The 141313-nt window shown below is 29.4% G+C and overlaps 1 protein-coding gene across 1 annotated transcript; it reads right to left on the minus strand.

Moving 5' to 3' along the window:
* Positions 1-431: 431 nt before the first annotated feature.
* On the minus strand, positions 432-114383 carry LOC113378114 (carbonic anhydrase 13). Its single transcript, XM_026618638.1, has 5 exons — positions 114234-114383; positions 29539-29730; positions 16950-17164; positions 2379-2600; positions 432-712 (listed from the first exon to the last, which is right to left on the minus strand). The coding sequence occupies exons 1-5, from the start codon at positions 114262-114264 to the stop codon at positions 569-571; spliced, it is 804 nt and encodes a 267-aa protein (XP_026474423.1). The 5' UTR covers positions 114265-114383; the 3' UTR covers positions 432-568.
* Positions 114384-141313: the final 26930 nt, after the last annotated feature.

The following is a 141313-nucleotide window of genomic DNA, read 5'->3' on the forward strand; positions in this document are numbered from 1 at the left end:
ACCTTTCTTTCAGCTCTAACAATGCCAGATAAACTACAACTCGATCCGAAAACTTTAAGCGAAAGATTTATTTATTCACAACTCATCTATTTATGAGTAATCCGCAATAAAAATAAATATTATTTTAGGCCATTATCGCCCGAACGTTTTCAATTGCAATCAACTTAATAATATTCAATTAATATATTTCATTATGATATGCATGTATATAATATTTCAATATCCGTATGTATGTCTATATATCAATATGACGCTGTGAGTTTTAGTAAGAAGCAGCTACTTCACGCACAATGAAGAAGCCCTATCCAATGATTTATAATCTAGCTATGTTCTATTTCTATCTATTAACACATAATTTTCGCATATATATATATATATATATATATATATATATATATATATAATATATAATATATATTACGATTGTTTAGTAATTATACACACAAATATTGTTACTGTAATTGAATTTTTGGAACGGTAGCTGCAGTAATTCCGTGAAACCTTGCACTACGACGTAATATTGCACAGATGGCCTCTTCAAGTCGCACCACAAGGCGGTGGCCTACAGTTAATGGCGTCCACATTCGCGAATGTCCCGGTTGCCAAGTGGCAACGGTGGCCTATAGTTGTTGATCACCTGCCCACCGTGCAAATCGTCACAAGGGCAATCCTCGGCCACGTCGTAACAACGCAGACTCCTAAAGGCTTCCAACTGTAAAATAGTAAAGATATTTATTTATCTCTGCCTAACATCAGTATAACACAAAGATAGATGAGAAGTAATAGTACCTACTAAATGAATGAGTACATATGCCGAAATGATTAATAAGTGAGTGACGTTTTTCATTATATTAAAAACAAATTTTAATTATCCTGCCAAAGAAGGGATTCATCCTTCTAACGTATATATTCAACTCAATAATTAGATTAAATTATTGGCCAACTCTCTACAAAACATCTGTAGTAAAAATGATCCATAAAAGCGGAAAAGATCCTAATATGGTTACCTCATATAGACCGATCAGCCTTCTACCAATTGTTTCAAAAGTGCTCGAAAAACTCCTGCTTCAACATACTTTAACTAGCGCGAATATATTTCCAGAACATCAGTTTGGCTTTCGGTGTCAACACTCTACAATTCAACAGTGCCACAGAATCGTAAGAGTCATCAACAATACCTCCGAGGCCAAACAATTCTGTTCTGCGGTTTTTCTAGATGTGAGCCAGGCTTTCGATAAAGTGTGGCACAAGGGACTTTTATCGAAGATTAGATCTTTACTTCCATGTGGTTATTATAATATTCAAGAATCTTATCTCGCCAATAGGAAATTCAAAGTACGGGTCAACACTGAAACCTCAATATCTCACCAGATTGAGGCAGGAGTTCCACAAGGCAGTGTTTTAGCGCCATTTTTATATATCCTCTTCACTAGTGATTTTCCAACTTTACAATCAACCACAACAGGTACATTTGCTGACGACATAGCAGTTCTTTCAACACATGCTGATGCACCTAAGGCTTCGCTAATTTTACAAAGGCATCTAAATGTTATAGAGGATTGGACAAAAAAATGGAGAATAAAAATAAATGAGAGCAAGTCTAATCATATAACATTTACACTGAACAAGACAACATGCCCAGGAGTACATTTTTATGGCCAAGCAGTTCCAAGCACCGAATGCGTCAAATACTAAGTATTTAGATCGCAGGCTCACGTGGAAGGACCATATTTGCGCCAAATTAAATACTATAAAAATTAGAACCGCTGAACTATACTGGCTACTGGGACGCAAGTCAATTTTATCCATTGACAATAAACTTCTAATTTACAAGGCAGTAATAAAACCCGTATGGACTTATGGCATTGAATTGTAGGGCTGTGCAAACAAATCCAACATAGCGTTAATGCAACGTGCCCAATCGAAAATATTGAGGCAGATTACTGATGCTCCGTGGTTTGTTAGTAATAAAACTTTACACGACGATCTTCATATTGATCTTATAAACAGAATAATACAAATCAACAGTATAAAACACTTTCAAAAACTACAACATCATTCAAATCATATAGTCACTCAGCTTCTTGAGACATCAACTTCAAGAAGACTGAAGAAGAAGCTGCCCGAAGATAATATCAAGAAACCTTAGAACTACCACAACCTTATATGAACAGAATAGTAGAATCACTTATTGAAGTGATTCTCTAAATATGATTGTAATATCGATCCGATAAATTTATATGTGTGTTTGAAAGTGTGTGTGTATGTGTGTGAGTGAATGACATAAGCCAAATAGCTCATAGAATAGTCATGTATTCTGATTGCTATTGAAAATAAAAATTAAAAAATTAAAATTAAATTAATTATTCTTTACTAACCTGTTCGTGGGACACTTCAATGGGCTCCTTGAACAAAATCCAAGTGACACTTTCAGAGCATGGTGGCGTGGTTAGACTTCCAGGGTACGTCCAATATTTCTTATTCTCTGGGATCAACTTGGCTGGGTCTAAAGGTCCAGGAATTGTAACTTTGTCACCTTTATGCATAACATATGGCAGAAGCTTCACCAATTTATCCAACTCCTCGTGTTTTTCGCCCACCTACAAAAGAAATGAAGAATTAGGGGTGATAAAAACATTTATGATTTTAGAATAACTATAAAGGCACTTTTAAGAATATTTTTTCCTTATATTTGAAGAGCATTCCAATCATAACTGTAATATATATGCTGTTGTGTATAACCTTCATTGTCATTTCTTTAAGACAACTTTTGAGTAGACATATCTATGTTTGATATACTTTTGTAATTACCATTTCTCTAATGCTGATAATATTTTTTTAATTTGATGCAGATATGCAGAGGAAGTGCTACTTTTAACTCCCCATAGGGTAAGTTATTGTAATCGTCCAAAAATCAAAATTGAAATTTTTTGCATTTCTTCGCGTTTTGAAGAATTCTAAACATTTTGGTATACCTCAGAAAAAATGGATGTGTATGTGTGTGTATGCATGAATGGATATAATTTTTCGTCCACGTTTTCGGGCGCACGGATCAACCGATTTGAATGATTCATAAAAACATTCGATTCCTGATGATAGGTAGATGTGCTGCTTAGTTTTTGGCAAAGGTAGGTACTGCCATTTCGGAGATACGGAGCCAAGAGTGCAGAGAATAGAAATCGAAGTTTTGAGAAAACGGAGCATGCGATTGGAATGAGCCACAAAAGATTCAATTCGTAATGAAGGGGAAAAGTGGTGATTAGTTTTTGGCAGAGGCGGGTCCAGCCGTTTCGGAGATACCGAGCTAAATGTGCAAAAAAGGGCTGTTTTTGAGAGAACTAAGCATCCGATTTGAATGATTTTTGAGAACTTTCTGCTTGTATTGACGAAACGATTGCTTTTGGGAAAAACGTTTTTTTTCAATTTTTTTTAGGTTTCAAAATTTTTTTTTTTTAATATCGAAAATAATTTGGATTCTAATTTTAATTCTAACTTAACTTCTTAAGCTCACTTATGTACTTCAAATGAATAATTTTAACTTTGCAATTCAGTTTATATTATTCTTATAAATATTAGACAATGTCCTTCATTTTAATTTCGAATGATTAAGTTTTGTTTTTTATTTTTCTGTGAACATATATAAAATATTTATAATAATCTATTTGAAAACATTTAATATTTCTCGATTATTTCATTACAGTACGGAAAGTTCCAAAAATTTGCCTTAAGGCACGATGCCGTACACCACTAGTTACTTGAAAATTTAGATCAATATTTTCAAGTAAAAAAAATAATTTATATATGTTTTCAGAGTTTTTCTCGATAAATAAATAGCATTGCGCTTTATTAATTTCATTTAAATGTTAGAATTAAACAACCAAATTGAGCTCATTATTAAAATTTGAACAATTGAATTACCAGAACCTTAAAAAATCATTTGAAAAAGGCACAAGTCGATTATATACAAGCTTTTTAAAAGCCTGCGCATATGAATGAATTTGGGGTGACAATTAATTAAATATTGAAATCTTAGTACATGATATATCCAGTTGATGTAAGAATTATAATGCAAAAAATGTTTCAAATATTCTGAAAAATAATGACGTTAGTAACAATCAATCATTTATCATTAATGACATATCACATTTCGGATGACAATTTCATGATGATTCATTCATCTCGTATTGCAAAACAAAACTAATATTTTTTATCATTCGTCTTTGAACATAATTATTGAAACGTAACAATGCAGGATGTGTGATCGAGAACTCTTTCGCATATAATTGCATGTTGCGTAACTGTTAATATTAGCACACATGCGAGATGCAGGTCCGAAGTAGTGATTCATTAATGTCAACTTTAATTTAATGATATAAAGGTAATTTTGAGAAAAAAATCTCTTCAAAATATTTTTTAGAATCTTGACCAAACATTTAGAAATTTAATCCAATACCATCATATGCGGATATTGTACATGAATTACAATCATAGACCACAAATTGCAGTGTACATACAAATATTTTTCTTATTATTTTTTTTAAATTTTAATTACAATTTGTCACACTTAGGAGATTCAGTAATTATTTTGATGTTTATTATATAGATTTTTGAATGGGTGGCAACGCAGAAGTTGTCCAATTCAATTATGACTATACTCGGAGTATTTGCTGACATATTCTAAAAATTATTAGTTTGACTTTTAAGCTGATTTTTTTCAAAAATCACGTATTAGATTTTCAATGTAAGCATTGGTTGTAATGCCTAATAAATGATATAAAACTCCCATGTTTTTAATACTCGTCATAAAAAATTATATGTAGAAAAATTTCATATAATAAAATTTCTCAAAAAAAATTTCATTTTCATTTCATATTTACATATAGAAATTATATTTTTAATAGACTCAATATTGTTACATTCCTTTTGCATGAATCCCCAATTACGTTCGCCCGCAAAACGCTTTTCTTCTTTGATCAAATCTAATTCACCGAATGTGTGAAGTGACAGAAAACCAATTTAGTAAAATATGAAGTACAACAATTGATTGCACCAGAAAATTTGTCAAACTAATGTTATATTTTGACATTTAGGCCTTTTATAGGTTAGGATTTAGTACAGAGATTGTGAAAAACGCTCGAATAATCAAGGGCATCGATTTTTTATTGTTTCATGACTGCCAACTCATGCGACTACTTGACTCAAAAACCTAGCCGTAACATAGTTTTTATCCGTGAATTGGCTAACTGACTTGATTTATAATTTGCACTTTCATAGATAGTCAACATATGTGTAAAGATGACAATTTCTATATTTTCTTGCACCTTTGGTTATTGTAAGTTTGGTACTGTCAATTTTTGCTAGCGTCAAATATTCTGCGTATGAAGACCGAATCTCAACTTTGTGTTGATTCTTGTGAACGTAATAAAAATAAGTAAAACAAATTTGATATATATTTTATATACCTGTTAGAGCAGAATATCGTTCCGTAACGTTCATCATCCGGCATTTCTGTACAGTGTGAAAGCGCCCGACATACAAACGTTATAATTTCGTAACGATGTTACGATTAAACGTTATAATGCTTGCGTAACCTTCTGGAGACAGGATGATCAAAAAGTCGGCCTCATTGTTAATAAATGGGATATATTAGGACTTCAGTAGAGTTTCACAATGATTGCAAAATATATTTAGGATCTAGTAGACTTGCTATCTTATCCTACTGTTAAGATACGATCATGTTTGGCAACCAATCAATGTTCTACGGTTCGACGACCCCCAGAACAACCAGTGTCTTTGACTTCACAGTTTCTCAAATGAACAGCTTTTGAAGGAAAAGAGAGTATATATAGAGTAATATTTGTTACTGAAGTATTCCGGTATTATTAAGGTTATTATTATGTAATTGTATATTTTAACGCAATTGCGATAAAGAGAATGATGTCACAGTATTATTTATCACATTATGTTAAATATGTAACAGTTCCGACTTACAATTAGTGTACCTGATTCGCACTTGCTTATTCTTGAAAAATAAAGAATAATTGGTTGCCATACAAGGGTGATTTATTATATTATCCTTAACAACAAGTATTTTAAATTTCGACACCACACCACACTATCAATTGTAACGTCAAATTCTATATCAGCAAAAGTAATCAAATTCTATAAGACATAATGTGATAATATAAAAATTAAAACATAAGTTCTTTTCTTGTAATAAATATTGCAAGTATTAAAAAAGTTTATAGCGAATTGAATCTTAAGTTCGTCAGAAAATTAGTAATTACTTGAAGCCTTGCTTCAAAAAGTAAAATAGATTGCAAAAAAGTAAAAAAATTAGAATAAATTATGCTCTCTACCATTAGCATAGTATTAATATTTTTTTAAAAAGCTTAGAAAGATTTATTAGAACATTCAAACAAAATCTGTAACAATAATATCAACCACATATAATTATAACGCTGTATATTTTAACAAAGTCTGGGCATAATTAGTAGTTTCACAGTGCATTTATTATTGAAATGATGATTATTCTCATGTAGGTTACAAGGCTCTATCTATGATCGCAAATATATTATTTGCTATATGTTAATTATTATTTAAAATTATCATAGATTAGATTGATTTCTCTGGGATGTTATCTTGATAAGTATCGATTCCAATTTTGTCCCGGAAACTTGTACCTATACACATAATATTGTTATTATGTGTATAGGTTTAAAACTAACTTAAAAAAACAAAATTAACTTATATTATTACCCGCATTAACCCTATTCCCGTAGGGTGAAGTATAATAATCGCAAAAAATCGAAAATGAAAAATTTTATATATCTTTACTTTTCAGAGGTTTCTGAACATTTTGGTATACCTTAGAAAAAATTGATATGTGTGTGCATGTTTCGATACAATTTTTCGTCCACGATTTCGGGCGCACAAATCAACCGATTTGAATTATTCAAGAAACATTCGATTCCTGTTGAAAGTAAGATTCAGTTTCTGAGAAAACGGAGCGTTCGAAAAGCGTTTAGAAAAAAGCCATTTGGCGGTCAAAACTATCATTAGACGAATGCGCATATTTTTTTTTCAAAATTTTCAAGATTTTAAAAATTTAAAAATAAAGTACGGGAAGTTCCAGCAATTTGCCCTAATGCACGATGCCATGCACCACTAGTTTAAAATGTATAAAATCCATTTAAAAAATATCTTCTCTAACGTATTAACTACAAATTTTTAATCGGCACCGTGTTGACAACGTGAAGTCATGTTTAAAAGATTTACACATTCGAAACACCTATTTATGGCCATACAGGTATATGATGAAGCAATTATACAGAAGCTGATGAACCGGTAAGTTTCAGTTTTTTTTGGTTTATTGCATATTTGCGTGTCTTCTCAGCATTTTTTTGCTAATTTAGTTAATTCAAGCTATAAATCTTACTGCTACAATTCTAATATATTGTCACTATATGATAAAAGTACAATACTTTTGTTAACTTCCCGTAGGGCAAGTTATAGTAATCGCAAAAAAATCGAAAATGAAAATTTTTATATATCTTTACGTTTCAAAGGTTTCTGAACATTTTGGCATACCTTAGAAAAAATGGATGTATGTGTGTGTGTGTGTGTGTGTGTGTGTGTGTGTGTATGTGTGTGTATGTATGTGCGGATACAAATTTTCGTCGACGATTTCGGGAACACGGATCAACCGATTTGAATAATTCAAAAAACATTCCATTCGTATTGATAAGGAGACGTGCTGATTAGTTTTTGGCGAAGGCAAGTCTAGCCGTTCCGAAGATACGGGGCAAAAAGTGCCAAAAACGGTACCTCCGTTTTTAAGAGGACGGAGCGTCCGATTCGAATAATTCAAAAAACATTTTACTTGTATTGACAAGATGTAGAATTGATCATATTTTCATGAAGGCAGGTCTAGCGGTTTCGGAGATCTAATGAAAAAAGTAAAAAAAAATGCCATTCGGTGGTTAAAAATGATCATTAGACATATGCACATCAAATTATCAGATATTTTATAGAGATTTTAACAATAAATATATTTTTTTTTTACATTTCTATGGGTTCCGTACCAATGCTTATGCGTTAGACGGCAGCGCGGCACTTGCGAGCTTTGACATTTCGTCTCTATGCAGTTCAGGCAGTGCGATTGCTTTGACAAAAAGTTCAGAATTTCCAAAATATGTCAAAATGAAGAAAACATTTTTTTTCAAAAAATTTTTTGGTTTCAAAAAAAAATTTTTTTTTTCAAAAAAAAAATTTTTTTTCAAGAAAAAGTAATTTTTTGTCAAATTTATAGTTTCTCAAAAATCTTTTTCGAAGTGAATTTTTTTCAAAAATGTTAATCGTTTTTAAAAAAATAATAATTTTTGGTACGGGAAGTTCCAGCAATTTGCCTTAAGGCACGATGCCCTAATTGCCTTAAGATAAAATTCCACTTACAACTAGTTTGATTTATAAATGAATGTATTGTAATTTTAAACATGTTGCATATTTTTCATTATTACTTCTCGAAATACTGATAATTTTTTTGTTGATGCACCAAAAAAGGAAAGGTCCATAGCTTTAACCTCTAGGCCACGGAGAGCCTAGTTGCAGTATTTAACGTGAATGATTTACATTTGTCATTGTTTTTAGTGATGCGCTGGTTTCATACAGCAAAGGCGAAATATTTTGCGCAAAACATTATGTATTTTGGTAATACCATTAACATTTTAAAATAATTTTATTAAATTATAGCCATATTATTCGATCAATCCAAAATAAAAATTTCATGGGTATAAATGTATATAACATTGATCTGGTATTTCGTCAGAAATATTCATCAGCAGAGTTGGAATAACAATTTATTTAATTTATGTCTTGTAAAATTGTTTTTTTTTTAACTTAATTCACTTTTTTCATTCACTATTTTTTATTGTTTATACCATTTCCAGGGTTCAGTTGGTCACCCCACCCACGTGTAAGCTTTTATAGAGGTTGTAAAAAAACTTTAATTGAATCTAACTTAAAATTAACTTAAATTAGTAGTTCTAGTAAATTAATAAGCAGTGCTCATAAAAAAAACTATCAACCAAAGAAAATACTTTTGTTATCGATTTTCAAATATTGCCTCTACTTTCAAATATTGTTTTTAAAAGCTTTACTTATTTTTTAAGATATCGGTGGTTTAGCTTTTAGCTCCGCCTTACCCTATATATCTTAAGATATATGAAATATGAATATTTCGTTAGTCTAAAATACTTTCAATGTATAGAAATAATTGTACAGAATTGCTCAATAATAGGTAGTTTTGTGATATGCAAATTCCTCCTATTCAACTTTTGTTAGTACGTTTCTTTTTATTCACTTATAAAAAATGTTGCTTCATTGAAATCAGATTTATATTCAATGGTGAATTCTTAAAATAGCTAAAATCATATAATGGCTTAGTGAGTAGTCATTTTTATTAGAAATATATTCCAGTTTCGGTTCTTGAAAATCTTTGATATGTTAATTTGTGTACAATCAAAATAGTAATCTCTATCGAATACTTTATTACGTTTTATATACCTATAAAAAAAATTAGAAATTATCTTAAGAGATGCAGGCTTCAGAAAAAACTGTTCATAATTTTTCACGTAATTCTAAAAAATACTGCGATGAACAAAAAGTTTTCAATAGACTTAAAATATGTATAATTTCTTTTGCGATATGCAAATTCCCATTGTTCGACTTTGTTAAATCTTTGCCTATTTGTAATGAAATCAGATTTCTATGGTAAATGCCAAAAATCTTAAAATTGCTAAAATATTATTAAGGTAGTCGTTATTAATGAACAATATATTGATCCTAAAGGTAAAAATATAAATTGAGTTCCGCCCAAGAAAAATAAAAATTCAAATCAATGATTTAACAACGATTAAATCTTATTATTAGATCTAACGAGTATACTGTATTGTTTGATGCAACAACTAAGTCATAAAAATAGACTTTATCGGCACAAGGAAATAGTAATAAATATATAATTAGCGAAACAACCATAAAAGTCGATAAATGCATTTGACGCGAGAACGTACTTAAACTCACGAACTAAAAACTGCTAGTATAAATTATTTTTTAAGTTTGTCTGTCTATTTTTTTGTTGATTTTATACTAAAGTGTTTCATGAAAAATTATCACTTTCAAACGTTATTTACATTTAAATCAAACAGTCGAAAACTGTACGTTTAATTTATTCAAACGTTCCGTTACAAAAACATACACGAATATTAATTTAATCTAATTGCCAAAAAACTATTTTAGTGTTGAATCCATTTAAAATTAGCTTTAATTCTGGAATTATTCCAGTTTCTATATTCTCAATTTCATTACTCTATGAATTATATTTCAATGGATCACAATTATAAACTCCTACATGCTGAATTAATACTGTATATTAATTAAATATATACTATAGAAAATCACTACATGTTTTGAATTATCAAACTTTAAATAATAAAATATATAAGATTCAGTTCTTTACGTATTTTAATTTTCCACCAAACCCATAGGCACAATGTTTAAGGGGCACAACTAGTGTAACCAAACCGCCTAAAAAAAGGTGATTTTTGAGAATTTATATTAAAAAAATACTTTATCAATCATTTCAAAATTTTAAGAATATATTTACACATGTTTTGAAAATACATAGTAAAATTTTTGAAGAAAAAAATTAAATATTTTTTACGTTACGACCCTTCACTGCAGCAGTGATTCCGGCCTTCTACGTGGATAAAATTAAAAAAAAAAATCTCATGAAACTAGATAATATTGTCTGTAAAATGACCTACGATAAAAATAATAATCAAAAATTGACAAAATGGCGGCATTTTAAAAAAAAAGTCGAATTTTACCAAAAATTTTGGTCGTATTTGGACTGCCAAAATTCGATTTTTGATCCGATCAAAAAATCGATAGTTCATTTTACGGAGAACTATATATAGAACATGTAAAAAAATTGATAGTGATCGGATCATTTGTTTTTGAGTAATCGCTGCAGCAAATTCGGAAAATGCTGTTTCGAGAAAAACGCGTTTAAAGATAAAATGATCGTTATACTATATACTATATAAATACTCTTTAAATGGCTGTAACTCATAAATTATTTAAGATATCTATTTAAAATTTTGGTATGTTATTTTTCAGGGTATAACCTATCAAAATATGAAAAAATTGAAAATTCGATTTTTTGAAAATTTCACACTAATTGTGCCCCTTAAGCAAAAAAAGGTAAAATAGAAGGGCTAAAAGGACTTGACTTACGTGTAAAGAGAAAATACAGGGAACTGAAAGCTGAAGCATAAAAATAGAAAATTGGAAGGGAAAATCGCAAAAAGTGTATAACAAATTTAATATTGTTTACAACATAGTAATGAAAATAATAAACAAGGGGAAAGGGCACTATACATCATTGATGGTTTTTGAGATATCGGTGGTGGAACTTTTTACCCGCGGATCTTTAAGCCCCGCTCTACCCTATAACAATTTGCTCAAAATCAAGAAGATATGTATTTTAATGTGATTTTTAAATTAGTCTTGCGACATTTTGAGAATCACCAGATCGACGTACAAATGGCATGATATGGAAACTTTTCAATCGATATTTATATGCATTCACATATTTCGCTATCATTATGTAAAAAAAGAACACGATGATAATTAAGCAGAAATATAGATAGAATATTGCAAATTGATTCTCATGATTTATTCAGAAGAAACGCGTCAGACATTCCGCACCACTTTAGAAAATTTATTTCAAACTCAAACGACATGACAAAGAGGTAGAATCACATGATAGTTAATTATTATTCAGGAAAAATATATGAAATGTGTAACAGTTATTGACATCAACATGCTTTGATTAGTGATAACGAGTGAACCAAATAAATCTCGTAAGAAGGTGTTAATTTAGATCAAAGAAAAAAAAACTGGATATGCTCTTTTCTGGTGCTTTTTTATATTTATTATCTTCCCTTAGGATGATATAACTGCAAAAATATGATATTAAATTTATTATAAAAAATATAGTTGATTTGTACATTGTGAAATTACTGATAATTTTCTAGCATTATTGCTAGCTATTTCTAGCATTATTATGTGTGGTTTGTATCAAGCATAGGTGACTCAATTTTCTCTTAAACAAATGTATATATATATATATATATATATATATATATATATATATATATATATATATATAGTAAAAACAGTCCTAACAGTGCATTGCTACATCAATAAAAAATTGATCAGTATTACAGAAATTGTATTGAATGCAACGTCGTATATAGAAAAAAAAATTACGTAAATATAAAAATTTATATCCCACCAACAGAAGGATTTTGAGCGGAAACACATTATCAAAAATTGTAATCACAATCTCATAATTTATGTACACGTTCGTTGACTTCCTTGTTTGCATAAACTTATAGAGAAATTAATTTGCAAAATATGGAAGTTCTTTATATAATCTTCAGCAATTACACCTACATTGGCGTAGGTACAATATATATTGTAGGAACGACGACTGTGGAAATGAATGATGCACGACTAAACGATTGTGTTACTAGAAGAAACAGAATCAGGGCGCGTCAACCTTTCCAAGGCGTTTAAATTGCTTAGATCAATGATTTATTAATGTCAAAAGTAGCGTAATGAAAAATGATAGACTAAAATACATATTTATTTATTTATTGTTGAACAAGTCAGTGACAATATGAATATATATCATTTCAGGTTCTCATCAGTCTCACTCAAAATTAATAACCAATTGTTAACACTATTTTGTGTATCTAATTCCAAAAATGTGCGTCAAGATTAAATCCAGTAAATATAATACTATGTTCTAAATTCAGCTCTCCATATTAATGTGAAATTCAATATCCAATCAAAAATTAAGCAATTGAAAAATGAGAAAAAATGAGATGAATGAAATGAAAAAAAAATTAATTATAATTAAATTATATATATATATATATATATATATATATCACAAATAATATAGAAAATATTCAGAATTTTTATTTAATATCATTTTCAATATTCAGAATGTTTAGTCAATTTTCAGTATTGTATTGTATTGTCAATATTAAATAACTATTGATTACAACTTGTGAATAAATAAAGTAAAGCAATTTGTTTGGGTAAACTTCAAAGTTAAATGTTAAAAATATTTTAATAATCTGTATTAAATTCGCCATATTTAAAAAGAAAATCTTATCAAACATCAGAATTAGTTCTCAGTTCATATTCACTAGCAATTGAAATTTATTTTGTATTCTATTGCAAGTATATGTCAATAATTCAAAGTTTATTTATAATATCCTGATTTATGGCTAATATTTTGAGTTCTTTCTTTTATTGGAAGGCACTGAAGACATATATAATAAAAATACAACAATGTGTAGATAAGAAATTAAATATATTGGATGGAATTCTAGAAATAAAAAAGAGCGTTACCTCATTTTAAATGTTAAATCATGAAAGTGAGCCAAATAAATTTTTGCATTCCAAAACTATCAGAACTTATAAGATTAGCTATTAGCTACGTACGTTGCATCTCAGTCGACAACTCAATGGTTGTCTTATTTCTTTTTGATAAATTTATTAATATTTCGCAACAGACGATGAATATTTTATCGATGCAGCCTTGTGGGGCTATTTTTGCTTGGAAACATACAGCAATCTATTATGCTGAAATAACACTACTGCTTAATATCCGACTGTTCAAAGCGGGTAACGTACCTAAAATTTCTGATTCAAATCCCATAGCACTAACAACTGATCCACAAGAAGCCCAAGCCAAATAAATAAAATAAAGACAAGTGATTTGAGTAGGAAATATATTAAATATAAATATAATAATATAAATAATTCTTAAAATCAGAAAGAGTTTTCCGCACATGCTTAAATAATAAGTTACCAATTTTTCGTAGAAATATAAACATACAAGACACGAAAAACAAATGATTTTTCATAAAGAAACAGCATTAACTGTTGCAAATCTATCCGCCAAAATTTAAAGCATAAAAAACTGAAAAAATAGGTTCTACTACTCTGGTATAAACAAAAATAACGTGTCGAACTATTTCCTTTTGCATAACGAATTTGATTAGCATTTGACCTTCAGCAATAAGATCTTTTTCTCAGAATAATCAAGAGACGTTACGCTAGAAAAAAATGTCTAAAGGTATTTCATTAGCAAATAAAGTAAAAAAACGAGTCGTCACCAAATATAATTCTTTTTTTTTAATTAATAATGATGTATCTTAATTTCACTTCAAGATGTTCGTAATCACTAATGCATATAAAATGGCATATACAACATATCAAACTAATACAGAAAATTAACAAAATTTGCATAAAATACCAGATAAATCAGTGTTTCTCAACATGCACCGCAATTATAATCACTAGATGCATTTATGACAATTACTCATATCGTACGAATATGATGTTTAAATTGAAGTGTATATATATATATATATATATATATATATATATATATATATATATATATATATTTCATTGAGCAAGTACAGTAAAAATGGAACTATGTATATTTTAGTAATATCAAATTAAAATACAAGTCATAGTTCAAATCTTATCTCCAAATTTTAAACTACATTTTTCATTGCATCCATTTTCGGCCTGTTAGTTTTTTGTTTCATGGAAAATTTTATGTGGTAAAACAATTAGGTTATTCCTTAAATCTTAAGACGTAATTTATGTACCTTATAAGTATTCCCGTTAATAATACATGTGACGTATTCTAATTTATGCAATAAAAATTTGAATATGTGACATCAATTCGAAGCCAAAATGCCAAATAAAAAATGTGAATATACAAACATTCATGGGTGTACACAAAAATGTACTTATAAATAAACATAGTATGTAAATAACGATATTCGGTTAGCTTTTTTTAATGAGATTGAATATATATCTAGTTTTTGATTATGTAAGAAAAAACGCGGATTTACCAAATCTGTGGTATACTTATTAAAAAGAAGCGATCGCAGCCGTAAAAATTACTAATTTAGTAATCATATATTATATATACGAGTATATATATATATATATATATATATGAATATATATATATATATATATATATTCTTGAAAATAATAATAACATTCAAGAAAATGTCTCAACGTCGAACAATATGTATAAATTCGAATAATTTTGCTAAAATATATAATTACATTTTTTAACAGCATAATCTGTTGTGATTATAATTTTGCTAATGGCTATTAGAAGGCAACCCAGTGGTTGTTCTATATTTAATATAATTTTATTAGTAATACGTAAATTATAAACATTTTGACACGGACACTACTCTAAACTTTAATGATTTTTTAACATTAAGCCACTTAAGCCCATAATATTTTAGGATGTTCGTTAATACCAATAATCCTGCTACTGTGCAAAGTTTCATTAATTAATAAAAACATTATTGAATAAACAAATAATTCATTCGCTTTTTCTAATAAAAACTTATGCTAATAAAAAAAACTTCATAAAAAACCGCTTGGCCGATTATTGTACTAGACTGATCAAATGTTCGAATTTTTGAAGGTCAAAAATCGGCTCACATACACTTTTTTTATCACATATATTAGTTTTTTCAAATTTGATCTCAAAAGATTTAGAATGACTTCAATAAAACAGGAAAAGTCGATTTTACTGGCGAAAACATGAACATCTTTAAATATGCATAAACTTAATTAAATTTCAAAAAGTAGAAAATGCCTTATCAGGTTTTGTTATAGGGCAAGCTAATAGTAAAATCCAATCACTAAACGTTACATTACCAATACTTCCCTAATTGTTTGATTAAGTTAAATATATAGGTAATATTTGATCAAAAAATGATGGCTGCGATCTCGATAATTATTTCAGCTATATCAATCGTTGATGTATTTAAATACTTAATTAATAGTAATAGCACCTGTTCAAATACAGGTGTTGATTTATTAATAAAATATAAAGGCTTTTTGGTGATTATTTTTACCAATTAAAGTTCGTTCATTTATATCTTATTATAAATGAAATAAAAATATTTTTAAGAAGACAAATAATCAATATTCAAAAAAACCGTCACATCGCTAAGTCGTCGTACCCAAAGATCACATGTAAACATCTGATTTTCAAATTGTGCAGATATTTGAAAACCTAGAGGAAAAAATGCACCGACGTTCACTGTCAATCATTTGACCCATAAAGCGTCAAACGCCGCATAAATTACAGCAGCTGAGCGGCATTGACGCTTATTGAACCAATAGCCTGTAAAATTGATTCGCGGATGAGTTGACATTCGAGTTGGATTGGACATTGAACTATACAGAACAAATATTAGGATCTTTACTGGCTTCATAATAGACTTAGCGACTCCATAAGATAGTGAGTCATTCATATTGATAATAGATGAAGACTTTCATTTCATTTGAAAATTGTAATAACGATAGTGACCAGTTGTCACATATAACCCTTGTGCTTCAACACAAATTGTGAGAGCATTGTGATTGCATTGAAGCAATTATTATTTGAAATTTGTATATATATTTAAAAAAATGAGGCCTTTAAAAAACTTCGAAGATTGTAGGTGTAGAACAGCCGTTTGTCCTAGTAGTAGTTCGATGCAAAAATTCAAAATCTTAAAACTTCTAGCGTACTATCAGTATACAAATAAAATTGGTTTTTCATATTATTAACAATATTTTTTCATTATTATTCCGTTTTACTTTATGTATTATTATCCAATTCAAACTAGTAAAAAATGATTTCGATTTCTTTACACTTCATACAGTTTCATGCGGATAGTTAAAATGCCGACGTATTCACTTCATATTTTTAATGTCAAAATTCATAACAAGAGAAAATTGCTACAAATTTTTCTGATTATGAGTTAATTCCTCACCTTAAGGAAAACGCCAAGTACAGCTAATCCGTCAGGCATACCAGCGGCTTCTGTAAACGTTTCGTATTTATTCTTGTTCCAATGGACAAGGTGGAGCTCTCCGGAGAAGCTTTTTCCATCAACAGTGTGTTCGGAACCTCTGCCATCTGAGCATCCCCAATGACAGTGGAACTGTTCCAAAGAATAGACATCGTGCAAAGGACCTCCTTGGAGTTCTGCAAATAATAAAAAAAATGAGGATTACATGTTGATTCGAAAGATCTTTACTAATTTCACATCCCATCAAAAAAACATATATGATAAAGTATATAACGATAAAATACTACGTTAAGTAGGGTAGATATAGTAATGGGCCGAAAATCGAAAATGAAAATTTTTGCATTTCTCAATATTCTGAAGGTTTCTGAACATTTTGGCATACCTCAGCAAAAATGGATGTGTGTGTGTTTTGTTTGTGCGCATTTTTTCGTTCACGGATCAACCGATTTGAATGGTTCAAAAACATTCGATTCCGTCAAAGGTAAGTCCAGCCATTACGGAGATAAAGAGCAAAGAGTGCAGAAAATGAAAATCGAGTTTTTGAGAGAACGGAGCATCCGATTTGAATGTGTCTAAAAAACATTCAATTAGTAATGCAGGCAGGCCCAGTCATTTCGAAGATGCAGAGCTAAATATACAAAAAATGACAGTTTTTGAGAGAAATAAGCATCTGAAATAAATGATTCAAAAAACTTTCTGCTTGTATTAACAAAACAATTGTTTTTGGAAAAAAAAATTCACTTCAATTTTTTATCTTTTTTTTTGTATATCGAAAATAATTCAGATTTCAATTTTAATTCTGGCTTAAGTTTTAAAGCTCACTTATATACTTTAAATAAATATTTTTGACTTTGTGATTCACTTTATATAATTCTTATAAATATTATACAATGTTACAGTATTTATAATAATCTATTTGAAAGTATTTAATATACCTCGAACATTTCGTTACGGTTCGGAAAGTTCCAGCAATTTGCCTTAAAGCACGATGCCATACACCACTAGTTTAATTTAATTTTAAATAGTTGGTGATAAAACAAGAACATCCGATCCCATAGGGCCTTAAAAATAATAGAGTATTGCAAAATTACAATAGGTTCGATTCCCGATGTGATCAGATCAATTACTTGATGCGTTCTGAATAAACGAAACAAAATTCTTTTGATGGCCAGCGGTGGCAAAATCGGTTAGATCGTGGGCTAGCACCAACTGGACCCAGGTTCGCTGGTTCGATTCCCGCTACCGCCAAGCCTGACATCAGGCAACTTTGATGTCAAATTTCCACTTGGGGTTATAGATCACAATATAATTCCAAGTGGAAATCGTCCTTCGTGGACATAGTTGCATCATACAATCATATGCACACTATTAGACATAAGAGCTAATATATAAAAACCCCACACATAAGAGAAGGATGAACCGATGGGTTGCTTCTCATATCAATACCATAGGTCATAAGTCACACACAAAAACAGCTTATAGAACAATAATAAAGAGTTCTGATTGTTGTGGAAACAATAAAAAAAATAAAAAAATGGGTCAAGAATAACTTGCTGCACAATAATGCGCTAGTTCATTGATAATTCTTTTATTATCGATTATTCGATTAAGAATGACATTTTACTGGTCGGCTGCCATGCATCTCGTAAGTTGTATTTGTTTATGAAAGAAATACATTATATAAACAAGAAGCTATCTAAATCGACATTCTGAACGACATCCGCTCAATGGAATTGAATTGGCATTCGATATGTTTTTGAATCGTGTAAAAACTCGTATCCGGCGGTATTTTAAATTAATAAACTAAAAAATTCCAAAACAAACTCTTTCGTGATAATAATTCTCGTTTTCTAGTTTAAAACTGAAATAAATTTCATTTCATGATAAATGAAAGCTGAACTGTGTGGTTGTGTCAGGAAGTCAAACATAGTTAAACAATATTTCGGAACACATAGAAAGTAAATAAAATTTACACTTATTATTGAAAACTCTATAAAATATCTAATAATTTGATGTGCATATGTCTAAAGATCATTTTTGACCGCCAAATGACATTTTTTTACATTTTTTACTAGATCTTGGAAACCGCTAGACCTGTCTTCCCAAAAATTTTGTACAAGTACAGTACAAGTAATATGTTTTTTGAATTATTGAAATCGAACGCTCCGTTCTCTTAAAAACTAAATTACCATTTTCGACACTTTTTGCCCTGTATCTTCGAGACGACTAGCCTGCCTTTGCCAAAAAGTAATCACCACGTCTCCTCCTTATTAATAAGAATCGAATGTTTTTTGAATTATTCAAATCGGTTGATTCGTGTTCCCGTTCATTTTCGATTTTTTGCGCTTACTATACATACCCGACGGAAAGTTAATTAAAATATGATATTGATAGGAAAGCAATTGATATTAGTTGTTATTTATATATTGGTTAATATTTTCACGTGACAAAATCTTTTAATTAATAATATGCAATGCTTATCTAGTAAACAAATAATGACTATTGTAAACTTATGAGACTATGAAAATTATCACATACGATCCATAATACCCTATTAAGATAAGGATACGTCAATATGTCTAGTTTTAAGATGTAAAAAATGTATTTGACTTAAAATGTAAACAGATAAATCTCTAATGATGAATATCTCTAATGATATCGATAACAATGATAAATGTAAATAGATAAATTGGGAAATTAAAGCCAAATGAAGCATTATTAAGCTCATATGATGTGATATGAAATTAAGTAAATAATAGTATAAAATTTTATTTATATAAAAAATGAAAATAATAAATTACTTGGATTAACAGGTGGGGCTCATGGCATAAAGCTTCTCATGCATCTTCATTGAAATTCTACGATTCTAGATCAATTAAAATTGCAAGCAAATAAGGCATTAGACCTGCAACCCACAGCTTTACACGCCTATGTGTAAAATGAAGCACGTGACAAATCTTTGACAAAAAGCAAAAAAACGCCTTTCTACAATGATGAGTTTATTTGATATTTGTTATTTGTTGTGATATAATTGGTTTGGTTTTCACATTATAAATGTACAATTTCAAATTGGACCTATGTACCCCGCCCTTTGCTAAATGCATACATTCCACATACATTTTTAATAATAAAGTAAATAAAAATAATAAATAAAACCCCATAAACGTGAGTCTTATTTCGGCAAGTTTTAATAAGATCGACATGCACTTTATCCATCCATGTATTGGTTCGGTTCCCTTGATATAATTTTGTCATTATGTAGTAATGTGATATTTCTTACGATTACCATGATCAATAATAACATCAATTAATCATAGCATTAAAGTAATTAGGTAGTATCTAAGATGTATCTTTAATATAGGTATATTGTATTCACTCGCCATTATCATATTAGTGATAAATAATGCATAATCTATTTTCAGATAATAATTTGATTACACACTCGGTTATCACCATGTCAATAATATCAGAACTTGTGTGCAAATTAAAACAAATCATTTAGTTAAAATTATTTTACGACGATTAAGAATTAGTTATTAAACTAGATAGATGGAAATATTGATAGAAATAGATAGAATTTTTGCTAAAAACTGCGTTTTATTCTAATAAAACACCAACACTGGATTTCTTTTCAAAATTTTAAATTTTTTTTCCGGTTTAATTTCCTTGCACATGCTTTCAGGTTTTGCTTTCAACCTTCAAACACTCAGTGTCGATGAAGAACTTGTAAAGAAAGTATTTTGAGCAATTTGTCACACGAATCAAGCGAAACGCTGTTGACCTATATATGAGCTAATTTAAGAGCAACATTTGGACAGATTTTCAAAGCTCTACTTTGCCAAAGAATCGTGATCTATGATTTGCATATGATTATGAGAGTCATATTTTATGAAAATGTTGAAGATGTAATGTATCATAAATATTTGGATTATGATTTCAGAGTATGTGCGGGTTTGTTTATTTCTTGCTGCGAAAATAAGACGTGACTTGTTGATGTTGAAGCAGACGCAAAAACCTGTTTTATTTTCGAAATCGCAAAAGTTATATACAAGACTGAATAACATAGGCGTAGCCTGGGGAGAAGGCCCCAAAAATTAGTGTGGCGTAGGATTTATAAAAGAACCGATATTTTAGAAAACCGGTTTTCGACCAGTATTTTTTTGAAAAACGGTTTTAACCGATTCCGAGTTTCGATAATAAAACTAATTGCTTGAATAGTTTGAACAAAACCATTTTAACAGAAAATTTCAAGTGAATTGAGTAAAGTTTTTGAGTAAAATTATTTACTGTTTAATTTTATTGATAATTTTTATGAAATTGAGTAGAACAAATAAATAATAGTTGACCAGGATTAATTAACATTGAAAACAATTAATTATATGTTTATTATGTACAATTTTTACATATAAAATTGGAAATACGATTATCAATTTGCAACAGTGTTTTCACCAAACTGGTACGATTGGCTTTGTTATTTTCATTTTTAAGTGTTATTCACACATTGAAAACTAGTATTTTCTACTAAAAACCGGTTCCAGGATTCCATCATTTCATCCTTTTAAACCGATATGAAAACCCTCTGTGACTTCAACGCATTTTCAACAAATTTTTGAAATTGATATTATATACGTTATTTATTTATAAAATTATTTGACATTATGTGGCCAAGGCTTCATCGTACCTTGGTGGCTAGAGCTTTGAGCTTTCTATCACAAGTTCCAGTCTTAGACAGCCTAATGTTAAACAGTAGTGACATCGGTTTCATTTGGAAATAAAGATGAAAATACATTTTCAAGTGCGAATAGACCTTTGCAACATTGCTGAAATATCATAATTAGAAATGCAACCATATGGTTGCCTCCCAATAGCGTTAAAAAATGAATAAAAACTATCCGTTAGAACAATCGACGGATTTACTTCTATTAGCGTCGCTGCCTAGAATTATATATAGTTCAAAAGAGATAACAAAACACCTAAAAAGTTCTGATTGTTACTAAATTAAAATTTTTAAGAAAATATGTGACCAAATTGTGATTCCTCAAAATTGTGACTACGCCTTTGTATGTTGTTTTTATAAAAAGGCATCTCCATAAATGGCCAGCATTTTGTTATTTCAATAACGGCCTTTATACAGTTTTTACAAAGACGCAAATGGGATTTTTTAGATAGATAAAAACTTTTAAGATAAAGCAAATAATAATATGTATATGTACAATCCCATAAAATAGATATATCAATATTATGTTCTTAAACGTTTTCGCATCTGAAATATACTTGTTTATCATGAATAATATAATTAATAAAAAATCGTGCATTATGGTAATAACCATCATCAAGTAAAAAACGCTAACAATCAGTAAACAGAGTGAATCAATCAGACGATCACCGTTGTCAGGTCAATTAGGTGAAGGTTTGTACAGTTGTTGAATAGTTTGTCACATGCATCGCAAGTTTATTAAACCGATCATTCCTTGGAGGCTATTCAGATACTGAGCATCATACTTAATAAAATGAAAGCTCATCTACATTAATAATCATCGTAAACAGGATCTAAATAAAATTATCAAAAATCGTTCAAATTTGAAAATTGAAAATTTAAAAAAGGTAAAAAAAATATTATTAAAATTCATTAGCAGTCTGAATATATATTAGTAACAAAAAATACAAATCAATTTGTTGTAAGGTTATTGATTTTAACTCCAAAAATTGTCAGCTATCATGTAGACGTCTTGATGGATTTTCTCGCCCTGCTCTTCGCTAACATCTCCAACATTTTCCAAAAACCATTCTAAATGAGAATGCGGAAAATTAATTTTGAGGCTCATGTTGTATCTAAGACCTTTTAGATTCGATAGCATGCTTTCTACAAGCTCAAAGTAACTGATTTTTTTATTTCCCAGAAAATTTGTTTCTAGATTTTATTCATAGAATTTGCGAACCGCGGATTTTTTATGAGTTGCCTCATTTTAGGATCATCAAATATATCAGTTTTTAACTTTTTCTTAATTCTCTTTTAACATTGGTCTCTCAGTTCAATACATAGACAGAAAATGTTGATGTTCTAGGTTGTTCATCATTAGCTTGAGTAGGGGTCGTGTAGCTCATCGTAAGTAGACCCCAAGATCATTGGGGTCGTAGGGTTTGACGATTTGCTTCTATTGCCTAAATTTTTTTCATCGACATTTGCTACACTGAAGAAACAGTCGATGTGGTGATTCTGAGGTTTTACAGATCAATAATGCAGATATCATCTATATATATAAAATACAATACTATAAAATTATAATTCATATATAAGTATAAATTTATAATTCATATTATGCATGGGTTTATTATATGTATATGTGCAAATGACCGTATATTCGACCGCCAGAAAATAATTTGAACTTATATTATTGAATAATGCGTCCATATGAACCAACTGATTTTTAATTGAAACATTTGAAAATTCCAGTCAAATCTCTCTATGACCATTGATTGTTAATCACTAAACCGACGCAATTATTCATAATTCATTATTATTTTTTATAAATAATTCTCATTTATTCTTAAATATTCTCGGCCATACCCTGCAAAAAAGTTAATAAAAAAAATCTTATGCACTTGGAACCGTTTCAGTGCAATTTAAATTATCTACGTTTGATAGACGAGGTCAGACAAAAAATTTATTGCTGATCTGACCATAATTAACTGATTAACTACCTGAGGTCAAACAGATTAAATAGTGTTATTACTGATTTATTTATTTTATAGAGTCTAATCAATCGTAATAATATTTTTATTAGTAGTTATTGCGAAATATATTGAGTAATCAAAATGCCGAAATTTATTTTAATGACACTTATCACTTTTAATTTAATTTAATTAATTTATTTGTCTGAAAATATCTTGAGTGCTTTTGATTATAGTATTTTAATTGGACTTGTTATGAAATAAACACATTTGACTATACTATATTTATCTAAATAAAAAAGAAAATGCGATATTTTAAAAAAGTTTAAGGAAATGGTGCGATGTATGTATATATATATATATATATATTAATTATCTATTATTATTTTTACCAAATATTAGAGACACTGTCACGGTTAAAGTACAATTACAATTAAATTAGAATTTACTCATTGCAAAACTAATTTGATGTTGAAATTCAAATATAATATATTGACTTATGAATATACTTATGAATAAACTTATGAAACCTAAATTATGGTTTAAAGTAGTTCTAATTTATTAGGATCATTCAAAATGATTTGCTTTTCCTGACAAAGTACTTAACTTAATTGAACTTTTTTGCATTCATCTTCACACATGATTAGTATATGTTTTGAAAGCTTATATATCAATATTTGTGTTCCTAAAAAAACTCAAATTTAATAATTATAACGACAATTAATTTAAAATTATTGTATAGACTATAGACAAATACTAAAGACAATTAATATTAATATATAAATATTGAAATCATATACGGTTCTAAGAAATTTGATAAATATTCGAAATTTTACTGATAAACCTGTCTTAAACAAAAACTAATAGATCTGCTTCTTAAAAATACGAATCAAATGTACAATAAATCTTCCAAATCGGATCCCAACATACATCTATAAATAATATTTTTTAAGGATTTACAAAATAATCAGGAAATTTCAAAATGACATAAAATACACTCGATTTTATTACAAGATCTATAATAAACCCTTTAAGAAGTAACTAACAATGAACTATTCTAACTTTAAATATATTTATCACTATCGTTCCAATAAGACCTACGAGGGTTAAATGTTTAAAGGTTAGCATGAATAAAACAAATATTAGATAAGGTTACATCAATAGTCCTTTATTGGAGCCATAAAAGTCCTGAATTAAATTATGGTTTTGCAAAAGCATGTATAATTAATTTTTATTTCTTTGTTAAAGTTTTCAGCGGTGATAAGAATAAAAATTGACCTAAATAAATAGAAGTATATTAATTAAAATTAGCGGGCTAACAAGTACCTCTTGTTGTTGAAGTATTATTTAAGTGGTCTGAATATTTTGTATGTTTTGTCCTCTGAAAAAAAAAAACTAAACTTGAAACGTATGGATATCTATTAAAATTATTTTAAGAAACATAGGTGTATGTTTTACGCGGTATTCGTTTACACGTTTTCGATCTTACGCGGTTTTTGAAAATATTTCTTTAACGAAATTTATTAATTTTTGCATTTACACGAAATTATAAACAAGAATTTACTTATGTCTATAATAGCATCACAGAAATATATAAAATACAATACTATAAAATGTATGCTACAGTTACGAACACTTAGTAGTCTATGTCAATGATTTTAATCAAAGCATTATGATCAAAACTAAATTTTATGTGTGTATAAGTTAGTTTGCTTGAAATATTAAAATAAAGAGCATCATTGTTTTTAAACTTTGTTTTTAATTAGCGTTTATACATAATTGATAACGTAAATTTATTCAAGGTAAGCAAATACCATAATCATTTTTTACAACATCTCTAATTTACCTATATAAGAAATTATAGTTCCACAGTGGCAAAAAATGGAAATAAAAAATAGAGAGTAAAAAAAAAACTGTACAAACCAATTTTAGTTTGTATCTATAGAAAAAATACAAAATGTAAAATATTGAAATAAATTAATTTTCTTATAATTTATTAAATATGTTTGATATTAAATATATTAATATTTATTTTTCGTTCAATGTGTTTGTTATTCATCATATTGAAAACTGACAAAAAAGACTAGTCTGTTTAACAGATGGCAACCCAATCAGTTGTCACAACTCTATATGATATATTATTATTACCATTTCTGTAATAGGGCGAGTATTTTCGAGCCACTCGAACAAATAAAGAAACTTTTTTTTTGCAATCAGTACTCGTATATGTTCTATAAGTTGTTTGTTAAGGACTTATGACTACTTATGTATTTCATGAGAGGCAATCCATCGATTAACCATTCTCTTATGTGTGGGGTATTTTTCATATTAGCTCTTACGTCTTATAGTAGACATATGATTGGATGTTGCAGCTATGTCCACAAAGGACAATTTCCACAGAAATTATATTGTGATCTAAAACCCCAAGTAGAAATTTGACATCAAAGCTGCCTAATGTCGGGCTACGGCGTTAGCGGTAATCGAACCAGCGAACCCGGGAATATTTGCTGCTAGCCCACGCTCTATTCGATATCGCCACCGCTGGCCCTAAATAAAGAAGCTCACTGGAAATTTTTACCAGAAATATAAGGATCACTCAAATAACAACATCCAAGCCCTAGGTCAATATACACCAGAAATGGTTTGGTATAGCAAACACGCCATGCCAAACTATTGCTGGATCGATCCCTAGCAGCAAATCATACTTGGCTCGTCACTCCAGAGCCAATAAATCCCTCGTATACTTTTTGTGTTTTGTGTAATTATTTATTATTATAAATATTGTTGTGTGATTTTTTTGGAAAATCTTCTCTTCTTCCTTTTTTATCACAATGATACCATAGCTTTTATATTCTAAATACTTATTGTTTTCAAAAACAGATACGATGGATACTATACCTACGGGTAAATGATAAAATATAATTAGAGTATTTGACTTTATACAAAAGTACAGGAGCTAGACTCGACAAATAAATAGTTACAATAGTAGATAGAAATGGAGTGAAGATATAGATTTTTTAATTTAAAAAAAGTTCAAATTAACAACTCTTAGGTAAGGCAAACATTTATATAGTCAGGACAAAAAGTGTAACTAAACATATATATCATTAAAATTGCAGTAATCTATTTCACAAACAGCCAGCAAACCGCATTCCAACTCGCCATGTGCTAGTCACGTGTTAATAATTCTTTGACAGTGTTTGATGAACAGATACAAAATTGTGACGCTCATTTAGTCATAGAGGCAGAGACCATTATCGACGAAAATTGCACATGACGGAAAATACTGTCGCGTTTCACTAAAAAAATTTACATTAGGTTTACAAAAGAGACTAGTGGTGTATGGAAAATGTAACTAAATTGAAGGAACTTTTCGATCTTATAATTGTATTATATTAAATAAATGTTAAGATTTTGAAGTATGTTGTTTGAATTAGTTTTTTTCGACTACAAATATTTGAGTGTATAGATCAGTTTCTTCAAAAATTTGATAGTTATGAGGAACAATTGGAAGCTTGTAATAAAATGAGTTTTATATGATATAAAAATTTAAATATTAGTGGAGCTTGACGTAAAAGTTTGGGAAACACTGACTTTTTGTAAACAAATATGTACATCAAAAGGCGTAATCTGAAATTTAAAGTAGATTTTTATTCATTAAATATTAGTGTAAAATTACAAGTACATTAGAACCCCCCCCCCCCACCTAAATTTGAACTTTTACATATATATTTCAAATATATCATTCAGTGTTCGCACAATGCACAATAAAATGTTTGTATAGCGGAAAAATTCATATAAATAAAATGAGATGATAGGCATTTCTAATATTGATTTCTGGTCGCAAAATAATGTTTTGATAATTTTCTCCACCGTTCTTTTCATCTAAATCATCCAGAACCGTTCAACTGATCTTTTTCTTTACAAGTGCTTTAAATTGTCGTCTTATTGATATTTGCAAAACATTTTTTTTTGAAACATAATGTATTTTATTATCATTTCAAGAAAAATGATAATAAGCAAAAAATGCGAATTTAATTTGCTATACACAACTAAAAAACTTGTATCAGCAATTGATACGAGTGTCCTTGCCTCTCAGACTATCACCTTTATTATTGGTTGACTCACCGAAATTCTACGGGTCAACAATATGAACAATCATTGTTATTATTTCATTGGAAAATTTATGTTATTAAGATTGTTACTAACTCGCACCTATCGCTTGTATACGCCGGTTGAAATTTTTTAACACTTGAATAATTTCCTGATAATAGAAACCAGTTATTTTTGTAATATGTTTAGTAAATTATAAAAAAATACTGTATTATTTCAAGTTACCTATACTCTGCAATGAAAGCTACATCGCTTTCAAAAAATAGCATGGATTGTAAGTTACAACAACAAAAAATTTGTTAGGACTTCTGAACCAAATTTTACACATGATGAGTAATAATCAATATACGGTTTAACAGCTGTGCCAAAAGGGGATCATTTTTGAATTAAAACATATTTTTGATATTATATCTGTCATCCCAGTAAATAAGTGGTTAAGTCAATTCTCACCATTTTGCAAAACTTGATTTTAAAGTTCTATTACTCGTGTAATATCTTTCTTCAATAATACATGTTTGAAACTAATGGTTCAAATTTTATATAAAGTGCTTCATTAACGTTTGTTCCTAATCCATAGTTTTTTCAATTTAATAACTATTATCAGAGAAATAGTTAACACCGCGATTTAAAACATTTTTGCTAAAATTCGACTTAACGAGTAATTCACTGATATGGCAGATATATTGAAGTAAACGTTAGCCAGAGTTTTTATGCATCTCGCTAACTTAGAGCAATTCGTCACCTACAACATATCATTTTTTTATATTCTTTATTTTTTAAGTTATACATACTTCTAAATCTTAACTTAAGCATAACAAATCTTGCTTCAACTTCTACCTGTTAATTCTATTCTAATTCAAATTAAATAATCTATGTCAGCACAAGGACTAGAACCGAGTATCCCTGGCATGTGAGTCGGGTATGCTACTGACTGAGCTATTCCCGCCACTTGGCCAAGGTAACAGGATTTGAAATTACCATTTTATTGAAGATGGAAAGATGGAATACTTCACGGGAAGGAGTAAACAATATTTTCTTTACATTTGTCTATTTTAGTAGAGAGGTTTAATAATGCTAGCATCTGAAAAAGATGTTTTGACACAACAAAAGCGCCAAAGCCGACAAAGTCATAAATTGGCGTAAATTTATCGTTGCTTACGATTACTTGAACCTTTGATTAACAGGTTCTAGTAAAGATTAATAAGCAAATATAAATTTAAAATGTCACCTCTGGATTTAATGTAACGATCTATTATATGATAATTAAATGAACAAGATAATTTTCATCTCATCAGAGCTATAGTATCACACGCTCTCTATCCATCAATTGATAATAAGTAGTTAATCAATTTACCAGTAATAGACGTCCCTGTTAATTAAATTTTAATTAATTGATGTTCCAATAATATTTCTATACATCATTTTTTTATACAAATAGGACGCTTTGTACGTTTCATCTTATATATTCGAGATCATATTATATTATGAAACATTAAAGTTTGTATTGTTCTTAATAATAAAAATTTGATTAAAATAAAAGAGTCGATTAATTATATCAGATAAGTTATTAAACTATATTATAAATTTTAATACAAATAGTGAATACTAAAATAATAGACATTGTTATTATATTATATGCAATAATCTTGGATGAATAACACAAAACTATAAACAACCTAATAATATACTAATTGGTTGAAATAAGGAACGTACGTTATTGTTATAAAATTACGATTAAAACTTCAAATTTTCTTTGATTACTCACCGGATCCTTTACCGTTGACATCCACTCTCCAGCAATATCCTGGGTTAACCAGAGACCTGGTATTTTCTGGTACATATTTGTAAGTCAGTAAGTCCCATGACTTCTCTGATTTAGTTTCTGATGTTTGAATATCAATAGGACTTTGCCTCGATCCAGCGGCTTCAGGAAAGAAATGTGGCCAGGTAGATGGTCCTAAAAAACAAGAAGAATACTATAAGTTCCATGAATGTAATAATATGTAATAAAATAGCGTTAATTACGATGTGTTATTAAAAACGTTATATAAAATAATACTTAAAACTAAGCATTTTCATTTCAGGTCAGACTGCTAAATTTGTTTTAATAGTATACCGTTGCAATTAGCAAACCAAAAAGCTATGAATATTATATATGAACGGCCTATGGTTAAATCACTACAATTAAATTTAGCTATGTAAACTAAATTAATACAATACATTTTCAAAAGTTCTAGTTTAATGTAGATACCCGCCTCTCTACATAGTCAATTTTTTTCCTGCTATGTCTACCTATGAAATTATTCTCCAATATTTGATTCTCTTATAAAATAGAAAAATTAAGGTTAGTCTCGTCATTTTTCTTTAAAAAAAAAAACAAATTACAAATTCGAAGTTGCTAAATTCTTAGTTTTATTTACAAGATAAATGCCGAATATGCTAAATGTTAACAATACAATACACTGCATCTCAAAGAGTCACCAAGCTCACTTTGAGAGTTACAATTATTGAAAATAATTACAAATGACGGGTGAAGAATTAGTCAATGTTTCTATGAATAGATATTATACAATTATTGTCAACTTCCAAATATTCCCATTAGCGTCATTAATATTCCTAATGAACGTCGTCTGCATGGAAAAAAATGCTCTACTGGAACCGGTAATTATAGTACATCATGGGACCTCAAGTTGTTTTTCAGAATGTAAGAATTTTGTATTATTTATTTACTCTGAAAACTAACGAGTATTTTGTAACGCTGTTGGAAGATTTAGTTTATGACCATTCCGATTCAGTTCAAAATAGACCTTCGTTGTGAACACATCGGATTATATAAGAGCAATAATAAAAACATTTAATAAATACCAGGCTTGCCTGCCTGGCTGTGCGTGTGTTTTGTGTTTAAAGTGCAATATATAATACAAAATGGAGAGTATTAAGCAAGTTAATACACTCCTTTTTAATTTTAAAGTAATAGAAGGAGCAATTGCTCCATTAAAAGTACATATGTGGTTAAGAAAAATCCTTGAAAGTATATTCGAAGACATAAGTTGCATTCATGGAATCGCCATGGAAAGTAAAATATTAAATGTCAAATTTAATAATGCGGAAATCATAAGTAAAATTAAAAATAAATACGAAGCAAATATTAAGTACAAAGATGAAAACAATCAAAGTTACGAAATAGAATTTAGTGAACCGAAAAAACCTCCGAAATGGATTAAACTTCTAAACGTTCAGTGGGAGATTTCAGAAGATTATATTACAAAAATTATGTCAGAATATGGGAGAGTTTTAAAATATCAGGAAGATATGTGGTCTGGAGAAAACATAATTAACTGTTACACGGGAAACAGAACATTCCTTATGGAACTCACAAAAGAAATACCTGATAGCATTAAAATTAATGGAAAAAATACAACAATAATTATAAAAGGACAGCCAAGGAAATGTTTTAAATGCGGAGAAATAAATCATATGAAAAAAGATTGCACAGTAAATACGAGAATAAATGAAAGACTAAAATATGTTGAAAAAATTAATCCTGCAATATATAATAAAGAAGATAATATAATTGAGGAAACTGTATACCAAAAAGACGAAAATAAAATCAAACAAAAAGATCATGAGAAAAATGAAGAATACAATAGTTATAAAAAAGAAGAAAATAGAATAATTATTAATAAAAGAAGTATTGTTACAACGGCAAATAAAATAAAAAAATCGATAAAAATAGATAAGAAGAAAAATCATAACAATGAAATTGAAATAACACCAAAGAGAAATAAAATAATAACAACTTCTACTCCAAATACAGATGAAGTAATAAATCAAATCATTAGAAGATTTGATATAAAAGCACCAAGTTTGTCATCTGATGTATTGTCAAATAATCCCAATGAAAAAATGATAATTGAACAAGACGAATCTTTAAAGTCAAATAAAGAATATGGTGAAAAACCCGAAGAGGATTTAAACAAACAAATAACAAAATTATAAACAATATAAATAAAAATAAAACAAATATACTATTTAATAAACATGGATAATTACAAAATAAGAAACTTAGCAACAATAAATATAAATGGTATAAGGAGTTTAACAACAAAAATCTTATTAAAAAAATTCATAAGAGAATATGATTTAGACGTTATTATGTTACAAGAAATAAATGAAGACGATTTTAATTTTTTTAAGCCATATGAAAGCATCATAAATTTAAATGAGAATCAAAGAGGAACAGCAATCTTGATAAGACCTGGTATAAAATTTAAAAATATACTATTGCATGAAAATTCTAGAATAATAGGAGCAAAAATAGATGAAATAAATTTCATCAATGTATATGCACATGCTGGGAATGGTTTTAAAGCCGAAAGAGAAAAATTATTTGAAGAAGAAATAGGCAGTATATTTAGAAATAATACATCAAATGTAATTATAGCAGAAGATTTTAACTGTGTTATTAACGCAAAAGACCAAAAAGGCCGAACAAATAATAGTGCGGCCTTAAAAAGATTAGTGAATCAGCTTAAACTAAAAGATGCATGGGAAGAAAAACATAAGAATGAATCAGGATACACATTTCTCAGAGGCGATTCTGCATCTAGATTGGACCGGTTCTATGTAGATTCAAATATAAGTAACAAAATTATAGACTGCAAAACGGTACCGATAGCTTTTTCCGACCATAATGCTGTAATTCTGAAAATAAAAGCATCTTCATCAATACCCTTATTAGGAAAAAGCTATTGGAAAATGAACTGCAAAATATTAAAATCAGAGGAATTTGATAATAAATTTATAGAAGAATGGAAATTAATTGAAAAAAAATATCCGCCTAATAAAATAATAGAATGGTGGCAAAAAAAAGCAAAACCCAAAATTAAATATATAGCAAAAAGTATTTCGATACAGAATGCCATAGATTTTAATAACACAATCAGTTATTTTGAGCAAGTATTAAACGAGGCTGTCTCAATTCATAAAGAAACCGGAGGTATGTGGGAAATAATTAAAGAAATAAAAGCAACGATTAGAAAATTATATGATTTAAAAAATGAAGGTATCAAAATAAGATCAAGAACACAAACAATAGCAGAAGAGGAACGTTTAACAATATACCAAATAGCGAAAGAAAAGAAAAATGGAGAAAATAAATATATTAAATCGATGTATAACTCGGAAAACACTTTATTACAAAACAATATAGATATAATGAAAGAAATGGAAAAATCATATCAATATTTCTATAAAAAAGAATCAATACCAAACATAGAAAACCTTGCTATTTTGGAAAACTACAATAAAAATATTAACATTATTTTCAATGAGAATTTAAGAAATAAGATTACAGAAGAAGAAGTAAAAGAAGCAATAAAATCTGCAAATGATAATAGGACCCCCGGTATAGATGGAATTCCATATGAATTTTATAAAAAATATGAACAAAGTTTTACACCTCTTCTTGCAAGAATGTTTAATGAATTTTTAAGTAATCCAGAATACATAAATAAAGAGTTTACAGAGGGAATAATCATCCTTATACCTAAAGTAAAAAATCCAAATTATACAGATGATTACAGGCCAATAACGCTCCTAAATTGTGATCTAAAATTGTTTTCAAAAATTTTAGCGAATAGAATTAAAAACAGCATACAAAATGTAATAAATGACGGTCAATCCTGTTGTATAGATGACAGAAATATTATCAATAACTTAACAACAGTTAGAAATTTAGTATCTTTTTATAATACAGAAAAATATAAACAAGCAGGTCTATTAAATATTGATTTTAAGAAAGCATTTGATATGATGTCACATGAATACCTGTTTCAAGTTCTCCAGAAAATAGCAATACCTGACAAAATCACAAAGGTTTTTTTTTTTTTTTTTATTTTTTTTTTTAATTTTTATTGGCTTCCTCTTATTATACAATTAGCCATATAACATACATTTTAACTTAAATATTTTCTATATAATTTTAAATATACATATTTATATTTTAATTTTTGATCTAACTAAAAATTCATATATTACTCTATAGCTATTCTTATTACAAATTAATAGATCTAAGTTAAACGGTTTGATAATATCTAAATTTCTATATATATAATTTAACATTCTTTTTCTGTTTTCCTCATATTTTTTACATTCCAGAATTATATGCTCCAGAGTACCTTCTTCCTCTCCACATTCACATTTATCTGAATTTATCACTTTTATTCTATGCAAGTGTTTCGCATAGCTTCCGTGTTTGGTTCTTATCCTACTGATGGTGACAATAAAACTTCTTTCTTCGTTTTTAAACTCTTCAAACCATGGTTTGAACGATATACAGTCATTATATAATTTGTAATGCCTTCCTTTTCTTTGCGATGTTTCTCTCCATACTTGTTTCCATCTCTCCTCTGCTTTAATTTTAATTTTCTTAATTATGTCACCATATAAACATTTATTATATTCTTCTCCGCTTACACTCGCTGCTTTTGCCAGTTCATCGGCCTTTTCGTTTCCTTCCACACCTATATGACCTTGTACCCATCCAATATTTATGTTATTTCCAATCCCTGTAATTATCTCTATATCATTCAATATTTCAAAATATATTTTTTCTTCAAATTCTATTGTATTCATGAACTTCTCTAATTTATTTACACTACTTAAACTATCTGTTAAAATCATAGTTTTTTTATACTTATTCATTTTAGCTATTCTAACAGCTTCACGAATAGCTATTAATTCTGCCGAATAAATAGAAATAAACTCCGGGAGTTTATAACATATGGGTATTTTTTCCTTTTCAATCCATATTGCACATCCAACTCTGCGTGAAACATTATTTCTCGACCCATCCGTATACAAAATTATACTATTAGGTCCATCTTGTTCTATCCACTTTTTATACTCTTTTTTGACTACAATCGTACTTTTATTATAATACAATTTTTCATAATATGGATGAACTCCATGGGCTACGTTAAATTTCCTATAATCCTTTAAAAATTGAAAACTGCTTAGAATGTCTGGTACTTTTTTGTTTATCCAATATGTGCTCCTGTCTATACATCTCCATATTTCCATCAGTTTGTAATTCAACACAGATTCATTATTTATTATGTTTTTCAAAATATATTTATCACATAAGAGCTTTCGTCTTATTTCTAATGGCATTTCTCCACTTTCCAATAATAACACATTTGTTGGCGTTGACTTCATTGCTCCTATACATATTCTAAGACATCGATATTGAATCTTGTCTAAATCTTGAATTTTTCTACTGTTACTAAATATCCAAGAGCCATAATCTAATTTTGGTCGAATTAATACTCTATATAGGTTTAATGCTGAACTTGGATGTAAACCATTCCAAGTTTTATTTAACATTCTTAATATATTTATACTTTTTTCTGTCTTTTTTTTAATACTTTCTATATGTGTCTTGAATGCCAACTTTTGATCTAGATAAATTCCTAAAAATTTATTTATTTCTTGAACTTTTATATTATAATTTTTTGTTTGAATGCTTGTTGGGAAATTTCTTTTATTATGTCTAGTGAATATACCAATCGTACTTTTTTCTTCTGATAATGTTAAACCATTTTTGCTCAACCATAAATTGTATAAATCAATATTGTTTGTCATAATCTCCAAAGCATCTTTTAATGTTTTTCTTTCTACATAAATCACAACATCATCAGCATATTGTAAGATCTTTGTTCCAGGTACCCAAATTTTTTCTAAGTCATAAGCATATAAAGCATATAATAAAGGACTTAGTATACCCCCTTGCGGAAGTCCTTTGTATAAGTATCTTTCATATTTTCTATCATTCATCTCTAAAACTATTTTTCTTTGGAAAACATTATAAATTATACTTCGTACAAAAATTAATGGCAAACCTAACTTTAATAATTTATCCATTAAAATATTAGGTATTACATTGTCATAAGCTCCCTTTATATCACTAAATAGTGCTACAACATATGTATTTTTAGAAAATGCCAAATATATGTCACTAATAAATATACTTAAATTATCCATTGTACTATGTTTTCTTCTGAAACCAAATTGAGTTCTTGGGAATATTTTATTATGTTCCAACCACCATTCTAGCCTCCTCTTTATCAATCTATCTTTTATCTTGGCTATGCACGAGCTTAAAGTTATTGGTCTATAAGCATCTATTTCATTTTTATTTATATTTGGTTTTCTTAATAAAATCACTTTATTAATATGCCAGTCATCAATTAATTCAGGCCTCTTCCAATATTTATTAATTATCTTTAGTAATATTTGTTTACCTTTCTCTGGAAGGTTTCTTAACATTGAATATTGAATATTATTTAATCCAGGCGCTGTATCCGTTCTTTTATTCCAGGTTTTTTCTAGTTCCCATTTTGTAAACGGTTTACTTAATAAATCATTTTCCATTTCCGCATACCCATTTAAATCTTCATCAATATTGTAACTAACTCCTGGTGGTGCTATTTTGTCTACTAGAACATCTAATACATCATCACTACATTTTGATACATTTCCCGATTCACCCATATTTAGCATAGATCTCACCATTTTGAAAACTTTCCTAGCGGGCGTTTTAGGTTTTATATTATTTATATAATTATTCCAGCTTTCTCTTTTTTTCAATTTGAAAATTCTTCTTACTTTTGCCTTGAATCTATTACATTCCATAAAGTTTTCCCAGTTCGCATTATTTCTGTATTTTGCTTCTATTTCCCTTCGTTTTTTAATTAAATCCAAACACTCATTATCAAACCACATTGGTCTTCTGGTTTTATTCGTCACCTTATTAATCTGTATACTGCTGTTAGCTGCACTATCAATCCAATCTAATAATTCACTATAACTAACTTCTGTTGTAGAATTATCTATCTTTTCGCATTTTTCTTCTATAACGGATTTATATTTATCCCAGTCTGCTCGTTTACAATTCCATTTTCTTACTGATGTATTTATATATTTGTCATTTTTCACATTAAGTTCAACATGGATTGGAAAATGATCAGATCCCAGTGACTCCTTTTGCACTTCCCACTTTATCTTATTTATTATTTCTGATGAACATAAAGTTATATCAACCACCGTTTTTGTATTTTTGAATACCAGAGTCGGACTTCCATTGTTCACTAAATATAAATTGTTTTCTTCAATTGATTCCAATAGTTCATTACCATATCTATCACTATATGAGCAACCCCACGCATAATGGTGAACATTAAAATCTCCCATTATGATACAAGGTTTTGGGATTTTACAGAATAATCTATTCCATTGCTCTTTTGAAATATTCGTTTTGGGAACAACATACAATGATATCAAATAATTTTTTTTCTTATTAACGTTAACTTCTGCTGCACACATTTGACAATTATTATCTTCGACTGATTCAAAATTTATTTTATATTCCCTACTATCTATATTTTTATTTATAAATAATGCCGACCCTCCTTTATTATCGTTCCTATCTTTTCTTATACATTTAAAAATTTTTAGATTATACTGCCTGTTCTTATTGAACCAGGTTTCTGATAATGCTATTATATCTAATTGTTTATTATATAACCACTCTTCTAAACTTTCTTTATTTGCATAAAACGATCTAATATTCCATTGCATTATTCTCATAATTTAATCCTTATATATATATAAAAATTAATAACAATAATTAATTAATTTAACATTAATTAAAAAAAATAAACAAATAAATACAATAGAAACTTAACTATCTTCTTATTTTTTTTTTCAATATATATTTATATATATATACACATATACATATATATATATACACATACATACACACACATATGCTTAAACTCATTTTTAAATTTATACCTACGTACTTACACATTAATCTTTGCTAAATAAATAATTAATCAATTCCTTCAGAATAAACCATTTCTAATGATTTTTTTTCACTTCCTTTACCTAAACTTTCTAAAACTAATTCTAATTTTGTTTTTATCAAATTCATATTTTCTTCTTTATTTACATCTATCCCATATCTCTGATCCTCTAGTTTTTTAATTATATTCATAATATCACTTCTCAATTGTATCCTCCGTGCAGTTGATATTTCTCTTATCTCATTTCTTTTATTCCTTCTGTTTGAGTTAGTACTATCATCTCTTTCTACTAAATCTACCCCTGACCGATGTTCAAAATTTTTGTTGTACAATTTTCTCATATTGTTCCTATTATATGGCTTATTTATTCTCATTAACACTTCCTTGTCATAATATTCTTCTTTTTCCTTCCAATTTGATAGTATTTGATACCTATTACTACTTGATGTACTTGAATTCCGTGCAGTAGTATTAATGATTTCTGGGTAACTACTTTCATATGTTTTAAACTGATTGGTGTTACCAACTGCTTCAGCGTATCCATTGTTTTGCACTATCTTTCTTGTTTCGGAATATGTTATATTCTGCATTGCCATAATCTCTTTAATTTTTTTATTTTTTAAGTAAACCTCACAGCCTTTATCATCCGCTAGATGATTTCGATAACATAGACCGCATATCACTAATTCACTTTTACATACCTCAATTTTATGTTCTTCTGCACACTTTTTACAACGTATTTTACTTTTACATTGGGCCTGAACGTGGCCGTACCTCCAGCAATTGTGGCACTGTATTACTTTCTGAATAAATGGTTCAACCCTACAACTCACTGAATGTATATAAACTCTTTCCGGTAATTTATTACCTCTAAATACAATTTTGACTCGTTGTGATCTAACCTTTTTTGTTTCATTATTTTTACCCTTTAAACATTTAATTGCCAAAACTTCACAATCACTTCGAATACTGCCTAGTATTTCTTTTTCATCTATTTCTGGGTCTATATCAAAGATAATTCCCGATCTCATTAATTTGTGTCTAGGTATATATGCATTAATGTTAAATATTTCTAATAAATTTTCTCTTATTATTCTATTTGCACTCTTATAATTTTTCAATACTATGTTTATTTTATTTTTACCGATTGATCTGATTTCTTCTATATCTTTACTCAAATTTATTAAATGTTTATGAAAGATTCTTCCTACTGCCATTGGGTGAAATCTTCCAATATTTTTGTCTTTACTCTCAGCATGCACTATGAATGGGCCTTCATCCGTTTCTTGATAAAATTTCATTTCTTTAATAGTTTCCATGTCCTTTACACACATATTATACCAATTATTATTTTTTTCATTGTTTTCATTTACTACTGAATTATTATCACTAGTTTGATTTACATTTGCCTCTTCAATTACATCTGCTTTTAACTTTTTATTTGTACTTTCCGATCTGTCATTTATTGAATTATTACCAGTCATTACATTATTTTCATTATAAATTCTGGTTGTTTCACCATCTTTCCTATTAATTATTCCCGATCTATCTCTAATATTAGTAGTATCATTAACCCAATGAATTTTATCACCTTCTGTGACATAATATGTATTATTATCCCACTCCAATTCACTTTCACTACTTGTATTTATATCAACATCTGATAACGATTGTGACTCACCGCCACCCGGGTCAGGTGGCTCGGTATCCATAATAACCCGTTATAATTTCTTCTATTCACTACAATCAAAATTATACTATTAAATAAATATTTTGAACGATGTGCTCACTGCGGTTGCCGAAACTCGACTGAATCACAAAGGTTATAAAATGTTTATATAAAAATGCATCATCAAGATTGCAAATAAATGGAAACTTGTCAACAAGCATAAAAATTGAAAGATCAGTAAGACAAGGTTGTCCGTTATCAATGGTACTTTTTATAATCGGCTTAGATCCCTTGCTGGAACAATTAAGTATACAATTAGAAGGTGAAAAATTAATAAACAAACATATAAAAGTACTAGCATATGCTGATGATGTATCTATAATCATAAAATCAAATGATGAAGAAAAAAAGACACTGAAAACCATAGAATCATACTGTGAATGTTCAGGTGCTAAAATAAACAAAAACAAATCAACATATCTGCCACTTGGTTCAAAATGGAAGAGAGAAACAAATAATATACCAGAAAAATCAGAAATTAAATATTTAGGGATGTTAGTCAGCAACAAATTAAATGTAATGATAAAAAAAAATTGGGATAAAATATTAAATAGTATAAGGATAACTTTGAATATAGAACTCTCCAGGAGACTAAATATAATATAAAAAATATGGCATGTAAATCAGTTTGCTTTATCAAAAGTGTGGTATATTGCACAAGTTTTGCCAATGAAAAAGGTTTACTCACAAAAAATTGAAGCATTGCTAGGGTTTTATATATGGAATGGACACAGACTTCGAATTAATAGAAAGCAACTCAAACTAACACAATTAGAAGGAGGTCTGAAACTAATATCAACCAAGGAGAAATGCGAAGCCTTACTCATTAAAAATATGATCAAACAAATAAATGAAAAGCAAGTCAATGGTGAACTTTTGCAATTTTGGCAAGAAAATAATAAATTACCGAAAATAATTAAAAATGAATGCAAAATTATTAATGAAAATTGTATATGGTTCACGGAGAAGCCGAAAACAAAAGAAATTTATAACAAATTACTGGAAAATTTCACTCCTAAAATAATGGAAAAAAAACCACACCATAATTGGAAAAACATATGGAGGAATATAGAAAACAAAAATATTCCTTCAGAATGGAAAACAACAAATTATTTGATAGTAAATGAATGCATTGCAATGAACGCAAAACTTTTTAGAATAAAAATGAGTAGCACAGAAAAATGTGAAAAATGCAATAAGGAGGAAAATGCCTTACACTATTTAACTGAATGTGGTAAAAAGAAAATTATATGGGATTGGATGAAAACAAAATTAAAAATCTCGAAAATAGATGTAACTGAAGATGACGATAAACTTATCAAAATAGATATACAATATAAATCAAAAGAAGAAAAAGATGTTAAAATTTGGCTGCTATCTGGAATCTTATATAATTTATATCATGGTTTTGAAGAAATAACACTCATTGAGAGGAATTTAAGAGAAAAAAGGAAAGAATATTTTTTGAAAAATAGTTATATAAATCCACTTATGTATAAAATATTGTAAAATAGAATGTATATATTTATTTATGTAAAAAAAAAAAAAAAAAAAAAAAAAAAAAAAAAAAAAAAAAAAAATTACAGCAAAAAAAAAAAAAAAAAAATTATTCTAATAAGACACGTTTTGATAAATTTTCAAACGGTAATATGTCAAGTTGACAAAAAATGACAAATCACATATTTACGTGTTGAGGATTTGATTATTTTGGAATACCTTAGAAAAAACACATGTACGAGTGTTTTTATTCATCTATTTGAATTTTTATAAACTTTTACCTTATTACCTTTTATTTTAAATTTCGTTTTTGGAATGTCAACTAAACTATCAATTCTTTCGATATTTTAAATATCTGAAATCTTTGCATTTGCTTTGCACCTAATTTACAAATAGGGTAGAGCAGAGCTTAAGGGCCCGCGGGTAAAAAAGTACACCACCTATATCCCTAAAATTAGTGTAATTAAGAATTTTTTAACAATAATATTTGAAAGTAGAGGGAAATAGATATATAACCAGCCATCACCTTAATTTTTACGACGTTGATAGCGGGAAAAAAATGACAAACCCATAACAAAAGTATTTTCTTTCGCTGTTAGTTATTACTGTTGTGAGCACTGTTATTTAGTTCGCGAGACCTTAATATAATTTTAAAGTATACGTTATTTAATTTGTGCTATGACATGTATTGTTAATTTTACGTTAGATTCAACAGTTTTTTTATATAAGTTCTGCAAAAGCTTACAAGTGCGTGAGGTAAAAGGAACCAACTTATGCCTATGAGGATAAAGGACAATGTGACAATTTTTTGAAAAACAGCAAACAAAACATATTCCTTCAATTATGAATTAGCTAGGAGTCTTATTGAACATAGTCATATAGTTGTTTATTTGATATGTGTTATTTGTTATGATATAATTAGTTTGGTTTTCACAATATATTTGTTCAAAGTCAAATCGGACCTTTGTGCCCCGCCCTACCTTTATCTCAAAAATCGAAAAATCTAAATTACAAAATATACAAGCAATGGTCAAGTTTCAAAATGATCGAGAATTACTGAATTCTACACTAGTTTCTTGATGATTTTTTTCGGTAGTAAAACATTCTTCTTCTTTTCCACCAGACGGTTGCAGGTTGCAGGTCGCGTGATCGCGAATGAGCTAATCCAACTATCCGAGGAATGACCATTGCCGACGAGTCACGAGATTCGGTGCAATTCAAAAACAGAATAAATTCATTGAGATGTTTGTTCAGAATTAATTTTAGGACACGCAATGGACAATTGACAAGAAATTGATACTTGACTTTTTCACGAAGACACAGGACGTCGGATGCGTGATGAACAGAATTTATTACGGCGCGAATAATTCAAACATATTTTTGACAATTATTGAGGTAATTATTTGACCTGAAGAATGATTAATGAATGTAATATGATAGTGAAGATTTCTGTTTTCTATTATTTATTCATTTACGGGCAAGCCATAGACAATAATAAGTAGCATTATGCCATAAGCAATTTATTAGATGTATTTATATAATAATTAAGATTGTGGTCGTATCACAATGATCGATTTTGAAATAAAATAAACTACCGTAGTTTTCTACGCAGTTCTTCATTATAAGGTTCAAAAAATGTTCTGTTAACCTTATGTGATCTGGGGTGTTCAAACCTTTACCAATGGCTGAAGTAATAATTATTTGTAAGCTACGATATTCAAACTAGTTGTAAGTGGAACTTTGTCTTGAAACAAGTTGCATGAAGTTCTGACATGCGTAAATAATCAACACTACTTGATCAATAATAAATTAATATATTAATTTATGAGCGATTTATAAGTATGTATAGTTGCTCATGGGCAAAATAGGTACTGTGACAACTTGATACCAGTGATTTTCGGATAAATCTAATTATTTTCTTGAAAACAATACAGCTATAACTTTCTTTTGCCTATGAGATATATGATTTGATAAAATAATTGAAATATTAATTGGAAAATTAGAATCGTTGCAATAGTCAAATTGAGAGCAGAAATTATGGGTCCCCAGAATTCTTGGCCTCCATATAAATATTTATATAATAACATTTATGTATACACATTGTTGCATATTTTAGTCTATAGGGTAAAGGTATAGCTTAAACAGTGAAGTTAATATTTTAAACAACAATATTTGAAAGCAGAAGGAAAAAGATGTATAATATGCCATCACATTGATTCTCACGACGTTGCTATATGGTAAGAAACGGCAATGTTTGAAAATCCATAACAAAAGTACTTTCTTCCGTCGTTAGCTTTTCTGGTTGTAAGCACTATTGTTCAGTTTACAAGACCTTAATTTTTAAGTATACGTTATTTATACACATGCAATTTATATTTTGCATTGGCTGAATAATGTAGCTATTATTTCACAGAATTCCTTAAAATCCCCTAGCCATCTCATTTTATTGGATAAAGAGAACTCGTGACAAATGTTTGAAAAACAGCAAAAAAACATTACTACAATGATGAATTAGCTGGGGTTTTTCTAAACATAGTCAGATAATGGTTAATTGTTATGATATAATTGGCTTGGCTTTCACAATATAATTAAAATTAAAATTGAACCTTTGTGCCCCACTGAATGAAGGTTAATTAAGACTTTTGCCAAAACGTATGATGTATAAATAAATTTTTAAAGATATGTATGTAATATAATTTAATTACATATTAAATATTAGACTCTTATATCAGACCGAATATTAGACTCTTAACATATGTAATAAAAATGTCATTGAAATATATATATATATATATATATATATATATGAGCTATTTTAGTTAAGACTCACTTATCATACTCAAAATATTAATGATATATTGCAAATATATTATGCAAAAACATTTAGTCATCTCTTAAAGCCTTTCAACGGATTTGTTAAATAAATAAATGTGTTTTTAAGATATGTTTATATAATGACAGCCGTAAGCTATATCTCGCATTCAAGAAATTGAATTTCGCAATTTCTGAATTAGATGCCAAAATATATTCGCAAATCAGTTATCAGATTATTTAATGAGATGTTAGTAAATCATATATGTAGAAATAAAAATTAGCATGTTTATTTAGATAAAAGAGGCGTATGTGTGGTGCAATCAATATGAAATTTTTTTTATTGAAAATGTTCGACAAAGTAAAATCTAAGATAAAAACTGGAAAATGATACGTAGTTTTTTCCGGCTATTTAATCGTGTACGCCCTAAGGCAAATGAATACCAGAGTGCTTGCAAATGGGCATTCGTACTTTGGCGGATTGCATCACCAGTGCCGGCTTATTTAAAAAGTATCGTTAATAAGTAATTCTTGTTTTTGAGATAATTATGTTGGAACTTAGCCCCTGTTTACCATCCTCATATTTGAATTAATTTTTTCTGTTTTCAGTTCAATATGCCACGATAGCATACCTTGTGACTTGTGAATGCTTACGCTTTTTATTTCTCGACTGTCTACATCTATTTGCTACTCATTTACTATCCTATACCTATTATTTCCCACATAAACCTAACTATACACTATATTTTCCCTGAGGAAACGACCTAAAGTACCTAAACCATTAGGCCATCACGAAGGAGCCGATATCAATTTGCAGTAGAGACAATAGATAGAGCAAGCATAGTGCATAAGATAAAATATAAAGTATAAAACGTAGAATATAAGGTTTTCAACTGGTAAAAAGATATAAAAGGTGTATGCTACATATTAAATAATAAATAAATAAAAATATATCGGTAATAAAGCAAACGAAGAAGAAGACGAAGACGTAGATATATACATATATACTGGTATACAATACGGTGGAAAAATAATACATGGTAGACAATATGTAATATATAATAGGCAAAAGTATAGGTCGGATAAATGCAGGCATAATCCGCTGTGCTATGCGGAAATAAATTATTGTAAAAATTTATATGTTATTACATATAAAATATTGTATAAATACATATAAATAAATAATGGAAATTGCATCAATGAGCAATGGACAAAGGAATACATTTAGTACATTTAAGATAGCTTTTTATGAAGACTTCGGTGGCATTGATTATAAGCCATTGTTGCGATTAAAGTGACAGTAAATTTTTGCATGATGTTCAGTGCTGCTATCCTTAATGGCGTCCAGTACCTAAGGGTTATTGAGGTCGTTGTATATGATTTTGTTAATGCATTCCTTGTAATAAATTTGACATTACCGCTATTTTTATTCAAATAAAAAGTGAAAATTAATGTCAGTACTGCATTATGTCAGTCAGGTGATACACAGTGCGAGAAGAGACCTCGTTGGCATAAGGCTTGACCACTACGTCACTATAAAATTACCTTTGCCCAAATGTAAAACGACAAAAAATATTTATTTCATGGCAATATTTGTAATAAAATCAAATAAAATTCATGCTGAATTGATTACAAACTAGTTGAAAGTAGACTTTCCGACAGGTATCCTAATTGATTTAATCAACCTAAATTGAAATTTAGATAGAAAAAATTTTCAACTGTTTATTTCCAAAATAAAGTTTTTCCTTTCACTTAAATTTAAACATGGCAATTTCCAATTGATATCTCTCAAACATATTTAAATTATCAGTAATTATATAAATTATACATATTTATTTGGCTTGGCTGATTGTCGTGCAAAGCTGACAAACGCTTATCCTTAACGAGTTACATCAAACGACTTAATTTTTTTTATATCGGACCAGCCGTTTTTGAAAAAGCGTCGACGAAAGGTCAAAAAATGGCTGACATGTACATACACATACTTTTTTTCAAATTTGGTCTCGGTTTGAAACGTCGAGAAAACTTTATTACTAAATAAGATTTTTTGGTAAAAACATAAACTTCTTCTTCGGGAAGTTGAAAATAAAACAGAAAGAAAGAACAGAATTTAGTGTTAATAGCATATAGCAGTAGTTTAAATCAATCAACCTATTAATTGAGCAAACATTTAAATCATGAATTTTAAGAGATTTCTACATGTGTCCAATAAAACATTAACTCAACTAAATCAACTTAAATAACGTCAGCAGGAAATGTTTTATTAGCGTCAACGCAAAACTCTAATGTTTTCTTTTAATTTTATATTGCAATAATTAAAGTATTTTAGATACCCAAGTAATTAAATTAAACTATCTTATGTTTTAAATCAGATTCTCATGCAAAAATTTTGTTTACAACATAAAAATACCAACTGGCTGTTTTTAGAACGAACAACGATTCCATGATCTATGATTATAGATAGATTAAAAGCAAAGCTCCCGCGTTAAGTGTAAACAAAAACCGAAAAATGTGCTAATTTCGTTTATATTCTTGTATACACAAAAAGTTAAGTTTATTTTCTGGTGTAATTTTTAACCGATGTTAAACAGGCTACATAAACTATCTTTATGAGTAACATTAACAAGATCTCGTTATGTACATAAACCGAGTTTTTCGTTCATATTAGCACCTTAGTGCTTTGTCAACTGGAAAATAATTATACAAAAGACTGGGTAAATAAATCGAGTATAGATTTTCTGTTGATTGATATTAGAAGACTATTGTGCTGTATTTCTTCTTTTGTTATTTCTTTCGATAAAATTACAATCTTTCTTCAGAAAGTAAAAAAAAAATCAGTAATTGGTATAACGAAAAGAGAAGACTATCCCAGTGGGGTTCAAGCTTTTCCCTTTGGTAAATACAATAATCCGAAAATAAATAACATTATAGAAGCTCAACTAATAATCAAATTAAACTTATTTAAATATTTATATTTAACAAATAAGAAACTTGTCAAATAAAAAATAAATATGAGTCAGAAGATTATTTGACATTTGCAATTTTACTGAGATAATTTCTAAGATAAGCGCATACATTTTTCCTCCCATGTAAAATAGTTAAAAGTGCGGTGTTTTATTTAAATTGGTTGAAGCTCAAAATGAGAAATAAATTAATTGAGAACTAGAAAATTCAATCCGAGTTATTTCATTCCTTCCTAAAATTTTTACATCCAAAATAAATATTTATAAAAAAAACAAAATATAAGGCAACAATGCATGAATTGATTTAGTTGTAATTTAATTTTAATTTGCACAGTACAGAACCCATAAAACGACTAGTATTATTATTGTTCGTAGAAACCCAGATATATGAAGAAAGTCCCATGCTTTAAACAACAAATAAAAAAAAATTAAAACCGAATACAAAAAATTATAAAAATAATATAAAATAGCATAAATAAAAATAATGATGCAAACCCTACAATGATGTATGTATTTTTTTTCAATTCGTATGTTAATTTCGATCTTTAAATTAGATTTCTGTAATGATAAACTATTACATCGGGTATGCGAGTCGTTTACAAAATCGAATCAACCAAATGAGAATTACATAGACTTTAAACGAATTCCGTGAGATTTTAATTGAAGCCATTTCTGTAAAACTAAACTGGTTTTCTGAAAAACAAGTGATTAATATGTTTGATATAACACAATCACTATGTTGCAAAAGCACATTAAACCATAAGTAACTTTTCTAAAGCATTTATTGAAGAACTAAGAGTAAATCACTTTAAAAGTAATATACCAAATTATTACGAGTCTCGATAAAAGTTGTATTTAGATATCTTTAAATTACATAAGGCTGATAGGTAGAATAATTATGAAACTTTTTCTGAACAATGTTGTTAAGTTAAAAATATAAATCTCTAATTGACTTACAGTTAGTAAAAATAATCTCCTCTAAACACCAATGATTTTTTTGCGCGATACAAAAGGATTTCGACTTTAGAATATTTGCAAAACCCGTTCGGATAGTTTTTATAACCAAATGCAATTTTCAGAATGGGCAGCGATCGCAAGCTACTTTAGACCTACCTAAAAATTACGACAGTCTATTTTTTATTTCATTTGAAAGCATTTGCTCAATATTTAGACCTTGACATAAAAGGCTTAAAATGACCCTATGATTTTCCGCAAACGAATATATAATGTTATGTAATAACATATAATAAAACTTTCAAGCTTAATGACAAACTCCACTTATGAATTATGGAATATTTCTTGTTTCTTGTTACAAGACTTTACGTAGTTTCCAAGGTCACCATAATCTACAATATCATACGACCACTAATTCTTCATACATATTAATTTGCAAATGCGGTCGTGTACTAAAAAAACTTGAATAACAATAAAGAAGAAGCAAAAAAGGTAGCCCATGGAGTTTATTACGTCCGGTACCAAAATCAAGAGGGTTCTGTCAAGATTTATAGGTTTTATACCCAAAATTTTGTCTATTAATTTTAATTGTCTATTAATAAAAAATGTAACCAATTTAACGAATATTAAAAAAAGAAAACAAAAAATCGCTGAAGCAAAAGTTTTAAAGTAAATGTTTATATTCAAAATTGGCACTGTGAGAACGATTCATGTCATAACAATTTCAAAAAATGTACAATTGTCTATATTATTCGATTAATTTAAAAAATAAATATGACGTCACCATATACTTATGTCAACAAACCATAATAATACCATAATTTACATATAATGATTCACCAAAGCAGATTTCGAAATGACAAAAGTCGTAAACAATTTAATTCCGAACCGTTTTGTCGCCATTAATTCAATTAACCAATTAGGCGATAAAGACACTAATATGCAATACTTGGGCGTAACAAAAAAAAAAAAATATATATATATATTTTTTTTTTTCTTTTCTTTATTTGGCCTCTAATAACAATACAGCCACATACAATATTATATTAACATAATTTATATATTTATACCACTTAATCTAATAAAATTAACCAAAATACTATAGCACTTTACACTTCTTAATATTGTAAGTAAATTAACTGGTTTGTCTATGCAATTGCACTCATGCAGCTTATTCAACATATCTTGTCTGTTTTTTTCAAATAGGCCACACTCCAATATTAAATGTTCACCACTTCCAACTGCTTTACCACACCTACATGCATTCGAAGCTGCAACACCTATCCGATGCAGGTGTGATGGAAAGCTTCCATGGTTTAATCTTAACCTCGTTAATGTTACTAAGGTTCTTCTATCCTCGAATTTGAAACTTTCTTGCCACATTCTGCTTCCCACTGCTGGATTGCATATTCTATAATATGCCCCTCTAGTCTCATTTGGATCGATCCATACTTTTTGCCACTCTTTAAAATTTCTATTTTTACACCGTTTCACATAATCCTTGTATGTTGCTACGTGCATAATAGATCCATTTTTTGTTGCTTGTTTTGCTACTTTATCAGCTATTTCATTTCCTTTGATTCCTGAGTGAGCCTTAATCCATATTATTTTAATGGTATACCCTATTCTCATCAGCCTATTAATATCGTACCACACTTCATAGAACAATATATCTGATGTCTGAGTTTTGTTGTATAAATTTTGTAGAGTTTCTATACTACTTTTACTGTCGGTGAATATAACTGTCTTCATTATTTTGTGCCTTTGAATTAACTCTATTGCCTTTTTAATAGCAAAAATTTCCGCAGTAAAAATTGAAGCAAAATCAGGCAGTTTATATCCCAACTTAATGTTCAAATTTTCCAAATATATTGCACAACCCACTTTCTGATCAAGCTTAGATCCATCCGTGTAAATTACATTGTAATCTCTTATTTTTGTCATGTTTATATTAAAAATATCATCAGAAATGCTATATATATCCAGATAAAGTGTATTATAATATGGGTGTTTTGTATAATTGATACCTTCCTCTCTTATTTTATTTACATACAAATAGCTATTAACTAGGCATGGTTTTTTTCGCTTTTTCCAATACTTATATATTGTAGTGTCTATTGAAATTTTACCTACTTTTTCTATAATTTGATTATCCTGTATTATTATTTTTTTAAGTATAAATTTGTCACAAATGAACTGTCGTCTTAGGTATAAAGGCATCTCCCCACTTTCCACCAAAAGGGCATTAGTGGGAGTGGATCGCATAGCCCCCATACAAATTCTCAAACAGTTATATTGAGCTTTGTCCAATACCCTACAGTAAATCGAATTATTAAATACAATACATCCATAATCAAAAATGGGTCTTATTAGTGTTTTATAAAGATTCAAGGACGCAATAGGGTGTGATCCCCACCATGTACCATTCGTCATTCTCAAAATATTTATTCTTTTTTCTACTCTTTTAAGCACATAATCCATGTGTTGTTTGAAAGATAACTTTTGATCAAATATAACCCCTAAGAATTTGTTATATTTTTGTACTTTAATGATGTGATATTTACTATTTATCTTATCCACATGATTAATATTTCTGTGTCTTGTATAAATACCAATTGAACTTTTATTATCTGATAATTCCAGACCTTTCTCTTCCAGCCACACATGAAAGCGATCAATATTCTTACTCATTACCTCACAAGCTTCTTGCAGGCTTGCTTTTTCTACGTAAATAACCACATCGTCCGCATACTGCAAAATTTTTGTTTCTGGCTCCAAGATCCCTTCTATATCTCTTACGTATATCGCATATAATAAAGGGCTTAAAATACCTCCTTGTGGTAATCCTTCATATATTTTTCTTGGTCCAATTATTTTACCATTTATCCTAAAATATACTTCCCTTTCAAAGATATTATTAGTAACTGCCCTAATAAAATTACATGGTAATCCGATCTTTGACATAGTTTCTGATAATGTTTTAGGTAAAACATTATCGTATGCACCCTTGATGTCACTAAAAAGTGCCACAACATACTTATTTTTCGTAAAGGATATATGTAAGTCACTAATAAAATTACTTAAACTATCCTGTGTTCCCATACCCTTCCTAAAGCCAAATTGACTTTTTGGTAGTATTCCATATTTTTCACTCCACCACTCCAGTCTTCTTTTAATCATTCTGTCCTTAACCTTTGAAACACAGGATGCAAGAGAAATCGGTCTATACGTGGAGATCTCATTCGCATCTTTATTAGGTTTTTTGATTAAAATTGTAATATACTTATTCCAGGCCCCAATTACTTCCGGATTTGTCCATACTTTATTCAACAATTTTAGTAAAATCTCTTTTGCCACCATTGGCAAGTTTATGAGCATAGAATAAAATATTCCATCCATACCTGGTGCGGTATCGGTTCCTTTAATTAAAGCAATTTCTAATTCCCACAATGTAAAAGGTTTCACTAATAGGAATGTTTCGCGTCCAAAAACCTTTTTATCCACATTGAAATAATCATTTCTAACACTAGATGGAGCATAAGTATCAATAATATTATCAATCATCATTGGGTTAACGTTTTCTTGTAAATTTTCAGGTTCTATATATTTTTTCAAACATTTAATTGTTCTAAATACTTCCCTGGTAGACGTATTTGGTTTGATATTATTTGTATATTCATGCCAACTATCTCTCTTCTTTCTTCTGAATATCGTTCTGATTTCAGCATTAATGTTTTTACATATTAAATAATTATGGTAGTTAGATTTCTGCCTATAATTTTTTTCTGCGTCTCTTCTTTTCCTAATAAGTTCGTCGCACTCATTATCCCACCAAATAGGTTTAAAGTGTTTGATATTGGAACATATTCTCTTTTTTGGTATACTTTTCTCCGCTGCAATATTGATTATGTTCATAAATTTTGTATAAGCAACAACCGGGTCATTTACTTCAAAATCATTTGAGTAATACTCAATTACTTTTCGATATTTTGTCCAGTCGGCAGCTTTGCAATTCCAATATTCCCTAGTTCTATTTATAATAGGTGATTCTCTTAGTTGCATCATTATTGGATAATGATCAGATCCAAGAGAATGTTTCCTGACATTCCATACAATTTTATGTGCCACCTCGTGAGTACACAATGTAATGTCTACCACTGTCGAACTATTCTTAAAATTCAAAGTCGGATTCCCGTCATTTAATATAATTAAATTGTTGTCATTAATAACTTCCAATAAGTTATTGCCAATCTTATCATTCCAATTACACCCCCATGCCATATGATGTGCATTAAAGTCACCACAAATTATGTAAGGTTTGGATATCTGACTTAATAAATCATTCCATTGACTAACAGAAATATTATAGTTAGGTACAATATATACCGAAATTATAGATAGTTGATGTTTTCCTGCACAAAATTCTATACCAGATATTTGGAATTTATTTATATCAATTGTTCCCGTATTAAAAGCTAATACTTTGTTTATAATTATTTCATTCTTAACTAGAATTGCAGTACCACCATACCCATCTTTTCTGTCACTGCGCACAGTCTTATATCCCCTGAGCGAAAATTTCCTATCACTCTTCAACCATGTTTCTGAAAATGTAGCAATATGTACTTTGTTTTCAAATAAGAAATGCTCAATACTACTTTTGTTATGTATCAAAGACCTACAGTTGAATTGTAGAATATTTGTTACCATAAAATAAATTGTAATTGTGATTGTATAATTTTCTTTTGCACATTTTCCATGCGCTCATTAACCTTAATTTCTCCTATTGTTGTCCACATCTCCTTCACTACCTATTCTATTCATTACCTCTCTTAACATTTTGTTGATATCTTTATTATTAGGTTTGTAGTGTTTTTTAACTAGTTTGATAAATAAATTCAAAAATTCATCGGTATGTTCTTCATTGACGTTCTTTATGGTATCTACTTCTTTCTCTTTGTCTTTGTTATCAACTTCATTCCTAGTGGATACTCGATATTTTTCTCTAAAACCTTCCCTATCTGTATGCACCCTGTTCCTTTCACTTGATTCCCCTTTTGATTTATCTTCTTTTCTATTAATTATATTATTATATTTGGTTCTTTCTTGTTTTTTGGCAATGTTTCTCTTGAAGGGTCTTGTAGATGTACTGTACAATATTGATGTGCTGGCCGATACCGGTTCATCATTGTTATCTTCCAGGTCAGATAAAATTTCAAATTTATTTCTAAGAATGTTGTTGTTAATTTGTAAACTTTTCCTGCTTTCTGTGCTTATCACTGGAAAATTCTTTTCTTTGTCTAAATTGGTTAGACTACCTCTGGTTATTCTGGCATACTTGTTGTTTTCTACAACTGACCTTGCTTCGTGAAAAGCTAAGTTTTGTGTTGCCATTATTTCATATATTTTCTTATATTTCATAAATATTGGGCATTCCCTATTATATGCTGCATGTTTACCCAAACACAAGCAGCATCTTAAATCGTCCGTATTTATGCAATCTTGTAAGGCGTGATTTTCTGCGCATTTTGGACATCTTACCTCTCCTCGACACTGATCACGAACGTGGCCGAATCTCCAACATTTGTGGCATTGTATTACTTTTTTCACGAATGGTGTTACTGGGCATTTAACAGAGTGGATCGCTACTTTTTCTGGTAATTTTGTCCCTTTAAAAGTGAGTTTAACACACTGTGATTTGTATGTCTAATGATTTTCTTTTTTCGATCTTATACATTTAACTCCCACTATCGGATACTCGGATTCGATGACATCCACAATTTCTTCCTCAGATAATTCGCTATCTACGTCAAAAATGATTCCGGTCCGCACCGTTAAATATTTGGGGATATACGCTCTTAGATTATTCGATTTGAAAAAATCACCATCTAATAGTCTATTAGCTGTCACACCATTACTTAAAATCAATTTTACTTTGTTTTTACCAATTACTCCAATTTCTTCCAAATTTGTTTTCATATTTGGCCATGCATCATGAATTTTTTTTTCCAAGTGCCATAGGATGCAGGCGTCCTATGTTTTTATTATAAGATTCTACGTATATTATATATGGTCCTTTATCGTAACTGTCATATCGTACTTTATCCTGTTCGTAATTGTCGGGCATCATTTCGTTTTCTTTGTCATTATGTTTTGTTATTTTACTCGAGTCCTCACCACAATCATCAAATTGCATTACGTTATCTAACTCATGAAAGTCATGCAACATTTTATCATTCTGATCATTTATTTCGGTATTACTCGACCCCGCACTAATATTTTCATTGGTCATTTCTTCGTTGTTTGCATAAGTTGTTGTTTCACTTAAATCCTTATCGCACTCATCAAATTGCATAACGCTACTTAATTCTTGACTGTTCCGATTTGCTTCAGTATTCTGATTGATATTTACAATATTCGATACCATAGTATTTCTTTCATTACTTGTTCCATCACTATTATTATAATTTGAAATATCACTATTATTTGTTATCTTAGACGCCGTGTCATTGTTATTATTTCCCACAGTATGTATAATATTTTCGGTTCTTCTAAGTTTGGTTGCACTTTTGCCAATTACTTTATTCATAATTTTTAATTTATTATCTTCCTTAATTGTTTTATTTTTGTTACTGTTCTTTTTATCTTTACTATCTGATATTGCAGAAATTCTGGTATGTTTTTTATACTTATGTAATAATCTGTTCTTAATTACATCTACCTCACTCATGATGCTACTAGGATTTTTGTTTGAATTATAATGTACTTCTAATTCTTCTTCACTAATTTCACTCATTAACATTTCATTATCAAAACTATCATTTATCGTATTCATTGCCGTTGCAATTGTTTCACCGATTACCGAACACTTTGTTGAACAATCGGGCGGCCGTCCGCCTTCTTGTCCGTATTGTCCGGATTCCATTACGTCACTTTTTTAATATATATTCACTGAACACTTGTCGATGTTACCTGCTCCGAGGTCAAACACAAACTGTGTATATATATATATATATATATATATATATATATATATATATAAACAGCAATCAGAACTTAACGACTCCTATGAGCTTTTGCGCTGATTTCTTCAACGACATGGCTTTGTAGATGGCAACTCAAAAGTTTGTTCTATCTCTATGTAGACAAACATTGTTTTCTTACAATTTATGTAATACTGATGATTTTTCCAACAATACCGCGTAAGATCTATTGTCAGTTCTCAAAATATTGTCAACTATATTTCAGAGTAAAAACTAAAAAACTGCTGCTTGACATCGGGCTGTACGAGGCGGGTACCAAGCCTGAAACCTCAGATTCGAAGTTCATAGCTCTTACCACTATATCACGGAAAATTTAAAATGACATTTTGCAAATGTAGTTTCATTTAGCTTATTGATAAATCATATAAGTATACCCATCTACAAAATAGGATCAAGAAAATATCTTCATGCATATGAGTTTTTGCATGTCGATATCATAGAGAATTGTAGGTGAAAAAGATTTGATTTATTATATCTCACTCTCTATATTGTTAAATTATGTGAGATTCAAGTTGTTACTTACAATTAATATAATGTAAGAATTTTTCCTCATAATCACTCTTTTTAAAATTCATTTTTTAAATTGAATAAATTACATTTGGCAACATGAAAAAACCAAAAATAAATATAACAATTGACAAATCGGCAAAGAATTGTTTGCAAAAATATTCGATAATTGCACTATCGCATTCCATCGTTTTGGTCGGACTGGGAAAACAAAACCGTGCGAATGTAAACAGCAAATATCTCAATTTTATGAAAAAACTCATACTGGACGAATAACATCGTGTATGAGAAATATGTAAATATACATACGCTATAATATTGTGTAACAATATTTTTATATGCTTTTATACAGGTCAAAAATCTTTCAGCGCACTTATGGTGTAATATATTACCTATAAGGGGCTTCTCCGAGGTAACAGCTTTAGTTTTACAACCACAAGGTTCTAAGTTCGATACTCATCTCTGACATCCTGATATCAAGCAGTAGCAATATTCATTTTTACTTGAAAATATGTCTAAAACGTGTCTCCAAGTGAAAATATTCCTTCCCCTCATTGCTGCATCAAATTAAAAATATATCATCCGGATTAGAAGAATTGTCGTACATAACAAAATTTTATTAAATATAGATAGGTTAACCACTGGTTTGTCTTCTAAAAGAGGGAGGAGTTTCATCAAAACAGCTCATAGAACTGTTAAGTTCTATTTCAAAGAAAAAATAAATTTAAATTTAAGTCAAAATGGCTCATGTTTAGACCATTGAGCGGAAAGGAAAATTTATCGCACACACCATTATATAAAATAAATAATGAACAGTACTGCCCTAGAGCAGATCCGTGAAATAAGTTAAACTCCAACTCGATTCAGGAAAGAATAGTGTGAGAGATTTCTCATTGCCATTTTACACACTGCGGTCTATTTTTAATTGGAAACAAATTTTAGATCTATATTTTTGAGTGAAAATGAACTTGAATACTTAACTAAATATACAAACAATTCTCATAGATCATAATTATTATTAGTTGTGCTTGCCATTAACTCAGATAGAGATCAATATAGTGTAATAAGTTATATTTTTACAAAGCCATAATAGTTGGCGGCGTTGCGGCGAACAAATATTGGTAAGTATTAAATTATTTGCAATTATCCGCAGTTCTTATGCAACGTATTGCCATTATATGTATAAATCCACGCTTTTTTCAATAGATTTATTAGAAGGGAAAAAATCATGTAATGCAGATTAACCTTTGAATATAGATTAAGTTGATTGTTTTAAGTAAAAATATTTGTAATACTTTATAACATTGTGGCTATAACATTAATTTTAATCGTAAAAATTGCGGCTTTTTTATTGCAACTGCGATCAGAACAACAAGTTGGCCGAAGTTGCGATTGAACACGAAACTAGTAAGTGCTAGTCCAATCCTTTAACCACTAGACTACAACGCACTTAATTTGCAAACAATGTCAAAATAAATTTTTGAAGCGGCTGGGATAGCCTTTAATAAAAATTAACTAGCTTTTCGTATTTTCAAAAGAATCAAATGATTTTGAAGATACTACAAACGAACGTACTTAAAATTGATTTTTTTTTTCAATTTTTACAAAAAATCTCTACGTGATGAAGAAATAAATAATTTTAAGGATTTTAGACGTCCCTTTATTTATGTATATTAAGATTAATACATATTTGTATTTTCAATTATCGAAACCATATGAAAATCTTATTAGCTTTCTATAATTTATAAATATATTTGAATAAATATAATAAAGAAAAGCACTGATAACCATTTTTAATGGAAGTATGACATAATAAACATCACATTAAGGCAATGTATCTATAAAAGCATCAAAAACAGTCCAATTCTAAAATTAGCTTCAAACGTTGAATTGATGGATTCATAATCCACGAATGCAATTATTTAAGTGCTTTATTATTCTTGAAACGCCATTATATTATAATGCACGAGCTAAGAACAGATTTTAGTACACGACGTCAGAGTAAAAACATTGTCTGCGGAAATATTACTTTACGGCATTATAATAAAATAAAGCTTTCAAATGCGATGTGTCATGAATCAAAAATGTCACATCCATTGTATTCCTATCAACACATTAACGACATTTATGACAACAAGAACGGTCATAAATGATTTCAAACAATTCTGGTTCAACAATGATAATAATCCATTAAATATATATAGGGTAGAGCAATGTTTAAAGATCCACGGGTAAAAAGATCAACCACCAATACCTCAGAAACAAGTAAACATAGATTTTTTTAACAAAAATATTTGAAAGTAGAAGGAATAAGATGAATTCTTACCACGGCGCTAACCGGAAGTGAACGGCCATGTTTGAAAATCTATAACAAAAGTATTCTCTCTCTCACTATATATATATATATATATATATATATATATATATATATATATAATTTTACATTGTAGCCAACGATGACTTGTTTATAAATTACCTTCAATAAAAATCTATACCTATAATCTTCCCAGTTAAGGAATAATCAGACACATTATCTTTACATTACCTTAATAGACATAGTATCACCAGAAATATTTCAAAGCCCTGTTACTTGAATTTGATTGAATAGTGACAAAAGTTAGTACATTAATGTAATTTTCTACTAAAAGCCGATAATCGGTTCTTTTAATCGTAAATTTATGATTAGAAGATTATGGTGCTTTGAATTCACGATATGTTGAATTAAGAACATTTTAGATTTTTAACTTCGTTTCCATAAAATATACATTTGTGATAACTTTCATTTTTGCGAGCAGATTTTATAGATCATTATTATGATTAAATATTTCATAAATAATTAATATCAAACAAGAATTTTTATTTAAAAAAAAAATACTCTGTATTATATTTAATATCAAATAAATGATTTTTATTTATACTTTCTTGATTAATAAGATAAAAGCAATTGGAACTTAACGAGTTCTATGAGCTGTTGTGCTAACTTTTTAAACGAAGTCACTCAACGCACTCCAAATGGTTGACCTTCTCTATAGAGTCCAAGAGAATTTATTGTTACAATTTCTGTAATTCTGATGTGTTTTATGAAGCAGTAATGCCGAGAAAAGGCTATTTTCACTTGGAAACATATTTTGCTTAAAAAGCGATGTCACTGCCACTTGACATCAGGCTGTTCTAGACAAGAACAATTAATTGAAATCCTGTAGCTCATTCAAATTCACGCAGCGTATTTTTTTCAAATTCTCAAAGATAATTTCATATTATAATTATTTGTATTGTTTATTACATGATATAGAGTCCAAATAAAGCTTAATAAGTTGTATTTTTGCAATATCATTACACATGATGGTTTTGCAGCATATTCCATGAAAATGATTTTCATAAATTGATTTTTAAAGATCTGCAATTGACTACAATAAAATTCAAAATTCAAAATGACCCTGAAAATGGATCTGTCCTTGATTAACATTTTTTCAGGGTCAATAGGAAAAAAATATGTCGGAAACAATGGATTTAGTGAGCGACAACGCATCAGTGCCCGTGCGTAATACCTGATCAAACAAAACACATTTTCGATAAGTGTTCCATCAGTATTCTTTTTTACTTCCTATACTTGGTATTTGTGCAAACAATTCGAAGAGCTATTCAATATTTCTCATTTATTTAGTATTTATAATCGACAATGGGTACCAGCCATAGCATAGTTAAATAATAGTATATTTAGCCATTTTTTACAATATCTGCTTGGAAAAATTGTTTGAACAATTTGTATTTTTAACAAATATTAGATTTATAAATATGATACGATATTTTAATGCCTCTAGTAATTACAATAAAGTCCAATGGTAGTAAATATATGAAACTTCAAGTGGAGTCACAATGAAGGAACTTATCTCATATTTTTGGGTTCTATAAACTGAATTGCAAAGTTAAAATCATTTATTTCAAGTATAGAAGTGAACTTAAGAATTTTAGCTAGAATTAAAATTAAAATCCACATTATTTTCGCCATTTTAAAATACATTTTTTTCTGATAAATGAAAAAAAAAAATGCAATAAAAAAACGTCTTACCCAAACACCAATTCTTTCTTCACATCACAATACAAGGAAAATGTTTTTGGAATCATCCAAATTGGATGCACCATTTTCTCAAAAATGTGATTGTTAGCACTTTTTGCTCTGTATTTCCCAAAGACAGATGGGCCTGTCTTTGCGCCGTATCTCCGTAACGGCTGGACCTGTCTTTCTTAAGAATCGATTGTTTTTTGAATTATCCAAACTTGTGCGCCCGCAATTGAGGGTTGTTGCAATTGTACCCTTACATACACACACACATACATCCTTTTTTTAAAGGTATGCCAAAATGCTCAGAAAGCTTTGAAAGGTAAAGATATGCAAAAAAAAGTATTTTCGACAAGTTAATATTAATAATGCAAATAGACTTGATAAAACCTACAAAAATCTCTATAGAAATATTGATAGTTTGTTCATACTTTCCTTTGGCTCTCTAAATGACTTTTTTTAAATTTTTTGCTTCCTTAAATTTCAGTTGAATGTTAAAATTTATTTGTTTGATATCGAGCATATGTAATATCCGTTTTTACATGATGACATGATGAAATTAAGAAAAAGTCAATAATAATGTCATCTCTGAGCCACTGGTCAATTCGTTTATATATCATATCATAAATATAAACTTCCAATGAATAAAAGTTTGGATATAATATAATAAATAACTTGAAGGATGGTTTGAAGGCCATATGTATTTCACTAGGACTTTAATTAAACGTTTAAAATTTTTATGCATTACTAAAAATGCCTAAACATCGTAGTAATTAATATTTACGACTTTAAACGCACCAGATCTAACTCGTCCAGTGCGATTTATCAATTTGCATAACAGTTTCCTCGTCCGAAACAGTACATCACCGATATCAAAACTAGGAATAAAATAATAATAGAAGGACTTATTCTTAGGAAGTTTTCTTAAACCTACATCAATATTGAAGTCAAAAAGATTTAAGAATATTTCCGAAGCTACTGAATTAGCGTAGAATATACGTGTGAAGTTATAATGCGATTAAAAATAAGTAATCTAAATAACATAATTCAAGAAAAGTAAATACAAATATATATATATATATATATATATATATATATATATACACTCCAAATAGTAATATGCTCAGAGAACTTGAAATTCCTAACAAAAGCAAAGCACTCAAATACTTAAAGCATATTATATAATTTTCATTATTTATTAATCAACAAATTTTAGCCGTGCTTGGTATAATAAATATATTTATTAAAATCCGTATAATTTCTCCATAATCAGAAAAATATCTATAATAATGAGTGAGCTTTGCACTTAAAAACATCTATAATTAGTAAACCAAGAAATAATCGATTTAGTTCAATGATCCTAATGTTTTATACATGCGTTACGCAACGTCACGAAAGAGTATGAAATAAATTTATATTATGGCAAATTATTATAAATATATATTTATATTTTATGTAATTTCGATTGCTGTTTATTAATTAATAAAAATATATGTATATATAAATTTATGTATATAAAAATATTACAAAGATTGTACGTTTGAGCAAAATGCAGAAATTGGTCAGAAACAAGCATCCATTCTATAAAATCAATTTGTGAAGATATGACGCATTAGAATGTAGTATATTCACCTATACTTCTTGGTTTTAGATATATGTGTAAAACATGACAAAAAAATCAAATTTGAATCAGATTGAGAATCTGTGAATGAAGCGGATCATACTTGCTCATTGTATTTACGAGGTACGCTTTAAAAATAATCTAGGTATATTAATCAATTGAAAGGGGGCCCGACAAACATTATGGCGCGCAATGACAGATCTGTAACCATAGAGCAAAATTAGAAATGAACTACAACATTGTTCAGTTAATATTATTTGAATATCAATCAGAACTTTGAGTCAGAAGTTCCAGATCATCGAACAGCCTGACATCAAACAGTAGTGATATCGGTTTTTACTTAAAATTATAGATAGTAATATGTTCTTTTTTAGTGAAAATAACCCCTACACGTCATTGCTGTATCAATAAAAAAATCATCAGTATTACAGAGATTGTACCATTTGAGTTGCCCTCTATAAAAAGCTACGCCGTTTAAGAAGTCAGCTCATATAAAAATCAAATTATAATTCTTGCTTTGACGTAGGGGACTGGGTACGGTAGTGACAGTCGCCATAAAAGCTAATCTATACAGATTTTGACATAGGGTCCAAAGCGAGAAATATATAGTCTGTTTCTTTGAACATGTTTCCATTCAGCGCTCTACAATGAACATGATCTGTAGACCGCTTTGCTTTTAAAGAGTCAAACAAAGTTGATCAAAAAATTAGCGCAAATGTACCCTGTCCCTCCTACTGCGTTAGATATATTGGCTTCAACAATACTCTTATTATCTATAGTAAAAAAGTTAAAAATGAAAAAAATGTTACACATTTCACACATAAAATAAATTGAACTATTCCAACTCTGACTGTAGTGTGAAAAGAGCAAAAAATATGCAGTCACAAAAAATCTTACACCTGTATCAAGCTTATAATAGTTATGCAGCCCTGTTTTTAACACCTATCAAATACCTACGCAAGCGTCGACCGACATCTGACTGAATAATGATATAAGATCATTGGAATAAATTGTGTAAAAGGTCTGGCCAAGGTCAAAATTGACTACATTTGCGAATAAAATATAAAATAGACACGCATTATATATGAACAAAACAATCTCGGTCGTAAATTTATGGACACTTGCAAACATTCATTATGCACAAACACTCGAGCAATGCATATTATATTTGCAATTAACATACGCGACACTTAGCGACAAGTAAACAAAGCATAGTGTAGTAAAAAAAACTTGAATCAAAATCATATATATATATATATATATATATATATATATATATATATATATATATATATCAACGTCGAACAAAAAAATCTAATTATTATCTACATATACGAGTATATAAAAATAAGTCGGGTTTTCCTTCCTGACGATATAACTCCAGAACGCACGAACCGATTTCGATAATTTTGCATTCGTTAGAAAGGTCTCGGGCTCCGCAAGGTTTATAGCTGAGAAAATTAGTTGTGCATGGCATCGTGCCTTAATGCAAATAGAAGATAGTATAGAACAGTGTTTCTCAACCTTTTATGGGTCACGCCCCATCTTGACAACTCTAAAAACGTTATAGCCCTCATATAAAATTTTTGGCCTTTAAAAATGATTTTGTTTCTTAAAAAATATAAAAGATAAGCCTTTAGAAATCACTATTAAATTGTGATTAAAACTTAAAAGTGAAACATGCTATAAAATTGAAATTCAAATTAATTTTATTACTGACTTCTCTACATTTAATAAAGTCGAGTTTTTTTTCTAACTTTTCGAAAAAGATGTTTGTTTTCGCCGGAAAATGTGACCTGCTAATTTTATGATTTCTAGACGTTTTTTGACATTTTCAAGATGTTTCTCAAAGGCGACTGCACAGCTGAAAGACATTCAATGTATTACGATGATCACACGTAAATTAATATATTGATTTCTTTTTGATTAACTCTATTATATACAGCTCATCTATACATTAAATTGTACAAGTATAATGATATAAATATCATTAATAAGATCAAACATATTTATTTTATTGTTAATTATATTTATTAACACCTACAAGTATTTATTAGAACATAAAAGTACTTAGAGATTTATTATAAAACGTTATAAGACTTAATCTAATGATATAATAGATAATCTTATACTATTATATATCATGCCATTATTATACTATTCTATTGCATATCAACCTCCATAATAATAAACTTCGCTTTAAACATATATGAGATAAAAATGTTTCATTTCAGTTTTAACATCATGAAAATAGCAAATTGATGATTTTGTATAGAGTATAAAAAGAATACTGGCTGCCATATTAAAATGTCATTATACATGGCAATAATTGCAAAAACAAAACTAAAGAATCATGGCCTTTCGCACTCCGGTAAATCATCGATATCTTGATATATTATTTGTAGTAATTTATTTTATCAATAATGTTACAAATACGATCTATTATCGTGTTTGTCGTCCATGAAAAGTAATGTTATTTTGATATTGTGTAATTTAGCGAGTCCGGGCTAACGATCGACTGATTACTACGATTTCTTGTATAACATCCATAGTGCAAGTTCAAGGCTAGGAGACTGGTATTTGTTTCTAGCGCAAATATGTTTTTTATTAAAACATGAATTATAGCTGATGTATGAAATTGCATTAAAACAACAAATCTGGAATAAATCATTTTGACATTAAGTAATTTATTATGTAAGAAGCGTGCGATTAGTTGTATATACATACTTCAACTATCTGTTTACATCTTAAATGGAAAATAAGAATAAATAATAAAAGTATTATCTATAGTAGAAAATGATACAAAATTTAAATGCTTTATTAAATTTTTGCCTATATTGCGGTAACATTCATCAAATTGAATATCTAATGTAACTATTAAAATCATAAAATATGTCATTTACTGTATAATTATTAATAACACATCCTTGCACCATTATAAATGTCCAAACTATTATTAACAATTTTTAGCACTGACGCAGTGTCCAACCATGTTATCGATAGGTATCGGAGAATTGTATATACTTAATGCTTTCTATATTTAAAATAGGCGCTAACCAAAAACAACTTTGATTTTTTTGTTTTTTTCTCAAATGTGAGTCCTTCTTTATCAGCTTTGGAAATTGTAATTATTGTAGATCTTAAAGTCCTAAGTGCTGCGTGCATAAATCCTCTATTATTACCACAACGTAAAAGATCATTGATGTATTAAAATTTGACGTAGAACTTGATAAAACTATGCTTACTTTGCAGATTTTTATAACAAATAGAACCGTTACAAACGTTCCACTGGCAAAAAGTAGTTGATAACCCATTTTATAAATCGCTTGATCGATAAATGTACTAGTCCCTGTCGCATGTTTTAACAGACATCGCATGCGTCTATTTCAACGCATTTACCGGTTTTATGGTATGTTATAAATAATTTATTACATAATTAAAGTTTATAACACACATATTTCAAATTAAATGTACTTGCAAATAGCAAACTCACGTACTCAAACCAATCATTAATAATAAGTCATTCGCACTTGACGAGGAAATACGTTTGCTCAGTGTACATTGAAAACTTATTATTTTTTTTTATTCTGAAATCTGTTTTACATGAGCAACATTAAGCAGAGATTGCTAACAATGATTATCTTACAATATAAACCAGTAGATAGTAGCAACACCCAGCGGCGTGTCTACTAGGTATAAGGACTAATTATCTATACTAGAGGCGATTTTCACTTGAGGCTATATTTGATATCTATGACCTCAAGTGGAAATTTGACATCAAAGTTGATTGATGTCAGGCTTGGCGGTAGCGGGAATCGATCCAGCGAACCTGGAACTAGTTTGTGCTAGCCCACGCTCTAACCGATATCGCCACCGCTGGCCCTATTTTATTTAAAACAAAAAAAAAGGAAGTAATTTTTTCTGATTCCCCCGCTTTACAGCTAGGTTCCATAAAAAAAACGAGTAACTCGAAAAAATCACTCTTATATGGAATTGCTCCAACCGCACATTGGAGCTCGGGCGTGCTGACTTGTCAAACATTTGAACTAATTGGGAGTAAAATTTACCAACAAAAATCATATATTTCATGAATATGAAACCTGCCAACACACTTTGGTACATTTTTAAAGATTGACCGATTCTAAAAATTTTAAATTCATAGTTCAACAAAAAGTTTTGATTCTTGCAAACTTGGGATAACTGAGATATTTTTTTCATTGTGATCCTGGAGATGTTATGCACAATCACAGTTCCAAAGTTTAAATGAACAAAACGAGTAAAAATTACCCACAATAAACAAAAAATGATCATAATTTCCCCAAGCTCTAGGTTGCACTTAAAAGCTCATAATTTCCAAACGACGTTAGATAATTTTTCTTTAGCTTCCCGTAGGGTAAACTATTGTAATCGTCAAAAAATCAAAATTGAAAATTTTAGGGTAAGTTACTGTAATCGTCCAAAAATGTAAATTGAAAATTTCTTCACTTTTTGAAGGTTTGTTCAATGCAATCTTCCTGTGTATTCTCTACATATTATTACTGATAGCGTATTTAAATTCGAGTATTCTGTAGAGGAAATTATATATAAACAACATTCATACAATTTTCGCTTTCAAATAATATGTTTAGAGTACTGCCGCGAATTGAAAAACGAAGATGCGAGTATTTAATTGAGCGCATCCGTGTCACTTCAAAGTCAAGAACGCATTTTCAATGGTGATGATTTTCACGCCAACACCAACAGAATAATGATAATGTACAATCATAACATTATAATATATATATATATATATATATATATATATACATATGTATATATACATCGGTATAAAAATATACAAATATTGCAAATGTCTATAATATGCATGATTAACTTCCCGAAGAAGAGACGCTTGTGTTTTTGCCACAAAATTCAGAAATCTGAAGAGTTTCATGATTTTTCGACGATTCAAATCATTGTGAATGGCTTAAGCCTTTGGTATCAATTGATAACAAATGCAATAAATAATTATCTGTTTATTATGCACGTTTGGACACTGTATGTATGTCATCATTAGGCACTAAACAAATTCAAATTAGGAAAAAACAACCCACAAAGGCATTGTTTAATATTAGCTGTCCCGGCAAATAATATGGATGGTTAACCCACTGCAAAGCAAGCCTCATATTAAATGTTCTCGAGACACATTGACACTTTGCAAGTGTCAGCCTAAGCTGAAACTGATTTCTTTTAAATTGCTTAAGGCACAATAAGATTTTCAATGTTTTAGTATATTAATATCGCGATTTTCATTAATTCTTTCATTTTTGAATTACGGAATTCCGAACATTCATTTTTGAAGTATGCTGCTGCATGTCATAAATCGAAAAAGATATTAAAAACTGTGTAAAAATTTATAGATTTGCCATAGATTTGAATGGTTCCTAGTTCCTTATCAAAAACTATTGAATTTTCAGAATTTTATAATCGATCTCTACATTATACTCTGCTCTCTCTGCAACATTAGTATATTACTAATGGAATTAAAACATCTGTCACTAGTAACAATAATTGTAAGTATACACGGAATAAACTGCCTTGATACTTCATTGAAAAAAGCCAAGGAATATTTTAATTGAAATAAACTGACATCCATTAACAAAAATATAATTCAACCCTTTACTAAAATATACTTTTTGACAAAGAAATGAATTTAATACAATAATAATCAAAAATCTGTGAAAAATGTTCATGAAAAGAAGATAATTCATCAATTATCGAGCTTGATAAATAAACTACTATAATTCAATATATAATATATGAAATAGGGATTTGTGGTAGGTGAGTGAAAATTCAAAGTAAAATGTATTCCACAATATATGAAAATAAAATTAAAATTATTGATCCCAAAATTAAAGAAGTGTTCGGGATGGCAACCTCTGATAAAAATGATTCGTTTTTTGTAGTTAAATTGACGCATTTCTATAAGCTCAAGATAATCTAAATTGAAATTCGGTAAAAAAAACATGCATTGACTGAAAGCAGGATTGGCGATAAAAAAGTAGAAGTTTGAAGATGTACGTATTTTTAAATACAAAATTATGAAAAAATAAAAACAAAAAAATTCGTCCATCAGCATTGTGTATTTTTATAAGAAGTGTTCCGTTAATGTAAATATTAGTAATTTAATTAACTATTTAGATAATAAGCCAATATAGATAAATTATTTGTTACAAGAGATTATTTAAAAAGTGTGTTCTGATGCATATAAAAAGAACCTTTTCATCCCATGCTATCCCTTTTTAGTGTTCGCCGCATTTAATTCCTTAAGAGCAAAGCGAGTAGAATTTAGCGAAGTCAAATGAACATCGACATCAGTTCTACCGTGTAAATTAACAGTAGTGCGGTGGTAATGTTCAGTAATAGAATTCTTAACTTCATTTAAAATAATTCTGTATAGCAGTCTTTATAATTATTCATCAACATATAAAACAATAAACGCTCTTTCTCCATAATTGTAATTTATAAAGTGTATTTACAAAAGGTATCACAACACAACATTTAATATCGGCTCTAAAAATATAAATTATACATTTGAAAGGTCGATTTTAAATAACTATTTTTCAATTTCTATCCCTACCTACAAATCTATTGATTCTTTGAATACCAATGAGCTAAAAAATACCACTGAGATTTTTCTAGCGCGCACGTACATTGTGTATTGAATTGTAATCGGAAGAACAAAATCGTGGGATGTTCTATTCTTTACCTATATTTACTGAACGCAGGACCTTGAACTTAGTTTGGATTTGGCCTTCGGTAAATAATTAATACTTATTGAATAAAATTAATTGCAAATGATCCATCACGTTGTCATGATTTATACGTTCGATAAATAAGGAATGCAAAAAAGCAGGCAATTGCGCAGCATTCGTTCAGAATAAATGAAAAAATACTAGTGATATAAGATTAATTGTATTATATTTAAAGTTTATTGCTCCTAACAACAAATCGAGCAACACTCTGATGCCAAAGTTAATTGTCTATTAATTTCAACTTTAATGCTATATAAATAATATATTTTAATTAAATATTCATAGTGAAACAGAGTAAATAGAGATTTGTAGACGACTACTTACTTCCGTATCCAAACTTGTTCCTTGTTCAAAATATATTCTTAATAATCAAATCCTAAGAACAATAACGCTAGTTATTGAATTAAATTTCCAGAAGATTGTCTATTATTACTGAAATATTATATTTTTTGAGTATATCATGTATTTAGGTACGTTCACAAAGTATACCTTACGCGACATTCGTGACCAAAAATTTGTTATTAAGCTCCCGTAAATTTGTGGTTAAAGCTGTGGAATTTCAATCAGAAGTACCATATTCGATATTCGCCTCGAGCAGCCTGATTTCAAGCAGTAGTGAGTCGCAGCGGTTTCACTCAAAACTATAGATAGCAATTTGTTACCAAGCGAAAACAGCCCCTTAGGCCGTTTAGGGCATTGCTGCAATATCCCAACTGGAAAACTAGAAAAGCGACAGTGGGGTTGCCTTATAATAGCAATCAATATTAAAAAATGGTCTATTGATTGCCGCTCCAAAATAAGCAGTGCTCAACACGGCTTATAAAAATGTAATAGTTTTGATTACTATGTAATATAACAAACAAACAAAAATTTAGTTTCCAGATGACCAGCTGTGAGGTTCGACCAACTAATTGCATGATAATTCTTGGTAATGTTAATTGATAATTCTTGGTTCTAGAATGTAGAGAACATTCAATAAAATTATTTTCGAAAACAAATAAAAGGAAAATATTAAAAACAAAGCTGTAATTTCCATTACAGATAAGCATTTTTAATTAGTGAACACAGTTTTATAAATGTCAATAAAACTCATGCATGCACATTTGAACATACATTTATTACCTTTATTATATTAATATATGTTTATGCGTATTTTGTTCAAATATCTGATTATAAAACGCTCTTAGTTACTAGTGAATAAAGGACAAAACTGCTGCAATTGAATTAAAATTTGCATAGCATTTTAAATTGCTAATGTGTTTTTAAATATGTCATAATGCTGTTTATCATAAATACATAAATAACATATTTAACTATATAAACAACTATTCTGAACTATAAAAGCTAACAAATAATGTTTTCATGATATACATATATACGCATATATATGAAGTAACAAATTGCGTGTGGAATTTTCGACCAAACGAAAGAACGATTACATATATATATATATATATATATATATATATATATATATATATATATATATATATATATATATATATATATATATATATATATATTAACAAAGTCTAGTAATCGGGCATAACATCAACAAAAAACATGAATTTCTTTTAAACATTTATTTTAAATCCATACGTTTCGGCTATAATCCTAGCTTTCATTCAGTGGAAACTAAAAATAAAATTAAAACTAAAACAATTGAATTGGAGTGAAAAGAAAAAATAAAATAGTAAAAAGTACTTACAATTAATTAATCCTAGTGTTAAATTGGAAAATTTTAATAATCCATGGTATCAGGATATGGTAATACACTACACTATGTATTATAAACATTAAACTTGTAAATACACAATATTTTCACAAAATGTGCGACACAAATCTCTTTTATTTAGATAGTATTTCCAAATTTCTCACAAAACAATAAAGCGACGCGCAAAGGATTCGCAATTCGTTCACACATGTGTAGAATCTTGGTAAAAAATATTTTTTAAAAAGTCCTTTCTCCGTTATATCTTCAGCCAGTCTGCGAACAACACACTATCCAATTGTGATTTTTTAATTTTTATATATATTTTATTTTTTAGTTTTATATATAAGACTATATAACAATTCGCTTTGCAATATCAGTTTTTTTCCACTTTCACAAAATTTGTAAACACAATTCATTCAGTATTTAGACGTTAGTCAATCTGTACACACTAGAATGTAACCAAAAATTGTCAAAAAAAAATTAGTTTAAATGTTTCAGTTATTAATAGCTTGGTTTATCACAGTGTAATAGTGTAGTGTATTTTTGTATAATTAATTTCTGTATGTATTTATATATAAGTTCTATAACTTTATAATATTATCCTCCTACATCATATAAAATCTTCAGTTTTTCCACTGAATGACGGTCTCGTCGATGAAGACCGAAACGTATGGATAAATAAAGTACTTCAAAAACTACTTTAGTTTTTTTTATTTGGTGTTACTGCCTGATTCTAAATAACTCATCAAAATATATATCAACACCAAACTCACATATTTCAATATATATATATATATATATATATATATATATATATATACAGGGCCGGTCCTGGGGTCCTCAGCGCCCGCATGCGAGATTTGTTCTAGCGTGCCTCCTCCCTCAATAATTTTACTGTTTTAACATTTCATTCAAACATCATTAAAATTATATAAACATTTACGTAAATTTTTTAAATTGATTCTTAATCATTCTGGATTTAGTACACAAAAAAATAGATATAATCTAAAAGCATATAGTGGCGGACGTAGCTCAGAGGTAGCATGTCCGACTCACATGCCGGAGATCGATGGTTCGACTCCTGGCGCTTTCAAATAATTGTTAATTTCTAGAATACAAGAAAAAAATTGAAGTAAATAGGAAAAGAAGAAGTTTAGAATATGAGAAGAACATATTGAGAAACAAGAAGAAGAATGAAAATTGGATGGAAGATTAGGATTTAAGAAGAGATAGTATATATATGATGAATGTATAAGAAATATATATGTAAGAATTGTATAGAATATGATGAAGAATAAAATGAATAATGTATGTGGCTAAAAATGCTGTAAAGCGGAGGCCAATGAAATTTAAAAAAAAAAAAAAAAAAAGCATATAAAATACATTGATTCTAATTTTATTTAGAAAATTGAAGCGATTTGCGGGTTGACCATAATCAAATATTTTACATTTTCAAGTATTTCTAACATATGTGCAATATTAATATTTGGGTTTTGAAACATTTTGTTCATTTTATTTTTAAATATAATACTCGTTTTTCATGTTGGATTTTTAAAATTTTATTTATTTTTTCATTATTTACAATATCCAAAATTGCATCGTAAACTTCTCCTTATTGATATTGTAAGGGCCGAATTGCATTCATGTTTACTTTCATATCTGATTCAGAATATCAGGTTGTATTTTAAAGTTTGATTTTTAACGTGTTTTAAATGATGCATAGAAATTACATATTTCCTGAACTATATAGAAAACAAAACACAATTATATTTGTTTATTATTATCCGTATTATTTCTGTTTAGTTAATAATTAAATTTAGTATGGACACCACTAGGTATAAAAAAGCTCACGATTTTTGTTTCTAAATACATTTTGCTTCCATTTTTCTTGGTCACTTGCTCAATTTCCATAAACCTAACCACTTATGTCTTCAACGTTCAAAGTTCATCAGATGCGAAACATTTTCAACAAAAACAAAAGTTACTACTACGTTACTGAGTTACTATACAGCCATTTTCTAAGCACTGACTTCTCATTTTCTATTTTTTTTAGCAAGTTGCTTTCAAATTAAATCAGCTAGCAATTTTTTATCAATAATGCCCAATAATTTAAATTTTTATAAGTTTGCACTTACGGGATTGAACACTAGATAATTTCTTTTTCGATTCCACATTAACTTCAAACAAAGAAAAGTTTAATAAGTACATTAAACAATAAGCAGAACAACAATTTACTAATTCGTAGAGTAATTAATTGTTTCTACTGATATCACATTGCAAACTGAATATGCTTCTTGTGTCTCCGTGTCCACGATTAAGTTAGATTCTTTATTATAATCTATTAAGTATTCTAGATTTTATATTAAAAAAATATGAATAACATAAATTTCATTTCCAAATCTCGTTTTGGCGCCCCCTAAGGCGTGCGCCCGCATTTTTTGCATGCATTGCATGCAAGGCAGGACCGGCCCTGTATATATATATATATATATATATATATATATATATATATATTGGGGTGAATTGTTTATCAATTTGGAACCATTCGAGCCCTTGGGAGCAAAGAAATTCGAATATGTCCATATTAAGGACCACCCTAATATATATATATATATATATATATATATATATATATATATATATATATGAAGTATTTTGTAAACCAATCGTCGAATTAAAAAGAAAAAAAAACTCTATTAAACATTTCGACACTTAATGTGTGCATCAGTAATCTGAAAGAATAATATGAAAAGAACTGATGAAACTTTAAGAATGCTAGTCCATCAAAGAAAACTGTTAACAAATGCATCAAAGATTTAAATAGATCTAAGAGACAATTAGTTGGTTATGAACTCCCAGCCGATGCTAAACTATATGCAGGTTTTGTTTATGATGCATATCCCCTACGGGATTTTGGTAGCAAGTGGTATACATCACTAAAGGAATATCCTTGGAATAAATATCCTCGATATGTTACAGCTGGAAGTGTCAAAGTGGAACTATCAAATGAAGTTTTGCCTTTATGCCTTTTATTATGTAAAACATTTTAGGTTTTATGATATATTTATTGCAATTGCGGCTTATGGATAATGGAGAGTTTTTAACTAGTCACAGTCATTTTACTGGATCGAATCGATATACTCTTACAGTAGTGATGTGCCAAGTCGAATCAAGTGATTCGAATCATTCGAATCAAGCCTTTAACGACTTGATTCGAATCAGATTTTACTTGATTCGAATCAACTCGTATCAAGCTGCGAAATATTTACTGTGATAAAACATGTGTGAACACAAATTTTCATAAATATAAAAAAAATGTTTTAATTTAATTCAATATTATAATAATATAAATAATAATAATAATAAATATAAAAAATAATAATAATAAATATGAAAAATAAATCTTGAATTAAATCATGCGAGTCACCCGCCTTTAATACGCTTAAATGTATCACCCGACTCCAATTTATATGACTTTAACCGCATTCAAGTCGATATGAATTGATTCGAGTTCCTATGACTCAAACCGACTTATCCCGACTTCAAGTCGTTATGAATTAATTCGAGTTCCTATGACTCAAACCGACTTATCCCGACTTCAAGTCGTTATGAATTGATTCGAGTTCCTATGACTCAAACCGACTTATCCCGACTTCAAGTCGGTATGAATTTATCCGAGTTTATATGACTCAAACTGAATCATACCGACTTGAGTTCGAAACATGTGTCCGTGTTTAGCGTATCGACTTATAGAGATGCAGTGCGTATGGGTCTTGAGTGTTTGTTTATTTTTGACTAAGCGCTGAGAGCAAATTTGTTCATGAAATATCAAAAACTCATTTAGATAATAAATACGCGATTTAGATTTTAATTATTATCAAAATAAACTACACAACGAGTTTTATACACATACAAAATTATTATATTTTAATTATGCAAGTAATGGCAAATTCACACAAATGAAATAATATCAATCTTTACAGTAGTGGATTGAATTTTAAGTCATTCGTAAGACGTTAGATTCAGCTCCCTGTTTAGATTAGATCTAAACAATCAATAATATACACATGCATTCGTTCAACGTAAGATTAAGAATATTGTTTTATATGCTTTAGTGATAGAGAAGTGTTTGGTTATATTTTACTGTAAATTCACTTGAAAGATTAGTTATATTTGTAGCTAGTTTATTATTATATATATAGTATAAATGTATTCATCTCTGCACTTTTTGGAATTAATTGCTTACTAAATTAATTATTTCACTTATAAAATTATTAAAATGATATTATTTCTTCTCTTAAATTATAATTGTTCATATATGAACTTGATTCGAATTGATTCGAATCATGATTCGAATCAGGTTTTTTTCTGATTCGAATCACTCGAATCAGGAAATTTTCGAGTCGGCACATCACTATCTTACAGCTCATGGTTTTGGAGATCCTGAGAAGTTAATAGTGGCATGGGCAGATGCTAGAGCTGCAGGAAATGCTTAACAATAAACAGTTATTATATACTGAAAATTTTTCATTGGCATAATATAATATTGCTAAATTTATAATGATAGTGTGATACACTGACTTCTCTTTAAATTAAATAAATCAGGATTGAATATTTATATATATATATATATATATATATATATATATATATATATATATTATATATATATATATATATATATATATATATATCAATGTTCACTGTTACTATCACAGTTCCATTAATGTCAGCTAAAGTCTATAAGCCAATATTTAAATCAAATGTAATATTTTAATTGGAGACACCATAAATCGTGATAAGAATAAAAATCAACAGCAAAAATATTGTTCCAGGAATAAATGAATGATACAAGTACTCATCAAGACAATAAAATGAACACGTTTCATACGTTAATAAAAAGATAACCTTGTGCCAAATTTTGCAAAAAATGACAACTTTGCATATTACATTTTCTTTATGACTTGCATATTAATTCTGGTCGAAAATTAATGGTCTTAACATTTGTAGTACCTCGACATGTCATACGCAATTACATATTAACATACGAGCATGTGTCATTAATTTTCACACAAAAGTATTTAATATAAAATCTGCCGAAAGAATCACCTCAAGTTACATAATATAAAGTAAAACATGTCAAGATTATAAGAACTAACATAATTTTAGTTGTGATATTTTGAAGTTATTCTGGTTATTAGTACATATCTACTCAAAAACCCCCGCCATTTTTGTGCAGTCGAACCAAGTAAAAAAATCAACATTGTAATAAAAAAATGCGTTCTTCAACTATTTGGCCTAGTACTAGTGAATGATTGTAGGAGACATGTGCATCTGTGTTGCGTGGATTGTGCTGGCCACGTAAAAGAAATATAAAAGTATTATAGTATGTATGTACAATTAAACCTGACAAATTTGCGGAAAACGGCTTTACTGTTTCGTACTAATAAATGAGCATTATAAAAACTTTATTGAAAAATTCAATCATCGCAATTGTATCTAACTTCTCAAGTAATAGCTTTGAATTTTGGTAACTGTTTGTAAAGCCTGCATTAATTAAAATTAAATTGAATATGTTTAAACCATATACACTTTTTGTATCGGCATAATTTCAATGTAGTCTTAGAGACTGAAAGTCTCGGTTCTGTCAGTACGAATGACTCATCATTTCGGTTTATTTCGTCACAGATAATATAATTGTAAGAAAAGGTGAATTGATCGATCTTCGTGCAAAAATGGCTATAAAACGCCCAGCAAGCAATTACATTCCCTTCCAACGTTAATAGTACTTAACGAGTATAGATCCATTTTATATATCGGTTACATCAGTAACCTTAAAGGTGACGGTTTATTCTCTTGCAGTAATTTATGATCTTACCACGTCAATCAGGAAGTTTTGGACGATTCTTATACAACAATTTTATGAGACGTTAATGTATATTTCGCAATTAATGTTTGAAGTTTTGTTAAAATTAGCAGTAATGACACCGGTTTTCACTTGGAAATATAGGTAGCAATGTGTTTCCATGTAAAAATAGCTCTTATCCGGCATTGCTGCAACAATAAATTTATGTGCACTATTACAGAAATTGCAATGATAAAAATTCATCACACAAATATGACACAAGAGTTTGTGTTGCCATCTGTAAAACAGACGTAGTACATCCAATCAGCGCAAAAGCTTATAGAATTCTTAACTTCTAAATACTGTATGTATGTATGTATGTATATATATATATATATATATATATATATATATATATATTGTAGTAAATATGCACCATTTGTGATGATTATAATATTATAAATAATATTATAAATGTAATGGTCAGAATACAAATTACGCAGATTGCAGTGAATTACCCTTTTTTTTTTTGTCAATCAAAACTTTATTCAAGTTTTATAATACAAAATTGTTGAGAATATAAAAAACAAAAAAAACTTAAACCTAAATACAAAATATAAATGTAAATACTAAACAGAATAATAACAAAATAAAATTATAAAAATATTGAAATAATAATCTTAAAATCAACTATGGCTGGAACTGAGCATTAGCTACTCTGTCGAGTGATGAATGCTTCTATGATGATAGATGAGGAAGGTCATCGGGCCATTTCTTCTTCAGTCTTCTTGTTGGAATGGGTAGAGATTTGATGATGGGATTTGTGTGGAGTTCTAATTTCTTGATGTGGGATATGCTTCTTGATTTTATGTATTCTGCAACGGTTGGAATATTCAGGTCTTTGTGAGGGCTGTAGTTGGATATATACCACGGTGCGTCAGTGAGGATTCTTAAAATTTTATTTTGGCATGTTTGTATAATTTTGATGTTGGAATTACATGCGCAACCCCACAGTTCTATACCGTAAGTCCAAATAGGAATAATTATGGTTTTGTAAATGAGTACTTTGTTCTCGAGAGAAAGGTCTGATTTTCTTCCTATAAGCCAATACAGCTCCTTGATTTTTATTTGAATTTGTTTTTTCTTATATTCAATGTGGGTTTTCCAATTTAATTTTGAGTCAATATGTAGTCCGAGGTATTTTACACTATTGGAGGAAGGTATTATTTTGTTATTCAAATGAAGAGTTGGATTGTTATGATGTTTTAAGGAAATAATGAGATGTTGGGATTTATCGGTATTGATTGAAATATTCCATTTTGCGAACCATTCTTGAAGTGTTAGTAAGTATTTTTGGACCTGTAAATTAGCTAATAAAATATCTTTATGTTTTGATATTAAAGCTATGTCATCAGCAAATGTACTGATAGTTACTAACTCATCAGTAGGCATATCATGCGTACAGGAGGTATAATAATGGGCTTAGCACACTGCCCTGTGGTACACCGCATTCTATATTTCTGATGGCAGAAGTCTCTCCTTTTATTTTTACACGAAATTTTCTGTTGTGTAGGAATGATTTTAGGATTTTGAAGTAAGAAGGAAATGTTAAAAAGATTTTGTATAGAAGTCCGGAATGCCACACCTTGTCAAACGCCTTGCTAACATCTAAAAATACAGACACACAGTGTTCCTTTTTATTTAAGGCTTCCAGGCTGTAAGACACGATCCTGTTGCACTGTTGTGTAGTGGAATGTTCTCTTCTAAAGCCAAACTGATGGTTTGGTAGCCAGTTTGTATGGGGATAATCTTCGAGCAATCTGCGATGTAGAAGTTTTTCCATTAGTTTAGAAAGAATTGGTAAAAGGCTGATTGGTCAATATGAAGAAATGAAGTGAGGGTCCTTGTTTAATTTCGCTATCATAATAATTTCGGCTGTCTTCCAAGCAGTAGGCCAGTAATTAAAGTGTAATATAGAATTATAGATATTAGTTAAAAATAAAACTGATTTCATGGGCAACTCTTTTAGCATTCTTGGCGTTATTTTATCTAATCCTGGAGCAGACTTATTTTTTAAATTCTTAATTTCTTCAAAAACATCATTGGGTGAAAAATGTCTTATTGAGGATGATTGGATATTAGATTGTAGTAGTTGTTCTATTTCTAAATTTGGACTTATGTTTTGAGCACTGAAAGTGATTTTCAGGTGATCAGCAAATGCTTCCGCTTTTTCTTTTGTACTCTTCGCCCATTTAAAGCTGTTTTGATGTGGTATTTTTAAAGAATAATTTATTTGAGGTGGTTTGCCCTTTCGTTTAATAGGTTGCCAAATCGAGTTGTCGAATCTATTAAGTTATTTAAGTTCCATCATATAGGATTTGAATGAGAGATTTTTCCATTCCTTTATTTTTTTCCTCAAGATATTATTGAGGTGGTTGAAAGAAGTCTTATCTGAAGGCTTATGCGACTGATGCCAAGTGCGTCTCGCTTTTCTTTTTGCTATTAATAAATTTTTGATTTCAATAGGAATTGAGATTTTTTCTTTTGTTGCCTTTAGGGTCGGAGTGATTTGTTCTGTTGTTGTGCATAAGATTTCTGTAAAAAATTGTAGTTGAGTTTCTATATCGGTCGTGTTCTTTGGCCTTATAATTGGAAGTGTTCTAGAGTTGAGAATTTTTTTGTAATGGACCCAGTCAGAGAATTTATTATGTAAAAATTGAATGGAATGGACTGGAATCGGTAGCGTACTAAATGTTAATAGGATTGGGGAATGGTCAGACGATAAGTCATAGCTTGGTTCAATATTCATTTGAAATTTGGAAATGCCTTTAAAGATAAAAAAATCTAAGAGATCAGGGAATTTACTTGGATCTGAGGGCCAATATGTGGGACTGTCTGTTGATATGTAAGATAAGTTGTTTTGTTCTAATGCTGTATAAAGTTCTTTGCCTTTACCAGTAGTTAAACGTGAACCCCATGCAGAATGCTTACAATTGAAATCCCCTCCAATAATAAATTTAGATCCAAATTGAGAAAAAAATGATGTATACTCTGAAGACGAAATTTTGAATTTTGGTGGACAGTATATTGCAGATACATGAAGATCATAAAGATTGGTTACAATCGCAATTTGCGTTGCTTGAATAAATTCTTCTTCAATATTTGGAAGAGCATAGTGGTTTAAGTTATTTTTTACTAGAACCGCCGAGCCACCTCGAGCTCTTCCACTTGGGTGATTAGCATTGTAAGTGGTATATTCGTGAATTTTGAAAAATGATTTATCTGTAAAGTATGATTCAGAAATTAAAATAATATCTACATGATTTAATTTTAGAAAACATTCTAATTCATTTTTATGTGGTATTAAGCCGTTGGCATTCCATTGTGCTATTTTAATTACCTTTGCCATTGTTCAATTTATTCATGAGTGAAACTAACATATTGAGGACCATGCTGTTTTGTTGCATAAGTTGATTAAATAAGGATTTGAATTCTTGAAGGAATGAGGAAAGGGATAAAGATTCTGAGTTCGTAATAGGGTTATTGAAATTTGTAAAAGAATTTCTTGTTATGTTTGCGTATGATAAGTCGGGGTTTCTTGTTTTGAATGTTGGAGGAAATGTATGAGGTTTGTCTTGTTTGTTTATGTTATGGAATGTTGTTTTGTATCTCGTATTTTCGGTTGACTTACTATTGAGGAAATTATTTCTTTGGTCATTTATTTCTTCGCAGAGACAGCAGCACGCTGGGGTTTTGGGATCTTTGGGGCAGATTTTAGTATTGTGGTCATCTCCGCACTTTAAACAGGCATATGGTCTGTTGCAATATCGCTGGGTATGATTATATAATTGGCAGCGTGTACACTGTATGATATTATTTTGTTTCGGAGGTTCAATTCGGACTATATTGTTTGATATTTTATAAATATCATAGATTTTTTTGTTGTTGTTTGCTGGTTCGAGATCGACGAAGAACATATTCAAAGGTTGTTTTGATATTCTATGCCTGATGTTTGTAACGTTCCTAACTGTGTGACCTTGCTTTGCTAGTTTCGATTTGATAGTGTCGATGTCAGTGGTATAGTGTAGGTTTCTTATTACAATTCTATAGGCTTTTTCTTCTTTCAATTGATACGTATGGAAAACAACGTTTGCAACTTTTAAATAACTAGATAAGTTTCGAAATTGTTCAATTGTGCTGCAAAAAATTTTGAAGTTAATATTTGCCAGACTTCTTAGAAAATATTGTTCGCGTGGAATGATCTTGTTAATTGCATCTTTCATGTCGTTTATTTTATCGACGCTATACACGTAAATAGGAGGAGGTTTGTTTACAATCGGTTGAACTGGACTGTCATTGTCCATGTTGATAGATGATAAAGCCGAGAATCAGTTTTTTGTTATGGTAATTGATTCTAATGGTTTCGGTGTTATTTTACGTTTTTTGTTGCTAATTACCTGCCAAGAAACGCCGGTTGTGTTCAGTATTGCTGCATTGTTTTGTTGATAATTATTGCTAGATGTACTTGCAGTTTGTAATGCGCTGGTGCTCGGAACTGGGCTACTTGGAGTATTAATTGTTTCATTTTCATCAAATGTATCCATATTGTTGAGAACATTAAATGTTTGTACTATCAGACCGTTGGTCTCTCGGTCCCCACCGACGGGGGACATTTCACTGAAACTTATACCTGATAAAAGGTTTAGTTTACACTTTGTCACAAAATTTTTCAGATAAATACTGATTTAATTCACTTTAAATATCGAATGTTTTGCTTTGCTCCGATGTTATCGGTACCATGTCCGAAGACTGAATGAATTACTCATGCTACTACATTGTATGCTCAAGATATCAAGCAAGCGTTGATAAAATTCTTTTTCAAATCACAAAATACGCAGTAACAACTAAGTAAAGTATAGTATTGTGCCACATATAACGAACAAGTCGTAACATTGTTTCTGAAAAGGATTGAGTCATTCCGCTAAGGAGTATATAAGCTACAAAATGATGCAATAGTCATTCACTCTGTCTTCAGACCAATATATTTCATTCAATACTCAGTCTTCAAATCAATATATCAATTCCGTACTCTGTCTTCAGATCAATATACTTCATTCAGGAGGACTCAGGTTTCAGATCAATATGTTCATTCGTAATTTAAGTTGTACTTAGTTTTACATACATCATCATTCAGATGTATACAAGTATATCAGAAATAATAAAAAAAATAAAAATAGCAAACGTCTTCATCTGTTTTTACTGATCAGCCTGCACAAAGTGGTAACAGCATTGTTAGCAGCAGGAAGAACTTACATACATGTTTGGCATCGTCGGTGGTATTTTGGTGTCATATATATATATATATATATATATATATATATATATATAATATATATATAATATATATATATATATATATATTATATATATATATATATATATATATATATATATGTATATATATATCTTATATTTTTCGATCTGTTTTATTCAAAGCTTTTAAGCCTTTTATAAAATTTTGTTCAATTTTCTTCATGATTAACTTATTGTTAGTGAAGATTAGCACTTGTACCAAGCAGTTAAACAGTTCATTTTCATAATTAACTTCCCGTAGGGCAAGTTATAGTAATCGCAAAAAAATCGAAAATGAAAATTTTTATATATCTTTACGTTTCAAAACCTTCTGAACGTTTTGGCATATCTTAGAAAAAATGGATGTATGTGTGTGTGTGCGCGTGTGTGTGTGCGGATACAAATTTTCGTCGACGATTTCGGGAACACGGATAAAGCGATTTGAATAATTCAAAAAACATTCGAGGAGACGATAAGGAGACGTGCTGATTAGTTTCTGGCGAAGGCAGGTCTAGCCATTTTGAAGATACGGAGCAAAAAATGCCGAAAATGGTAACTCGGTTTTTAAGAGAACGGAGCGTCCGATTTTAATAATTCAAAAAACATTTTACTTGTATTGACAAGATCAAGAATTGATCAAATTTTCATGAATGCAGGTCTAGCTATTTTACAGAGATTTTAATAATAGGTATAAATTTTGTTTACATTCCTATGGGTTTTGTACCAATGTTTATTCGTTAGACGGCGACGCGGCGCTTACGCGCTTTGACATTTCAAAATTTGTCAAATTTATAGTTTCTCAAAAATCTAATTTGTTCGAAGTAAATTTTTTTCAACAATGTTGATCTTTTCAAAAAAATAATAACTTTTGGTACGGGAAGTACCAGCAATTTGCCTTAAGGCACGATGCCATGCGCCCCACTAGTTTTTGTAAATTTTCGTAACATTGAAAATGTTAGTTGCGATGCAATTTTAGCCTGCCTTTGGAATATTGCATTCAGCAATTTTCTAGTTCATAAAGTATTGCTTCATTATATACAGATACAGAGCATTATACTTCATACATTTGGTTATACGGATTTTCGATTATTCCAATGCCTATCGACAACAATTAATCCGGTTAATCAAGTTTCTACTGTATATCATTTTAATATTTTCGAAAACCCGGGACAAAAGATCTAAATCCGGGACAAATACTTTTTACTTTATATATATATATATATATATATATATATATATATATATATATATACATATACATATACATATAGAGTAAAAAATTATTTTAATAAAAGATAACTTTTTATTACACGATGTAGTCAGTGATGATGCTGAGTGAATCCATAAGTAAAAATAAATAAATTTAATAAAATTTATTTTTACTCTGTAAATCCTGTTCTAATTCTCTAATATTTAAAAATAGGTGATTGAAATTTATATTTTTAGTACATCGAATATAAAAAAGAAGTTTGGCAGTAGTTTTTAGGAATTTTATTAGTTTAAAAATAACTTAAAAAATAACAAAAACAATAATTTTATTCTATCACTATTATGGTAGACAGTGTACAAAAAGCAGTAGTTAAATGAATTTGCTAAACGGTTGACAATTATTGGTTAAATATGTTTTCCTGTGCGGACATGTGTCAGAGCAAAAAAATGACGTTACAGAATAACAATTCGCACGAGGCAAACCTAATGCGAACGAACGATTAACCAGTTAAATTCCGCATCGGGCGAGATGGATGGTCCGGCATCTAGCCTCGTGTTGCACCTGCACCTCGCACGATCACATATGATTTTTTCTACCGCGGGCAAATTACTAATATCACCATCTTGTTGAATTGTGGAAAAATTTTGTAAAATTTGAAATTTATTGAAAAATTGAGAATTAATTTTGTTGTTGTCTCGACTGGACATGTAAAAACCGCTCTGCATAATATTGTCTTATGGTCTGTCGTTTTTGATATGCTTCAATAATGTGGAACACTTTTTATGGTCGCTAAATTGTTTAAATAGTTACCCTGATTAATGTGCAAAAATTACACCTGGGATTAGTTCAATTATGACCCAAGAAATACTGTAGATAATTGCTTTTGTTTCCCGCACTCCAAAAATTATAAATCAAATCAAAATTTTAAATAAAGTACCTGAGTTACTCCAATCTACAAAAAACTGATTGGCCATACAAGATTAGAACTGTGGTCTTAGTGGGCAAAACCGATACCAAGAAAAACTAATATAATTAGCAGACATGACAGAAAATCTACAGTATTGTAGTATACTCCTGCAAAAGATTTTTACAAAAGGAATAGTAGGTAAAAGGTAAATGAAAGGCGGAAGGGAAAGCAAAAGGTCATCAAAAATAAAACTGAAGTGGACAGAAATGAAAAAAGTGATATTCAAATTCAAAAATTGAATCAGAAGAGTTGTATTTTCTGGTTTGTGGCAAATATTACACTCAAATAAAGTAGAATGTTTTTTTTTGTATAGCGAAGGAAATGCCTTTATGCATCCCAGACTGGTGTTCTGTCTGGTTATGTCGGACTCAATACCGCCCTGGTATAATACCGCCCAAATTTGCCCTGCCAATCAAAGTAGATTGGGTAGAGTGTATCATTTGCAAGTTGTGGGAACATGTAGGATGTGTTACACTTAATTTAAAGAAATGTCAATTTTGTTGAAAATTAACAAAATATCAATGATAATAGGTATTATTGTCGTTTTCTTGTCGTTAATACTTGCTCCGGTTACAACTAGCTCGGGAGTGAGTTGTAATATCATATTTTTTCTAGAAATTAATTAAATGTGAAATAATGAATATTAGTTATACAGTTATTTTCATTTGATTAGATAGGGGAATAGTTACAGCATCTATCTATTTTTATTTCGTAAAAATATAATCAGTGAATCTTAAGATATACTAATTTAAAATGTTACAAAAAGGCCCTATTTTTACCCTAATAGCCATTTTCACTAGTGTAATAAATAATTCAAATTCGTTCGGCTATTTTCTATAACCGTGGTAGATCTTAAAATATACAATATATAATGCATTCCCACTTTTGTAAGATATGTCAAAATAATCAGATGGTTGTAAAATGTAGATGATCAAAAAAAATCACTTATATATATTTCCGAGATCAAATTACTATGCAAATTATAATTAATAGGTACTAATTGAAAGTTCTTTGAAGTGGAATTAAATAAATACCTGATGCAATCATAACAATAATAATGACTCGTTTGTAATATGTTTAACAAGTTAATATAACTGATACCAACCCATATATCTAATCGCAACTCAAAATTATTACAAATAAAAATGTCAATTCGATTAATCGCATCACTTGTATTGCTATAGTCCAATTTGAATTAAATAAGCCAATGAGGTAAAACATAATCACACGGCACGAAAAATATATGAATAGTTGAAAAAAATGCAATTAAAAAAATAATTATGTGAAGGTGTATTCTATTCCATCGAAGGGGCGCTTTCTTTTGCGGCAATCGATAACAGGTGACTTAAATCATTTTCTAGCAATAGACTATCTATACCTAAGCAAAAGATTGCTATATCTTTTTTCCTTTGTAAGTAAAAGTAAAACGGAGTCCTTTTAGTTAAATATTGTAATTTAGTATGATTAGATAAACAAAATTAAATAAAAATTAGGAAATTAAAAATAGAAAGTTTGCAAAATGTTTTAGAATAATTAAAAAAAACGATTAAAAAAAACAATAACAATGTACTAACTATAATAGATTCGCACCACAAAAAATCAAATTTTTTCTGACATTTATAGTAAAATAAAAACAAATCAAATGACATTTAAAAAACTGTATTTGTTTTTTTATACAATCATGACTTTTCAAAATTATACCGTTTAAATAACACTTTTAAAAATATTCTCAAAAAATGTATACAAATTATCAGTTTAGTTTTAAATTAGCAGTGTGATGATTGGAATGATGCAACACAAAATAAGAATAACAAGCCACAACTAATTAAAGAATTATGGAAAGACGTAAAAAAAAACATCATAGTGACCGTCAACGAGAAGAAACTGAAAAATGTTGTAAATCGTCACGCACCCATAGGATGCACAAGCTATGCGGGCAACCTGTCGCTCAATTCTTCGACCCTTCGGAAAATTTTCGCAGGTACCCATGTTATCAACAACAAAAACAGCACCAGGAACAGCTTTTGCAACAACAGCTTTTGCAACAGCAACAGCTTTTACAACAGCAACAGCTTTCACAGCAGCAACAACAGTCGCAACTGCCCTTTGATATGCAGCATATGCGATGTTTTCATGGAGGTGCACGTATTGCAGGTATACAAGGACAGAATTCCACGTTAACCGGTTGTTACAATTCGAATACTTATAAAAATCTAATAGAAACTAATTTACATAATGATAGTTTCTCTGAAGTACTTGGTCGTAACAATGATTTTCCGTATGAACGCTATGAACAACCTTTAAGAGAAAATACCGAAAATTTATACAAAGATAATAACAACTCATCTATATTTCAATCGAAGTACCCTCCAACTAATAATCCTAAGAAAGATTTTATAAATTACTTTAAGCAGGTGCCTGCAGATAATAAATTGCAGAAAAATCAAATGGAATATCAATTTGCTTCGAAAATGAATGATGAATTGACTAGTATCAAACCAGGCTCTACAAATTTGTCGCGAGATATATATACACAATCTGATAAAGCGCAAACACCACTTATAGAACTCGTGCCATGTGATGAAAAACAATTGCAAGTTATTTACTCATCAAATTTTGTAAATAATTTCTGCAATTCTTGCGGAAATTTATTGCAAAACACGCCTTTAGAACAAGATAACTTTTGCTGTGATTGCGCGCCGAAGCCTCCTAATATTAATGATTTAAAATATTGTTTCTGTCAATCAGAAGAAGCTCAAAAACTTGAGCAAAAACCCGAGCAAAAAGCTGCGCAAAAAAAGTCGACACGTGATCAAATGGTCCTCACTAGCATTACGCAAATTCCTCAAAAAACAAAAGAAACACAATGGGATAGAAGTATGAAAAGCGTTGCTCAACAAAGCGATACCTTTAGTAACACAAGTGGGAAACTATCGGCATCAACTGGAATGGAACCAATCTATTATTCAAATGTTAGTACTATGAGCCCAGAGAAAAATTTGTTTTCAAACTATCTCACAAATAAACCAAGCAATACTATGGTTAGGAAAAAACAGAAACCTGAAAATTTAAAAAACACCTCAAGTCAAACACTTCGTCCGTCAACAATGAATGCACAAGTATCTACATCAAGACTTAACATATTTCCTTCCAGAATGAGTGCCATGACGCAAACGACGCCACTATCACGTGATGCAGAAACGTCTCCTGATGTATCTAAACGTCTTTTTTCAAGATCAGTAATGAGAGCAAATAATCCATCATCAACCGGAATTTCTAGGCTATCAGGAATAAACTTGAATGCACGACATGCATCGTCAAGAATAATGTCTAGAATGCCGTCGGCAATTGGAACCAAGAGGAGCAGAAGATTCCCAGTACTTAATGACGTGTATCCACAACCAACTGGAATGTATAAAAGAAAAGGGGAATTTGGACAAGGTGCATCTGGAGAAGAGACATGTTCACTATCACCGAATCCCGAGAAAGAAGGATCATGCGGTCATAAAAAAACTGAATCAATCAATAAGCAATCAACGAATAAGCAATCAGCGGTCATCGGAAGCAACTTGCTCATAAAAGGTTTCTCACAAATGTTAGGCGTTGAAAATCAGCCAACAGAATCTTCTCAACGAATGGAAGGTGGCATTGAGACAAGATCAAACGATTTTTATTATTATCAATATGAAGACGATCCAAATGAAATAATGATTCAAGAGGGTGAACTAGATCCATATGAATATTGCCCAAATCAAACGAATCGAGACGGTCATATAAAGTATACTAGAAGTAGAGTATGTCCACAGAATATTAACCATAGTAGTGGACAGAGGCAAATAAACAGCTATAACACAGCAAACGATAATTCATGTATGGCACCTCAGAGAATTACTGATTGCACTGACATGTTTGAGAGTGACATGAGATTTCCTGAATACCGATACAGACATAGTAAACCAATGGAACAAAACAAAACAAATAAAAATATTTATAGCAATAACTCAAATCCTACCGAGATTTTGCCCAAGATAATAAAATTTGTTAATAACAACCAAAGAAGTTATCCGATAAATTCAGATAATACGTTTACAGAAAGAAATTATGCTGCAATTTCACGTCCCAAATATGTTATGAATCAGAGAAACATTCCCTCGCCTCGCTCAAGTTTTAGATCACCCAACAATAATAAGCAAACACCTCTAGATTTTAATGGACGTATGCATCATCTGGCTAGAAGAAGAAGCAGCTTTAATCAACTTCCAAGATTAAACAGTATAAGGCAACAAATTCCGCCTACTATTATACTAGGTGATTCGGTAAGCAGTAGTGAATTTTTACGGAGACCAAAGCATTCCAGTTATGTCCGTAACAGATTTGGTGATTAAAATGATATGAGTGAATCTGAAAGCGAAGCAATAATTAAGATACAATTTATTGTTATATAATAGTTGCAGCCTGCATAAATATGAATTAAAAGAAAATTACAAAACTAATTAAATGTTTGCATTATAATAATGAAAGAATAAAAATTATCTTAACGTATAATTCAAAATCGACTTTTCTTATGCTACAATAACACTTTAAAAGCTGGTGGGGCCCATGAAATCGTGCCTTAAGGAGCACAATTAGTGTAACCGCCTAAAAAAAGTTATTTTTGGGAATTTATATTAAAAAAACTACTTCATCAATCATTTCAATTGGGAATATATTTATACATGTTTTAAGAATACATAGTTAAATTTTTGAAGAAGAAAAATATGTTTTAAGTTATCGCCGATCTCCAACGGCGCGACAAAAAAAGGCCCTTCACTGATTCCGGCCGTCTACGTGGATAAAATTTAAAAAAACTAGCTGTAAGTAGAATTCTGTCTTAAGCAATTAGGGCATCGTGCCTTAAGGCAAATTGTTGGAACTTGTCGTACCAAAAATTAAGATTTTTTTAAAAACGATTAACATTTTCGAACAGTCTGCATCGAGCATTCGTGCGATACACATCGGTAAATAAATTTACATAATCTGATAAGAGCGAGTGAGTCAGTAAGTGAACAATGGAATCTGGCCAGTACGGCCAAGAAAGTGACGACGATGACAGTGGTCATCATGATTTTGAGGATTGTGAATTGAATCCAGTTGATAACAGAATTACGTCAATAGAAGAGTTTGAATACGAAATGGATGACATTAGTGATTATGAAATAAATGATTTGGATAATAATATTAATGAAACAAAAGTTAGTGAAATTAATTTAGTTAAAAATTGTGAATATAAAAAAGTAATAAGAAAAGTATTAAAAAGGGAGTAATAGATTTTAGAAAGAAAAGAAGATTGTTAAGTAATAAAATATTTGATAAGAATCGCGAAAAGTTAAGTGTGATAAGGAAAAAAGGTGAAATTAAAGTACAAGTTAACAAAACACGTTTAGAGAAAACTAGTAATGATGGAATTAATGAAAACGATGTAAATATCGATTGGGCAAGTGAAGTAAATGAAGAAATGGATAGTAATTTAAATAAAAAAACCTATGAAGAGGAGTTTTTCTATTATGATGAAAGGAACGAAGGTCCATTTGTTATATATGCAGAATCAAAAGATAAAAATTTGGGTAAACTACATCCAATGGCGTTAGGAAGAATTTTACATACAAAAGTGTCAAGTGTTAGTAATAAGATAAGTAATGTTGCAGCTATAGGTATAAATAAAATAAAAATATGTTTTAATGATTGGAAGAGTGCTAATACAGTGGTAAAACAGAAATTACTGGACGAGTATAATATTAAAACTTATATTCCGAAGCATAAAACTACGAGAATAGGTATCATATTTAATGTAGACCCAGAGATTGAAGAAGATGAAATCATGAGTTGCATTAAAACGGATGTTGAAATTATTAAAGTGAAGTGTATTAAAAATAAAAAGGCATATAATAGCAGCTATAAAACACAAAGAGTGAAGATTTGGTTCAGGGGCAGTTATCTTCCAGAAAATGTATTTATTCATTCAGTAGCTTGCGAGGTTCAACCTTTTATTGAAAATGTTATACAGTGCCACAAATGCTGGAGGTTCGGCCATATTCGTCTTCAGTGCCAGGGCAGGCAAAGATGTAGAAAATGTTCGGATGAACATGATGTAAAAGAATGTGTGAGCCAAATAGAAATATGTGCTTTATGCCGAAATAATCATCAAGCAAATGATAGAAATTGTCAAACGTATTTATATAATAAAAAATTAAAGGAGTTGAAAGCTTATCAGAATATTTCTATAAGTGAAGCTAAGCAAATATTGCGTAAGAGAACATATGCAGATATAGTACAGACCAAATTTTATAACAGAGATTATCAAAATGTATTTCCTTCATTAATTAAACAATCAGATAATCAATTAAACAGATTTAATAATAACAAGTTTGAAATGTTAAATCATATTAAAGAAAAAGAAGTAGAAATTAATGAAGAAAATATATTGAAAATTAGAAAACCTAAGCACACGACATTAAGAATGGAAGGAAGACAAAAAAGAATAAATGCAGAAGAATACAAGGAAAGGAGAAAGGAAGTAACGAAATACAATAGTGAAGAAAATAACCCAAATAAAAATGAAGATGAAAAAGAAAAAAAAAAGAAGATGAAGCAACAATTCAAAGAAATTTTTAACAAAATAAGGCACAGATTAAGTTTTAAAACAGAGATAAACACAGAGAATATATGGACAGCCCTGGAAGAAGAAATAGAATCATTGTGTACTGAAAAAGCAATGATGGAAACTAATAAAATAGGCAATGCTATTGAAGATACAGGTACGAAATAATAGTTTAAAATATAATAAATTCAACCACAAAACAATTATGGCAAGTAGAGTTATTATGGAAAAAAATAAAACTAATATTTTAAATATGAAAAAATTTAAAAATAAAAATATTAAAATTATGCAATGGAATGCAAGATCTTTACCGTCAAATAGAGAAAGTTTAGAGAATTTTATTTATGAAGAAAACATTGATGTTATTTTGATATCTGAGACTTGGTTTAAAATAACTCAGGAATACAAGTTTAAAAATTTTATTATAATTAGAGAAGACAGATTAGATGGAAAAGGAGGAACTGCTATATTGATTAATAAAAATATGAAGTTTAAAGAATATAAAATTAATAGGGAATACATTAATATGGATTTGTGTCAAATGTGTGCTGCAGAAATATTATTAGGAAGTAAGAAAATAGTATGTGTATCATTATATGTTTCACCAAAGGCTAATATTTCAGAAGGGCAATGGAATAGTTTACTGAATGGAATTAAAAAACCCTGTATAATTGGAGGAGATTTTAATGTCCATAGTCAAGCTTGGGGTTGTGACTATGAAGATACAAAAGGACGTAGACTACTGGAAGCGATAGAGGAGAACCAACTTTTTATATTAAACGATAATAATAAAGTAATTAGTAATAGAATATGTAAATCAATAGTTGATATTACTATCTGCTCTTCCGACATAGCACATAAAATAGTATGGGATATGTATAATGATGATCTAGGCTCAGATCATTATCCAATAATAATGGAATTAAATGAAAAAAAGATCTTTGATGAAACTACATCTAATAGAAAATGGAGGTGTAGTAAGGCTAATTGGGAGCAATATAGAAAAGAAATTGAAGAGAAAATTGAAACAATTAAGATTTCAAAAAAAGAAATAAATTATGACACTTTTATGGATATTGTTAATGAAGCAGCAATGAAGAGTATCCCAAAAACTGAAGGAATAGTAAAAAAAAGGATAATAAAACAAATTTGGTGGGATGAAGAATGTAACACCTTAATTAAAAAAAGGAGAGAAGCAGAAAAAAAATATAGGAAAAATATGAACTTAGAAAACTATTTACAATGTAATCTTGTTAAAAATGAGGTAAGAGCAAAGTTAAAGCAAAAGAAAAAAGAAAGCTGGGATAACTACATTAAAACTCTGAACCCAAACACACCAACCAAGCAAATATATAGTATGATTAAAAGATTAAAAAATATTGGGGAAGATACTGAAAAAGAAAATAAAAGATGCGACAACAATTGGATAGATATGTTATTGAATAAAATAGCCCCAATGGGAGTAAAGGATAGTTGTATGAGATTGCAATACTTGAAAGATAAAAACTATATCAAAGAAGTCATGAAACCGTTTAATATATGGGAGATGGACGTCGCAATGAATAGGAGAAAAGACACTGCACCAGGAATAGATAATATTCATTACGTTATGTTATCTGAATTACCAAATATAGGTAAGGAAGTGCTATTAAAGTTAATCAATAAGTACTGGTTGGATACACAAATAGTTAGAGACTGGAATAAATATAATATAATTCTCTTTAAAAAGACAAATGGAAATGCAGATAATACAGATAACTACAGACCTATATCACTAGCATCGTGTGTTGCTAAAACCAAAGATTTAATGATAAAGAGAAGATTGGAGTGGTTCGTAGAGAAAAATAAAATATTATCTAAAAGTCAATACGGATTCAGAAGAGGGTTGAGTACGAAGGATAATTTATGTAAATTAATGGTTGATATTAATTTGGCATTTTCAAGAAATAATTATGTGGTGGCACTCTTTTGCGATATTAAAGGGGCATATGATAATGTCGTCCCAAGTATAATGTTCCAAGAATTAATTAAAATAGGATTACCATTCCGATTGGTGTCAGCCTTAACATTTAATATATATGAAAGGAATATAATAGTTAAGAAAGATAACAAAATAATTGGTGAAAGAGTAGTGAATAAAGGACTACCACAAGGAGGTATACTTAGCCCATTATTGTATGCTATATATGTAAGAGATATAGATAATATTTGGGTAAGAGGTACGAATATTATACAATATGCCGATGACATACTCATTTATGTAGAACAAAGGGATTTAAATCTAGCGTTTAATATTATGAAGGAAAATATTAAAAAACTTCATGGATGGTTGAGGGATAAAGGCTTGGAACTGTCGGATGAGAAAAGCTCGATAGGGGTATTCACAAGACATAGGTTGAATGATTTACCAACTCATATTAGTACGGAAGAGCATTCAATAGCGGTTAAAAATAGTAATAAATTTTTAGGAGTCAAGTTGGATCAAAAATTGAAATTTAAAGAATGTATACAAGATATTAAAAAGAAAATAGAAAAAAGGATAAACCTATTAAGAGTGGTGAACAAAACATGGTGGGGTGCTCATCCACAAACGAGTTTAGAGCTGTATAAAACTTTGATTAGACCAATTTTAGATTATGGTAGCATTGCTTATCACAGTAGTCCACATGTAAAGGTGTTGGATAAAGTACAATATAGATGTATCAGAATATGTATTGGCGCAATGAAATCCACGCCAATAAATGCAATGTTAGTTGAAAGTGGAGAATTACCTCTAAAACTAAGATGGAAATATTTAATCCATAAATATATTTATAAGAAGATATTAAGAAGAGAGCCAAATATTATTAGTGGATTAGAAGAATTGGAAAAATTAATGGAAAATAATAAATTTTGGGATAATAAGCAAAATATTATGGTAGACAGTTTGAATTTCATGAAGAAAACTAATGTTTATAAGATATATGAATACAACGTTAATCTTAAAAAATTATGGTTTGATGAAGGTAAACAATTTTTTGTCAATATTAATAATGAAGAGACAAATATTATAAACAGTAGAGGATATGAGAAAATCTACACAGATGGCTCTAAAGTAAATAATGAAGTAGGGTGTGCCATGATCCATGAGAAGAAAGAATTTCAAAAATTAATAAAACTACCAGATTTTGTTTCAGTATATACTGCGGAAGTAGTAGCTATAGGAGAAGCGGTAAAATATATTAAAAACTAGAACATAAGAAGAGCAATTGTATATACCGATTGTAAAAGTTGTGTAGAAAAATTAATAAGCATAAACAAAAAAAATCTTTTTGAGGAAGCAATTTATACAGAAATTCGAAGCGAGTTAGAAAATATAAAATTGATAGGAAATGAGATAAAAATTACGTGGATCAGAGGACATAATGGAATAGAGGGAAATGAAAAGGTGGATAAATTAGCAAAAATAGCAACGAAACAAGGAGAAAAAATGGACATTATGCTGAAAAGTGATGTGGAAAACATAAGTAAAAGAAATGTGGAAGAGGAATGGCAAAAAATTTGGGATGACACGGTAAAGGGAAAAACATATAAGACTATAGAGAATAAAATTAGAAAAAAAACTTGGTTTAAAAGTCTTAAAAATGAAGATAGAAAATTTGTAACTACGTTAAGTAGAATCAGATTAAACCATGGCAATTTTCCAAGTCACTTATATAAAATTGGTATTAGGTCTTCAGCTATATGTGAATGTGGAGAAGAAGAAGGAAATATAGAACATATTATTATGAAATGTAGCAGGTATATAAAGCAACGAGAAGAAATGCTGGACAAATATTATGACGACAAAAGTATAATAAAACCAATTGCATGGATTTGCATAATAAGAAATGAAAGAAATTATAAAATATTATATGAATTTATTGTAAAATCTAAATTAGTTATATAATTTTAATTTAGTAATAAGATGTTATGTATTTATTCTTAATGTATATTCATTATGTTTGTATATGACCAAATGTTATATAACGAAGTCAAATAAAAAAAAAAAAAAAAATAAAAAAAACATTTTCGAAAAAACTTTACTTCAAAAAAAATAGATTTTTGAGAAACTATAAATTTGACAAAAAATTACTTTTTTTTTTGAAAAAAAAAATTTTTTATTAGAAAAAAAATTTTTTTTTGAGAAAAAAATTTTTTTTTGAAAACAAAAAAATTTTTTGAAATAAAATGTTTTCTTCATTTTGACATATTTTGGAAATTCTGAACTTTTTTTCAAAGCAATCGCACTGCTTGAACAGCATAGAGACAAAATGTCAAAGCTCGCAAGTGCCGCGCCGCCGTCTAACGCATAAGCATTGGTACGGAACCCATAGAAATGTAAAAAAAAATTATACTTATTGTTAAAATCTCTATAAAATATCTGATAATTTGATGTGCATATGTCTAATGATCATTTTAAACCGCCGAATGGCATTTTTTTTTGCTTTTTTCATTAGATCTCCGAAACCGCTAGACCTGCCTTCATGAAAATTTGATCAATTCTACATCTTGTCAATACAAGTAAAATGTTTTTTGAATTATTCAAATCGGACGTTCCGTTCTCTTAAAAACGGAGGTACCGTTTTTGGCACTTCTTGCCCCGTATCTTCGGAACGGCTAGACCTGCCTTCGCCAAAAACTAATCAGCACGTCTCCTTATCAATACGAATCGAATGTTTTTTAAATTATTCAAATCGGTTGATCCGTGTTCCCGAAATCGTCGACGAAAATTTGTATCCGCACATACATACACACACACATACACACACACACACACACATACATCCATTTTTTCTAAGATATGCCAAAATGTTCAGAAACCTCTGAAAGATATATAAACATTTTCATTTTCGATTTTTTGCGAAAACTATAACTTGCCCTACGGGAAGTTAAAAATCTCGTTAAACTAGATAATACAGTCTGTAAAATTAACTAAAATAAAGAAACTAGCTGTAAGTGGAATTCTGTCTTAAGGCAATTAGGGCATCGTGCCTTAAGGCAAATTGCTGGAACTTCCCGTACCAAAACTTATTATTTTTTAAAAAACGATTAACATTTTTGAAAAAATTTTACTTCAAAAAAAATAGATTTTTGAGAAACTATAAATTTGACAAAAAATTACTTTTTTTTGAAAAAAAAAATTTATTTGAAAAAATAATATTTTTTTTTGAGAAAAAAAATTTTTTTTTGAAAACAAAAAATTTTTTTTTTGAAACAAAATTTTTTTTTTGAAACAAAAAATTTTTTTGAAAAAAAATGTTTTCTTCATTTTGACATATTTTGAAAATTCTGAACTTTTTAACTTCCCGTAGGGTAAGTTATAGTAATCGCAAAAAAATCGAAAATGAAAATTTTTATATATCTTTACGTTTCAGAGGTTTCTGAACATTTTGGCATACCTTAGAAAAAATGGATGTATGTGTGTGTGGGTGTGTGTGTGTGTGTGTGTATGTGTGTGTGTGTGTGTGTGTATGTATGTATGTGTGTGTATGTATGTGCGGATACAAATTTTCGTCGACGATTTCGGGAACACGGGTCAACCGATTTGAATAATTCAAAAAACATTCGATTCGTATTGATAAGGAGACGTGCTGATTAGTTTTTGGCGAAGGCAGGTCTAGCCGTTCCGAAGATACGGGGCAAAAAGTGCCGAAAACGGTAAATCAGTTTTTGAGAGAACGGAGCGTCCGATTTGAATAATTCAAAAAACATTTCACTTGTATCGACAAGGTTAAGAATCGATAAAATTTTCATGAAGGTAGCTCTAGCGGTTTCGGAGATATGGAGGAAAAAGTAAAAAAATAAGCCATTTGGCGGTCAAAAATGATCATTAGACATATGCTCATCAAATTATCAGATATTTTATAGAGATTTTAACAATAAGTATACATTTTGTTAACATTCCTATGGGTTCCGTACCAATGCTTATGCGTTAGACAGCGACGCGGCGCTTACGCGCTTTATATTTTGCCCCTATGCAGTTAAAGCAGTACGATTGCTTTGAAAAGAAAGTTCAGATCTTCCACAATATGTCAAAATAAAAAAAAAATTTTTTTCAAAAAAAAAACAAAAAAAAAATTAAAAAAAAATTTTTTTAAAAAAAAAATTTTTTTCAAAAAAAAGTAATTTTTTGTCCAATTTATAGTTTCTTAAAAATCGTATTTTTTCGAAGTAATTTTTTTTAAAAAATGTCAATCGTTTTTAAAAAAATAATAATTTTTGGTACGGGAAGTTCCAGCAATTTGCCTTAAGGCACGATGCCTTAATTGCCTTAAGACAGAATTCCACTTACAGCTAGTTTTCAAAGCAATCGCACTGCTTGAACTGCATTAGAGACGAAATGTCAAAGCTCGCAAATGCCGCGCCGCCGTCTAACGCATAAGCATTGGTACGGAACCCATAGAAATGTAAAAAAAAAATATACTTATTGTTAAAATCTCTATAAAATATCTGATAGTTTGATGTGCATATGTCTAATGATCATTTTTAACCGCCAAATGGCATTTTTTTTTTTATTAAATCTCCGAAACCGCTAGACCTGCCTTCATGAAAATTTGATCAATTCTACATCTTGTCAATACAAGTAAAATGTTTTTTGAATTATTCAAATCGGACGTTCCGTTCTCTTAAAAACGGAGGTACCGTTTTTGGCACTTCTTGCCCCGTATCTTCGGAACGGCTAGACCTGCCTTCGCCAAAAACTAATCAGCACGTCTCCTTATCAATACAAATCGAATGTTTTTTGAATTATTCAAATCGGTTGATCCGTGTTCCCGAAATCGTCGACGAAAATTTGTATCCGCACATACATACACACACGTGCATACATACACACACACACGTACATACATACACACACACATACACACACACATACACACACACATACACACACACACACATACATCCATTTTTTCTAAGGTATGCCAAAATGTTCAGAAACCTCTGAAACGTAAAGATATATAAAAATTTTCATTTTCGATTTTTTTGCGATTTCTATAACTTGCCCTACGGGAAGTGAAAAAAATCAAAAATTGACAAAATGGTGGCATTTTTAAAAAAAAAGTCGAATTTTACCCAAAATTTTGGTCGTTTTTAGACAGCCAAAATTCGATTTTTGATCCGATCAAAAAAATTAAATGTACATGTTTTTGAGTAATCGCTGCAGCAAATTCGTAAAATGCTGTTTCAAGAAAAACGCGTTTAAAGATAAAATGATCGTTATACTATATACTATATATATACTATTTAAATGGCTGTGACTAAAAAACTATTTAAAATATCGATTTTAAATTTTGGTATGTTATTTTTAAAGGTATAACCTATGGAAATATGAAAAAATTAAAAATTCGATTTTTTGAAAATTTCACACTAGTTGTGAATAATTTAAAGTAGATTATTTATTATAAATACGTTATTTATTATAAATAAGTGCTTTTTAAATTGCGCGATGAGCGTATTTTATAAACAACTTATGTGTACGTTTACAAGAGTTAATTTTTTTTAAATTAGATATTATTGATAATTTAGAATTTCTTTCTTAATTTTGAATTTTTTTTCGAAGTTTAAAATTTTTTGGAATTAAAAAAAAAGTTTTTTTTAATGTTTTGAGAACTTGAGAACACACACACACAGTTTTTTTTTCATTTCCTTCGCTACACAAAAAAAACACTTTTTTATGTTTGACATAAAATTAACTCATTTCATATATTTTGCGAACAAACAAAGAATTCTTGGAGGTTCTCCTTGTTAGTAAAGAAAATAAGCAATATTTTCTTTTTCTCTCTGAAACTGCAATCAGCAGTAGTTTCTACTAATGACAATTAGGAAGCAAGCCAATAGTTGCTTATATATACTGCTTGACATCAGGTAGCCTACGAGATTTAAACTTGGAACCTTGCGGTTGCAAGGTCGAAGTTCTACAACTCGAGAGCCTTTATTATTACTAAAGAGATGCGTATTCCCAAACAACAATGAATGAATGTGTGCGAAGCTTTTCGCATGTACATTAGTATATGCCAAGTTTTTGAAAAAACGACAAACTAATAAAATTATGATTAGTTAATTTAAATTTAATTTTTTCAACAGAATTCGACATAAAGAATTAGGACGGTTAACCAAAAACCAGTGTTTTGCCTATACAAACGTCAAATTATCAGACAATTCAGAGATTTTGGTAAGAGCATTTCGATACTTGTAAGATAAAAATGATCAAAATAGACAGCTTATAAGTCTAATTATCTTAAAAATTTAATCACAAAATGTAATAAAAAATATCTAGATCTTATAAAATAACAGTAAAATATGAACTTTTTATTGTTTCAACAGCAATCAGAACTCTTACTTTATATGTTCTATAAGCTGTTTGTTGAAAACTTATTACCTAACGTATTTTTATGAGAGGCAACCCATCGGTTTACCATTGTCCTATGTGTGGGGTTTATATTAGCTCTTACGTCTAATAGTTATCACATGATTGAAACGGCGGTAGCGGGAATCGAACCAGAGAACCCTAGACCACGTTCTAACCGATATCGCTTTGGCACTTCAAATAGCTTCAATTTGTGAAAAAGTTGATGGTAAGTTATATACAGCCCCATCATGTCAATATTTACTTATTTGCATAACCTTGTTCATAGAATTAATAATAAGAGAGGCAATTTTGAAGCTCCAATCCAAACAACCAATAACGCTCCTAGCAGGAGGGTTGATTAAATGTATTCGGACAAGTGTTATATACAAGATCGGCAAAATTCATTTCCTTTCTACTAATTGATAGTCATGAACACACCTATTAAAAATATAGTACACCACACATTCTTATATTATTTCCATAATTCTTTGAACTAAAATGACTAGTGCTAATTTACTGGGTCAAACTGGTCCACATACCCCAGTACTGATTTGCCATATACTATTGATTGTAAATAACAAACTTATTGTTCGCTATATAAACATTTTTTTTAAATATGTAAAAAATAATCATTATTCATAGAAAATGATTGTGGTGAAATCAAATTACATCGGTGGACAACAAAACATCTTCAGCGTAGAAAGCAATTAAAAATGAAAGCACTGAATTCTTTAAACGCAAAATAAATCAGTTGCAAGAAACAGAAAGTTTTGATGATAAATTGCAATACACTGATGAACATTTAGATCAATACTTTGAAATAAAGCATACAAAAAGTACTTTAATGCAAAAAAAAGTGACACTAATTTTCATTGGCATTGAACATAGGGCTCGCCCGTATGTAAGTGGTTAGAGCGATGGGAATTAAATTTATGTCCGATTGATTGATTAATTGATATCCGCTGCGAGCGGCCAGAATCAAGCAGTAGTGACATCGGTTTTCACTTGGAAATATATATATATATATATATATATATATATATATATATATATATATATATACGAGTATATATATATATATATAGCAATGTTTCCAAGTAAAAATAGCTCACAGCCGGCATTGCTGCATCAATGAATAATCACTATTACAAAAAATGCATTAAGAAAATCACATGGAGATGCGACAACTGTTTGGTTGCCATCTATAATAAAAAGCTTCGTAGATCGTAGGTAAGTAATTTTATAATATAAAGCTTAGTAGTTAGTAAAAACATCACTACAGTTTATAGAACCCAAGTTCTGATCGCGGTACAAATTAATAAAATATAAAAAAGTAAATGGGTGATATTGATAATATAATATATAGCTTCATGACTCTAGGTTCGTTTATTTTGCAATACACTACAAGGTACAAGATATGTTATATTTTGTAATATGTTCTACTTTTAAAATATGGTGTCATTTTAAGCAACTGTGACTTCTACAACATAAATAGCTAGGATAATTTTGGGTGATTTAAATCATAAAAAGAAAATAATTTCTCAATGTGTGGAGATCACTTAATGGCCACTGAACATTTTCTTACGATGCATAATTTGGGAATCTTACAATTCATAACTATTGAAAGATCAAATTCTAAGTAGTGTGACCATAAGTCTCGGATTGGCCAGGACAGTCCCGATTTTCCGCCTTGCGTCCCGTTTTTTTTTAAAAGCAATATTTGTCCCGGTTTTAGGTGTTTTGTCCCGGATTGTTCCGGATTTGAGAAAAAAAGTTTAACTGCCGATATTTTTTTAAATATATTTCAACTAGAAAATTTGAACCGACAAAATATGCATATAAGTTTTTAGCAAAAAGTTTATTTGTTTGTGCGTATATTTTCTTTGCTTGTTTGATCAATAATATAATTCATTTGAGGCAACTGTAAAATAGTAATAATAAAATCATATAACCCTTTCCACTCGTAAAAGTGACATGACATGGATCTTTTTGCTTCTACCTTATTAAATTTGGAGTATATTGTGCCAAATGTAAATAACTAAATTATTAAGTTACAGGAGATAATAGTTTTTATAACTACTTTGTGCAATGAATAATTGTCATTAGTCATTAGCATTTTAGATAAAATACATTGTCTGTAAAGATAAAAGACCGCAATTTACTACGACAACATTACATCCATATTTTTAGATAGTGAATTATAAGAGATATAATCATTTATTAAATTCCGTATTATTAACACTAGACAACTATTCACGGACATTATATACAAACCGCTCTAGACGTACTGATTAAATGACATATCTCATTGATAAACCTAATTATAAATTAAACAATTTGTGATGGAATTTTTGACTAACTGCTTTTGATAATTGCAAACAAATACAATCTAGTATAAAAAATAGAATTGATGTTTGTTTTGTTTGTTTTCAGTACAATGACTTTGATGTAAAGGGTAAATCACCTTGCATTAGTCCAGGGGCATCCAATATTTTTAGATAATTTACATACGTTGATCATTTTGGTATATTATTGAATGTATGTGACTTTGTACTGTTTTTATGTTTATGGTGTGTTGAAATGAGCATTTGAATATTTCACTATGAAGACAATTTCACCATAAGTAAAGTTTTATTTAATTTCTGATTGCTATTTAATTATTGTAAAAAAGTGAAGTTTTCGATTAATATTTGAGTACAATGTAATATATATATATATATATATATATATATATATATATATATATATATATCGTGTCACGATGTTGGTTCGCGATGCACGCCCAAACTACTGGACCGATTTTAAATTTTATTGGCTCATAGTGTGCATATATATCCAACTTAGGTTATAGGAAATTTTGAAAAGCAAATTTAAAATATAAATACATAATTTTTATAAATTTCTAAAAATTTTGACAGAAAATGACCAAAAAAAAAAACAAAACACTAAAATGACAAATGTCAAAATTTATGGAAAATTCGAGAATTAGAAAAAAATTGACAGTTCAAAAAATATAATTCAAAAACATACATATATAGATATATCTAACATTTATATGAAATGCTATATTAAATTTCAGATTTGGACTCGAATTCCTCAGAACTTTATCAAAATGTTTAATTATTTCAGTTTATTTATTATTTAAGTTAAAAAAAACACTTTAGTCAATAGTATTGATCCATCATATTCAAATTTTAATCCGGATTTTGTTTATTTTTGAATTGATATGAATTTTTTGTAACAAAAGGTTTGAAATTTGGTTGTCAAACGGATTCAAATTTCAATCAGGTGGATTTTAATAAGGGCCGTTGCAACGCAAGGCTGGGTATGCTAGTATATATATATATATATACATATATATATATATATATATATATATATATATATGATAATAACAAAAACTATTTTATGTTTTTGTAATTTGTTTGGAAATCGGAAGGCAATTTCATACAATAACGTTAAAACATTATTTTATCTGTTTTCGAACAGCAACTAGAACTTAACTACATGCCTGTTTTTAGAAGGCCACAATATAAGGTAATAAGATTGTTCTGTCTCTATTTTTTTTTTTATTCTCATATCTTAACAGCAATTAGAACCTAACGTCCTATGTTCTGTTGGGCTGAAACTTCTCCTTACTTCATATTTTTAGATGGTAATTCAATGGTTAATCCATCCATATTGGATGATTTTATTATTAAAATTTATCTAATAGGGCTGACTTGGTGCAGCAATGCCTATTTCTTGATTTATTTTTTATTGATATGTTAATAACAAGTCTCTGCACTATACTTAATGTGGCATGTGTTAAGGATATTAGAAGAAAAACAAAAGCCACTGATCACCATCCCAAACTAGTGGATCACCCTGACTCACTCGTTGCTTCGCTGTTTATTATTTGAAAAGAATTAAAAAATTGAGGCTTACTAAGTTAATGAAGTAATTAAGAAATGAGACTGAGTAGTTAATGTTCAGATTGTTATTTATAAAAATAATTGTAACAACAAAATGTAACAAAATCAATAAATTTTAGTATTTTGTCATTGACAATTAGCATCTAAACAATAATAATACGATATCTTTAACCAAACAAACTAACAATAAGAGAAAACATTGAGGAATTGTGAACTGATCACTTAATTCAAATGGGTTATGAAACGCATAAATGCGTACGTATGTACTTGACGTCATATGTTAGAATCAAATTAGAATGCATTTAAAATTTTTAAAAGTGTTGGCGTTTTTCGCATTGGGAATGTTCTATATAAATAATAAACGTTCTATATAAACAATAAACCCACCATGCATTAAATATACGAATTCTTAACAGGTTTTGCACAATATGCCTTGCACGCATATATAAATATAAAAGCTTAGTACGGCGCAAGAGAGAAAACTATGATATTAGTCTGTCGAAATAGCGATTACTTTCATTCTAATATCAGTTTTTTTTGTAATTCTATACCCCAATCTCACACTTTTCATAATCCAATAACCCAATTCTTCTCATATACCAGGAGACTATTGAAGAAAAAACAACCGATTGCTTTACTATAAGTAATTAGAACTTTCATTGGAGAGTTTCCTATACGATCCATATTAACAAACTCAAACATTTTGAGTTCAAGTAGATCCCAATAGCTCATAGACTACTTAGTTATGATTGCTATTTAATTTGTAAATAAAAAAACTGCTCATATGACAGCATTTCGACCCGCAATTTTGAATTTTGAAGATTTTTTTTATTATTTTCAATAGCAATCAGAATACAGTATAATTCTATAAGCTTTTTGGCTTAAATCATTCATTCACACACTTTCAAACACACATAAATTATTGTGATATTATATCGATAGTTGTAAAATCACTCCACTGAGTGATTCACCAATTCTGTTCATATGTACAAAGATGTGGTAGTGCTGAAGGTCTTCAATATTATCTATGGGCAGCTTGATGTCAACTTAGCGTGCTTTATGAATTATAATAGCATAAAACCCCCAAAAAAATATAATAAAATATATGATAATAACCACAGATTAAATTTATGCCAATCAAATGTGTATGACTATTTAGTATATAATTCCTAATTGTAAACCACATTAATAAGAATTGTAAGAAATATCTATTCTTAATTACGTCTGGTTTACATTTATCTCTTATTTTGAGAAATTCAGAACTTAATAGTTCTTTAAGCTGTTTTCATACCATTCTCCTAAACGTCGCCTTTTAGAAGGCAACCCAACTATTATTATTATATTACATAAATCCAAAGTTTTACATCCTACATTCTAAAAAATCACATGTTATTACAATCTAGATAAATTGTAAAGTAAACAAGATAATGTTTTAATATATTATGCAAATTGCGTATTTTTTTTCTTCAACATTATGGTAGATAAGCATTGTTTAAACTTTGTCACACTGGCAGTAAAACTCATTATCTTAATTGTGTGTCTAAATACTCAGCAACATGAACTAATATTTGCATTCAAGTTTTTGGTAAAAATTAGGCAATTTAAAAAGTCTTATTATTTTTCCTGTTAATAGCAAGTGGACAAATAGAAGACAATTGTAGACAAAATAGTGTAATTTTATAAAAAAGTCGTGTAAAATAATATCAGTTGCAATAAAAATTAATGATGACAAAATATTATAATTTAGTAACATATTTTTCAACTACGTAGCTTTTTAGAAGGTAACCTAACAGTTGGCCTGCCTCTATTCGACATACTAATTTTATTATTAGAATTTATTGTTTATTAAATTTTACATGTGTTATTTAAATTATTATTAATACTTTTATTGAACAGAATTTTAAAAAATCTACATTATTTCCTATAGATTTTATGCAATGTGCAACTATAAAACATCAGATATAATATCAAATATATTTGACCAAGCCCGACATCAGGCAGCACGATGGCAAATTTTCACTTAAGGTTATAGATCTAACAATAAGATATGATCTCAAGTGAAAAGTTAGTAAGGCAACTTAAGTTACCTTACTAACTATCTATAAGAAAAACTGTAGATTTTTTGTTCAACAAAAGTATTGACAATAATTTAAATGACACAGGTGTCATTTCGGCATTTCATAGGTATATGCATGGCAACACGTTATACGAAATTGTGTGAAGACTAAATGTAGAGGAGTTGTGCATATGGCATGGCGTTATCCTTTTTTTTTGTGCGAATCGTACTACTAATGCTGACTAGCTGGTTGTGACCCTAAGTCTTAGCGTACAGGATAATTAGGCTGGTTGAAAGACTGGTGGTCAGAGCTAGTTCTTGTGCCCGCGATGACCCGAGGTCTGGACATGCAGGATAGGTATGCCGACGGATGGCCAGAGTCAGACAAAAGAAACTAGTAAACACCATAAATTTCCGGAGCCGCAATGGCCTATTTATTTGAAATTTGGTTGGAGTTAATTCTCCAACCGTCGCACCATACATTGTTCCTCTGCTTTTGCAATCTTGATCCGCGCTCCTTTGCAATCTTCAACTCGTCAATCACCAATGTGGAATTGTGTTAATTTGTAATTAATAATTTCCAACTTTATAAAAATATATTACAAAATAATTGTAACCCTTCGGTAGGTGTTAGTGGTCCCAAACGGATTAGACTAAATTCTCCAATATGAAGCAATTTATGAACCATCGCAAATAAAAAAATGTTATTTGATCGAAATGAATAATAAAAGGTAAAAATACTAGAAACCGAATCGCGTACGTAATTTCGACGTTAAAATGACTTATATGTCACATTTTGACGTACCAGCCGCTTGGTGTTTGCCCGGAGACGCGTCGCATCGACAACTTTAGAAAGTTGCCGGCAGGTTTTTGAACCGCTCGCTCTTTTTGAATAGTTGCAGTTCAAAAGTCCGCGCCGGCGACTTTTTGCGTTTATGTATTCGTTATGTTGACGACATTATGTAAATAGGTTTATTGTATTTATTCCTCATTCAAAAACTTTATTCGTATCATGTTTATATTCGAAACACAACTAAAAACGATAAAGGATGTAAGTTAAAATGTTATGTGACGGACTTTACGTATGACGCATGTACAATGATTACTCTCGGTAAACTATAACATCCACCATACTTGGTTCACCTTTTAGGTTTGGTTCACCAATTAGATATTATTCATAAATTCCATTTGACCAATAGAACGAGAAAAGATAATTCTAAGAGATATTCAATCAAAATTGAAAGAATCTCATACATAGAGAAGAATTTATTCTAATTTATGTGCTGAGAACGAAGGTGGTTTTATTTCCATTAATCAGTAGTGTTTTGAAGGAAAATAATCAGTTCATATTTGAAGCTAGTGGGGTGCATGGCATCGTGCCTTAAGGCAAATTGCTGGAACTTTCCGTACCGTAATTAAAAATCTTGGTACGAAACCAAAAAAAAAATACACAGAATGTGTACACATTATTCAAATCACTATGAAATATCCGATTATTTGATGTGCATATGTCCAATGAACATTTATTTTGACCGCCAAATAGCATTTTTTTTATCTTAAATTTATAGAGAATTCATAACCACTGAATCTGCCTTAGCGTCTTAAAAAAAGAATATGCAATGATTTACTACAAAATATAATATAATATCTATGAAGGCGCTATCGCAGGATAGCGATCCTTCTCACGCAGACAAATAATATATAACTGTAACAAATGTAGCTGAATGTACTTTGTATAGCTTGCTATGAAAAATAAATACAAAAAAAAAAAAAAAAAAATTATAGAGAATTCATAACCACTGAATCTGCCTTCCCAAAAATTGAGTTACCGTTTTTGGTACTTTTTGCCCGGTATCTTCGGAACGGCTAGACCTGCCTTCGCCAAAAACTAATCAGCACGTCTCCTTATCAATACGAATCGAATGTTTTTTGAATTATTCAATTCGGTTGATTGGTGTTCCCAAAATCGTCGACGAAAATTTGTATCCGCATACACACATACACACGAAATTAGAATAAAAGGAACAATCACACATTTCTAAGAATTATATAAACTGCATTGCAAAGTTAAAATCATTTATTTCAAGTATATAAAGTGAGCTTTAGAATTTTAGCTATAATTAAAATTAAAATCTGAATCATTTTCGATATTAAAAAAAAAATGTTTTTTTTTAGAAATAAAAAATAACTAGTGGGCGCATGGCATCGTACCTTAAGGCAAATTGCTGAAACTTCCCGTACCAAAAATTATTTTTTTTTTAAAAACGATTAACATTTTTGAAAAAAATTTACTTCGAATAAATTAGATTTTTGAGAAACTATAAATTTGACAAAAAATTACTTTATTCGTCGACGAAAATTTGTATCCGCACACACAGACACACACGCACACACACACACATATAGACACACACATACATCCATTTTTCCTAAGGTATGCCAAAATATTCAGAAACCTTTGAAATGCAAAGATATATACCAATTTTCATTTTCGATTATTTTGCGATTACTATAACTTGCCCTACGGGAAGTTAAAAATTTCTTGAAAAATTCGAAAAAGAAAATTGAAATATTTTTTTGTTTTTCTCGAAAACTAATCGTTTCTCCACACTGTCAACACAAGGTATATGTTTTTTGAATGATTCGAATCAAATGCTCAGTTTTTGCAAAAACTGTAATTTTTAGCACTTTATGCTCTGTATTTCACAAGCGGGTGGACCATCTTTGTCAAAAATTAACCAGCACGTCTCGCCGTCAACTGGAATCGAATGCATTTTGAATACAGGTTTACCGTATTCCGTAGAGAGAGGTATACCACATATGAATTTCTAAATTTGGAAATATTTACAAAACAAGCTACATGAACTTCCCGATATGTTTAAATAATCGACTTAATCAATAAAATATAAATTAATTTATGAGTGATTTAATTATTCCGAGTGGATTTATTACACATCATTGAAAACGAACGAACGCGTTAACTCGGAGTATTTTTTTAAAAAAAAATTCAAAAATCAATAATTTTTATAATTGAACCAATTTCCGTAGGACTTTAATGGCTTAATTTGTTAATTAAGACCTTAGTATGTTCATTAAGACCTATAATTAAGTAATCGATCGTTATACCAAGCAAATCGCCTAACTTTAATTTTAACAGACGCCGAAAAAGCTACTCATTTTCTCAAACCTTTGATGAATTGTTAAAATTAAACTACTTGTCGTAAGGCCGTAATTTTTTAGTAAGTTCTATAAAACCATGATTTTTATATATATTGCCACAAAAAATTCCATAAAAATCGGCTTAATTTTTTTTTCAACAGTTAATTACAAGAAAACGGCTCAGTAGATTTTCACCTAAAACTAATCAGTATCAATCCCAACTAATATATTTCGAACAGTGTTTGATTTTAAAATCGATTTGGTAGTATAAGCTTAAATGTGGACTTTTTTACAAATCACAAAGAAACGGCTTGGCAGATCATCGCACAAAACTGATGACCGATAATCCTCATCGAGATACATCAAATGTTTTTAAAATTCCTGAAATCGCTTCACCCGTTTTTGAGCAAACGTCGATGAAAAGCCTAATTTTGACAAATGCCAAAAAACGATATCAATTTTTGCAAACTTTGACAAATTTTTAAAGTTAAACGAGTTGTCGCACGGCCGTAATATTTTAGTATGATCTATAAGACTATGGTATATACCGTCAAAATAATAATAATAAAAATCGTCAAAAAAATTCTTTTTAACACTTTATTACAAGAAAACGGTCTGGCCGATCTTTACCAAAAATTAATCAGCACGATTCCCAAACAATATCTTTCGAACGGTTTTTGAATTTTTAACATCGATTCAGAATTGCGGGCTAAAACGTGGACGAAAAATTTTTCACTTTTCTGCTATTTACAAAGAAACGGCTTGGCTGATCGTCGCGCAAAATTAATAAACGCTAGTCCTCACCGAGATACATCGAATGGCTTAAATTTTTGAAATTGGTCCAGTTTAGTTTTTTCAGCATTTAATTTCATAGTTCAAATTCCGTCAAATTGATGAGCTCTGTAAACCTAGTGTTGAATGTATAAGTAATCTTTAGTATCATCAAATGCAACATCATAAAGCGTCTTTGCCTAACAACAATGCGAAGAATGCATGATCAAGATTACAAAATCATAAATAAAGGTATCTGATATATTATCTTTATCATTTGCGAGCACTAATTGTTATTTTATCAATTTTAAATAATATAATTAAATTAACATAGAACATTTGTGTATTAAATGATAGGACAATTTTCATAACAGTTTTTTGTTACTACTTTGTTTCCACAGTAAGTGTAGATGCAGCCTAATTGAAAACAATTTATAATAGGATAAAAACTTACACCTACCTACAAAAACATGTAATGATTACAAAATGTTTTTAGTATAATGAATAAAATAGCTGTCGATTCATTCGCCATGCCTAATACATTAAATAAATTAAAGAAAATAGCCACATCAAATTGAAAATATATATCATCAATATTAAAGAAACTCCATTACTATATATGCGGATGGGACAATATTTGGATGGCCAACTTCGAAAAGGCGCTATTGTTGAGAAAAGTTTATAGCAACAGCTGATAGAGCTATTAATTTCTGATTACAGTTCAAATTTTGGAAGAAAAAGTAATGTACGATAATAAATCCCTTCTAAACTAAATGTTTCGATACGCATTTATTTTAATTCACTTTCCACCAGAGATGTGGTACTCAGGCTAGTCAGAACATCCTAACTAGGAAAATGTTATATCAAACTTTTAACAGAAGAATAAAAAAAACGATCTACTCTTGTTTTACTAATAAATAAAAATCTAAACTACCTTGTTTTTTCCTTTTTGTCCTATTATCATTCACTCCGTAAGAATATTTTTTGTTTGTTCATTTCAAATAGATATATTTTCTTCGTAATTTAAAACATTTGATTTTATGCCTAATATAGAAGATATAATAATCAAATTACTCAAACGAATAACAAAAAATAGCTTTATAATCCGAATACGCAAAGATAACATACGCCATAATAGATTTGATACTTAAAAAAATGCATCTATTAATCATATGATATTATGTATAATTAACACAAGAATTTTGAATTAGATTTAAATCTATATTAATATTTCCAAGCGCTCAATTTATAATAATGAACAATAACATTGATAAAAAAATTAATTAGCCAATTTATTGAAAACACAACTGGCCTTAATAGATAACGGAATGGTAACTTTTAGAATCAAGCTCGGTAGAATTTTAATTGAATCACTAATAACATGGATAAATATGATTACACGATATGAATGTTTTTAAATGGCATTTTAGCGATCAGAAGTGCATGTACTCATAAAATCGTAAATTACGAAATATGTTCAATTTTTGTAAATGTCATTATTTATTACTCATATTTATTTCTTACTTCTTAATTTCATGATTTTTCTAGTACCTTATTTTAAATTACGTATGGTTAACATCTTTGGGCATACCTTATTTTGTGTATTTTAGCTACTTTAGCTCTTACATAATATTGCAACAAATTCAAATAAAAAAATCTAATTTTATACGCATTTGAAAAATATTAAATCTAATTAAGAAATAGTTGGGAAACCCTGCTTAATGACTTCTATTTTGCGATGCAATGAATTTAACATTAATCAATATAGACTTTCTATTTCTCTGATGTGTGTGTGTGTAATTTGTAGTAGTAGCTAAAGTTTTTAGGTTATATTTTATATATGCAAAAAAATTCCAAATAATTGTTTATCGAGGTTTTTCGTATCATTATATCTTACTCACTAAAATATTATTATAAAAAAATATATTTCTCGACGTATAAAAATAAACAAGTGGTGCATGGCATTGTGCCTTAAGGCAAATTGCTGAAACTTCCCGTATCGTGATGAAATATTCGAGGATTTTTTCTTCTTCTAAATCCTATTCTTCTTAATACTTCTCATCTTATCTTCACTCTTCTTTACTACCTTTCATTTAATTTAATTTAATTCTAATTCTCTAATATTTATACGTTCTGATTATATTTACATACATATTCTTTATTACAATTCATAATTCTATTATAATTCCAAACTAACTACTTAATATTTTAATAAATAACTAATCATGATCTCTCCCCATCATTACCAATTGAATGTTTTTTGATCCATTCAAATCGGATACTCTGTTCTGTTTTGTTGCAAATAGAATAACTTCAAGTACTCGGTTTTCTTATACCAAAGGCTCGCCCGTAGGTAAGCGGTTAAGAGCGACGGAACCTGATTCAGAGGTCCCGGATTCGATACCCACATCGAGCCGCGTGTTATCAGGCAGCAGTGGCAACGATTCTCACTTGGAAATATAGATAGCAATATGTTTCCAAGTGAAAATAGCCCTTATCCGGCATTGCTGCACAGAATATAAATATTCGTCCTATTACAGAAATTGAAATAATAATATATCTAACAGAGAAGCGACAACTGATTGGGTTGCCATATGTCAAACCGGCTAGTATTAACATTTCGAGACGGCGCTGATTTCAAAACAATATACTTTACCGACTGTTAACTTGATTTTATTGTGTATGTTACGCAATTTGTTTGATAAAAATTTGTGGTCATTGATGGACATGCATTTATAATACTAATTTATTTTTGATCATTTTATAAAGAATGGTGACGTTCAAAACAATTTCCAAAATGCATAGTTGGTTGATTTTGATATGTTTTACAAAAAATTCGCCGCCTTCATCCTAGTGCTTTTCTGTCATAACAAACAATACAATCCCTTTTTCTTTTTCTCGCATTTAGAATATGGCACTAATTAGTCAGTATATTTGTTGGTTGAATAATATCATCATCATTGTCGAACTTCTTCTTCTTTTTGTTGGTTGGATAATATCATCATCACATTCATCGCTATCATCGGTGCGAATAGTAATTTCGTAAAATTTGTCTGTATGAATGTCTATTTGAAACTCATCTTCACTACTGCTTAATTCACAAAATTTACCAGTCGTTTTTCCATATTTAAAAGAGCTCGGTCGTTTATAATATTAAAAAAAGACCCTATAACAAAGAAAAAGACTAAAAATACCACTAAAATAACTTAAAATTATTTTCAAAATACAATACTGTTTATCACTGGTATATGTAATTTATTCAACTTTTCGATGTAAACTGAGTCATTGTTTATAAAATAGCCTGTGCCTCACGGAATGTGTTTGTCCACTGAGGTGGACAGCCGTCCCCAAAGTGTTAAGTCAAATCAGCACAACAGCTTATAGAACTATTCGGTTCTATAAGAATAATAAAAAAACATATTATACCTAATGTGTAAAGACAAAATTTTCCAGACTCAAACTAAACAAACGGCAAATACTATGCGGACTAACAATTGAAGGATGAAAACGAAAACTTGTACTCAACAAATCATAGTAAGATATTAAAATTAGCGCATCTTAATATTATTTTGAGCGAATTGCGAAAAAATGAGGTTATCAGACTGGCGATATCGAAAACGGGCGGCGACGCATCGAAAACGTGGAACTGGTTAAAAACGGTTGAAATGGCGATTAAGGTATTAAACTATTTATCGTTTCAATGATAAATATATATTTGAATCGCGTGTGGTTCCTTATCTTATCACAAGAGCACATGTGAAAATTAAGTCTGCTTTCAACTATTGACAGTCATTGACACCCCGCTGTAAACAATTGCGTGTCAACAAAACCTGACGACCGAGAAAAGAAAATTTTATGGTTACTAATGATAAATAACATATCGAACTAACAATTTTTGAAACTGACATAGATTGTCATTTGATTTGTTGAATTGAAATTAAGAAATTTATTAATTCTGCATTTACACAAAATTATGATCACTAAACTATATTTTGCTTATGTCTACAATAACATTTTCACTGTTTTACTGTCAACATACAACATTGCAAAATATTACAGTTACGAATTCTTAGTAGTCTATGTCTATGATGGAAATATGAAGATTAGATGGTAACTCCCTGTTTTATGTTCAAAACTAAATTTTATGTGTATATAATACCAAAACAAAGAACATCATTGTTTTTAAACTTTGTTTTCAGTTTCTAATAAATTTATAGTTTTAATTTTTATCTATAAAGAAAATTCACTATTTGAAATAGGTTTTTTATATTTGTTTGACTGTTGAAATAAATTAATATTCTTATAATTTATTAAATGTGTGATATTAACTATATTAATTTGTTTGGGCTACGAGAATTCACCAAAACATTTTAATATATGGGCCATATAAACCAATGTTAAATACAATAGAGAAAAAATTCCATAAGTCGGCACTAAAATATATGCAAATAAAGTTGTGCAACTATAAAATGAAATCAATTTTTTATTCTTAATTAACCGAACAAATATTATGATATGAAAACATTGCTATTAAGCGCAAAATTGGCGATAAACTCGACCGATAAAAATATTATTGCGTAAGAAAAATGTGACAATAATAATAATTCCTTTCAATGAAATCAACGGCGGGGATTTTTCATAAATGCTGTTTTATTCGCTAGTGGCTGATGGGCACAAATGTAAACAAGACAAAAATAATTACTGTAACATCTACGAAGGTCGCATAATATAATAAACCTGATACGATTCCAATGTTCTAAGAATTGGCAAAAAGAGAAAGTTACTACATGTCGAAAATTGTTTATTGGTAAACAAATGGTTTAATATTATGATTATTGCTTATTTTGCGTATAAATACCTCATATCAAATTATATTAGATTAGATTTTATATACAAATTTTATTGTTAAAACGTTAAGCAAATCCATAACCGATTAAATCCGAGACTTTTGATTTTAACCCTTTCCACTCGGATGCCGCCGATTTCTCTATTTGCGAGTAAAAATGGTTAAACCACTTAAACCACTAACCAAATGAATTGATGATCATTTTGAACTCAAATCGCACTTATCGATTTCTAGTGCATAACTAAAAATAATCATGAGTTCAAGACAACTGGAATTTTATATCTTTGATCATTTTATATTCAATTATATTTACTGCAAATAAAATAATGGGCTCGCCCGTAGGTAAGCGGTTAAGAGCGACGGGACCTGAATCAGAGGTCCCGGGTTCGATACCCACTTCGAGCAGCCTGCTGTCAGGCAGCAGTGACAACGATTTTCACTTGGAAATATAGATAGCAATATATTCTTATAATTTTGATGGCTCAGTGATACCTAAATAATTTATAGAAATAGCTATGCGATTATTAATTACTTCATTTATAAGTTCAGCAATTAATTTGAATTTCTCAAACAGCCTAATTATCGCAACTATGTTTTGTCGTAATCTTAAGATCACAACAGGTAGTTTTAACTAAATAACCGAATAAAATAGAACTAATTACTACATGAAATAGAAAAAAAATCAACACTATTTAATGTAAAGCTTAGCATCTAAAAATAAGTGATCTAGCTGATGGCGACTACATAATAAATAAGTAAATTCGTACAAGCTGTTAGTAATCGAAGACCAACTTCACCCAAAATTGAAGATTGCGCATTTCTTACGCACAAATAGCTACATCTTGCAGACGTATGCAAATATTTTCAGAAATCTAATGGTGAATTAGGTCAAAGCAATGAGAAATAATTGTGTTTTTTCAGGTGAATCAATTTTTTAGATGTCTTGCGGAGTTTTAGCAAGAACTTATTATTACAATTATTTAATTATATGTGTATTTGATGGGTTGTTGTGATTTTATTATCAAGTACTTTTCGAAAAATGGAGACAATCCGGGACAAATATTGCTTTTAGAAAAACCCGGGACACAAGGTGAAAATTCGGGAATGTCCGGGCCACACCGGATTATGATATAAAAAATGAAATATAGTAGGTGGCTAAATACGGGTGCCGTAACAGCGGCTTCCATATATGTATAAATATGTAAAAAATGAATAAATACGTATATATGTATGAACATATGGAATTGTATTATCTGAATTGTACTTAAAAGTGTAGATATGAAAAAATTAAGGTAATGTTAAAAGACTTAATAGCAAAACACCAAAATGGGTTAAAAAATATCATTAATGCCATATAATATATCTCTAATAAAAAATATTTTAAATCTGAATTATTAGATACGTTAAAAATTATTAAAACATGTGAAAAAAGTAATTTAACATCATTTTCGTACAATTTTAAAATTAATAAAAAAAATCTAAATTATTTCATTAAAATACTAAATACCAAATACATGGTTTATACGCCGACAAATCACCGCAGGTGAGTATGAAAATGTTAAACACTTTCGAATAACTTAAAATATATAAACAAGCAAGAATAATATAAATAAACGTGATATCAGTCGATTTGATTCAATGAATCATAAAAAGCTTAAAACATAATATAATATATAACAATAAATAAAAATCATGAAGCGATTTTTTCAGTACACTAAACACACATTGGTTCAAGTCCAAGTGCATATATTGAATTATCCGACATACCATTTTCAGCATTATAGCCCCAAGAATTCATTTTGTCACTTTCAACAGAAGTTCAAAAGTAAATGTAGGAACAAAAACTAAATGACGATTTAAACAGTTTTATTTACAACCTGTGAACAGACACAAAACCACTTTATCACAAGTCCACGCTTTCGAAACAACTGAACTCGAGGCATGCCATGCGGTACCGTTTATACGCTCGCAGTCCGCTGGCTAGGGACGGCCAAAGGCAATGTAAACATTCAACTTTATTCGAAACTATTAATGTAATACAAGTACATGTACACATTACGCATTACGCATACTTCGTTACACATTGAGACAAATTTATAAAACTTTCCGTATTTTTAACAAACGTATTTTTTACCTTCCCGTAGGGCAAGTTATAGTAATCGCAAAAAAATCGGAAATGAAAATTTCTATATATCTTTACGTTTCAAAGGTTTTTGAACATTTTGGCATACCTTAGAAAAAATGGATGGATGTATGTGTGTGTGTGTGTGTGTATGTATGTATGTATGTATGTATGTATGTACGTGTGTGTATGTATGTGCGGATACAAATTTTCGTCGACGATTTCGGGAACACGGATCAACCGATTTGAATAATTAAAAAAACATTCGTTTCGTATTGATAAGGAGACGTGCTGATTAGTTTTTGGCAAAGGCAGGTCTAGCCGTTCCGAAGATACGGGGCAAAAAGTGCCGAAAATGGTAACTCAGTTTTTAAGAGAACGAAGCGTCCGATTTAAATAATTCAAAAAACATTTCACTTGTATTGACAAGATGAAGAATCGATAAAATTTTAATTCTGACTAAAGTTCTAATATATTTTAAACAAATAATTTCAACTTTGCAATTCAGTTTATATAATTCTTATAAATACTAAACAATGTTACAATATTTATAATAATCTATTTGAAAACATTCAATATTCGTTACGGTACGGTAAGTTCCAGCAATTTGCCTTGGCACGATGCCATACATCACTAGTTTTAGTTCATTAATGTACTTTTTAATTTTCGTAATAGTACGATACCCTCAATCAAGTAAAAACTTTGAAAAAATTTCGATTTTTGAGAATTTTGAAATGTTTGAAAATATTGTTTTTTTTTTTAAAACGGAACCCATAAGTATATGTTATAATTTTTGATGAAATAATAGTGAATAATTTATATTATATGCAATGCAAATACGCTTGCATGTGGATTTAGTTTTATAATTCAATAATCATAAATAATATCATTGTTCAATAGTTTTCAATTTTATGAGATGAATGGTCATCCCTGATCTCAAATGATGACGCTTACTTCCGATCTACCATCGGAAAGCCATCTAAAAGTATTTCGCATATTTTGATCAATGATTATTATTTTATTATGCATATAACATACAAATAGAATTAATTATTTAGAATTATTATAATTTATAATTTGATATTAATTTTGTCATTTTTGTTTTTCTGTATATATAATAAAATAATTATATCGAAATGATCGATATGCAAGCCTAAGTTTGATTCAATTAGAATTATTTTATATCCAAAGACATATGCAAAATCTTTGATAGCAAAATGCTAGAAAAAAAATGAACAGTAGAAAAAAAAATTATTATATTAGTATGAGTTAAACTCATTCATTAAAAATTCTATACAAGCATTTCAAGCCTAAAAATATTTGTTGAATTCAGTGGTACTATGAAAATATTTATGTTGGAATGTTATTGTATAATTCTAAGTAATGACAAAACAATGCTACACGCAATTGTGTAATAATACATATAAAAATATTCATTTGTAACGTTTGGGCTCGCCCGTAGGTAAGCGGTTAAGAGCGACGGGACTCGTTTCAGAGGTCCCGGGTTCGATACCCACTTCGAGCAGCCTGTTGTCAGGCAGCAGTGACAACGATTTCTACTTAAAAATATAGATAGCAATATGTTTCCAAGTGAAAATAGCCCTCACCCGGCATTGCTGCACCAATAAAATGTCAGCCCTATTAGATTAATTCCAATAAGAAAAATCATCAGATATGGATGGATTAACCATTGGGTTACCATCTAAACTAGCTGTAAGTGGAATTCTGTCTTAAGGCAATTAGGGCATCGTGCCTTAAGGCAAATTGCTGGAACTTCCCGTACCAAAAATTATTTTTTTTTTAAAAACGATTAACATTTTTGAAAAAAATTTACTTTGAAAAAATGAGATTTTTGAGAAACTATAAATTTGACAAAAAATTACTTTTTTTTGAAAAAAAAATTTTTTTTTAATTTTTTTTTTTGAAAAAAATTTTTTTTTTCTTTATTTTGACATATTGTGGAAGATCTGAACTTTCTTTTCAAAGCAATCGTACTGCTTTAACTGCATAGGGACAAAATATAAAGCGCGTAAGCGCCGCGTCGCTGTCTAACACATGAGCATTGGTACGGAACCCATAGGAATGTTAACAAAATGTATAATTATTGTTAAAATCTCTATAAAATATCTGATAATTTGATGTGCATATGTCTAATGATCATTTTTGACCGCCAAATGGCCCATTTTTTTACTTTTTCCTCTATATCTCCGAAACCGCTAGACCTACCTTCATGAAAATTTTATCGATTCTTCATCTTGTCAATACAAGTGAAATGTTTTTTGAATTATTCAAATCGGACGCTCCGTTCTCTTAAAAGCTGAGGTACCGTTTTTGGCACTTTTTGCCCCATATCTCCGGAACGGCTAGACCTGCCTTTGCCAAAAACTAATCAGCACGTCTCCTTATCAATACGAATCGAATGTTTTTTAAATTATTCAAATCGGTTGATCCGTGTTCTCGAAATCGTCGACGAAAATTTGTATCCGCACATACAAACACACACATACATACATACACACACACATACACACACACACACACACATTCATCCATTTTTTCTAAGGTATGCCAAAATGTTCAGAAACCTCTGAAATGTAAAGATATATAAAAATTTTCATTTTTGATTTTTTTGCGATTACTATAACTTGCCCTACGGGAAGTTAAAAAAAAAAAATACGAAGTAAGGAGAAGTTTCAGCCCAACAGCTCATCGGACGTAAGGTTCTTATTGCTGTTCAAAAAAAATAATAATAAAAAAAATGGTAGTATATTATATTATATATTTATTTACAATAATTTCTTTGTATATATATATATATATATATATATATATATATATATATATTTATACATATATATATATATATATATATATATATATTTATACATATATATATATATATATATATATATATGGGTGTGTGTGTGAGAGAGAGTATTCTACAGTGTAATGGTTAAGCTCACGGGCCTGCCCTAAGGCATTACTACCCATTATTATTATCATATTTAATTAGTTTTACATCGTTTTCAAAAACGATTATGACCGTGTGGGATCTGAGCTCCATTCCAAATATTGAATTAATATTAACACTATAATAATTTAATATTTCAATGCAATATTTTAGTATAATTTTTGCAAAAATAATAGAAATTTCAAAAGTATTTAATAAATTACATTATATTTGCTGTTTGAAGTTTAAGATGTAATATTATATTAATAAATGGCCACATAGATAAAATATCTTATTACTTACTCTATTGAGTTAAGTCTTCATATCTATCGAAGAAAAATGCGTTTATACCATTTTCAGTTTTCTAATTATTGTTAAATCTAAAAATATTGACACTAAAATAGCTTAGTCGAATAAAAAGTAGTAAAACGAAGAAACTTTCGCCCGAGTGCTTTGAATTTCTATGATTAGACTAAATGAGTTTAGGTCTAATTTCCCAACTCGAGCGCGTACGCCGGCCGACCATGCATGTTCCGGCGTGGCTCACTGTCGCGATCCATGAGATACCGCGAGAGCTGAAATATACATCATTAGAGGATGTACATGATCAAAACGAAAAGACTGCTGGAAAATAAAAACAATTACTTCTGTTTACACTCTACATTAAAAATACACACAAGAAGATCACATATTTATTTTTTAAATTTTAGCAATTCACATAAATAAAAGTATTATCTACGGCAAACATTTGTTGCATATGTCATATTATCTTATTTGCTCGATGCCATGTGATGTACAGAAATAGAAGCTGATATATAAAATACCGATTGGAAAAAATGTCAACTTTTCAATTAGACCAGAGAGTGGAGCTTTATGTTGTTATATATTTGGTTTATTTTAGTTATATGCCATTCGTATTTTATTAATTCTCTACTATGATAAAATATAGCCATAAATTATTATTTAACTTCATAATCTTTGTACTGTTATCAGGGCCGGATTTAGAAATTTGGCGCCCTGGGGCACTGACAAAAATGTCGCCCCATTCCTGAATTTATACTTAAAATAGTTTTTATATATCATTTTTTTTAAATTAAAATAACTTGAATGCAAAAAATTTATTACACATACTATAAATAGTTGTGCTTGGCATCGTGCCTTAAGGCAAATTGCTGGAACTTCCCGTACCAAAAATTAAAATTAAGAATTTAATATTAAAATTAATATTTTGAGAAACTAATTATTAATTAATTAGTTTCTCAAAAATCTTATTTTTTCAAAGTAAATTTTTTTCAAAAATGTTAATCGTTTTTAAAAAAATAATAATTTTTGGTACGGGAAGTTCCAGCAATTTGCCTTAAGGCACGACGCCTTAATTGCCTTAAGACAGAATTCCACTTACAGCTAGTTTTCAAAGCAATCGTACTGCTTGAACTGTATAGAGACGAAATGTCAAAGTGCGTAAGTGCCGCGCCGCCGTCTAACGGATAAGCATTGGTACGGAATCCATAGAAATGTAAAAAAAAAATATACTTATTGTTAAAATCTCTATAAAATATCTGATAATTTGACGTGTATATATGTCTAATGATCATTTTTGACCGCCAAATGGCATTTTTTTTACTTTTTTCATTACATGAATTCTTCATCTTGTCAATACAAGTGAAATGTATTTTGAATTATTAAAATCGGACGCTCCGTTCTCTTAAAAACTGAGTTACCATTTTGGCACTTTTTGCCCCGTATCTTCGGAACGGCTAGACCTGCCTTCGCCAAAAACTAATCAGCACGTCTCCTTATCAATACGAATCGAATGTTTTTTGAATTATTCAAATCGGTTGATCTGTGTTCCCAAAATCGTCGACGAAAATTTGTATCCGCACACACACACACACATACATCCATGTTTTCTAAGGTATGCCAAAATATTCAGAAACCTTTGAAACGTAAAGATATATGAAAATTTTCATTTTCGTTTTTTTTGCGATTACTATAACTTGCCCTACGGGAAGTTAAAAACATGAAAACTAAAAAAGTTTGAGTTTTTTTTATATTGTGAAAATTTTCAACATTTTTTTAAACCAATCGCGCTGCTTTAGCTGCGTAGAGACAAAAGATAAAAGAGTGTAAGCGCTGCGTCGCAGAATAACGGATAGATAATATTACAGAACCCATAGAAATGTAAACAAAATTTATACTTATTATTAAAATGTCTGATAATTTGATGTGCACATGTCTAATGATCACTTTTGACCACCAAATGTTTCTTTTTAATTTTTTTTATTGGAACACCGAAACCGCTAGACCTGCCTCCCACAAAGTTAAGCAGTTCTTTATTTTGTCTATACATGTAATTTTTCAATGATATTTTACGTTCCGTTTCTCAAAACCTGAGTTATCATGTTTGGCATTTTGGCCCGTATTTTCGAAACAGTTGGACCTGCCTTGGCCAATAACTAATCAGCACTTTATCGTTATCAATAGGAATCGAATATTTCAAATAAAATTTAATTTTAATAAATTTAATAAATGAAAGTTATTTTTTTAAAAAAAATTCTAAATATAAAAGAAAGGTTTTTTAAATTCAATTTTTTTCATTTTTCAAAAAAATTTAAAGCTCTTTATAAAATGTAATTTTCAGTAACTTTCCTTAAGGCACAATGCCATGCGTCACTAGTTTAATTTTTTTCAGCGCTAGAAGCTTGGAAGAAATTCGTCATCTTAAGAGCTCGAGATCTGAAAAACATATTTTTCTTAAACTTTTAGCTCACTTACGAATCTTTATATTAGCCAAATTGCCAAATTCTGCATTGCATTCGTATATTAGGTTTTGTTAATTATATTTTTTGAAATGAAAAATGTTATTAAATAATGAGTCAACTATATAGTACAGAATTTTTTTTCACTATCCAAATTTTGCCGCCTCCGAAAATTTGCCGCCCTGGGCAGTAGACCCGACTGCCCCTACTGTAAATACAGCACTGACTGTTATACTTCATTAACTACCCGTAGATTAAGTTATAGTAATCGCAATAAATCGAAAATAATTTATTTTACACATCTTTAGCTTTGAAAGATTTCTAAACATTTTGGCATCCTTCAGAAAAAATTGATGTGGGTGTGTGTGTTTGTATGCGTGTGTGACAATTTTTCGTCGACGATTTCGAGAAAACGGTTCAGTCGGTAAGGTAAGGGGCCCAGTTTCTGACCTTTTTAGAGTGACGGTGGAGGTTAAACTATAATAATTAATATAAAACTTAACTTAATGAAGAAAATTATAATTTTATCTATTAGTTTAGGATTTTTAAAATAAAGTAATGTGCATAAAAAAATTATTTGAACTAAATTTATATTTTAAATTGACGTTTTAAAAATTGACATTAAGAGCTCCAGTTTCTGACCCTCAGAATTCTTCGTGTGGCAGTTTCTGACCCTGACCGTAGCCCAATTTCTGACCCTCAAATTTAATCGTGATAAGGTTATGAAATGCTTACTAATTTTAAATAAACTGAAATTATTATTAAAATAAATAAATTAAATATTTATTCTAAAAATATTGTTTGTTAAAATTTAACGTATAAATAGTTCAAGTCTTGTTATAACATATTACACAAACAAAAAAATTAAAATTAATTATTTAAATTACTTGGACTTTTTTTTATTTTAAGAGCTTTTTGTTTCTTTTTTTCTTCAAGTTTTTCTTTTTTAATTATTTTTTCTGCCTCCTTGATGGCTTTATTTTTGGACCTTTCAGCTTTTTTCAATTCTTTTTCTTCTTCTAATTTTCATTTAATTAATTGTAATTGTATAATTGTATAATAATAAAAATATTAGTAAACTAAAACAGTCATAATTTAAGCGTTGATAAAACTGACATTTTTTTATTAATAATTTTATCACTTAAAAGATGTATTTACAAGATTTAAATACAATCTTTCATTTATACCAATGAATATTAAATGTAAATTTATCACTTTACTACGAAAAATAGTAAAAAAAATATAAGATAACAATAAATATTATTATTTTTACATTTAATGAACAAGTGACTAAAAACATGTGACAGATAACCTAGCTTTTAGAAGGTTAGAATTGCAGGGTCAACAACTGTGACATACACTTAAAATTGAGCCTAGTTATTGACCCTCAAATTTCAGTAATAAAACTAAATTTAATATGTTTTATAAATATTTTAAAATAAATTTTAATTAATTATTGACTTATTTGTATATTTTTAGTTAGATTTTCGTACTTACATCATAATTAGTGCACGAACTCAATTGTCGTAGCTCCTTACATAAACTGTTTAGACTAAAGCTAAAAAATGGCTTCCACAGTCACTTTTGGTTTAAAAAAATTTTTTTATTTAGTTAATATTTTTTATATTTTTTTAATTGACATTAATGAGGCATAGAATAAATTACTGTCAATTAAGAAAAAAATTATTTTCACATTAAATGTATAGTTTTTTAATTAATTCCAAAAAAAGTTGAAAAGGTCAGAAACTGAGCCAGGGTCAATAACTGGGTCTTTTACCTTACAATGATTTAAAAAACATCGATTCCTATCGACGGGAAGACGATACGGGGTAAAAAGTGCCAGAAATGGTAGTTCAGTTTTTGATATAACGGAGCGTCCGATTTAAATAATTCAAAAACCATTTTACTTGTATTGATATAAACAACTGGTAACATTTTCGAAAGCAGGTCTAGCAATTTCGGAAATACAAAGAAAAAGTAAAAAACGTGCTATTTGGCGTACAAAAATGATTATTAAACATATGCACATTAAATTATCAGATATTATATAGTGATTTTAATAATATGTACAAATTTTGTTTGCACAAATTATATTTATAACGTTTAACCGTTAGAATATGGCGCGGCGTTCGCTCGTTTCGATATTTCATCTCTAAAACGGCAATCGCGCTGCATATGCTTTGAAAAAGAATTCAAAATCTTCAAGAAATTGTAAACCTATATAGGGTGGCCCATTTAAAAATTGGAATTTATCGATAGCAACTTGCCTGTAGACCACACCGTGCGGAATTCGAAGTTGCGATATATGGGAAAAAAACTAAGAAAACCTTTCTAACGATGTATAATACTTTATATGTTTTCTTTACAGAAATATATAAAACGTAAGATCACTAGATCACTAGGACCCGTAGATGGACCACCCGTTACAATAAATGCATTATATTTGTAATCAAATCGTATTCATATGTGAAAGGATATGCACAATAGACAAACTTAATTTCAAAATTATTGATTAATTTTCAAATGACAAATTGAAATCCTGAGAAAAAAATATGGGAATTGTTTAACTAGCGCTAAAAGATAAAGGGGTAGCTCTGCACTGATCTCAGAGACATGGACTCTAAGAAAAGTCGACAAAAACAATCTGGAGAGTCTTGAAATGTGCTACTGAATGGAGAAGATAAAGTGGACAGGTAAGGTAATAAATAAAGAGGTGCTGAGAAGAGTGGGCGAAGCAGGGACAGGGGCGTAACTACCGCCGTATCAGCCGTATCAGAAATACGGGGCCACCGAGCCAGGGGGGGGGCAACGAGGGCAAACAGAAAGCAAAACAATTTTTCAAAAAATTTAATAATTTTAACGTAGTTTGCATTTCCTTTTGTTATCGAGAGGTATTGAATTTCAACTTGTAAGCTAAAGCTAAGAGGATTTATTTCTACTGCAATATATCTGCAAGGCCTAGCAATCAATTCAATTACTAAAGTTTTTGCACATCCGATAAGTTAATATTCTTGTCAACAAATCTATAAAACTAATCCAGTTTATAATTCTTCATCGGAAATTGAAATTTGGAATTTTTATATTTATATTTATAACATTTTTATATTTGTTTTTGTTACTACTTGAATTGTCCACATGACGTGTAAGTTTAATAGTTAGATTTTGATAAATATGATCAACTAAATCATTTTCAGATTTGTTTTTTCACTGTTTCAAATTAATAGTTTCATTTCTTTAAAAACTTTACAACATGCCAGTAATGACTTACAAAAAACTAGTATTTTATTAAGTAATCTTTTGAATGAACTGTGCGAATTAATAGTTGAAAATTTATTAAATTAGTTTGCTAAAGAAGTCCAAATAATATGCAAACTAGTGATGCATGACATCGTGCCTTAAAGCAAATTGCTGGAACTTTCCGTACCAAAATTTAAATTTTTTAATGAAGGTTATTTTTTTGAAACTTTAAAAAAATAAGATTCTTGAAAAGCATTGACTTTTTGAGAAAAAAAATAGGATTTTTTTTATGTTGAAATATTTTTGAAATTTTGAACTTTTTACAAAGCAATCGCACTACTTCAGCTGCATAGAGGCGAAGTATCAAAGCGCGTAAGCGCCGCGACTACTAAAATCGGACGCTCCGTTCTCTTAAAAACTGAGTAACCATTTTTGGCACTTTTTGCCCCGTATCTTCAAAACCTCTAGACCTGCCTCTGCCAAAAACTAATCAGCACGTCTTCTAATCAATAGGAATCGAATATTTTTTGATTAATTGAAATCGGTTCAACCGTGCGCCCGAAAACGTGAACGAAAAAATGCGGACATACTAAACACACACACACACATGCTCAGAAAGCTCTCAAACGTAAAGATTTATGAAAAATTTCATTTTCGATTTTTTTGCGATTACTATAACTCTTCGTACTGAAAGTTAAAAAGATAGATTGCAATAACTATTTTAATGGAAAATAGACAAAAGATAATGAAGCGTTATTATGATGAGTTATCACAAGATAAGAGAATTTTTGACCCGAAATCTTATTTTAATGTATGCTATTGCTATTTGAATATATTAGTTTCACAAACCAAACAAAGATTTCAAAACTTTTGCGACGTAAGTAGTAACATTCGTCTTTTTGAAATCGATAATTCATAAATTTTTCCAGAAAACTGCCGACTGAATTACTGTAAAGAAATACTATAAAAATATCTCATATGATCATGACTAATTGATGGTTCTTTGAATACAGAAATCTAAGAAATTAGTTTCATTAAGGTACAATAACGATGGAATGCAATAGGTCTGCATCCAGTTTTTCCAATGAAATAACATTAGGCATTTTATTCTTGGCCATTCCAATTACAATCGCAACTGCTAAAAGAAATTTCAAAAAATAAAACTAATTAAAAATTACGTAAAAACTTTAGGACAGATATGTCTACCAGAACTCTGTGTTCCAAGAGACAGAAACTTTATAAAATTTAAAGAAAACTAAATAATTCAATTTTTACAAAAAAGGCAAGGAGAGTGAATATATATCTGAAATCATTTGTGAAAAATTCAGAAAATTAGAAAATATTAGATAGATAAATAAGTAGATTGATAAATAAATATTCTTTTAATTTTATGTATTTTTATATTTTGTAAAAAAAAATTTCTTCTTGAGGGGGCCCCCAAACAAATTTTGATACGGGGCCCCGTCAAGGCACGCTACGCCCCTGAGAAGGGACGTAACTACCGCCATATCAGCCGTATCAAAAATATGAGGCCTCCGAGCCGGGGGGGCGGGGGGGGGGGCAACGTCCGTAAGCAAATATTAATAATAAAAAAATACTTCACGCGAATTAATCGTGAAAATTTTGTTCAATCAAATTTAATGTCATTGAAAAAGCACGCGAGGAATATAAAATTATTATTATTATTTTTTTTTTTTATTTATTTACATATATACATTATTTTCATATCTCAGTTTTTTTATTTACCGGGTCACGGAGGCCCCAAACATGCGCAAAATTTAGTAGAAACTTACAAATTTTTATTTTATTTCACAAATATAAAAAGTTAAAATAATCATGTAAACTTTCTTCCAACTAAATTTAATTTGTAAAAAAAATATGAGCGTGTAGAATATAAAAATACATAACATAATTTTAGATTGTTGTGATAGAATAGAAAACTAGTATTTTACTAAGTCATTTCTTGAATAGATTGTGAAAATTAAAAAATTAAAATTAATTTTGAAGTTTGCTAAATGTCTCGAAAAATTAGCAAAGGAATGGAGCGTAACGACAGTTTTTAAAAACAAAATGCAAAGCATAGCGATCCGTAATCTTATTTCAAACTCAACTTTTTGCTAACTAAATATATTAATTTCTCATACTCGATTTCGGAGACTTTGACTTAATGATTATGTTCGAAAAATTACAACTGGGGTCATTTAGCAAATCACTACAGTAAGATACAGTGGAATCATCTCTTTTAATTTTTATAACCCATTAGAGAATTTACAATGCATTGTAAACTCTCTAAAAATATGTTTAAAATATGAAAATCAATACTTATTTATATTGCTGACATAATTCAATAGTTTTGCATATAATTTGCCCAAAGTAATTTTTGCATATAATTTACCCAGTTGCAATCGCAAATGATGAAGTTTTCAAAGATATCTATAATGTTCATCGAAATTCGTTTCATCAAGAAACTCAATAAAAAAGCTGTAGCCAATGTGTATGCTGAATTTGAATTGTTTGTAGAAATTTTGGAAAAGAGCTAGATGAATATTGATAAGTGAAGATTTATTAAATTTATTTATTTATTCAATGCCAAAAGCAATAATTTTAATTTTTAACTTCCCGTAGGGCAAGTTATAGTAATCGCAAAAAAATCGAAAATGAAAATTTTTATATATCTTTACGTTTCAAAGGTTTCTGAACATTTTGGCATACCTTAGAAAAAATGGATGTATGTGTGTGTGTGTGTATGTATGTATGTATGTATGTATGTATGTATGTATGTATGTACGTGTGTGTATGTATGTGCGGATACAAATTTTCGTCGACGATTTCGGGAACACGTATCAACCGATTTGAAAAATTCAAAAAACATTCGATTTGTATTGATAAGGAGACGTGCTGATTAGTTTTTGGCAAAGGCAGGTCTAGCCGTTCCGAAGATACGGGGCAAAGAGTGCCGAAAACGGTAACTCAGTTTTTAAGAGAACGGAGCGTCCGATTTGAATAATTCAAAAAATATTTCACTTGTATTGACAAGATGAAGAATCGATAAATTTTCATGAAGGTAGGTCTAGCGGTTTCGGAAATATGGAGGAAAAAGTAAAAAAATGAGCCATTTGGCGGTCAAAAATGATCATTGGACATATGCACATCAAATTATCAGATATTTTATAGAGATTTTAACAATAAGTATACATTTTGTTAACATTCCTATGGGTTCCGTATAGTAATGCGCCAAGTCGAATCAAGTGATTCGAATCATTCGAATCAAGCCTTTAACGACTTGATTCGAATCAGATTTTACTTGATTCGAATCAACTCGTATCAAGCCGCGAAATATTTACTGTGTGCATGTATGAACACAAATTTTCATAAATATAAAAAAAATGTTTTAATTTAATTCAATATTATAATAATATAAATAATAATTATAATAAATATAAAAAATATTAATAATAAATATAAAAAATAAATCTTGAATTAAATCATGCGAGCCATCCGGCTTTAATACGCTTAAATGTATCACCCGACTCCAATTTTTATGACTTTAACCGCATTCATTGTCTTCAAGTCGATATGAATTCATCCGAGTTCCTATGACTCAAACCGACTTATTTCGACTTCAAGTCGCTATGAATTTATCCGAGTTCCTAAAACTCAAACCGACTCATCCCGACTTCAAGTCGTTATGAATTTATCCGAGTTCCTAAGACTCAAACCGACTTATTTCGACTTCAAGTCGATATGAATTGATCCGAGTTCCTAAGACTCAAACCGACTCATCCCGACTTCAAGTCGTTATGAATTTATCCGAGTTCATATGACTCAAACTGAATCATACCGCCTTGAGTTCGAAACATGTGTCCGTGTTTCAGCGTATCGACTTATCGAGATGCTGTGCGTATGGGTCTTGAGTGTTTATTTATTTTTGACTAAGCGCTGAGAGCAAATTTGTTCATGAAATATCAAAAACTCATTTAGATAATAAATACGCGATTTAGATTTTAATTATTATCAAAATAAACTACACAACGAGTTTTATACACATACAAAATTATCATATTTTAATTATGCAAGTAATGGCAAATTCACACAAATGAAATAATATCAATCTTTACAGTAGTGGATTGAATTGTAAGTCATTCGTAAGACGTTAGATTCAGCCCCCTGTTTAGATTAGATCTAAACAATCAATAATATACACATGCATTTGTTCAACGTAAGATTAGGAATATTGTTTTATATGCTTTAGTGATAGAGAAGTGTTATATTTTACTGTAAATTCACTTGAAATATTAGTTATATTTGTAGCTAGTTTATTATTATATATAATATAAATGTATTCATCTCTGCACTTTTTGGAATTAATTGCTTACTAAATTAATTATTTCACTTATAAAATTATTAAAATGATATTATTTCTTCTCTTAAATTATAATTGTTCATATATGAACTTGATTCGAATTGATTCGAATCATGATTCGAATCAGGTTTTTTTCTGATTCGAATCATTCGAATCAGGAAATTTTCGAGTCGGCACATCACTAGTTCCGTACCAATGCTTATGCGTTAGACAGCGACGCGGCGCTTACGCGCTTTATATTTTGTCCCTATGCAGATAAAGCAGTACGATTGCTTTGAAAAAAAGTTCAGATCTTCCACAATATGTCAAAATAAAGAAAAAAAAATTTTTTTTTTCAAAAAAAAAAAATTATTATTTTTTTTTTTTTTAATTTTTTTTTCATTAAAAAGTTATTTTTTGTCCAATTTATAGTTTCTCAAAAATCTTATTTTTTCAAAAATGTTAATCGTTTTTAAAAAAATAATAATTTTTGGTACGGAAAGTTCCAGCAATTTGCCTTAAGGCACGATGCCTTAATTGCCTTAAGACAGAATTCCACTTACAGCTAGTTATTTTTTATGTGAGCAAATTCTGCCCTACCCAAGTGGGCCCAAAAAAAAATTTGATTCGGGGCCCCCCGTCAATGCACGCTACGCGCCTGGGGCGAAGAAAGAATTCTACTGAACACGATCATTATAAGGAAAAGAAACTGAATCGGACCCATTCTGTAAAAAGCGTGCCTTCTACAGTACGTCGTCGAAGCTAAAATAGAAGGACTAAAATTATAGGAAAGGAGGACAGGAACTTACGCCAGAAGAGAAAATACAGGGAATTGAAAGCCGAAACACAGGATCAGGAAAGGTGAAAGCAGAAGTATGGAAAGGAAAATACAGAAGTTGGCATAAAAAGTGATTAATAGTAATGGGTATAATAAACCAGGGAGGAAAAATGAATTATTGATTTGTGATGCTCTCACATCATGGACCTTCCTTCAGACTGACTACTACTATTTATTATTAACATAAAGTAAAACTCACACCTAACTTATTATTATTTAGGCATATCCTAAATAAAATTTCCGTCCTATTAATGCAAACTAAATATAAATAAAAAATATCTATTACACTAATAATCTTGTGTTTGCAGACCAAAATCAAAATGTGTTTTTATCACCAACTGTCCTTAGTGAATCTAAGGATATCTAGCAAATATAAAGAAAGTATATTAAAATGATAATAAGTAGAAGTTACCAGGATCACTTCTATTTTAAATTAAAAAAAATATTACGTAAAAGTTTTTTTTATGATTTTTTTTAATGGAGAGAGTTTCACATGTGTGCAAAAGGTTTCGAGCTTGTTGATTGGGATCGGAAAATAAACTAGTTAATGTGAATAATTAGATTGCAAGACATTTCTAAAGATCGTTGCAATATTGATAATCCCTTGTAAATAATATGTACAACGATAAAAGCTTATCATAGCAAAACGTGACAAAACAGACAGTTTATGATAACATATTTTTAGTTTTTGGTTTTAATTTATTACCTATCCATATACGCACTTTGTAGTAGTAACTGAATAACATTATTTGTTTGAATAACATTTTATTTTTCGAAATTGTTAATTTGTATTTATAATTTGTATTTGCAACGCACGGTAAAAAACCCCTATAGAGAAAATTTAGTCACGTTTATATAATGACAACCATTTAAATTTGTTTTTTTTATATAATTTGTGAATAAATTTTTCGTTTATAAATTCATTCAATTTACATTTACACTTTTATTGTCCATAATTATAAACATTTAAGACGATTGGTATGAAGCGATATCTATTGGGCATATTGTAGCTTATACAAGACTCTGTGCTTTCCTTACAATCAGGCGTATTTTGAAGTTATCTCAATGATTTTTTCTGGACTTCCATACATTGAAAATTAAATAAAATATTGCTGCTTTTTAGCACTTCTATCAATGCATCTCTTTTTTTCCAAATTAATTCAAATTATAACGCAAACTAGTGGTGTGTAGGGCATCGTGCCTTAAGGGGTTACTACACCACTATAGCAGTAAAAAAAACGTATGTTTTTGCCATTTGAAGCGGCCCGCCGAAATGGCTGTCCGCCATTTTTAATTTTTTTTTACAATTATATTTTATTTTGTTACTTTAAAGTACAATAAATAACTATCTTTAATATCATGGTTTTAATACTTTTCATAAAATGGCAAAAACATACGTTTTTTTTACTGCTACAGTGGTGTAACCCCTTAAGGCTAATTGTACTGTAATGAAATGTTTGAGAAATATTAAATGTTTTCAAATAGATTATTAAAAATAAATACTGTAACGTTGTCTAATATTTATAAGAATTATATAAACTGAATTGCAAAGTTGAAAATTTAAAGTATATTAAAACTTAAGTCAGAATTACAATTAAAATCTGAATTATTTTCGATATACAAAAAAAACATATTTTTTGAAAAAAAAATTGAAACAAAAATTATTTTCTAAAAGCAATTATTTTGTTAAAACAAGCAGAAAGTTCTTTGAATCATTCAAATCAGACGCTTAGTTCTCTCAAAAACTGCAATTTTTTGCACATTTAGCTCTGTATCTCCAAAACTGCTGGACATGCTTTTGTCAAAAACTAATCACCACTTCTCCTCGTCATTACGAATTGAATGTTTTTTAGATCATTCAAATCCGATGCTCCGATCTCTCAAAAACTCGATTTCTATTCGCTGCATTCTTTGCTCCATATCTCCGAAACGGCTGGACCTGCCTTTGCCAAAAACTAATCAGCACATTTCCTTATCTATAGAAATCGAATGTTTTTTAGACCATTCAAATCGGTTGATCCGTGCGCCCGAAAACGTGGACAAAATTTTGTATCCACACATACATACACACACACATTTTTTCTGAGGTATGCCAAAATGTTCAGAAACCTTCAAAACGTGAAGAAATGTAAATATTTTCAATTTTGATTTTTGGACGATTACAATAACTTACCCTACTAAAGTTAACTACTGGGGCGCATGGCATCGTGCTTTCAGGCAAATTGCTGGAACTTCCCGTACCGTAATTAAACATTCGAGGAATGAAAATAATCAATAATTGTTTTGAATAATGTCAAATAGTTTATTTATTACATACTGTATAACAACTTATAAGTGCTTTTTAAATTGGGCGATGAGCGTATTTTATAAACAACTTATATTTATGTATATATATATATATATATATATATATATATATATATATATATATGTATATATATATATATAAGATTTGGGTGTAGAGGGTTTGTCGTACAGCAATATCAAAGATTTCCTCATGGAAAGGGTGGTAAGGACAAAGGTGGGAAATTTCACAAGTGGAGGATGTAGCATAAACTGTGAAGTCCCACAAGGTTCTGTATTAGGACCTTTATTATATCTATTATACACCAATAACCTTAAAGACGCAAAATTAAAGGGATGATACATTTTATATGCAGACGATACTGCCATAGTATATGCAGATAAGGATAAAAAAGACTCGAAGATACTATAAACACGGACATGAAAATATACCCCGAGTGGCTAACTGAAAATAAACTAACAATTAACATCGATAAAACAAAATACATATATTTCAAACATAGAAAAAATACCGAGAATACTAAACTAAATATTAAAGTAAATAATAGAGAAATAGAAGAAGTGGAATGCATAAAATACCTAGGACTGATAATAAATAAAAAACTGATATTAACAGAAAATATAAACGAAATAAAAAGAAAGATAGGAACATTAACAGGGGCATTGAAAAGGATCCACTCTTTCGGGAAAAAAAATAAAATACTAATTCTTAAAACGCAAATAATACCTATACTATAAAAAAATAAAATACTAATTCTTAAAACGCAAATAATACCTATATAATTTTATATGGAATAACAACATGGAGCCAAACAACTAAAGCTAACCTAAATGACATACAGAGAATAATGAATAAACATATAATTTTCCACACCTAACACCCACCAAATACTTACAGAGAGAAACAAATAATCATTCACTAAATAACATAATTAAAATAGAGAAATGCAAACTAATATACAAAATGAAATTTAACCAAATTAAAACAAGTGCAACCGAAGACATAAATCAAGATATACATGAACACTACACTAGACAACACAACAATTTTCACATTGAACACAATAGAAAAAAGAATTTGAGAGAAAATGTCATATGGAGTGCTAGGAAAATATATAACGAATTGCCAAACGATATTAAGATGACCAATGATGACGATAAATTTAAAAGAAAAATAAAGAAATACTATAAGGAAATTGAAGACAAAGAAGACTGAAGAGTTATATATAAAGATATTTTAATTATAATAGATATTATATTAATGAAAAAATAGTCAAATGAAATGTATATATAAAATATGAAAACTGTTTTTCATAATCTCTCATACCAGGCACCTCTGTCTGACTGAGATATGAAAATAATGTATATATAAATAAAAAAATAAATAAACGTACAAAAAACTTATGTGTACGTTTACAAGAGTCCATTTTTTTTAATTAGATTTTTTTGATAATTCAGAATTATTTTGATAATTTAGAATATAGAATGATAATTTCAAAGTTTAAAATTTTTGGAATTAGGAAAAACTTTTCTTTAAATATTTTGAGAATTTGGAAATATTTAAAAATATTCGTTTTTTTTTAATTTTCGAAATATTCTCAAAATTTGTTTTTTTTGAAATTATGGAAAATTTCAGAGATTTGAATTTTTTGAACCTTTGACATTTTTTGACAATTTTGTTTTTTTTTTAATTTTCAAAATTACTAAATTTTCTGTAAATGCATCTTTTAACTTCCCGCAGGGCAAGTTATAGTAATCGCAAAAAATCGAAAATGAAAATTTTTATAGATCTTTACGTTTCAAAACCTTCTGAACATTTTGGCATACCTTAGAAAAAATGGATGTATGTGTGTGTGTGTGCGGATACAAATTTTCGTCGACGATTTCAGGAACACGGATCAACCGATTTGAATAATTCAAAAAACATTCGATTCGTATTGATAAGGAGACGTGCTGATTAGTTTTTGGCAAAGGCAGGTCTCGCCGTTCCGAAGATACGGAGCAAAAAGTGCCGAAAACGGTAACTCAGTTTTTAAGAGAACGGAGCGTCCGATTTGAATAATTCAAAAAACATTTTATTTGTATTGACTAAATGACAACATGGTATCTGTGTAATACGACAGAGTTGTAATAAAGATAAGAACTATTTTGTAGTATATTTATTCCGGGTTCGATACATGTTTTGTGCGATCTAAACGCATTTTATTTATTTTTTTAGTATTTTGCTCCAAAATGCTGATATCAGCTTAAAAAGCTTTGTACCTAAAATATTTTTGTTGAAGGTGAAGAGATGGCCTGGGCTTTGCTTTGCTTTGGTAAGTGCCTGATTTTGTAAGCACAGACTTTACATTCGACCAAACGTTCTTTTTTGGCTACCGAATAGCCATTCTTTTGCACTTATTAACTTCCCGTAGGGTAAGTTATAGTAATCGCAAAAAAATCGAAAATGAAAATTTTTATATATCTTTACGTTTCAGAGGTTTCTGAATATTTTGGCATACCTTAGAAAAAATGGATGTATGTGTGTGTGTGTGTGTATGTGTGTGTGTGTGTGTGTGCGTGTATGTATGTGTGTGCGGATACAAATCTTCGTCGACGATTTTGGGAACACGGATGAAGCAATTTGAATAATTTAAAAAACATTGGATTCGTATTGATAAGGAGACGTGCTGATTAGTTTTTGGCAAGGGTAGGTCTAGCTGTTCCGAAGATATGGGGCAAAAAGTGCCAAAAACGGTACCTCAGTTTTTAAGAGAACGGAGCGTCCGATTTTAATAAGTCAAAAAACATTTTACTTGTATTCACAAGATGAATATTTGATCAAATTTTCATAATGGCAGGTCTAGCGGTTTCGGAGATCTAACGAAAAAAGTAAAAAAAATGCCATTTTGCGGTCAAAAATGATCATTAGACATATGCACATCAAATTATCAGATATTTTATAGAGATTTTAACAATAAGTATAAATTTGGTTTACATTCCTATGGGTTCCGTACCAATGTTTACCCGTTAGACAGCGACGCGGCGCTTACGCGCTTTATATTTTGTCTCAATGCAGTTAAAGCAGTACGATTGCTTTAAAAAAGTTCAGATCTTCCAACATATGTCAAAATAAAGAAAACATTTTTTTTATCAAACATTTTTTTTTAATTTTTTTTTTTTCAAAAAAAAGTAATTTTTTGTCAAATTTATAGTTTTTCAAAAATCTTATTTTTTCGAAGTAATTTTTTTTTCAAAAATGTTAATCGTTTTTAAAAAAATATTAATTTTTGGTACTTTGCCTTAAGGCACGATGCCCTAATTGCCTTAAGACGGAATTCCACTTACAGCTAGTTCATTTATTTATCAAAAAGCGATCTGTCGATCAAAAACTAACCAAGCTTTCAGACTGTCAATTCGAATCGAATTGTTTTCAACCATTCAAATCTATCAATCCGTTTGTTCAAGCAAAGTCCCAGAAAATTGTTTCCGCATACATACTACACACACCAAAATGATTAGGTTTCTACAATGTAAAGTTTAATTTTTGTTTGCGATTGCTTATACTACGAAAAATTATTAAATGTATCAAGCAAAATTATTGAATGTATCCGTTTATCAAGCAGCGGTGATATCAGCTTAGAAATTGTACGATTTTAATTGAAATTACCTTTTTGCGTATATTTTGCTTATTCATATATCACGTGGCTATTAAAAAACTCTTAATAATCTTATCAGAAAAGGAACAGCCAACCACTGGGTTGCCTTCTAATAACATTTATTTAAGGAGTTACATCACAATAGGTAAAAAACATATGAATTTTATTTTTAGTAATAGATCTCTAATTCTAATCTTATACAACGGTCTTGGATAAACTTTTTAGAAGAAAGTATTCTCAAAAATTATGTATAATAATATTTCTTATCTATAATAGCGTTTGTATGTATTTCTTTAAAATTGTACACTGATCTTAAAATATTTCTGTCTATTGCTCGTTTTATGATAAATCTTCCATTGTATATAGTACAAAGTAGCGCAAAACTTTGCCTTAAGGCAAATTGCTGGAACTTCCCGTACCGTAACGAAATGATCGAGGAATATTAAATGTTTTCAAATAATTTTTTATAAATATTGTAACATTGTCTAATATTTATAACAATTATATAAACTGAATTGCAAAGTCAAAATTATTTGTTTAAACTGTATCAGAAAAGAATTAAAATTAAAATCTGAATTATTTTCGATATACAAAAAAAATCTTGAAAAAAAATTAGGAACAAAAAAATTTTATTTTCAAAAGCAATTATTTTGTTGAAACAAGCAGAAAGTTCTTTGAATAATTCTAATCGGACGCTTAGTTCTCTCAAAAACTGCCATTTTTGCACATTTTGTTCTATATCTTCGAAATGGCTGGACCTGCCTTTGCTAAAAACTAGTTACCTCTTCTCCCAATCATTACAAACTGAATGTTTTTTCGATCATTCAAATCGGATACTCCGTTCTCTCAAAAACTTGATTTGTGTTTTCTGTACTCTTTGCTCCGTATCTCCGTAACGTCTGGACCTGCGTTTGCCAAAAACTAATCAGCACATCGAATCGAATGGAATCGAATGTTATTTAAACCATTCAAATCGGTTGATCCGTGCGCCCGAAAACGTGGACGAAAAAATGCGGACATACAAAACACACACACACATCAATTTTTTCTGAGGTATGCCAAAATGTTCAGAAACCTTGAAAACGTCGAGAAATGCATAAATTTTCATTTTCGATTTTCGGCCCATTACTGTAACTACCCTACGGGAAGTTAATAATGAATGCATTTGGTGATACATATATTGAGAAAGTCGAAAAAAATGTTCGTTTTAAATTTCGATATTTTATTTAAGACTTCATCTGTAGAATGTAAATATGTGTCCAATTCAAATCGCCTCATTAATATGTATATTTGTCGGTACCATACTTAGTCGTTGTATACAAAATCGGTTTTACCGTATATTGTTTACTAAATTCTAAATATTATTTATTGTATTTTGGAATTAACAAATAATTTATTGTTTTTATTATACATGTATACTGTTGCATGTATAAGTCACGTATATGAAAGTGATGATGTCAATGACCCTTCTGAAATGCTTTGTAACTTCTCTAATGAAATGCAACTTTGCAAATACGCAATTAAAATCAGTAAATGTTCAATTAGTGTCTGCATTTTAATTAATGGTGATTCTTATTGTCCAGTTAAATCTTTTTTCTTAAACATTATCAGTTGAGTAATATGGCACTATCAAAGAATGGAATCGTTCAAAGCATTTTTATACATTTAATAATATCCCGTAGTATGTGCAATCGCAAACAATAAGTAAATTTAACATTGCATAAAACCTATCATTTTGGTGTGTGTAGTATGTAAACATGTGTGCGGATTTTTTTTAAAGAACGGTCAGTTTTTTAAAGAACGATTTGAATGATTGAAAACAATTCGATTAGAATTAACGGTCAGAAGATTTGGTTAGTTTGCGGTCAATTAGTGCAAAAAATGGCTATATGGTTAAAAAGAGCATTTAATACATAAATTATCGATTTTTACTAATATGCATAATTATTATTACTAAATTTTTTAAATTAAAAGTTCGAAATAATTTAAAAATTCAAAAAAGTTTTTTTTTAATTTGCCAAATTTGCGAATTACCTACAATTTTTAATTTTTTTTTATTTATTGAATTGAATTTTTGGTCATAGGTTAGTATTATTTTATCAATAAAAATTCTCAATTTGCGAGCAATGAAAATTTACAGTTACAACACAGGAACTGTGTTCATTCATAAACATATTTTATATATAACGATATATATTGAATATTATAAAATTATATATAGTTTTGTGGTTAAATGTAAAATTGAAAAAAAAACTTTCTCTTTACTCTTTTTCTCTCATTTTTTTAGACAGATTATCCAAACACAATATTTGACCGATATTCAAATACTTAAAGAACTGTTTTCTTTTATTATTTTAGCTTATATTTAAAGTATAAAGCATTCAAATGAGATAATTGTAAATAAGACTGTTCACTCAAAGTAGAGACTTCAAAGTATTTCACTTACATACTATACAGCAGTTTAAATAAGTCAGAACTCAACTCGAAAATAAAATATAACTAGTTGGTATTGGTATTTTGTCTTGACGCAAGTTAAATGAACTTCCCAATATGTGTAATTAATCGACTTAATCAATAAAAATCGTCGATAAAAAATAAATTAATTTATGAGTGATTAAAAGTATTTCGAGTGGATTTATTACACATAATTGAAAACAAACACGTTAACTCTGAGTATTTTCTAAAAGCAAATTTTCAACTAGTGGTGTGTATGGCATCGTGCCTTGAGGCAATTTGCTGGAACTTTCCGTACAGAAACGAAATGTTCGAGGAATATCAAATGTTTTCAAATAGATTATTTTAAATAAATACTGTAACATTGTCTAATGTTTATAAGAATTATATAAACTGAACTGCAAAGTTGAAAATATTTGTTTAAAGTATATAAGTGAGCTTTAATACTTTAGTCAGAATTAAAATTAAAACCTGGATTATTTTCGATATACAAAAAAAATATTTATTTTTTAAATTTGAAACAATTTTTTTTTTCAAAAGCAATTATTTTGTTAAAATAAGCAGAAAGTTCTTTAAATCATTCAAATCGGACGCTTAGTTCTCTCAAAAACTACCACTTTTTATACATTTAGCTCTGTATCTTCAACATAGCTGGGCCTGCCTTTGCCAAAAACTAATTACCTCTTCTCCCAATCATTTTGGTACTTTCATTTTGAATTTCAACAAAACGAAGTTTTAGAACATGAATGGCATCAAAATGCCCTGCACAACTAGTAGGCTTAAATATTTTTAATGTTATTAAAAGTGATGACACACTTTCGTTATCAGATTCAAATCTTGATAAAATATGCCATCTCTTTATATCATGTCCAAAATAATTAAAAATGTATAAATTGTTTAAAGAATACGCAAAAAATATGAAGAAACCATTGGATGCGTTCTAAAATGAATTGAAATTCTTTTGTTTAGAATGTATTGAAATTAGGCTTTCAATAAATAGCATAATCAGCAAAATACCGATTACAATAAATAAAATTAAAAAGAAGACTTAGAAAATTAATATGATTATAAAAGCACGTCCATATATCGGAAGTTACGGAAATATAATCTGCTTCTAAAAGTAAACTTTTAATTTTCAAAACCAAAAATAATTTCTGTATTTTCTGCGATAAAAAACTTAAAATAGCTCTTTATTTAGTAAATGCTTAGATTGAATATAATAAATGACTTCATTGTATATTCATACAACAAATGCACGTAGCTGTTAAGTGATTAATATTAAATAATATAAAACTATAACAATAATGTATTTTTTGAATATTGAGAAAAGAGTTCTTCACGTGCTAGTTTTTTATCTTAAAAGTCGATAACGTTTAAATTATTATGTATACAATAATAAATTCATTCATTCATTCTTCATATCATATATATTTTTTTTTTTTTCTAATTTTTATATTCAATAGCAATCAGAATACATGACTATTCTATGAGCTATTTGGCTTATGTCATTCACTCACACACATACACACACACTTGCAAACACACATATAAATTTATCGGATCAATATTACAATCATATTTAGAGAATCACTTCAATAAATGATTCAATTATTCTGTTCATATTATCTAAGGTTCCTCCATATTATCTTCGGGCAGCTTCTTCTTCAGTCTTCTTGAAGTTGATGTCTCAAGAAGCTGAGAGACTATATGGTTTGAATGATGTTGTAGTTTTTGAAAGTGTTTTATACTGTTGATTTGTATTATTTTGTTTATAAAATCAATATGAAGATCGTCGTGTAAAGTTTTGTTACTAACAAACCACGGAGCATCAGTAATCTGCCTCAATATTTTCGATTGGGCACGTTGCATTAACGCTATGTTGGATTTGCTTGCACAGCTCCACAATTCAATGCCATAAGTCCATATGGGCTTTATTATTGCCTTGTAAATTAGAAGTTTATTGTCAATCGATAAAATTGACTTGCGTCCCAGTAGCCAGTATAGTTCAGCGGTTCTAATTTTTATAGTCTTTAATTTGGCGCGAATATGGTCCTTCCACGTGAGCCTGCGATCTAAATGCAAACCTAAGTATTTGACGCATTCGGTGCTTGGAATTGCTTGGCCATAAAAATGTACTCCTGGGCATGTTGTCTTGTTCAGTGTAAATGTTATATGATTAGACTTGCTCTCATTTATTTTTATTCTCCATTTTTTTGTCCAATCCTCTATAACATTTAGATGCCTTTGTAAAATTAGCGTAGCCTTAGATGCATCAGCATGTGTCGAAAGAATTGCTATGTCGTCAGCAAATGTAGCTGTTGTGGTTGATTGTAAAGTTGGAAAATCACTAGTGAATAGGATATATAAAAATGGCGCCAAAACACTGCCTTGTGGAACTCCTGCCTCAATCTGATGAGATATTGAAGTTTCAGTGTTGACCCGTACTTTGAATTTTCTATTGGCGAGATAAGATTCTAAAATATTATAATAACCACATGGAAGTAGCGATCTAATCTTCGATAAAAGTCCCTTGTGCCACACCTTATCGAAAGCCTGGCTCACATCTAGAAAGAATGCAGAACAGAATTTTTTGGCCTCGAAGGTATTGTTGATGACTCTTACGATTCTGTTGCACTGTTGAATTGCAGAGTGTTGACTTCGAAAGCCAAATTGATGTTCTGGAAATATATTCGCGCTAGTTAAGATATGTTGAAGCAGGAGTTTTTCGAGCACTTTTGAAACAATTGGTAGAAGGCTGATTGGTCTATATGAGGTAACCATATTAGGATCTTTTCCGCTTTTATGGACCATTTTTACTACAGATGTTTTGTAGAGAGTTGGCCAATAATTTAATCTAATTATTGAGTTGAATATATACGTTAGAAGGATGAATCCCTTCTTTGGCAGTTCTTTCAACATTTTTGCCGTCACTAAATCGCAACCTGGAGATTTATTATTTTTCAGTTTACTTATCTCTTCAATTATAATCTTTAATGAAAAGAACTTTATGCTATTCATTGAGTTGTGAGAAGGAATCATATTTGAGCTAAGGCCCGCTGCGTTAGAGTAATCTGGGTTTGGTTTGAAAACTGTACTTAAATAATGAGCAAATAAATTAGCTTTTTCTGCATCACTCCTAGCCCAAGATAGATGATTGCTGTCATCCCATCTAACAGGCGGATTTTGAATACGTGGTTTTAATTTGTTTTTAATTGGTTTCCAGATTGAGTTATCAAATCTATTTAGGTTTGATACGTAATTGTCGAAGTTTTGGTTAGAAATTTCTTTCAATCTGGATTTTAGTTTATTGCTTAAGTTATTGTATGTGTTCTTATCCGATGGAAAGTGAGTTGACTGCCATTTGCGTCTTGCTTTCCTTTTCTCTGAGATTAAATTTTTAATTTCAAAAGATAGAGGCTGATCGTGTTGAACTGTTGTTTCTGGAGTAGCAGTTAAAGCAGCATCATGAAGTGTTTTATTTAATTTGTCAATAGCAGAGTCAACTTCCGATGAGTTCTTAAGACTAATTTTGAGAGCAGTATTGTTTTCTATTTTGCAGCGGTATAGTTCCCAGTTTGTTTTTCTCGAATGAAGTTTATAAGGTTTACAAACATTGATAATTGAAGAACAGATAGTAGCAGTTATAGGTGAGTGATCTGAAGAGAGATCGTAGCTTGAATGAACATCTGTGTACCTTGAGTTTAAGCCTTTCATATAAACTAAAGATTTTCAAATGCAGATCCATCGCAATTCTTTATCGCATAAAAGATAAAACACAATACATTCGCTGAGCGGCGGCGACTCCTTTAGTTTTAACTATTCGATATTCGGCCGAATGTAATTTCGGTGCAAGCCTGGTTGAATAATTAACTCCGATTTTTAACTTAAAAAATATAAAATATAGATTTCACGGGAAATAAAATTTATATATATGTAATGTAAAAATTTGTTTGAGTCCGCGGCTTCCTCGGCCGTGGCCCCCTTAAGTCGGGGGCCCGTGGCATTTTACCACCCACGCCACCCTATAGTTACGTCACTGACTCAAGCAAGAACAGTACCATATGCTTTGCCAGCCGCAATGGTATGGCTACTTGCAGTATTACTTAGCTTAACACCAGTCATTCTGTCATATGCCACAAATTTAAGAAAACATGAGAATGGATTGTGTTCAATTACAAATATTACTCATAGTGATGATCTGAC

The sequence above is a fragment of the Ctenocephalides felis genome, unplaced genomic scaffold (genome assembly GCF_003426905.1).
Source record: "Ctenocephalides felis isolate EL2017-DRISC unplaced genomic scaffold, ASM342690v1 CF-g0.4_SCAFFOLD_01886, whole genome shotgun sequence".
In the NCBI taxonomy this organism is placed as follows: Eukaryota; Metazoa; Arthropoda; class Insecta; order Siphonaptera; family Pulicidae; genus Ctenocephalides; species Ctenocephalides felis.

Excerpts from the sequence above, each read along its gene's own strand:
- LOC113378114 (XM_026618638.1), bottom strand. The coding sequence starts at position 114,264 with ATGAATTCTTGGGGCTATAATGCTGAAAATG. Across the intron at positions 29,731-114,233 it reads GGGCTATAATGCTGAAAATG|GACCATCTACCTGGCCACAT; the intron begins GTATGTCGGATA and ends CTTGTTTTTTAG. Across the intron at positions 2,601-16,949 it reads TACTTGGCGTTTTCCTTAAG|GTGGGCGAAAAACACGAGGA; the intron begins GTGAGGAATTAA and ends TTTCTTTTGTAG.